The sequence below is a fragment of the Equus caballus genome, chromosome X (assembly GCF_041296265.1).
Source record: "Equus caballus isolate H_3958 breed thoroughbred chromosome X, TB-T2T, whole genome shotgun sequence".
NCBI lineage: Eukaryota > Metazoa > Chordata > Mammalia > Perissodactyla > Equidae > Equus > Equus caballus.
In genome coordinates, this window is record NC_091715.1 from 75,935,252 (window position 1) to 76,057,147 (window position 121,896).

General features: G+C 35.4%; 1 protein-coding gene, 1 long non-coding RNA gene and 1 pseudogene across 4 annotated transcripts in view; 2 read left to right on the plus strand and 1 right to left on the minus strand.

Moving 5' to 3' along the window:
• Positions 1–1,712, plus strand: part of LOC102148267 (TLR adapter interacting with SLC15A4 on the lysosome) — a 15,346-nt gene extending 13,634 nt beyond the window's left edge. For all 3 annotated transcript variants that reach the window (XM_070257919.1, XM_023633399.2, XM_070257918.1), the window contains exon 3: positions 1–1,712. This exon is cut by the window's left edge and continues 749 nt beyond it. In XM_070257919.1, the coding sequence (XP_070114020.1) occupies positions 1–217 (217 nt within the window). In that variant the 3' untranslated portion in view covers positions 218–1,712.
• Positions 1,713–36,144: 34,432 nt separating this feature from the next.
• LOC100072471 (sodium/hydrogen exchanger 2-like) lies at positions 36,145–114,125 on the plus strand (annotated as a pseudogene).
• LOC138921932 (uncharacterized) lies at positions 43,631–47,101 on the minus strand. Its single transcript, XR_011434945.1, has 2 exons — positions 46,881–47,101; positions 43,631–43,786 (listed from the first exon to the last, which is right to left on the minus strand). It is a non-coding gene; the product is annotated as an uncharacterized lncRNA (long non-coding RNA).
• Positions 114,126–121,896: the final 7,771 nt, after the last annotated feature.

A 121,896-nucleotide genomic window follows, 5' to 3' on the forward strand; every position in this document is an offset into this window, starting at 1 on the left:
TATGGCTTCCAATTTGTTAATGAATAATGTAAATCAAATTAGCCTTCAAATCTCTCAAGAGCAGAACATAGAGGAATCGAAAGCTCGGGAAGCTCTCCTACAATCTTTAGCAAGATGTAATCTTCGTAACGTTTCCCATGGAAACAATTCTGAGTTGAGCACTCCTAACTTACAAATATCAAACCAGAGAAGTAGAGAACTTTTATCACATCTATAATAGGAACCAGTTGTGGGTTGGTTGGACTGAATTAAGAGACTGGACAAACAATAGTTTTCTTTGACTTATGTCACATCAGGCCTCCTTTGGGGTGTGGTTATTACATTTTTCGAGAAATTATTTGACCAATGGTACATCTGGATTCTTGTAGGAAATAATTTTAATACTTAAGTTTTATAACCATATTTTCTAATTGTTTTGATGTCTTTAATGGTTGCCACATTCAAGTTTGTATATTCCGCATGTGCTTATCTATTGAATTGCCACAGATATCCCAAATCAATTACATAACTCTCACACATCAGCTTCCTTTATCACAAAAGTGGTAAAAAAAGTGAGACAAAGACAGGATTATTGCTGTCAGTTACTGAAAGGAACACTAAAAACTATATGAAACAGGAGCTTTTGTTTCTTCACAAAAATGGTTAAAGACGTATGAGTAGTGCTTAACATCCTTCCTTTTGTTTTCAACATACAGGATCTTTTACACTGACAATCAGAATAAACTAGTGAGAATTCTTCAAACAAAAGTTGGATTTAAATGATATTTGAAAGAAATATGGAAGGAAGCCTTAAGAAAAAATGGAGAATTAGCCATTGAAATTTGATTCTTTTGAATTTTCCTGGGACAAGCAACAACGTTTTTATATCAGTATGTTGTGCATGGTGGTTTTCAGGAATGGCAGGAAGGAAAGCATATAGGTAAAGTGAACAAAGTGTAGAGAACCACCATCTAGAAATGAGGAGGCTCTCTTTGCAACTTTTTACACTTCTCAGATTATCTTCAATCATGATCCTGGTTTAGGATAAAAGTTAGCAGGATGTTATGATAATTTTGGAATCTAAATTAAATAAATTAATTAACAAAACATACCTAAAGGAATGGTACGATTTATTGCAGACTTGGAAACAAGACCCACACTTAACAGTTCACACTTCTCCTAGATATAGTAAAATGATTGGCATGCACTTTTGCTTGTAAAATAAAATAGTATGAATTTCTGTTATGAAACTGTTATAATTGCATTATTCATTAATAAGATTTGTGCATTAGTAATCACATATTCCTTTCCAATTATCTTTTTGGTCTTTGATTAAGTTTTGTACAATGAGTTACCCCAATGCCCTCAAAGCTTGTTCTTTGTGATCACACAATTCTTAGTTTATTTTCATCCTCTTCAAATTTCTGTAGTCTAATAATAAGTACCCCTAGTTTATCATTTGTTTTTATCTTCATCATTCCTTTCCCCAACACATTCTCCCATAACCCTCCCAGTCCACATGCGTCATTCAGACATTTAATTCTGAAGAGACGATGGCTAAAGGTTTTGGAAACACTGACTTAGTGTCTTATAGATACTGAAAAATAGTTGTGTGTACATTGTCTTATATATTGCTGAATTTGTACATTTTACTGTGAATTACCAAAATGATAAAATATTGATGCTAAATTTTATATTTTCTGAAGTGAATTAAATGTCACTGGGCAACATTATTGGTGAGAAGTTTTTTTAGATATAGTGGTATTATTAATACTTTGTTAATGAAGCAGATATAGTCATCAATAGTGTTGACTACATAGTATTATATAAAAAGACACAGTATTTAACTAGTATCAACTTCAGAAATGCATTTAATTATATTCTCAGATTTCAATTTTTTCCCTCTTGTTTATGTGATCAAAATGCTTATTATCTAAAGATACTCACTTATTGTTAAAATGGCCTAAGAATTCAATGTAATATTTAAATAAGGAAAGGTGATAAATTTGGTGTTATTTTTTATCTTCATCTCATACCTGCTACTTTTAATGCTTGAATGAAACATGCATATGATGTTGTGGTTTATATTTTGGCCTTAAGTAGTCATTCTTCATTCTGTGTTTCATCACAGGTTTCACTTACATGATCATATTGTTCTCTTTTAAGATGTTATTTGAAATGCATGGAACGATGAATTTCTTTCTGTCTCACTTTTTCAGAAGTTGAAAATATTAGTTTTGTGCTTCTACGAAAATGGAGAATGTTAATACTTCAGCAGTTGGGGAGGATCATCATATTTCTGGGCAGGGAAGAAGTTGAGAAGGTTAAGAATGATGCCCAATACAGTGCTGCTCCATAGCTGTATGTCAGTTTAATTTATATCTCATCTTTGGATTTCGAGTCACTATTGTAGGGCCCAGAATGGGTTTGACCCAGTCTCAGGTAATTTTCTGTGAGGAGCGTCTTTGAATCATTGAAACCAATTCAAGGGATAGAGTCTATACTGGACTCCAGGAATTTTTAGGCTTTATCTGTTAGTCTCATGGGTTAGTCTCCAAAACAAGTCAGTTTCCCTGATGTGCTTAAGACTGGAGGTAACACTGAGCTGATCCTTTCAAGATTGTAAGCAGGCTTTCTAGCTCTTTCCAATCTTACCCTTAATATTTGGGTCTTATTAAAACTGTCTTTTGGAAGTGGAGTAACAAAATAGGCAGTTCTCTAGGCACATCTTTCCACATACTATTTCCCTTTTTGTAGGGCTTCTTTGGGGGCATGAGTAAAGTAGATCTTTATATATATATATATATATATATATATGTGTGTGTGTGTGTGTGTGTGTGTGTGTGTGTGTGTGTGTATTTATCTTCAAATAAAATGAATCTTCAGGTAATCTGACTAATAAAGGATTAATACATAATGTGTGTTTGATTGAAGGGTGGAGGGGTGGCTTGATGAGGATTAGTATGTTCAGTAAACTGGAATAATGTGTGGTTAAGTGGACAGTGGTTTTCATTCACTACAGGAAACAAAGAAATCAATAAATCAATAACAACAAATACCCATTAAATCAAATTGAAAGTGATTTAATTTTTTCATGATTAGTCATTTGTACAGAAAATTAGCCAATCAACTATATATATGTGAAAAATCCATGAAAAACAGAATAATATTTGAAATCAAAAAAAAGAAATGATGGCAAAAAGTGTTCTCATATTGTTAAAATAAAGATAACTGCCCTTTTGAAAAATTCTTATCAGAAATTTGGGACTTTTGATCCCCAATTATATGGGGATCAAAATGTTGCCCAGTGACATTTAACACTGTGTTCTTTTCTTCAAGTTCTAGTAGAAATTTGTAAAAATGGTCTTATGTGTTGGTGTCATGCTTATTATAGTGTAAATGCACAACATGATTTGTTCCGATTTTATGAAATAGCTTTTAAATAATTATATTTAAGAACATATCTATAAAAATGATGAGAACCAAATTAAGTTATATTCACATCAATTAAAAATACTAAATCACTGCTATGGGCAGCTAATTCTTTGACTTGTTCTGCTATTTCTATTTGAAGCTGAGAAATTTGTAGCTTACAGAATTGCAATGCAGTTCTGGTTTTTACTTCCCCAAATGAATAGAGGCAGTTTATTATGAGAAACGTAAATTGTCATAAGACCTTGGTTTTGTCCGAGAGCGAGTGAAGTTCATAGGTAAGCTATTTCCTGAAATTGATCTCTGTCTACAATTATAAACTGGATCCATATCTGCCAAATAAACTTTGAGTAGAATTGAAAAACAGCTCAAGATCCCAGTGACTTGTATGGTTCTGCCTCTCTCCTTTAAGGGTTCAGTCCCGCTTTAGGGGAGCCATGTAACGGTAGAGCATCGTTGTATTCTTCTCCTTAGGTGAGGCTTAGGAATTGATATTTAAGGATTCAAATGATATGGGACCAGCTTGCACCTGAAGCAGGTCTCCAAGGTCAGTTCAAAATCAGAATGAATGCTCACAGCTTTCCACCCTCTAGATAGACATATCCTCAGGACACTTCAGGTACTAACAGAAACTGACTAACTCTTTACTGAGCACTGTGATAGGTGATAGGAATAAATAGTGAACAAAATTGATACAATTGCTGCTTCTCAGTGAGTTTAAAAGTCCAGTTGATGTAGACTCAAAGGATAAAAGTAAGTCATCACAATCCAACTTTAGGGCCATGAAAGTTATAAGTATGTAGATAACCTATGTTTGTAGTTCTGCCTGCTTAGCCTGTTCGTAATCTAGTCTGCACCTTGTATCTAGGACTGCTATTTGGTTGCCATTCAACCAGTGTGTCTCTATTGATTATTAAACATGTTGAAATATTTCTGTGCCAACTGGTATGAAGCTGCTATCCCCAACCTTTGGAGTCCTCCTACCATGACTACCTTGGCCACTCTGTTTTCTCCCACTGGACCCTTGCTTCTTATGATATAGCAACTAAAAAGACAAACAAAATTTCTAGTATGGAATTTTATCCATGTAACTGAAAATTTTATTACCTGTTAAATGCCTGTCTACCTAACAGGGAGAATGATATTAATAGTCATTTTCATTCAGTAATATTAATAGCTACCATTTTGAGTATTTATTATATGATACGCACTCTACTAAGAGCTTTACTCACATTATCTTATTTAATTCTTTCAATAGCCTTATTTACTGCTGGGAGGGATCACTTTTGTGTTCTACAGGGATATATTACAAGAAGAAAAATATTTGCCTTGCTTTTTCCAAGTGCTTGAGAAACTTTATAGCATTATGATTTAAATTTTTATTTCTGACGAAGGAAATTTAAAGTACATGCTTCTTTCTTTATTTTTTCTTTTTTGAGGAAGATTAGCCCTGAGCTAACTACTACCAATCCTCTTTTTGCTGAGGAAGACTGGCCCTGAGCTAACATCCATGCCCATCTTCCTCTACCTTATATGTGGGACGCCTACCACAGCATGGCTTGCCAAGTGGTGCCATGTCTGTACCCAGGATCTGAACCAGTGAACCCCGGGCCGCCAAAGCGGAAGGTGTGCACTTAACCCCTGCACCACCAGGAGGGCCTCAGGTACGTACTTCTTAAAGAGAAATCATATAAACACTGGATGAGAGAAATATAAACTTTTTAAGCTTAATGAAACTTATTTCCTATTACACTGAAGTGTAATGATGATGATTGGAACCTCTGTGGAAGAGTCACTGAAGGAGTCGTAGGTTTCAGCAGCAAATGCTATAGCTACATTAGTTTGTTTTTCTGTGTGATGTTGGCAGAGATTAAGATACTACCTGAAAGAAAGAGGTAACTCTATGCTGTCAAAGAAGTGTGACAGCAGGACTGTTCAGTTGATGAAATTTATTTTCCTAGCCTCCCTATTCCACACCCTTTAAATAATAATAATAGTAATGATAATAATAATAGGTTATAAGTAATAGACACCTTATTGCAATAATTAATTTATCTACCTTATGAGATTGTTGTGAGGATGAAATGAGGTAGTGTAAGTCAAGTATCCAGTATGATGTTTGGTACCTATTAAATAATAAAGGGTCAGTGTTGTTGTTATTTTTATTATATTTATCATTATTCCCATTTTATACATGAGGAAACTGAGATTTGTTCTGTTTTGTGGTTTCAGGCACTCAGTTCTTTTTTCTATAATCAAGCTTTCCTTCTTCCCTTGGGGTCTGCATTATAAGCCTAAATTCCCAGCATGGAACAGCAGGCTCTATGCCTGTAAAATGACATTCAAGCTTCATCCAGCTGCCTATGGGATGAGAATTTGAGTTTTCTATCCTAGTTCCTCAAAATTTGACTAGTTAGGCAGCCCTGAATCTGCTTAGGTCTAAAGTCAGTCCTGTGGGGGCAACAGGACCACTTTTTATAGAATAAGAGCTGTGCTTTTTCCTTAGGCGATGTCTTGTGCCTTGAGGCTCAGGACGATGGGAATGGAGGGCTTTCAGAAGTATACAACAACGATAGCAAAAGATCTGAAACAGGAAAAATAAGGGAGGGATTTATTGTGACCTCTTGGAAGGTCTTTGCTTTCTAAGCATAGATATTGTATAGTTCTAGGACATCATAGGTGTAAAGTTCCATAGAAATAATCCAGATGGATTTTCACTTTTAAAAAATCTGGGAAACTAAATACCTCTCTCTCTGTCCTACACACACACACACACACACACACACACAAACACACAGTAGCCCAGTATGCAAAACAGATATTTGAAGAGTTGCTCTGATTGAAAGAGGGCTAATAAAAATTCTGACCCTCTTCTCACATTAAGGCAGCCCTTCAGAGGGTCCCTTATAACAGTTTGAATATAATTGACCTAATCCAGCACTATTATTTTATAGATTAAAAAATGGTGCCTGAAGAGAGGGAAAGAAATTGCCCAGCAGTCAGTAAATAAGCAAACTGGCACTGGTACACAGGTCTTCTGATTCCCAGTCAAGTTTGCTTTCCTTTTCTTTTTTTTTTTTTTAGATTTTATTTTTTTCCTTTTTCTCCCCAAAACCCCCCAGTACATAGTTGTATATTCTTCCTTGTGGATCCTTCTAGTTGTGGCATGTGGGACACCGCCTCAGCGTGGTCCGATGAGCAGTGCCATGTCCACGCCCAGGACTCGAACCAACGAAACACTGGGCCGCCTGCAGCGGAGCGTGCGAACTTAACCACTTGGCCACGGGGCCAGCCCCTCCTTTCCTTTTCTTAAATAAATCAGAGTACCAAGCTTTTATATGCTGAGACTGGAACCTCATCATCATCATCGTCATCATTGCTATCATCAAAAACAGCCATAAGAAATGTCACCCTGTGGCATGCATGCCACAAGTGGCATGGGCTCCCATATAGTGGCATGAAGTCTTATTGATGCTTCCAAATCCTCCTCTCAAATGATGGCATAAAAGACTGCTTCTGGCCTCCAACAACCACAGTGGCCAGCTGTCACACAACCACTGGCAGTCACTCATCATTTCTCATCCTCTATCCCCCAGATCCACTAAAATTTAAGGTTGATACACTGTGTATTTTGTAAACTTATTCTGTGTTTTGGAACTTCTTCTCAAAGAGAAATAACAGCATTCAGAGTGACAATTTTCCCATTGGTTTAGTTTTGCTGATTGGACAGTGGTGAGGAAATGATCAAAGTGAGCAATAGTGTTCATAAAATGTAAAAGATGTTGAAGTGCAGTGAGTGCGTTTCCCTAAGAGGGAAGCAATCCATTAAAAATGAGTCAAACCTCCATTATTTGTTTGAAGAAGCAGGTAAATATATACACTTTCTTTTCGCCTGCCACTGCAGACCATTAAAACTGCTCTCATGTATAAATAAATATGGAACATCTGCTTTAGTGGTGCTAACGTCCCGACAAAAGAGTACAAGATGAATCTCATTACGTTTTACATTTAGGGATCTGAATGGACCAGACTGTGAAAACCAATAGCTGGCTGATGTAGAGCAGTGGCTGAGCTAGCCTGTGTGAAGAGCCTAGACTCAAAAAGATCTCAAGAAGGGCTGGAAAATATTTTGAGAATAAATTAAGAGAGTGCCCTTTGAAAAGTCTGTTATAGGCTTAACCACAGCAGACAAGCCATTTTCTAACTTTATATTTAGCGTTAATAGATATAATGCAAATAATATAAAATTTCAGATGATCTAGGGAATACCTCATGCTTAATACCCTTAGAACACATAAGACAAAGAATGTACCCAATTTTAATGGATTTGATACCCAATGGCATAAGACTTGGTATTAAAGAAGCACAATATAAGATTGAAGATAGTATGTGCTATTTTTCTGAGAGCACAGAATTTCCTTCTCATAAGGAGACATGTCTGTTGCAAAAAAGGAAGAAACGAATGTTGGGGTCTCATGTGTGGAAAGAAGAACTAATCACAGTAATAGCTCCTCAGCTGAAAGGGATAGTAAGAACACAGTTCTGAGGAACAGGTATGGAAAACAGTAGGTAAGCTAGGGAGAAGCCTTCCTTGAGTGATTTTACAAAGCCATCAAAAAAATAACAATAAGGTTCTGAATAATGATTTTAGACTTCCTGCTTTTCATTTTAACTTAGATTGTATTGGACACATTCACTTTTTAAAGTTTCTTGTGTAGTTCTATTATCAAGGGAGACAGTAAAGAATAAAGAACACCACACTTGAGGTGAGATGACTCAGGGTCACATCATAGCTTGCCTCTTATCAGAGCTTTTGGAAGTTACTTACTTCTTCATTTGTAAAATCAGACTTTTACCCATGCTACCTGTACCTCATAGGAATATTGTGCAAATTAAAAAATATACATATACATATATATATGTATATATAATGTGTTTGGGAGTGCTTTGCAAACTAACTGTAAGGCCTATAGAAATGTTAATAAGGTGGCCAGCCTGGTGGCCTGGTGCAGCGGTTAAGTTCCCACGTTCCACTTCTCAGGCGGTGGGGGTTGGGGGGGGTTCGCCCGTTCAGATCCCAGTGCCGACATGGCACCGCTTGGCAAACGCCGTGCAGTGGTAAGTGTCCCACGTATAAAATAGAGAAAGATGGGCATGGATGTTGGCTCAGGGCCAGTCTTCCTAAGCAAAAAGAGGAGTATTGGCAGTAGTTAGCTCAGGGTTAATCTTCCTCAATAAATAAATAAATAAATAAATAAATAAATAAATAAATAAATAATTCATGCAGTTTTTCCTAGAGTGCAGTGATCCTTCCCCTCCAAAGGTCTAACATTTTTGTGGTTCTTATGACTCATTTCAGAGACTGAAGTTCTATTGAGTGCTTATTGTGTGCTAGGCAATGTTTCTAAGTGATTTACTTGAAATAACTCATTTATTCCTCACAACTTTCTAAAAGGTAGAAAAATCGTATTTGAAGCTATGATTTTCCCTGTAGGTCAGAAGACAGATTCTAGGTTGGGAATGGATATGTTAGATCAAGTTGCAATAATGACTGACTCCAGAGACAGTATTACTGAAGAGACATACATACCCAAAGAAAGCTTGTCAGCAGATCACAGAAGAGTGATAATTTTCTATTATAAATTGGTGAAGGTATTCTTGTTGAAAATATATAGCAGACCACTACTATATGTTTTAATTTATTTTTGTCCCAGAATATGGATTTCAGATGTCCATTATCTATATCAGCTTCACTAAAATGAACAAAATATATATTGACAAATGAATACTGTCTTACACTGAAGATGTGTCTTTCTCTCTCTCTCTCTCTCTTTTTAAACTGGGCTCTGTTGCATAAGAGGTGTGCAGACATACATGGTTATAAGTCATGGATGCTGCAACTGTCATTGCTGAACCCACAATTACCTCAAGCTTGGAAGTCATTAAGCTCAGTGCCCACACTCCTCATGGAGGCTTTTGGGAGTAATTTTCCATGCCTCTGATCCCTGTTTATCATTCAGAACATAAAGCAGAAGTCCTGGCCAGACATTCCCTATAGCAGTAGTTTTCAAAGAAATAAAAAAAATGTGAATATGAACCAACAATATAAATAGAAGCTCTAATATTTTCTTTCAACACTTAATGGATTGTATTGTGTAATTGTGCTCACCTTTCCCCCAACCTCCTATCCGCTGGCTGTCCTGACTCTACTTTGATGCCCAGAATTCTAAGCCACCATCAAACTTACATTATGCTGTATTTCCTTGCCTTTTTCTTGGTGAGGAAGATTGGCCATGAGCTAACATCTGTTGCTGATCTTCCTCTTTTTGCTTGAGGAATATTGGCACTAAGCTAACATCTGTGCCAATCTTCCTCTATTTTGTATGTGGGATGCCGCCACAGCATGGCTTGATGAGCAGTGTGTAGGTCCATGCCCAGGATCTGAACCAACGAACTCTGGGCTGGCAAAGTGGAGCTTAATCACTATGCCACCGGTATGGCCCCTGTATTTCCTTGTTTTCAATCAAGGTGCTTCTCTTCATCCAACTTCCTATCACTACACCCTCAGGAACTTCTGCTCCATAATTGGCAAATTTACTCATATATTCAGCTTCTTCTGGGAATGTACAAGTCATCTCCTTATCTTAACCGAATCTGGGTTCTCCCTTGAGAATGTCACTTCCCCAGGGTCGGGAGGTGGGTTTTGTGCTCATTTGTTCCTCATTACTCCTTCCAGCCCAACAATTTCCCATTGTCTTGTAGAAATCCTCTGCTCCTTTGAGCCACATGCTAATCTTCTATACCTCTTTTTCCTATGCCTTGGCTAATTCCCTCTTTCATGTGGTTCAAAGTCTTTCGACCCAAAATACTGTCACTTTTTTTCTTCTGTGGCTATTCTACCTCAGTCATGGTCTTTACCCCAAAATCCTCTAATCTGCACCTAGCATCCTATTTGCTTGCCACAATCTCCTACCTATATTCTCGGATCGCTTGTTCAAGCACACCTGTTATAATTGTTCTTTAACTTTCTGTCCATTGATAGTTCTAACTTGCTCCTATCTAAGTAGACTTCCCCTACTTTCACTTTCCTCCCCATCCATCTTAAATTCCATGAACCATTATTTCAATAGCTAATTTGTCAAATAGGTATCACCTATGGAAAGGTGATTTGTTGTATCTGCTTTCTCCTACTTTCCTTTCTAAACCAGTGGCTTCATAGAAGCCAGGGAAAGAGCAGAGTGCTTAATCTATGTTTAATGTCTGCCTTACCCACTATACTGTGCCTGTCTTGTTTATTGTTACAACACCAGTGCCTAACACGGTGTCCATCACATATGACAAATGAGTAAGTAAATTAATGAGATCATAATTAAGACTAGTTTGCATACATTAGAGAGAGATTTTGGATCATTAGAAACATTGTTCTAACAATTATAACATCCAAAATAGAATAGGCTTTACTGTAAATTGTGAATTTCTATGTTACTGGACATTTCAAGAAGGGATGAGGGATAGTTAAGGAGAGTGCATGGGATTAGCTGTTTTCTGAAGTCTTAACCAATTCTGGATTATGTTATCCAGAAATAAAAATTACATAAGGGGCAGGAAGATCATTCAAGGAAGGAAGAAATATGTTTTTGATAATACATTTAAATTTAATAAAGTTTCTCCTGTTTATTTTTTCTATCATATATTCGTACACTTTATGCAGCAAGCGTGACTTTCATACACCATTTATTCAAGTGTTCGAAAAAGTCATTATTTTTCTATAATCAAACTTCCTTTCAACTTTGAGCCTTGATTCCATCTACTGGCAGAAGCTTGCTATTAGTTAATTCTGAGTAAATTTGTCATTTTCAGGATTTCTCAGTTATTTCAGGGTTCAACTGAGTCTATGCAGAATTTTTCGTCACCTCCCCCTCCTTCTCCTGGAGTGGCGTATACATTTCCAGCTGCTCAGATAGTATCACGGCATCTGGGAGAGGCACTTAGTCCTTAGTGTCTTCCCATAGTAGCATCCACTAAAGTATAGAAATCCATCTCTCCTTGGTTAATGTTTCCCCTCTATGCTCGCACCTGCTGAGATGGCTTCAGTTACATCTGTCTTTTATTTGCACTTCTTCCCACCCCCCAACCCCTGCGATATTTACTTCTCAAAATGAATCAAAATCACAATTGTTCAAGATTTTCTCTCTCTCAGCACACTCCATCATTTTTCTTAGTAGTATGAGAAAATGGAATTGCCTCTGTGTCACTCTGGGCCATGTAAGGTTCCCTCCATCCCTGATAATATATTGGTGCAGGGAACCTCTGGGAAGATACTGTCTCCTAGGATTCTAAGTGTAAAGAAGGATACAATTCCTCTAATTTCTCAGAGGTTCTGCTCTCAAGACCCCTTGTAAGAAACCACACCTAGAATCAGACTCTATTCTTATCTCCTCTCTCACATATACTTCTTATTAAGTGCGGGGTAGAAATATGCCTCTTATACCATTTTCCATTATTCCAAAAGCTATTACTTATAGCATAATTTTGATATTGATGCCTAGATTATTTTTAATAACAGATTTATTGAGATATAAATCACAAACTATAAATTACGCTTCTTTAAAATGTACAATTTATTTGCTTTTAGTGTATTCAGAGTTTTGCAACCATTGCCACTATCTGATTTCAGAACATTTTCACCACCAAATAAACTCCATGCCCATTAGCAGTCATTTCTCATTATTTTCTCCCTCAAGTCCCTAGTAACCACGAATCTACTTTCTGTTTCCATAGATTTCCCTATGCTGGACATTTCACATCAATAGAATCATACAATATGTGGTCTTTTGTGACTGGCTTCTTTCACTTAGTATAATGTTTTCAAGGTTTAACTGTGTTGTAGCATGTATCAGTACTTCATTCCTTTTATGGCTGAATAATACTTCATTGTATGTACATACAACATTTTGTTTACCCATTCGTCAACTGATGGACATTTGGATTGTTAACAGTTTTTTGCTATTATGAATAATGCCACTATGAACGTTGTGCAAGTTTTTGTGTGGACATGTTTTTATCTCTCTTGGCTATATATCTAGGTGTGGAAATGCTGAGCCTTTTTTTTAGATTGAGATACGACTGACATATAACATTATATCAGTTTCAAGTGTACAATATATTAATTTCATACATGCATATATTGTAAAATGAACATCACAGTAAGTCTAGTTAAGGTTCATCACCACACAGTTACAAAATTTTTTTCTTGTGATGAGAACTTTTAAGATTTACTCTCTTAGCAACTTTCAAATATATAGTACAGTATTACTATAGCCATGATGCTGTACATTATATCTCAAGGGTATATTTATTTTATAACTGGAAATTTATACCTTTTGATTACCTTCACCCATTTCACTCACTCCCACCTGCCTCTGGCAACCACCAATCTGTTTTCTGTATCTATTCCATGAGCTTGTTTTTTTTTTGTTTTTTTTTTTTTTAGATTCCACATATAAGTAAGATTGTATGGTATTTGGGTATGTGTCTTTCTCTGCCTGACTTATTTCATTCGGCATAATGCTCTAAAGGTACGTCCATGTTGCTGCAAATAGCAATTTTCCCTTTTTTTATGGCAGAATAATATTCCATTATATATATATGCACACACACACCACAACTTCTTTATCCATTCATCCAAAGATGGACACTTATGTTGTTTCCATGTCTTGGCTATTGTAAGTAATGCTACAATGAATGTGGAGGTGCAGATATCTTTTTGAGTTAGTGTTTTCATTTCCTTCAGACAAATACCTAGAAGTGGAATTGCTGGCTCACATTGTGGTTCTATTTTTAAGTTTTTGAGGAAACTCTATACTGTTTCCCATAGTGGCTTTACCAATTTACAACCTCACCAACAGTACAGAAAGGTTTTCTTCTCTCTATATACTCCCCAGCATATGTTATTTCTTGTCTTCTTGATAATAGCCATTGTAACAGGTGTGAGGTGATATCTCATTGTGGTTTTGATTTGCATTTCCCTGATGATTAGTGTTGTTGAGCATCTTTTCACGTCTCTGTTGGTCACCTGTATGTCTTCTTTAGAAAAAACGTTTATTCAGATCTTATGCCCACTTTTTGTTTTGATTTTGTGTTTCTTTTGTTTTTTGATTTGTTTTGCTATTTAGTTGACTGCATTCTTTATATGTTTTGGATATGAACCTTTTATCAGATATATGATTTGCAAGTTTTTTCTCTCATTCAATAGGTTGCCTTTTCATTTTGGCTGATGGTTTCCTTTGCTGTGCAGAAGCTATTTAGTTTGACGTCCCACTTGTTTATTTTTGCTTTTGTTACTTCTGCTTTGGGTGTCAAATCCAAAAAATCATCTCTAAGACCAGTTTCAAGGAGCTTACCCTCTATGTCTTCTGATAGGGGTTTTATGGTTTCACATCACATTGACATCTTTAATCCGCTTTGAGTTAATTTTTGTATATGGGATAAGATAGCAATCCAATTTCATTCTTTTGCATGTGGCTATCAGTTTTCCCAGCACCATTTGTTGAAGAGACTGTCCTCTCTTCATTATATATTCTTGGCTACTTTGTCATAGATAATTGACCATATGTGTGTGAGTTTATTTCTGGGCTCTCTGTTTTGTTCCATTGATCTATATATCGGTTTTTATGCCAATTTCATACAGCTTTGATTACTATAGCTTTTTTTTTTTTCCTGAGGAAGATTAGCCCTGAGCTAACATCTCTGCCAATCTTCCTCTATTTTATATGTGAGTTGCTGCCACAGCATGGCTGATGAGTGGCACAGGTTGGTGCCTGGGATCTGAACATGTGAACCCAGGTCGCTGAAGCAGAGTGCACCAAACTCAGCCACTACGCTACAGGGCTGACCCCGATTACTATAGCTTTTTAACATAGTTTGAAATCAGAGAGCAGGATGCCTCCAGCTTTGTTCTTTCTCAATTTTGCTTTGGATGTTCTGTTTTTCTTTTGTGGTTCCATACAAATTTTAGGATTAGTCTTTTCTATTTCTGTCAAAAGTGCCATTGAAATTTTGATAGGGATTGCACTGAATCTGTAGATTGCTTTGGATTATATGGAATTTTTAATAATATTAATTCTTTCAATCCATGAGCATGGAATATCTTTCCATTTATATGTGTCTTGTTCAGTTTCTTTCAGTAACATCTTATAGCTTTTGGTGTAGAGGTCTTTCACCTCCTTGGTTAAATTTATTTCTAGCTATTTTATTCTTTTTGATGCAGTAGCAAATAGTCTGTTAGACTTAGTTGGCTTATAGTTTTGTTCACATCTTCTATTTACTTGTTGATATTCTGCCTACTTGTTTTATCTTTATTAAAAGTACAGTATGGATGTATCCAACTATTATTGTTGAATTGTCTATTTGTGTTTTTATTTATTTTTCTTTCATGTATTTTGAGACTTTGTTGTTATGTATATGTATACTTACTGTTATATCTTCCTGGTAGATTGACCATTTTATCATTATAAAATGTCCTTCATTTCTTTACTAACAACTTTTGTCTTAAAGACTATTTTGTCAGATATTAGTATAGTTACTACAGTTCCTTTTTGGTTACTGTTTTCATGGTATATATTATTTTATCCTTTTATTTTCAAACTATTTTCTTCTCTGAGTTGAAGGTGTATCTCTTATAGACAGTATAGTTGGGTCATAATTTTTAATCCATTGGACCAATCTGTGCATTTTGACTGTACGTTAATTTATGTACATTTCATGTAATTACTTATAAGGCAGCATTTATATATACCATTTTCTTTTTGTTTTCTACATCTTATTTCTTAAATTATTCCTCTAAGGCTACATTACTGTCCTCTTTTCTGCTAATTAGATATTTTCTGATGTAATATTGTAATTCTTTTGCCATTTCTTCATACTATATTTTTAAAGGTATTTTCTTAGTGGTTATCCTGGAGATTACAATTAACATATTAACTTATCACAATCTGATGCAGGTTAATATGAAGTTAATTTTGATAGTATACAAAAATTTTGCTTTAACATAGCTCTATTCACTCTCCTTATTTATACTATTATTTCATACAAATTACATCATTTAAAATTATAAGGTGGTCAGCACAGATTTATAATTTTTGCCTTATGCAATTTTCTTTTTAATCAGATAGAAGTACAAAAGACATAAACAAAAAGCAAATTTGTACTGTTATTTTTATTTACCTGTGTATTTTCCTGTATCAGTGCTCTTTATATCTTTGAGTGAATTTGAATTACTGTCTAGTATCTTTTTATTTTAGCCAGAGGACTTTTTTTAGTACTTATTGCAGGCGCAGTTCTGCTAGTGACAAATTCGGTCTGTTTCTTTTTCTGGATAGATCTTAAGGTCTTCTTTATTTTTGAAGAATAATTTTGTTGGATATAGTATTCTTGGTTGAGAGATTTTAGTTTTAGTACTTTAAATGTTTCATTCATTTGCCTTCTTCCATCCTTGGTTTCTTATAAGAAATCAGATGTTAATCCTATTTTAAGATCCCTTGTATTTGAGGAGTCACAGTTCTCTTGCTGCTTTCAAGATTCTCTGTTTTTGTTTTCTGACAGTTTAATGATAATATGTGTCAGTGTGGGTCTCTGATTTTATCCTTCTCAGAGTTTTTTGAGTTTATAGGATGGGTAGATTAGTGTTTTCATCAAATTTGGATAGTTTTTGGTCATTATTACTTCAAATATAAATTTTTTTTGAGGAAGACTAGCCCTGAGCTAACATCTGCCAACAATCCTCCTCTTTTTGCTGAGGAAGACTGGCCCTGAGCTAACATTCATATCCATCTTCTCCTATTTTATGTGTGGAACGCTTGTCACAGCACAGCTTCCTAAGTGCTGCATAGGTATGCACCTGGGATCTGAACTAATGAACCCTGGGCTGCTTAAGCAGAATGTCCGAAGTTAGCTGCTGAGCCACTGGGCCAGCCCAAATATTCTTTTTACCTTTTTCTTTCTCTGTCTTCTCCTTTTGATACTCCTACTATGCATATGTTAGTATACTTGATGCTATCTCACAAGTTTCTTAGGCTCTGTTTATTTTTCTTCATTCTTTTTCCTTTCTGTTCCTCAATTGGATAATATTGATTAACCTATCTTCAAGTTCACTGATTCTTTATTCCATCTGCTCAAATCTGATGTTGAGATCCTCTAGTAAATTTTTCATTTCAGTTATTGTACTTTTCTATTCTACAATTTCTATTTGGTTCTTTTTTACAATTTCTGTCTCCTTATTGATATTCTTTATTTGGTGAGATATCATTCTTATACTTTCTTATAGTTTTTTAGACACAATTTCCTTTAGTTCTTTGGACATATAATAGCTGATTTAAAGTCTTTGTCTAATAATTCCAGTGTCTGTGCTTCCTTGCAGATAATTTCTATTAATTGCTTTTTTCACCCATGAATGGGTCCTACTTTCCTGGTTCTTTGTATATTTCATTTTTAATTGAAAAATGGACATTTTAAATAATATATTGTGGCAACTCTGATAATCCAATTTCCTCTTTTCCCCATGATTTGTTGTTGTTAGTGGCGGTTGCTGTTGATGTTGCTGTTCGTTTATTTAGTGACTTTCCTGTACTAGTTCTGTAAAGTCTTTATTCTTTGTCATGCACAGACACTCAGGTTTCTTCAAGGCCTTCTTAGTGCTTGGCTAATGATTGGATAGAGATTTCCTTAAATTTCTGGAAATAATAGGTAGCCCAGTCTTTGCAAAAACACTTTGTCTGTATCAGTGCATGCCTTGAATAATTAGCCAGGAAGTTGACAACTCTTCCTCAGGCCTTATTACCTTCTTTTGTAGACCCTCAAAGTTATTAATCATCCAGTGGTGAGAGCTTAAGGCCTTCTCATGTCAATCATGAGCATGCACACAGTTGGGGGCATGTACATGGCATTCTAGAGTCCCAGGATATGTTGGAGCTATTCAAAGACCATTATGGAAATCTCATTTCCAAGCTTTTTCTTTTAAGCTTTTTGGTCAGTCACTTTTTTTGCCCCAACTACTCCTGCTGCCTCAGAAAGCTGTCATCTTCTACAATTTCCAGCAATAAATTTTGTGTTTTTATAAATGCTGGGGATAGGTCCTTTACCACTGCGTGAGCTCTGTGTCAGATGAAATAAAGAAAAGCCCTGTGAGAGGAGCTGTTTATTTGGGTCAAATAATGACAATTCTCTTGTAATAGGCCATTTGGGGTTTTAAACCCTCTTTGACTTCTCTAGTAGCTGTAAGTTTGCTTATTTTCGCAGTTATCATAATTACAAGGTTGTTAAATTTCAACGCTACTGTGGAACTGGGAAAAGTGGTATGAAAATAGAGCAAGATAAAAATGCCATGAAGCTCATTGTTCTTACCAAGATTCAGCTGAATTTCTTGAATAAATAATCCTCCAGATTATTGTAAGTCTTTAATAATTTCCAGAGTTCTGACAAAATTCATTTTGACAATTTTCCCCAGTGTTCCTGTTTCTTTATTTGGAGGATTGGCTTTTAGGAGATCTTTACTCTATCATTCTGGAATGTTCCAAATACCTAGAATTTTGAGATTCAGAAATAATTCTCTTCCATTCTGGGACTGCGATGGGAGTGGAAGTCCTGATGACTTCTGAATTTCCTTCAGGGTCATTTCTCCATTGTCTTCAAAAATAGCTTCTGGCTTCTTTTGAGATGATTGATCCATACTGATCTCCTTATCAAAGGTTCACTCGGACACACCTTTAGTGTACATTTTCTTTTAATCTTTGGCCATATCCATTCATTTTAATGTTCCTGTAGGCCTAGTGAAGATATGATTTAACGATCTATTTTTCCCACTTACCATATTCTACATTTCTCTATATTTATACTATTTTTAAACTTATTTTTTATGGTTCCATGATAGTGTGTTGAGTTGATGTGAAATAGTTCCCTTAGCAGCAATTTCTCTCTTCTTGGTCATTTAAGTTTGTTTCTGATTTTCACTACTGTAGTCAATTCTCTAACAATTTCCTTTGTACAAACTGTTCTCCTTTGATCTATGTTTTGACTCTTTCTCATTTTGCCATTCTTTCTCTTCCTCTTCGTTCTTTTCCTTGTTTTCCTACCTTTGGATTATTTCCTTGGGGGATATTCACAGAAGTGAGATCAAATGATCAAAGAGTATTATTGCCTTTCTTTGAATTATTTCCCCTTCCTGTAACCTAATACTCCAAAGTCTTGCTTTCCTGAAATACCTCATTTGCCTGACAGATTTATCACAATATCTAAGTTTATTATAACAGTGTTCGAAAGTATCTAAATAGCCTGAGCTCCAATATTTAGTAGGGCTCAATGTGGTCATGATGCTGTGCATGCCTTAAGTTGGTAAGGCCTGAGTCCAAGGCACTGTACCAGCAACCAAATCACAGCATAACCTGTCTCCAATGTTTCTTCAGTCCATGTGATTGGGGTTTGTTGTGAACCTAGCTGTGTAGTTTGCCTTGTTGAGCATTCTAGTTTCCTTCTAAGACATGAAACTTTCTTAGGATCCCATCTCTTTGGGGTTTCTTGACACACTGTCTAGCCTGTACTAGTGCTTTCCTTGACTGAGGGAGTGAATCCTATTCCTCTTCTCCCATGTAATTTATTAGTTGATAGGATTTCCTATAGGGACTGTGGGAATCCTTCCATACCCAGGATACATCCTTACCCCACTGTGTTATTGCCTGCCGCTTGCCATGTCTCATGGCTGGACCCTGTTTAGCAGATTGGATCCTCTGATACAACACTATTCAGTTGCTCTTGATAGGACCAGCCTTTGCAACTAAATTAATTTCTAAGTTTTTTGCTACACACAATTTCCACTTTCTCTACTACAGTTTTTGTCTCTACATTGTATATCTGGCTCCAAACTTCCTCAAGTCTTTATCTGCTCCAGGTACATCAGTAATGAATAATGGCTCCTGATACATATTATCATATTGGCTTAAATAAAAACTGCACATATTTATAGTGCCACCAGTAATGTACCATTTTACCTCAGACTCATAAAAGGTACTGGGTGTTACTGAATTGCAAAACTTAAATCAGTTTAATAAGTATAAAATATCAAGGCATATTTTTAAATGCAAAGCAACACAACATCTGAGAAGAGTATCTTCCTGGTATGTTGAATTTGATTTATTTTACATAGTAATCTTTTTTTCTTATTTTTATGAATAATTGCAATATATTATATTAAACCTGCAATTTCTACTTTAAGCACTTCCAATAATTGTAAATGGCTTAAAATGAAAAAAAATATAGAAAAATGGAGTGGGGATAGTTACTGCTATTAAATTTTGCTCTGAGCATTCTGGCAAGCAAATTATAAAGAGAAACATCTTGGATTATTAAATTTTTGTTATCTGGTAATCTATTTTCAAACATATATTTGAAACACATATTCAAGAAATTTTGAAGTTATGGTTTTTGTTGCTGTATGCTCATTGAAAATCCACAAACATGCTACTCAAAATATTTGTATTCCCTTCCTAATCTATATTAAGCATTTTCTTTATTGCTGCTTCAAGTTTTGTAGATTCACTCATTTGATTGTACCTTAAAGCTTTGCATGCTCTCTCTCTATGTGCTTCTGAGATTTGACCCAATATCAAAAAATAATCTGGATGCATGCAGCAGTTTAGGAAATATTGGTAAAATCACCATTCTATTTTACCCACTAGTGTCACCTAGTGGAAAAAAGTAGAAATTGTCGGTTTATACTCAAAAACATTTAGAAGCTATTGAGTAATCTTTTTGTCTTCTTTCCAAAATACCTATGATGAATATCTATTACTTTTTAAATGGAGAGAAATAAACAAACTGAAGAATTTTTATGAAGATTAATATATCATCTATAGTTTTGTTTCCATCACCCATCATGTTAAAACTGTATTTCATGTGATTTATAGTGTTTTCTGCTTTTCATAATGAAATTTTCTGTTTGTCTCTATGAGTAGAGAAGGGTTATACACTTTAAATTATGCAATAATAGCTACAATTTATTGAGTATTTACAATGCATCATCTCATTTAATCCTATAAGGTAATATTATTTTAATCTCTATTGTATACATGAAACCAAAGTTCATAGATCCTAAATGAATTTCCCAACATCTCTAAAGTAGGAAGTTGCAGATCAAACCTTTGAATCTCAATCTTCCTGGCTCCAAAGCAGATACTCTTAACCACTGGGCTATGCTCATTCCTCTAGGTATGGTGTGAGGTTAGGGAGACAGAATAGGAAGCAATACCAATCTTTATGAGGGTGGAAATGTAGATTGAAAAAATTATATTCAAAATTGTTATTTGTTTCATGGAATATTTGGCCAAAAATCAAGACAGACTTTCAATCTCATTTCCAGGCACCTAATTAATCAATGTGTTCTTTTTGCAGGATAGCAAGTAAAACATTCACATCACTAACAGACAGACATACGTCATCGAATTTTTAGCAAAATTCCTTAATTTCCTGCTCAAGATAACCTGAAGTAATCATATTTTTTTCACTCTGGTTTCTTAGCTCTCGAATGTTGAGGTCTCTTCTCTTGACTACTGAATTGGTCTGTGGACTCCACTCTGTCTTATGAGTGATGGACAATTAGAAGTTGGTCCACAGTCAAGGATCTTGGACACAATCTGTTAATCCACTTTCATTTGTTATACACAAGAATATTTAATAACATCTAATTATGGCTCTTTTTATTTAAATTGAGCAACAGAAAGGTGGGCTTTCTCTATTCTTTACCAGATATTTGGCAAGCATGCAAGAATTCTCATAATGTAAAATGTAAAGATAAAGAGAACCCATGTTCCAATCTATTCCTTTGTTATAGCTTATCTGAATTGTGTCATAACAATAGAAATGCTTAAGAATTGCTTTATCTTGCCTCCCTAATGTCAATTTTCCAAATCTTTATATTCATAGATAAAAGAAGCATTATCATAAGGAAAATGACAATGAAGTCCCCATTGTGCTTCTGTCAGATCGTCTAAGCATCCTTGCATACCACTCACTGATTTAATTTAGTCTTAATAGTGACAGTTAATTTATTTTGAAATGTTGAGTAATAATAAAATAGTATGAGATTGTTATGTTTGGCAAAAGAAGACATGATTTTTCAAAGATTAGAAAACATTTTCTTTCTATTATACCTATTCTTTTTGTAACTTCAAAATATTTCTTCATTCCTATCAAGAAATACAGTGAGGACACAACTGGAACTTTTGCTAATCTACATAGGGAAAATAGATCTTTGAAATGGTCTTTAGTCTTATGCTGGAAAGTGTATTTCAAGAATAAAAATGGTAAAGATTATATTTCCTATATTCACCATGAACAAAACTCAAAACTGGAATTCTTCATAACTGTAGCCATTAGTAAGCTACTTATTAGTACAAGGTTTTTCTAAAACTAGAGTTTTTATTGGATGGCAACTTTATCCATGATAAAAGGATATCTGACTTTATGTAAGTAATAATAATCTATTATTTAAGCTATCATTTATCGATGCCTACTATTTCCTTGATATAGTTGTTTCCATGCATTTTCTTTACAACAATCCCGTTAGGTGGGTAGGTATTACTATTATCTTTATTTTGTAGATGGGATAACTGAGGCTTCTGGAGGTTAGCTAACTTCTCCAAAATCATAAAACTAGTAAAGGATAGAATTAATATTTCAATCTAGATCTATCTGCCTCAAAGGATTTTCCTCTTATCCACTATACCACATGAAATGCTTAACTTCTCAGACTATGCAACCTTGGAGGGAAAATGTTAGCAATATTTACTCAGAGTATGTGATGGTTACATTAATTGTTTTGCCAATATTGAACCAGCCTTGCATACCTGGAAAAAATCCTAGTTGGTTGTGGTGCATAATTCTTTTCATACATTGTAGATTCAATTTGTTAATATTTTGTGGGAGATTTTTTCGTCTATATTTATGAGAGATGTTGATCAGTAGTTTTCTTCTGTTGTAATGTCTTTTTCTGGTTTTGGTATCAGGGCAACGCTGGCTTCATAGAGTGAGTTAGGAAGTAGTTCCTCTGTTTCTATCCTCTGGAAGAGATTATAGAGAATTGATATAATTCCTACCTTAAAAGTTTGGCAAAATTTACCAAAGAACCCATCTAGCAATTTACCACCAGAAAGCCTGGTGCTTTCTGTTTTGGAAGCTTATTAATTATTGATTGAATGTCTTTAATAAATATAGACCTATTCAGATTGTCTTCCTCTTCTTGTGTGAAGTTTGGCAGATTGTGTCTTTCAACGAATTTGTCCATTTCAACTCGGTTATCAAATTTGTGGGCATACAGTTTTTCATAATATTCTATTATTATCCTATTAACGTTCATAGGATCTGTAGTTATGTCCCATGTTTCATTTCTAATATTAGTAATTTGTGTCTTCTTTCTTTTTTTCTTAGTTAGCCTGGCTAGAGGCTTATTGATTTTAAAGATCGTTTCAAAGAACCAGCTTCTGGTTCTGTTCATTTACTCTATCGATTTCCTTTTTTCAGTTTCCTTGGTTTCTACTCTAATTTTCTATAATTAATTTTCTTGTATTTACTTTGGATTTAATTTCCTGTCCTTTTCTAGTTTCCTAAGGTGGAAGCTCAGATTATTGATTTTAGATCTTTCTACTTTTCTAATATATTCATTTGATGCTATAAATTTCCCTCTAAGCACTGCTTTCACTGCATCCCACAAATTTTGGTAAGTTGTATTTTCATATACACTTATTTCAATTTTTTAAAAAAATTTCTCTTGATATTTCTTCTTTGGCTCACGTATTATTTAAAAGTGTATTGTTGAAACTCCAGATATTTTGGGATTTTCCTCTTGTCTTTCTGTTATTAATTTCTAGTTTAATTTCATTGTGATTGAAAGCAGACATTATATGATTTCTATTATTTTATACTATTTAAGGTGTGTTTTATGGCCCAGAATGAGGTCTGTCTTTGTGAATGTTTCATATGAGCTTGAGATGAATGTGTATTCTGCTGTTATTGGATGAAGTAGTCTATAAATGTCAATTATATTCAGTTGATTGATGGTGCTGTGGAGTTCAACAATGCCCTTACTGGTTTTCAGCCTTCTGGATCAGTCCATTTCTGATAGAGGGATGTCAGAATCTCCAACTATAATAGTGTATTTTTTTTCTCTTTGAAGTTCTATCAGGTTTTTTTCTTGTGCATTTTGATGTCCTGTTGCTAGGTGCATATATTTGGGTCTGCTTTTTGATCCAATCTGACAATCTCTATCTTCTAACTGGTGTATTTAGACCATTAGCATTTAAAGTGATTATTGATATACTTGTATTAATATTTACCATATTTAATATTCTTTTTTATTCATTGCCCTTGTTCTTTGTTCTTATTTTTGTCTTTCATTATTCACTTTTTATCTGCCTTTTGTGGTTTTAATTGAAAATTTTATGATTTTGTTTACTTTTCTAACGTATCAATTATACTTCCATTTTTACTTGAAAAAAATTTCCTTAATTGCTGTCTTTCATTCTTTGTATCATCGCTATCATTCATTTCACATATATGTAGACATACATAAACATATAAATATACAGAAACATACATAATTAAATATATTGTTGCTATACTGTTACCCAATAGATTAATTAGGAACAAGAAAAATAAAAGGTTTTATTTTATTCCTTCTCCAATGCTCTTCCTCTCTTTACATAGATCTGAGTTTCTAACATATATCATTTTCCTTCTCTTTGAAGAACATCTTTTAATATTTCTTGCAAGATAGGTCCACTGACAACAGAGTCTCTCAATTTTTGATTGCCTGAGAAAGTCTTTATTTCTACTTCACTTTTTGAGATGATGTTTTAGAGTACAGAATTCTAGGTTGGTGGTTTTTTTCTCTCAACACTTTACATATTTCACTTCACCCTTTTCTTGCTTGCATGATTTCTGAGGCGAAGTCAGATGTAACTCTTTTCTTTGCTCCTCTATAGGTAAGATGCTTTATTCCTCTGGCTTTTTTTCAACATTTTTTTCTTTATCTTTGATTTTCTGCAGTTTGAATATTCTATGCCTAAACGTAAGTTTTATGTCATGTATCCTTTTTGGTGTTCTCTGAACTTCATGGATCTATTGAATTAATGTGTGACATTAACTCTCCTTCATTATTCTTCATTATTGTTTCAAAAACTTCTTCTGTTCTGTTCTCTATTCTCCTTCTCATATTCTATTATGCATATGTTACATTTTTGTGGCTGTCACACAGTTCTTGGATATTCTGTTCTGGGGTTTTTTTTTTCAGTCTTTTTTCTCTTGTTTTTGAGTTTTGGAAGTCTCTATTATCATATCTTCAATCTCAGCGATTCTTTCCTCAGCTGTGCCCTTTCTAGTAATTAGCTCATCAATGGCATTCTTCATTTCTGTTAGTGTTTTTAATCCTTAGCATTTCTTTCTGATTGGGTCTTAGAATTTTGATTTCTCCGCTTACAGTATCTAACTGTTCTTGCACATTGTCTACTTTCTTCTTTAGACTCCTTAGTATAATAAGCATAATTGCTTTCAATTCTCAATGTAATTCCAACATCCCTGTGACATTTGAGTCTGGTTATGATGTTTACTCTCTCTTCAAACTGTGTTTTTTGCCTTTTACTATGCCTTTTAATTTTTTTGAAAGCCAGACATGATATACTAGATAAAAGAAATGGTGATAAATAGGCCTTTGGTGGTATAATGGTAAAGTACGTGGGGAGGGAAGCAGTTTATACTTGTATGATTAAGTCTCAGTCTTTTAGTGAGTGTGTGTCTCTGGGCTGTGCAGCTCACAAGTACTTATCAGTTTCTTCTCCCTTTTATATGGGACAAGGTGTTCAGCATGGGGAAGACTTGGGTATTTTTCTTTCCCCTTGTGGAAGGCTACAGAGACCTGGAGTTCCCACAGTTAGGTTAGCCTCCTAATATCTTAGGCTTTTGTAAAATGATTTCTCTTGAGGACAAGTTTTGTTAGGAAGAACAGAATGCTGTGATGTATTTCAAAATGGTGACTTTTCTTCTCTCCCTGAAGGAAGCACAAGGGGATTTTTCTCTTCTCTTATAGTCACTGTGAGAACCTGGTAGAGCTCCCGAAGCTAAAACTCACAAAAGCATGAGAACCCCTCTATAACTGTTCCCCATTGAGTTTTTAACTCTTAGACTTGTCTACACTGACCCTCTACTAATATTTGAACTACAGTTTAAGTTTTCCTACTCTAGTACTTGTCCCACTGGAGGTTTATGATTATGGATTTCTGCTGCAGTAGCTTGTGATACTCTGTATTCTAAGTCTAGAAAATGGCAAGTAGCTTATCAAGACTAGAGTACAGTGTATATTGAAAGCAGTGGTAGAACACAAGTCAGGAGAGGTAGGTCACTTAATTATTTAGTTCAATAAATATTTAGAAAAACTGCTATGTGCCAGGCAATATGCTAGGAACTAAGGATCTATAAATTAATAAGTTACTGTCCTGAAGGTGCTCACAGTATAGTATAGGGGAGAATAAATAATACAAATAATTTCAATATAGCAAATGAAATACAGTGATAGAGGAATGCATGGTGCAATATGTGACACTGAGGGAGAGGACTTAATACAATTTAATTTCCTGGATAAAATCTTGAAGGATGAGCAAAAATTATCCAGGAGAGGAAAGGTAGGAATGGCTATCTGGAAACAAAAAACAATATGATCACGGTACAGAGGTGAGGAATAGCATATTGCATGAAAGCAACCACAAGTATTTTTGTGTCAGAAAGACACAAAATTAGAGGAAGGAAGTGATAGGAAATGAGGGTGGAGAGGTGGGTATGGGTGAAGTAGTCACCAACATTTTTCACGTTTGAGTCTTATTCTCTTCACTCTTGAGAGTCAATGAAATGTTTTAAGCAGGTATTGACATTATCAATTTGATATTTTGGAAAGATAACTCTGGCAAACAATATATTGAATGGTTTGGACTATGATAAGACTAGATACAGGAAGAGCTGTTAGGAGGCTATTAAACTGGTCCCAGGGAGAAATGTTGAGGACATGAACTGATGCAGTGAAAATAGAGAAGATAGATATGAGAAAGGTATAGGAAATGAAATTACCAGGATTTGGTGATAGATTAGATGTACAAAGTAAAGGAGAAGTGTCAAGAACAACTCTCAGGTTTCCAGCATGAGTGACATGGTGGTATTGTTGGCTGATATAGGGAATACAGGAAGAAAATCAGGCTTAGAGTGATAAAATATGAAGTAATGTATCCAATTCTGGGCAGGTTGAGTTTGAGGGTGGGGTTTATAAACATTGTCTTATGTTTTAAGAAATAAATTATATCTATTTTTATAATATAGCTCTCTGACCATAAATATTTTCATTTCAGTATTGATATTATTTTAGGAAATATTTGAGTGCATTTAGACTTCTTTTTGGTCCATGAGAAAGCTTGGGACAGATGATATGTGTGTGTGTGTGTGTGTGTGCATGTTCACATGTCTACAGAAAGAGTGAACATAAAGAGGGCCTAGGTGCTGCATTGAGCTAGGAGAAGTGTATGGTTATGTGAATTTGTAAACACAGTCTTGGGTATGCCATAAATAGCACACTAATTATTTTAAAAAATCAAACTAAAGTTGATTCTTAGGCCCCATGCTAACCAACTGGTGTTTCAATCTCTGTCCCTGTGTGTTGCATGCATGCATGCATGTTTGTGTCTGTGTGTGTGCATGTATGTGTATGTTTGAGGACCTTTTCCCTTCTTTAGAATCTCACAAAAATTTGGAGGTTGTATATGGTTCCTGGAAATATTGTTTTTACTACAACATGTATGCTACTGAGACATTCATTATCTGAATCTATATGGTATCTTAAAGACTTGCTGCATTTGTGTCAAGCTTTGGCATGACATTCTCATCCAAGTTTGGAAGTTGTCCTATCTAGGGTCCAGCTGCCCTAGATTGCTGTATCACACCTCCACTCCCGGGAGATCATGGCATCTCTTTAGGCACTCGGATTCAGGGCATGGGTCCTCTGCTACTTGTGGAACTCCAAATCATAATCCTTTTCTGGTCTTGGGAAATTCCATTTTCTTTCACTGCTCATACTTCCCTCTCCTCAAATTCATATATTCAATTTTTGTTTCCAAGCCTAATCACCTTTGATTTCTTAGGCTTCTGTAAAATGAAAACTAGGAAGGTTATATTGTCTGAAAGCAACTTCTGCTTTTAGCACTGAATTTCAACCCTCCTCTGAGACAAAAAGGAAAAACAAAGGGAAAAATACAAGAATGAAATATGTATGTCTTATCCTTGGTTACCTTGAAAACTGAGCCTAATTCAAAACATTTATGTGTAGACAGTTTATTTGAGGAGTGATCACAGACAGTGGGAATGAAGAATCAGGGAGAGTGAAATGGAAAAAGAAAAATCCAGTTATTTGGAATCAAGTTGACTACAGCTGTGAATAACTGATATTCAATCTAGCTGGACCATTCTGAGGAGATGTATAGAATGCACCTCGGAATGACCTGCCTAAGGGATATTTGACCCACTGACTCCTGGTGCCCATTTAGTTGAGGATTGTGCTATTGGGTGTTAAATCTTAGTAATTTTCAGATCAAGTATGTGTGAATGCAGAGTGAGGTCCCAGAGTCATTCCATGTTGTGGTGTCAGAGAAGCTGTGGAGCAGGAAGTGAGCAATATGCAGGACCAGATGGAGATGAGATACTGTCAGCATGAAGTGGGATTGAAGCTTACATGCCACTTTTTGTTATTGTAAGGGTGGAGCCAGACCTGAGGGTGAGACACTGCGAGGTAGCACTCAAGATGTGTTCTGTAGAGTCCACACTTTGCACCACTCACTGTCTCTCATTCCTTCCATTAAGTTTTTAATGCAGTGACAAATGGCATTCTCTACAAAAGACAAAACATGGGGGAGATTAATAGAATAGTAGTCTGCCCCTGCTGTTGCAACTGATCTCAAGTTCATATTGACGTTCATTGTCTCACTCCTTTACCTGCAATCTATCTTCCCCTAACTTTCAACCAGTACTTTAGTTGGGATAGATGGCTTGTCTGGTGGGAGGACCCAAAATTTCAGCCTTAAGGGATCTGAGTCCTTTGTTGACTTTCCCTTGCCAGGCTGTGGTAACAGCAATTTTCTATTAATCATTATCTTGAGGCATGGGAGCATGAAAAAATACCCTAGTGAATTCCCTGGGTTCTAGAAATTTCTCCCCACCATGCTCATATAAGAGTAACCTGAGCTCCTTATAGTAATAGGGTCAGTTTCCCCATTACTATTAACTCCTTTCTTTGCATGCTGGTCCACTTTTATGAGGAGTCCCAAATGATCAGGTGGAGATTGGGGCTTCATGTTCAATGGCACCCTACACTCATTTGTTAGAAGAATTCTTCTCCCTCAAAACCAAGGCTTTGAATCTGGCAGAGCCTGAGAATTAATTTAGGGTTGGAAAGTCATAGTTCACAAGTGTTGGAGAGGAGAACTAATCCTATTACTTCCTGGACCAATTTATTCTGGCTACTGAGGATACAGAACCGTATATCAGCTATTGGCTCAATGAATATACTTTCTACTGGAGGGTTGTGACTCAACCCTTTATGGTTTAGTTCCCAAATGGAACCTTCATTAAGCATCTACTAGGCCATTTAATTAGGCTGACTGAGTCCAGATGATGTGATATACAGTAGAATTAGTAGATCTCAAGTGGAAGAGGGCTCATGTAATTAACCTGCAAAAAAGTGACTGGTCTCTTTGACAGATGGTGTTATATCAAGAGCTCAGTATCAGTCTCTGCTGGTGGCAGATTGGGCATTCAGCAGTAAAAGTAGCTATATCAGCCTTGGTGAAAGGAAGGCCTTGTCTAACTCTCATCCCTGCCATCATAGCCACTTCATTCAGGGTCCATTTACAAAAGCACTGGGGCAGCCTAGGAGAGAGGCTGGCTGATATCTATAGAATAAATTATCCTGTTCACCTGGATGTTGAAGCTGTTCTCAACATTAATGCGTGTCACAAACTTCTTCATGTTTTGCCTATTTTTATAGGTCATTCACATGCCTCTACCCTAGACTTCCTTGTCTCTAATATCTTAATCTTGCTATTTCTAGGCCTTTGAACAGCTGGCCAAGCCATTTATCACTGCCCAGAAGTTCATGGATATCCATACCTGTGTCCATTTCTCCTTTTGCATTGTATCAGCTATTTCTACATAATAAATTATCCTAAAACTCAGTTGCTTAAAAGAATAAACCTATATTTTTGCTCATGATATTTTGGTCAACTAGGTGATTCTGTTTTTCTGGAAAAGGCTTGTTTTATCTCAGCTGGGCTTGCTCATGCATCTGCAGTCAACTAGTGGGTCAGCTGGGAGATGGCTGGTCTAGGAGACCTTTTCTCACATGTCTGGTAATTTGTTGCCTAATGGCTAGGGAAGTTGGGGCCACATGTATCTCATTATTCAGCAAATTATCCTGGACTTGTTCACCTGGTGATATCAGAGTTCTGAGAGAGAGGGGAAGCATAGAAATCCTTTTGAGCACTAGGCCCAGAATTGGCACTTATACTGCATCCAATGGGCCAAACAAACCACAAGGCCAGTCCATTTTCAAAGGGTAGAGAAATAGACTCTACCCCTTAGTGGGAGGAATTGAAAAGTCAGAAAGAACAGGGTAAAGAATTGCAGCCATTTTTATAATAAATTTATTATACACATCAAGTTAATAACCACGTGTACTACTTAAAACTTTGCCAACTGGAAGGATTTCCATTTATTTCTGTCTTTTAGGGACACCCGTATATGTGGCTGGTAGATGCAGCAGCAGGCTATTTTTGGTTCACAACAACACATTGAGCATACTCAACTGTGAAGCAGGCCCTGGAGTTGTTTTTTTTTTCTTTTTTTACAGCTGGTCATATGGAACCCCACACGAGAGAGAGAGGATCAGTGCAACAGAGGTAAGTGGCATGAGGTCTGGGCCTTCTGTTGGTGCAACTTACTTGGGACTTTGGGATCAGTCTGTTGTGTGATAGCCAGCCCTGGTAGTCTAGTAGATAAGATTTTGTGTTCTTACCACCACAGCCTGAGTTCATTTCCTGGTCAGGGAACCACACCACCCGTCTGTTGTCTGTCAGTTCTCATACTGTGGCAGCTGCATGTTGCTGAGATGCTGAAAGCTATGCCACTTGTATATCAAATGCCAGTAAGGTCAGCCATGGTGGACAGGTTTCAGCACATCTTCCGGACTAAGACTAAGAAGGATCTGGCTGCCTGCTTCCAAAAAGTAGGCCATGAAAAACTCTATGAATAGTAATGGATCATTGTCTGATACAGTCCCAGAAGATGAGAGGGTGATGCAAAAAGACTGGGCAGGGTTCTAGTCTGCTGTACACAGGGTCACTAGAAGTCAGAATCGACTCGACAGCACTAACAACTATTGCATAATAGATTGTTATTGACTTGGTGGATGTAACAATAACCAGCTCATGATAGTCAGCTCTAGTGGCAGTCACTTGACATGTCACTTAATGTCCCCTAGTCATATGCTTAGTCTCCACTAGGGTCTAGTAGCACATCCAAGTCTGCTTTTCAAACATCAAGCAACCCTCTGCTACAGAAGGCATGGCCATGTCCCATAACCCCTAGAATTTATGCTATACCTATGTAATTTGGGCCAGAAAATGCACATGGCATTCCTATCCGCTACAGATACCTCTAACACCATCAAATCTGCTAGGTCATATGTCCTGAGCAAGAGGGAAGCTTCCCACTGGATCTTTTAAAAAGTCCTCTGTGATATAAGGCCTAAAATTAAGACCTGATATTATATGCTGCCTTGACATCTGAAACAAGAAGGGCCTCGCACAGCCTAACTGCAAAGTTCCCCTCTATATTCTGCCTCTGTGGATAAGGTCTCCTAGTCAGACCACTCTCCTTATCAAGGGTGCCAGGCACAGTTCTCGCTTATTCCGGAGTAGTGGGTTTCGGTTTCCTGCCAGCCTATGGAATTATTCACACAAGCTGATTTCATCCTCTCACAGAAACCAGGGGGCATTTTCCCCTCTTGAAACTATAAAGCCTTCCTCCCACAGCCCTTTCTTGTTCACTCTGTCCCAGATTGCAATCCTCATGTGGTCCTATGTGGTATGTGGTGTCCTCCTCCTCTGGGCTATGAATATATGTGACTAATAAACTACTATTGATCGTATCTGCTCAAGATCTTATCTGTGTTGATTGTTGTGTGTTTGGCCATTGCCATAACTCTAGAGTGTCTCTCAGCAATGGGGTGAATGGGAAGCAATTAAAACACCCTCTCTTACTGCTCAGAGCCTTACTCAAAACTGTGTCTTTTGAATCTGTTGATAATTGGGTAATGACAGTATTTCCAAGCGTGATATATTATGGCTTCCAACATTCAAAGAGGACTGCCAATCGCTGTATTGCTTTTTTTTTTTTTTTAAATTGGAAGGGGATCCAATGTAAGGTTTCTGCCAGATGTTGAATATTCCAAGCCAATTATTACCCAGGGACGCAGGAAATAACCACAAAGTACGTTCATGAAAGCTTTGGATCTACTGTCAGATGGACTTACACCGGAACTCCATGTATCATCCTGGCCTTAAGTCCCCATCCTATCCAGAGAATAATGACAGAATTTTAGGTCCCCTCATATCAATGTCAGTTCTGACTCTATGCTCAATAGTTTTTTTTTTTCCCTTGAAGTCTCTTTTACCTGATTTAATATTGCTATATTTCTTTTCGTTTTTAAAGCAATTTGCCTTGTATGTTTTTTTTCTTTGCAACTTTTATTTGAAGTTTACCTTTTATTAACAATATATAGCTGGATTTAGCAAATCCAGTCTGAGAGCATCTGTCATTTAAGAATGAGTTTATCCCATTTACATTGCCTATCTTTATGATTATATTTAGATCTATTCCTATCTTATTTGTGTTTTCTGATTTGCCAGTTTCTAGGGGTTTTTCCCTACCTTTCTTGTTCTTTGTTAGGTTAACAATCTTTGTTAGGTTGACTGAGTTTCCTTAGTTCTTTTTTCTCTCCATTGTATTCCCATTACTGCTTTTTAACTGAGCTCTGTAGAATATCTGTTTTCTGCTTATGGATAATATCTTGGGCAGATCCCATTGCTTTTTGATTACTTTCAGGCATTAACAAACAATCTAGTTTTAGGTATTAAAAAGATCAATCTAGTCTATTATTATATTTTTAATCTCTCCCTTTCTCTTCCTATAGTTGGGTCTGACTCATGATTGGAAACCTGCAGTGAGAAGTGGTAGGAAAGAGGAGGATATGTATGGATGGCTTTTTTCCAATTTCTTTACCATCTTCTTTATGCCTTCCTCCCCTGCTTATTTGGCTGCTTCTAGCTCATGCATCACGATTGGGGTTTGGAGGGGAGGTGAGGGGAAGAAAATATATTTCACTGGACTGCTCCATTATAATTTGGCACCTACATCTTTCATGATGTGTTATGTGCCCAAATTCAAGCTTTTTCTCCCATGGATATTCCCCTTTGTAAATTCTTGGGAAAGCCCATCCCCTTTAGGGATATTCCAGTGCCTGTCCATTCCCATGTCTGAGATACGCCCCTCTAGCTAACTACTTATCACTTTCCTCTCCTTTTCTGTTTTTGACAGTGATGTCCAATCCTAATTTTCTTAGGAGAGCGTAATTTCTTCTGGCATGAATATCTCTTGGTATAACAGAAAGACTCTGCAACAGTCCAGGCTGGAATTTTCTGATACTGATCTCTTTAATAAGGGGAATGTTATCAACAAAAAAAGTGAGCTCTTAGCCCCATACTCTAAACTCTGGAGTAGTGATTCTGAGAGAGAGAGAGAGAGAGAGAGAGAGAGAGAGGATCAGGAGAGAGAAAGTTTGTGTAGAAACATGCATCAAAGTTGGGGAAGTACATCAAACTACACACGCCCTCTGGAATACCTGATATGTTTGCCTCCACTCCCTTGTTCGCAAATCACTGCTGTGGTGAGCCTCACATTGCAATGGGATATGTCATATTCTTGACTTATTGGGTGCAGAAAGAAAGATTTCAGTATATGTGTGAGTATACTTAGGACTCTCTTGTTCTGAGAAGTGAAGAGACTGAAAGCTCTTATTTCGTCCTTGTGTGTTCTCTCTTTTTAGTATGTCTTCTCTTCCCTTCTCTCTTTTCCATTTTCTTTCTCTCACTTGCAGCTGGGATAGTAATACAACGTTAAGACTGTGTGCCAGGCTTGGACCTGTTTGCTGTCAAATTCATTCCTCAATATTTACTTATTTTACTCTGGTTGCAGAGAGACTGACTCCTCTAGGTTGTGTTTCTCAGGGTCCTGTGTCAGTTGGCTTCCTGGTGGACTCATTGAATTGTAGGTAATGATGGGAATTTGGAGAAAAAGAAGAAGGGAGAAGCCAGAGTATTTCTCTCCCTCTTATCTTCCTCGGTGGTATCTCTGGCAGCAGCTGTTCATGACTCTAGCTCCCAATGAACATGCCTGCTAATGTTCCAGTCTCTGCCAAGTGATTCTGGCCACTGAGGTGTGTCTCCATTTCCTTTCTTTGTCCCTTTGTCCTAGGGGTGGTGGCAGCTTCTTGTCGTTGCTAATCTTTCTAATCCATCAACTTTATATTTCCATTGCCATGTCCTCTATTTCAGTTTCCATCAGCTCCCAATGGGTCTCCGTTTCTCTGTACATGCCACTCATTTAAGATGCAGTCACACTTAAATTTTTTATTCCTAGAATTTGCTATGATCTTTCTCTGGTCTTTCATGCTTCTATTTTGCTTTGCCAGTGAACTCATCCCTTTTTGTCAGACTATCTCCAACTTTGATTCCTTTGAGTCTCAGCTTACATTTTTTTTTCTAGGAAATTTTCTTTGTCTTCTTTCTCCTCTTAGTCTGGGCTAAGTATCTTGATTCTGTGCTCCCATGTGTCATGCAGTGCCCCAATCAGTAATGACACTATGTTAGAATTGAAGTTTTTTATTTGTATCTCCTACTAGTCTGTACCACAAAGGCCTGACTTATACTGCAAGCATTTAGCATTATATGCCCAGTGCCTAGCAGGAAACACAAGGTAGATACTCAATAGATAACTGTTGGTTATTTACCTATTGTTGATGAACCTCACTTATTATATTCTAAAGACTTTATTTGTTTGTGTGACTGTTTCTCCCACCAAAGCACTTGCTTCTTGATTGCGGGGAATCAGTGTTATTTCTTATGTCTACAGCATGTAGTTCTATATCTGCATAGCATAATGGCTACATATGCAGTACACAGCAGACACTCAAATGATTTTGAATTAAACACTAAACCTTATTTTTGAAGAGGCGGAAATAGAAGTTCACAGAGGTTAAGTAAACTGTCCAAGGTCATAGAACTAGCTTCTAACTGTGAGACCAGACTCCATGTCTCCTGATTCAAAGTACATTGCTCTTCTATATTTACCAAGTCCCTCTGACTTCAGTCACTTATCCTATACTATGAATTTAAGTTCATAATTCTTTTTTTTACTGATTTACATTATATGTTTTAACAGGCTATAGAGTTAAATACGTTGTCCTGTATTTTTTTTAAAAAGGGGCAAATACCTAGTAATTACACTCAGATAATTACCCAAAAGAAATGAAAATATACATCGGCATAAACCTTTTCAAGAATATTCATATCAGTGTTTTTCACAATATCCAAAATTAATAACAACCCAAATGTTCATCAACATAAGAATGGATAAAGAAATTGTGGTATACTTGTATGCTGGAACACCACTTGGCAATAAAAAGGATTTAATTACAGATACATATATCAACATGGATAATTCCTGTAGATACTATGTTGATCAAAAGAAAGCAGATACAAAAGAGTATATACTGTATGATTCAATTTTTATGAAGTTCAAGAAGAGGCAAAAACTAACCCATATTGAAAAAAATTAGAACAGTGGTTGTCTGTGTATTAGGGTGGGAATAGGCTAAAAAGGAGCATGAGACAAAAGTTCTATATCTTCTTTTGGGTGGTAGTTACAAAAGTGTATATAAATTGCCAAAACTCATCAAATTGAACACTTAAGAACTGCGAACTTTTAAAAATATAAATTATAAGGACAGGCCCTATTTCTGAGTGGTTAAATGCACTCACTCTACTTCGGTGGCCCAGGGTTCACTGCTTTGGATTGTGGACGCAGACATACACATCGCTCATCAAGCCATGCTGTGGTGGCGTCCCATGTAGAAGAATTAGAATGACCTCCAACTAGGATATACAACTATATAGTGGGGCTTTGGGGAGAAAAGAAAAAAACAGATTAGCAACAGATGTTAGCTCAGGGCCAATCTTCTTCACCCAAAAAAAGAAGCAAAAAATATATATATAAATTACACATCAATAAAAAAGAAAAAGAATGGAGAAATATTTTTCTTTTCATGGGGTGACCTTCCATGGATCTTAAAATCACATTATATGCCTCTTACATAAAAGGCTAGACCTAGATAATGAGGTACAACAATATTGAATAATCACCTAATGTGATTAATTCAGAATTTGGTCTAATGGAAACTTGGAAAATAATTACTGAGAATAGTGATTAGTGCCAAATTAGCAGTCTCGGATCTAAAAGTAAAGTGAATAGCTTAATGTTGAGTACAGGATGATGGTAAATGAAATTGCAAATAAAGAAGGTTACAGGGTAATTAAATTTTAAGTTGTACGTTTTTAAGTTATGCCCCACTTTAAAAATTATATTTATTTTCAAGAAGACTTCTTGTTGACATATCAAAAGCATATACATTGGTGAGTCTGTGTCTTCAAATTATATCTTTTTGTTGGAAAGTGGGTCATTGATTTATCATTAGCTCTTAGGTTAGATGGTGTTTAGGCAGCTAAGAAAAAAATGAGTCATTGATTTATCTAATAGCCTAGGGCTCCCATATTTTAATTACCTGTGTTCTCTGTGAATAGTCAACCAGGTTGTTAACACCAGGCATCCTGTTTTGTGAAATACTTGGCTTATTTTTGTCTTCCTTCCTTCCCCCTTCCGTGTGAGTGTGTAGATTCACAAGTGTGTATTTTGTTTGTTTCTGTCTTCTATCAGAAAGGTAAGGATGATTATTATTAAAAATAAAAAATTACCAGGAAAACATTTTCCCACTTTTAATGTGTAATTTTGCAGTATTCAGAATATGCAGAAAACACAAAAGAATAATTTTCCTTGGTATCACAAATATTTATGTTTGCCATAACACTCAAAGTGTACATCACTTTAAAAGACATGCAACACCATCAACCACAATTTTTTTTCGAGTGCCTATTGCAAGCATTGTTAAAGTTAACGTCTTTACCCCGAAAAAATGGTGGTCTATTCTGGTCTGTTTAATTTTAGAAGCTGAAAATACAAAATATTTATAAGGAAGAGACAGTACTAACACAGGATTCTGTAATTATATAGGACAAATACAAAGATATCATTTAAAAATGCAATAGTAGTCAGAGAAAATTCACTTTTTGTCAACATGCCGTGGGATTCATATGTACATTATCCATATATATATATATATGCACACACACACACACACATATATATATATAACCTGTTAATCATATGGTCAGTATTATGTGAATGTTTATCATTGAAAGTTCAGGAAAAGATATCACATGGAGATTACATAAAGCCTTTTCCTTTTTTAGATATTTGGCTCTATTCTTTCTCTGAAACTAATAACACAATACATCCTACTTTTAATTACATATTTTTCCCTGATTGCCACAGACAAAATAAATATGAAAGCATTAAATTTTTGTTGATATTCAATTTGGTAATCTATGTACTGAGATGTTCTAGAGATTTTGACAAAGGAAAACAACAGAAAAGAAGAAACCAGGTTTAAATTTATGCCTAATTTGAGGAAAATAAAAATGAAAAGGGCACGATAATACAAAAGAATATGTAACTATTGCAGAGGTCAGCCTTTCTGGTGAAATCTCACTGTGTTTATTAGCAATCAGTACATGTTGGTCATGGTAAAATCTGAGTAATTTGACTAACAAATAAAATAGGCGTAATTTGCACGGAGTGGAAGTGGGAGTAGAAAGTCCTTGCCATTTTTTAGAAGATCTATGGAAAGATATCATATGGAAGATATAAATTATGGTGCAAATAGTACTGGTATTCTGCTTTTAACTACTAGGCCACTTCTTTGGAATAACAAAAATGATTCTTTCTTGGAGTTTTCAAGAGCAGTTGATTTAAGTTTGTCAATCCTTTCCCTCAACTCTGTGAAAACAAGGATCTCTGCATCTGGGGTTTTCCCAGCAAAGGCAGCTTGAAATTGACATCTTAATTAGTATTATTGTATGAAGAGGCCTTGACAGTTTCTGGAGATTTAGGAGTTCTTGAATAGTTTTCTACATCCACTTGGAATTGGAGAGATTTTGTAGTAAGAAAATAGATTGCGAAGTGGCCAGAATCCAGTTCCCAGTGGTTTTCCTCCCTTGAAAGCTAGGACTGGGGGTAAAATTCTTTTCTGTCCAGTTTCCTCCCTGTGCTAGCTTTGCGCTCTAATCTCATTCCAGGGCATAATGGCCCAGCTTTTCTCTTCAGGGACTCCAGGAAGCTGCTGGAGTTTCCGCTGATCTATTAAGTGGTAGCCAGCAGGTCTAAGGGTCAGGGATAGCAAACTGTACTTGTGAGTGGCTGCAGCTGGGGAGGAGATTAAATACTTTAGCAAGCACAGCAGGCAAAACGAGTGATGGCCCGCAGGCGGGGCTACTGTTTCCTCTGCTGCTTAGGGCAGTTCTGCTCCCAGCTTCTGGGAGCCTCTGGGAATAGCATGCGGTGCTACTGGGACCTGAGGGCAGACAATGGCATCTAGGAACCTGAAGGCACACAGGATAATGTCTCAGTGGTGTCTGCTCACACATTCATTTTCTCCCTGGATTACCAGCATGTGCAGGTCCCTTTCAAGATCACACTCTGGATGGTAGCCCCTCCAGCAAAGATCAGTAAGTGAGGAATTTCCCAAGGCTCTCTCAGGGAGTTGCCTAACACTAGGGACTTTCAGGGCTTTTCCAGATGTTAAGAAAGACACCCTTTTCTTAAAAGACCAGAGAAGGGGAAGCTGGAATATTTGCTTCCTGTTTGTCTGCTAAAAGGACCCTTTTGTTTTTCACAGCTCAAATGCTGTTGCAGTGATTATGTTCAAATGTTGGTGGTCTTCCAGCAGAAGGAGGCAGGAAGAGGTTCAGCACAAGAACTTAGACTGCAAAGGTTACCAATCGTTCAAGAGAAGACAAGGCATAACATTAAAAGGAAAAACAGAGATTCTCTAGATCTAGTATCTAGATTGATTTTGGATACTAACTGATTTGAGCCTTTAGGCAACCTTTTCTCCTCACAGGAAGATTGTTATAGTTGCAAGGCAGTGAGAAAGTGGGACAAGTCCATTTCTTGTTTTTTAAAAGATATGCCTTTTTGCCACCACTCAGAATTTAAGGGGAAAAATAAAGTAAGAATAAATCCAACAAGAAGAGCTGTTATATTTTAACTGTTTTGCCTTTATGAACACTCTGAATTACTAGTGTTATGCCTCTTCTAAGTAGATTTATTCTCAGTTATTTCTTTTATGTTCTTTAATAATTTGCCTGGCTTTTGCCTTGGTGGTGTTAAAATTATGAATCCTTTAAATGTTTGAAATGTTTATGAGTGAGTAATCGTTACTTCAGAACCAAAAATAATGCCAGGAAAACATGGAAGAATCTGTAGAATTTTGTTATTTTAAAATAAATTTATTCTAAAAGAAATCACGTTTATCATTCCAAAGTTTTAGTTAAGTGACTTTATTGATACCAAAGCTTTACCATTCGTAAAATGTAATATTTAACGATGACACACACAAAATCCCTATGTTCATAGCATGATAGATTGTCAGAGCTGGAAGAATCCTTAGAGATCACTCTCATCCAACCCCCTCATTTTATAGATAGGAAGTCTGAGGCCCAGGGAGAGAAGATGCTTTGTGAACTTCATAAACCAGAACTAGAATGCTGGTCTTATGCCTCCTTGATTAGAAATACATGCTGTCTTGGGTGACAATAATTAGCACTTATGGAGAGTTAACGTTCTTTTAAATTGTTCTTGTAGTACTCGATATGTTGATTGCAATAAATAGTCTAATTAAATATTAATGTCAGGAGCATAGAGCAAAGGGCCTTCCCAATAGGTCATCCATCCCCATATGTTTGAGTAGGACTTTATTGAGCCATCACTGACAGATATTTTTTTGCCACAACCTTAGTAAGAGAATGTATATTAAAAAAAAATTTCCTATTGGCATTCATTCATCCATTCAGCAAACATTTTTTGAGTGCATTTTACGTGTGGAACATTATACTGGGCCCATGGGCTACAGAGCTGAACAAGACTCCATCCTTCCCATGAGGAGCTTTCTAATTATTTCAATGCCTAGAGGAAAGAAATGGCTCTGCAGAAGGAAAAGAGGGAAGCAGCACGGTATAGTGGAAAGAGAAGATTACTTTGAGGTATTTAATATCTGTGCAAATTTAGGAGCCAGTGCCTTGCACATAAGCAATCAATAAGTATGTGTTGGATGAGTGAAGTACTTCTTTGTGCCTCATTTTTATCATTTCTAAAATGAGAATAACATTGCTGTTTTGGTGATGATGAGAGAATTAAATGATGAGAATTGTGATGAGACAATCAAATAGAATATATGTGAAAGCACTTTTGAAACTATTGAGAAATAAAGTCTAACTTAGGAGCTAACTGGCTTTCTTATCTAAAAATGTATTTATTATTGATTCGATAAGTATCTGTTAAGCTATTTCTACATGCCAGAAATGTGCTAGGGGATAAACGTAAAAACTAGCCTCAATCCTTGAGAAATTTGTAGGCAAATTAATTAACGAGTATATCTGAAAGGGATTTCAGCAGTGTATTGGTGAGGGCTGAGGTAGAGAGGAAGAAGATGGATTATCTCAGATAAACATTAAGGTCCTTTCTATAGCAGAGAGGGTTGGTGATAATTAGTCATTATCTATAGGCTTCATGTAAGCTAGAGCATGATGATGTCGCATATATAATGTAGGGCAAAGGTGAAAGAACACAGGATAAAACACAGAACTGCTGCCGTGTAGGCTGCTAGAGGCGGCTGTATTTCCCTGAAGGGATGAAAAACTAATATCATTCTATGAGAAAAAACAAACTTTATGGTTGGGATTGTATTTTGATAATCCAGTGGTATGAATTAATGTAAGCCCAGGTCTGTCTGTCAGACCAAGTGACAGTTTGGGGTAATTATAAGAACATTGGACTGGGAGTCAGGAGACATGGCTGGATTGTCATTTCAGCTCTGTCACATACTTACTCTATAACCATGAAAAGTCACCCTGCTTCTTTGGCCTCGATTTCCTTATAAATAATTAAAGATGATTCCTTATCAATGAAGAGTTAGTTATGATTGCTAAAGCCCTTTTCAGCTCTTATTATTCAAAGCAGACATTTAAATTATGGTTCTCAATTCTATGCATTTTAAAGCTTTGATATCTATCACTATGATCACGAGAAGATCAGAAGAATATCACCAGCTGATAAATGCATTGTTTCCATTTTAAAATATGTACCCACATTTGAAAATGATTCAGTGGGAACATGGATAATCTTGTTGTTGTTAACTGTGAATACTTTTGCTCTATTAGTAAATATTTTACTATTATAAAGAAAAATGCTTCCATTCATGCCTCTGCATCTTTAATAAGTCATTATTAAAATGGAAAATATGAAATGACTGAGAAGTTATTTTCCTGAAATTATGATGCTTGACAAAATGGCTGATATGTAAAGATGATTGAGAATGAAGATGTTATGATACTCTCTCTTTTTTCTCTTTTCGGAATTTCACCTCTATAGTAAGATGCCCCCAGTTGTACCTGAAAGTTACCTCTTGATATTTGTAAGTCTCATCACAGGAGGACTAATTTACAGTTTAAATGACAACTCCCCACCAGTAATGGACAGTGATATAATTTTCTTGTATTTACTTCCACCAATAGCCCTTGTTGCAGGATATTTTATACCCAGTGAGCCATTTTTTGAAAACATAGGGACCCTTCTATTGCATGCTGTGGTTGAAACCATGTGGAATGCATTTGGGATAGGCCTTTCCCTTTATGACATATGCTAGGTAAAGTACTTCAACCTTCAAGATGTGTCATTGCTCTATAACCTCTGGTTTGGTAGTTTGATCGCTGCAGTAGATCCTGTGGCTGTACTCTCTATATTTGAAAAAATACATGTGAATGAAAAGCTACATATTTTGTTGTTTGGAGAATCCTCCTTAATGACGCTATTACTGTTGTAAATATCCTAGTCATGAGCTTTCTAGGTAATGAATTAGGTTCTCTTATTCTCACCCCTGAAATTTAAATAAGAACTGAATTCTGGTTTAGGTCATACTTGAGCAATTTAGTCCTAGAAGTAAGTTTATGAATTGAGAGAGTATTGTTTACTGATCATTAATATGTTTTAGATATATTAATCTTCTATCAGTTTTTTAAGTGAAAAGTGGGATAAAACTTCTGGAGGTCACAGTCTTCCCAGTCATGGCAGATAAGAATACCTTAACCATTAAGGATATCTTCACAGCCTATCAGAATTTTTAGACCAAATCATGCATAATTTCACATTGATTTGTAGAAATATCTGTTGATATGGGGAAGCGTTCTAGGAATTCGTATTGAGAAGGAAATGGGGAGTTAAAAGACAAAAGTTGAGAAACTTCAAATTAGAAGGATACATAGGGCATAATTTGAGACTTTTCTGATTGATATTTACTCTAATCTTTTTTTATGCAGGTGTTCTATAAGCTGTTCAAATCTTTCTGTGAAATGCCATCTATCAAACCAGTCGATATTTTGGCGGGGATAGGAAAGGTTTTTTTTTTTTTGGAATAGGAGGTGTTTTCATTTGGCTACTGTTTCACATGGTTGCTGCCTTTACCGTTGCTTTACTAAGACCTTCTGGGTCACTGAACCTTTCTCTGTCTTCTTATATAGTTATCTCTCCTACCTGACAGCTGAAATGTTCCATCTCTCAGGGATTGTGGCATAAGTATTTGGACAAGTTTTTGATTTAGAGAATTTCTTTTAGGAATCGAGTCTGATTTTCCACTAGAAATCTAGGAAATTGCATCTCCTAGATATGGGAGGAGGAGCCTCACTTTATGCTCTACTAGGATTTCCTATTATTGCCAATAGAGTCACTTAGTCATAGCACTGCAAGTGTTATTGTGGCCAAGCTTATAGGCTCCCTGTAGAGATTAAATGGTTATGTTCCAACTACCTTGCCTATGTTGGAGGTGGGGGTCAGTATGACTCTTCATTGCATGACAAAAATGCTGAGAATTTGGCATGGGGCTACCTAGGGCAGTTCTCTATCTTTGCAGGGGAGAATCATTCTCCTAAAAGATTAGTGTATCTGGCCTGAATAGCTTTCCTCTGGTAAGTAATTAGATGTCACACTGTGTAAATAAGCTTGTCATTAGCACTTATCATATAGATAAACTTTCTGCCATAACAATTAAATAATTTTATGACTTCCTTTGTAAACCATACGGCATATAATATGTTTTTCTCTTATCCATAACTGGCATTTAACCAGTGATGATAGTACCTCATGTCTAATAATAAGCTCATAAGGCTAAATGCCCACATAGTAAGCTAAACAGTATTAACATCTAAATGCTTTTGAGGTAGGGTTTAGGGAGACTATCCCATTCGGGGTTTTTAAAAGCAATAATGGCATGAATTTTTCAAATGTTGCAGATTTTCTAGAAGCTTAAAAAGAAGAAGGAAAAGATTTATTTTCAAGTTAATTTCCACAAAACTAATGCCATTTTAAGTTCTAAAAGGATATACTGTAAATAATAAATGTGAAGTACAGTGGTTGGAATTAGTCTGTTTTAAATAAAATGTTCTAAGTTGAAAGCAAGGATTCTATCTATGGTCTAGGTGATTGTATCTTCATTTGTCAAGAGATGTGGTTTCTGCTTTAAATTGTCTTTGATTTGTATTGTCTTTGTTATCTATTATGGAAGACATGTTAAAAAAAGCCAACAAATGGATTGGATAAGGCAATTTAAATTTAAAAATTCTTCTAATCCAGGACATTTTTCAAAGCTTTTAATATAGTATCTTTTAAATGGCTTTCTTCTTTTGAGTACCCTGGACTTTGAAGGAACTTGGCAATGTGGAGGTTGTTGCCACGTCTGTGTTGAATCCTGAAAGAATGAAACATAGGGAAAATAATATTGTCAAAACTATTTGCTTCCTCTGAAAATCTCGTAATGCTTATTTTTTTGTAAGCCTAAGATCTTTTATTTACTTATTTACTAATTTTTTTGCTAAGGAAGATTCACCCTGAGCTAACATCCATGCGAATCTTCCTCTACTTTTTAGTGCGTAGGCTGCCAGCACAGCATGGGCATTAACAGAGTGGTGTTAAGTACACACCCGGGAACTGAACCCAGGACACCAAAGTGGAGCGTACTGAACTTAACTGCTAGGCCGCTGGGGCTCACCCTAAGATCTTTTATTTTGAGTAAGGATTACAAGTATCTTTTGGGGCTATATCTGATAATCTTGTTTCTTTTGACCAGCAAAGGTAGTGAGAAGAGATCTTCTCTTCAGGTAACACCCTTCTCTTAGGGTAACACAACCATTGAATGATTTAATTTCATTCATATCATCTTAGGCTAAGACTTTAGGTGAATTTTTGTTACTTAAAAGTTTTTTGTATAAATATCATTTAAAAAATATACACCTGTATAGACTTTGTGTTTATGTGTAAAACTCTGTCTTACCCAGAGTGCAATTATTTTGAATGTAGTTTAAAAAGAAGAGCTCAAGCATGATTTAAAATATTTGAGAAAAAAATAAAATATTTGAGAGAATCCTTTTCTAAGACATTGTATTAATTGGAAAATTAATTAGGCTGAAAGCACTGGATTAAGAAATGGACCACTGATATTTGTGTCTCCTAAATGACCAAGCCCAGTAAGATATTGAAGATATTTGAACTCGTAACTGAAATGGATAAAATGATAATTCAACTAACAGTCAATTCATAGGTTTTAGATATTAAATACCTTTGAATAATTAAAATTTTGCCTTTTTTTGATGGAAATAGAAAACCTTCAAAACCTTCTGAGCTTCAGTTTCTCTATCTGTTAAATGTAGATAATACCTATTTCACTAAAATGTGATTAATAAAATGAAAATATATTAACTGAATGCTATTTAAATATGAAAAGTAAATTTTAGTCATTCTGTAGTTATTCATTGATTGAATCACTGTAGCAAAAGTATAATTGTAGCCACAATTTTACTTTGGAAAAAAGTTCTCTCTCTTCCATTTTGTTCCATTGTCCAATAATTTGAAAAATGTAGCACAAAATGCCTGCCCTCAGTCAAGCATTGATCACTTTTTCAGAAATGAGCTGTGTATGAATCAGGTTCTACCTGGAGGATTACTCATTCTGAAAATGGTCAATATCATCATTGATTTTTTTTTTTGAGGGGAAAATGGGGAAGCAACTTTACTGTGTGAAAAGTAATTAAAACACTATTAGGAGAATTGTGAGACTGAACACTATTTTCAGCCTAAAAGCAACAGGCATCCAGTCTTAATCATGGGTGCTTGTAACAGTGGTATAGTGCATCCATTATAGAACTTGTTTTTGTTCCTTTTCAATAATTCATTGTTTCTGAAGTCAATAAGTCCACATTTACTGATATTTTAAAGATAGGTTTTATTATACTTGCCTCCTACTTTAGACATTTTTGGTACAAATAATATCCAACCATCAGTGGCACGAATTGCTATAATATTAAATTCATGTATAAAATGTTAAATTTTATTATAATTAACAATTAAATTATATGTATATATTTGTATTATAAATTAACAGTCATTAGTGATTTTTTGAGATCAATATACAAGGCTAGATTTCTTTTTTTTTCCAAGTAATTTTATTGGGATTATAGTGGTTTTATAACATTGTGTAATTTCAGGTGTAAGTTATTGTTTACCAATTTCTGAATACACTTCATCGTGCTCACCCCCAGTAGTCCAATTTTTATCCTTCACCATACTTATGTTCCTCTTTATCCCTTTCGTTCACCACCCAAAGGCTAGATTTCTATTTAGAAACATGAAAATATGGTTTTTATCACCATTACATTTTGTTACTTTGTTTTTAAAGCTTGACAAATATGAATTTGCTTCTCTGAGTTTTAAATTGGTCTGTATTTCATTCAGAAAACAGTTTGCTATTGTTGCCTACCAGCATAGGTAGGAGAACAATGTTTGTTAATTAATAGTGGTTAGGTCAGACAGCTATGACTGCCTAATATTGTTTTACAGACTCTCAGAAAAGAGTGGGCATTGTTATTAAATGTCAGATTGACAACACTTCTTGGCAGAAGAGATAGAGGAACAACTATTCTTGTCTGGTATCATTTCTATGTACAATTAATAAAGTGCACCATTCACTGGCTCTGCAGATAATATTATATCGAAGTTACCATGCAGAAAGCAGCAGGTAATTCATGTCTCATCTTCCATCCTCATATTATAAATATCCTTAAAGGATTATGTTCTCTGTAGAAAATTATTTGTGCAATTAGCTTGTTTGTGATTCCTGTTCAGGTGCTTGAACAAAATTATTTTACATTTTAATGAAAAATGAATTTCTAATTATAATTAAAATACTCAAAGAGTATTCTTTTTATATAGCATTTCCCCCCACTATAAAAAACTCTAAATTTTTTAAAAAACAGATACTTATAGAACATGAGGATTCAAAAAAATGTTTTTATATAGTGACAAATAGTATTTTTGTGATATTAGAAATATAAAGTTCTTTTTGTGCATTTTAAGTGAACTACAAAGACAAGTCATTAGAATTTAAGAACATTCTAGCTTAAGCCTCCAGTTCTATAATGAGTTTGAGTTGTACCAATTGTTAAATTCCACAATTCATCTGTTTTACAATATAATAATGCTTTACAAAGAAAGTGACATCAATCAGCACAAAAATGCCATTTATAATGAAATTTCTATACTGTATTATAACTTTGCTAGTTTTCAAAACTGTTGGGATGTAGTAGAAGTTCCTCTTTGCTAACTCAAATGGTAGAACACTGTGTGCCTGTGGAGCATAGAGCTCTTTCACTTTTAGAAGGAGTTTGTCTTCTATCCCTGTTCCGCCACATGCCCATCTGGGTGGGCAGTGCAGGATAGGTTGCTGAGAGAGCAAAGAAAAAACCCGCAGACAGCGAACGAGACATATGGGTTTATTGGGAGTTACTTACAGGGAAGGTCCACTCTCGGCCAGCTGGACAGCAACGTGCACCCGCTACCGCCCCCTGAGAGAAGCTTGCTTAACTAGGCAGAGGAACAAAGGCTGCCTGCTTGCCAAGGGGGATCATCCCTGGATGACCTGCATTCCAAGGATCAGAGGACCCCCGGAGGGCCTCCATGTTCCCTCAGACCGCGAGGGTCCTGGTGCTAACTCTCCCACGAGAAAGCAGCTGGATTGGCCAAGCCCAGGACTGTTATCATTGTGAATGCTGGCGTATAGCCTAGACAGCAGCCTCAAGGACACATGGCTTTTAAAGGGGCATGCCGGATAATGCCCCGACAATCCCACTGACACACACATGGCTTTGGTTGGCAACTGTGATCTTCATTATCTGTAGATTCCAGACAAGTGCCTTCTATTTACTTTCTAGCCTAGTTGGACACTTCAAATACTAAACTTAAATTTAAAATGAAGTCCTAGCTCAAAATATGTAGATAAATAAAATCAAATATGATAGCTATAGCTCATATTTTATTTTCATGGTAGACACTATTAGTCTGAGAATATTCCTTAAAGATACCTAATAGAATCACAGTTTCTTTAAAATGTCATTTTCTTTCTATTTCTTTTGAAATTTTTTTTTCAGGAAGATTAGCCCTGAGCTAACTGCTGCCACTCCTCCTCTTTTTGCTGAGGAAGACTGGCCCTGAGCTAACATCCATGTCCATCTTCCTCTACTTTATATATGGGATGCCTGCCACAGCATGGCATGCCAAGCAGTGCCATGTCCGCACCTGGGATCCGAACCGACGAACCCCGGTCTGCTGAAGCCTAACGTGCGAACTTAACTGCTGCACCACTGGGTAGACCCTAAGTTTCCAATTTCTGTACTAACCATGAGTTCATGGACTAGCACAAATTCAGGACCAAACTTTGAATATCATAAGCCTAGATCACTATGAAGCATTTCACAATGTCAAAACACATTTTGTTAGGCTATTATAGTCCCTTTGTGCAGAAGTCACAGCAATGCATAAACTCTTGTGGTCAGGCATGGGAGAAAATCTAACACCCAAATCAGATTTAAAAAAAATAAAAATCATAGCTTATTTCTAAGTCCTTTCTCTCTTAATAGAATTAGCCTTGATTTGTATGTGCTATCTTAATTTGATTCATGTTTGTTTCTTGATGAATTCAATAAGATTTCTTGGAGCCTTTAAGATTGGAACCTGAATTTTAATTAAAGGTTCAAATATTGATTGCAATATGAGTAAAAGAGTTTCTTAGTAATTAAATTCTAGAATAAAAGGTCATGTCTGCCATTGACTCATTATGGATCTTTAGGAAATTTATGTTACCTTCTCCTTTAAGCATAAGACACTTAAGAATGTCATTTACTCACTTCCTGGATTCAGTTCTCCACAGGGAAGGTTGTGTGTGAGTCATACGAACATGATAAATACAAGTGTTTTCTTTTAGAAAAGTGGCCTGATGGTGTCTGATCTAAAATCCCCCTAGTCATTCATGCACTCCTTTGTACATCCATTCAAAAAGTAACAATTGAGTCCACAAATTGAAAACTTTCATAGTCTTTTACAATCATTTAAATATAATAATAAAGGAGGGCTTGTATTTTATACGTCTTATTCTTTTACTTCATTTGTCTTTTTTTAATTTCATTTTTCTAGTAATTTGTTTTTATTGTACTTGACAGAAACTGATCTCTAACCATAGATTGTTTGAGAAGCACTCACCTAAGCCAAAGTGAGCCTCAGAAATAGCCATTTGACACCTTTATTAAGCTTTTAAAAAAATGTGTGAGGCACCGTATCAGGAGCTAGTCACACAAAGATGAATAAGGCTTAGACCTCTATGAGTCCAGTGGGGTGAGTGGTGGATGGGGGATTATAGTGTGGTTTTTAAAACATTGTATTCTGCAGTCAGACTAATGTGTGTGTGAGTCCCTGCTCTGATGATTTCCAGGTGCATAACTTTAGGCAAGTTACTTAATCTTTCTGAGCCTCAGCTTTCTGATCTGTAAAATGGGCAAAGTAAATAGTGCCTAACTGATGCAATTGCTGTGAGAATTAAACGAGCTGATGTATGTGAAGTAATAAGCATAGTGTGTGATATACAGGAAGGGCTCAATGAATATTAGCTATTATTTGTGAGGGAGAAACATCTATATGAGTAATTATGACACAGGGCAGATGATAACAGTCAAACTAGAGTTGCAAATAAATTACTATGAGTCATGCGGGCTTCACCAAGAAATGATACAGGTCTTTGAAGAATAAAAGTATGATTTGAGCAACTAGAGAATGGATGGAGGGGGATAATTTGAGTAGGAACACTTGATCTTGTATAAAATATTTTTTGGTTATAATTTTCCAGAGGAACTCACTAGATTATGAGTAGTTATTTTCTAGAAAAATATTTTCCATAAAAAGTGGCACTCAAAAGGAATTTGCAATTTTATAACTCTAATTTGTCTTGACTTAGGTGATTGGCTCTTTAGTTTTCTAGAGATCCGTTGCGGAAATGTCATAGAGAAGAAAAACTTTGATTTAAAAGAACACAACATTTTGGATTGCTTTGGCCATCTAGATTGCTATACAGGGATCACAGATTCTTTAACAGCAAATCTATTAGACTAACCTATCTTTAGTGTAATCAAAGGGCATTTTTAAATTGACCTTTAATTTGTTTGATATAAAGAGACGAAATGATACTGCTGGAAGAGATATAGTTCATTGCTGATCTGGAAACATCTGATTTTAAAATTTTGTTCCAGGCTAGTCTTTCATCCGATAAAATCAAAGGAAAAACTCCTACTTCCAGCACTGCAGGACTGAGGATTTATAGCTCAGCCTGCTACTATTTGTTAGCTATGTTCCGAGTTAAATAGCTTTTGTGTGTTAGTGTGGGAATGAAACCACTACTCATAACATTGATACCTTCAAATTCTAAATAATAGAATTTGAGATGCATCTCATTCATAAATGTATAATTCGTAGACTGCTCATATCTAATTCCTTAGAAATGTGAAGAAGAGCTGAGAACCATATATGTTTTGTGTTACAAATGAATGAACATTCATCACTAGTTGTGTTTGTATTTTATTAGTTTGTGTTTTCTTTTCTTTCTTTATTTTTTATTCTTGAGATCAAGTCCCAGAAACAACAACTATTACTTGGTGGATAAAGTCTGGAGATGTTGGAGTGAGAGGGTTGCAGAATATATTTCAATAAATGACATAGTCATTGCAGAGCAAACATATTCATGTTTTTGTATTTGAGAATATAGCTCATTATTTATTATAATTAAATTATTTTTGGTATGATGAGGTCAGTTTTTTTGATGGAGGAAAGTAGTGTAGGATAGTGATTGAGAATATTGAACTTGAAATTAAACAGATCTGGGTTTAAATCTCAGCTCTACTACTTACTCCCTACATGACCATGTTGTATTAAATGAGATGTAAAGGGCTTAACACAGTACCTGGCCAATTAGGAGAGCTCAATAAATGGTATATTATATTGTTATTTTCTATTTTCTCCTTATTCTTGAGAACATGTGAGCCTTATACTCTATTAAATGTAATGAGCAGAAGTCTTACTTATTTCCATCTCCCAGATTTTCTCTTTATGCCAAGCATCCATGAAACTGGTAATGTATAGTACTGCCAACTGTGTGTGAGTCACACTATTTAACTTTGGAAAGTAGTTTTATTTATTTTTTCTTATAAATTATGCATGCGCATTGTGAAATATTCAGAAAATTGACAAAATTTTTAAAAAATATTTATAACCAAATATTCAAAGATAGCAATATTTTGGTGGTTATTCTTCCAGGTTATTTTTCCTATATATTTTTATAGCATTTAAAAAGCAGGATGAGAAATTCGCTGTAAAGGAGAAGGGAAAGGCTTGGCTTTATTCCTAGAGCAGCCTGGTTCCGTTCCTTTTGGGGCAATGAAGCCAGACCTGTATTCAGGTAGAGTACCATATAACAGCGATCTTTCACAAGTGTAGAGTGACTTCTCTACGCAAAGACTTACAGAGGCCATTCCTCTCTCAGCCATGGCAGCTTTCTCTCCTCCATGCACTGAAAAACATTGGACGTTTTACAACTTGTTCTATTAGGCAAATCTTATACTTAACTAGTACATTGTTTTTTTAATTTTAGTTGATTGAATTACTTATGAATTATCTAAGAATTACAACCCAATGTGACAACTGACTTCTTGTGGGGTAAGCATTGAGCTTAAAACTTTTCTGATGAGCTCTTTTTCCCCCTCTCAGGTTATGATGTAATATCAACCTTTTCAAAATTAGTTTTGAATAGTACAAAAAAATATATATTTTACATTGATCCAAGGACTAAATCCATCCATAGATTAAAACTTCACTAGTGTAAAAGTGCAAAAATTCTTATTTCCTCACTCTTAAACTTATGAAATGATTTGCAGACAAAGCATTAATTACTGCATTTATTGCTTTAATGTGTCAGAACAGTGATCGGACATTCAAAGCACTATCTGATTTAGTTATGAACAAATAATGACATGGCGCTTGTCTTGTTCCCTTTTCAAGGTGAAATGCACTTCCTATTTACTCTTCTTCAAAACTAAAAACAGAAGTATGAATTTAGAACCAGACTTACAGTTAAAATGAAACTTAGAGATAATTTAATCCAACTCTCTCATTTTTCAGATGAGGAAACCGATTTCCCGAGCAATGAAGAGATGTGTGGATGATTACACGGTTGAATTTTTCACACAAGAGCATAAATAAGTCATCTAACAGATCAGAATCTTTTCTACTTTTAAAGAGTCCCTGAAGAAAACGATTATACACAAAGTTCAGCCATTTTTTTAAAAACTTTTAATTGCGATAAAAAGAGATATAAATTTACTACCTTAATCATTCTTAAATCTACAGTTCAGTAGTGTTAAGTATATTCACATTCGTCCATGCTTTCTTGCTTAAACCTATTTCGAAATCACCCTTTTAAGACTAAAAGCCATACTATTCTATTAAAGGGCTCAGTTGTCATTTTTGTACTCTTGGAGTGACAGGTCTAAGATGTGAAACAATAAATAATGGATGAAGGCTGGTAATTTTGTAACTGTTACCTCCATACCAAATCCTATAAAATACCAGTGTGAAATTACACTTAAAAGGCCAAGAGTAACTGCTGTAGCAATTGTAGCCAAATCATTGAATAAGGTCATCATATCCTTTATTTTTTATATACTGCAATGAGACGAAAGAGAAACATTCTTTGCACAGGCCATGTGAATTATTTTGTTTTGTGATAAAACACAGTTTTTGCATTTCTTTCTGGCAAAGGAAGATTTAATTTCCATGTCTTTTATAAATTTTAACGTTATTATAAAACCATCATGAAGACATTTTCCCTAACTTTTTTATTATAGAAGCCTATGGATACAAGGAATACTTGGTTTTGATTGGTTGTTAGCATATGGGGGTGGGCCTTAGGTATAGCTGATTTAATTATTGTCTCAAATATTCTTCACAAAGACATACATTGGGGCTGGACTCTAGACAATCACACTGGGTGGGGTCTCTGGGGTTAGAATGGATTCTAATCAATCTTTTTCCAATGTTCCTGAGATACACTTTAATTCAAACAATAAACATATTTATGAGCTCCTACTATATGTTAAGTGCTGTTCTCATTGTTAAGGGAGATAAAAGAGAACTTTAAAGCAAAGCCCTTGCTTTCAGAGATTTTGTAATCAATTTATTGAGCCAAAACGTACACATGAAATAGTAGGTAACAACAATGGAAGATAAGAAATGCTCCAGTGTATGGTAACAACTAAGAGCACTTATCTTCTGTCATGCCTGGACCAGGGCCAGAGTGTCTTGTGGAGAAGGGAATGTCTGAGAACTAAAGGTTGGGTAGGGAGAAAAGGGAGAAGAGGAGACTGGCTTCATGGCTCTATCCACATTGGAGACCTAGAGGCTGTAGCATTTTCTGCCTGCTTCCTCCTTTTGCCTTCCATAACAACTTCTTTTGATTTTCAATGTCATTAGATATTGCACAGCTTCTGATTCATATCAACTACTTTAGGTGGTGAAGACAATTTGTAACTAGCTACTCATTAATTTTTCCAGAAAGTGGACATAAGGCTCTTAATTATTTTTATTCTATGCATATGTGAGCATGTTTTATCTACCCTCACCTTTGAGGGTTGTGAGCTCCCGTAAGACAGTGACGATGTCTTCTGTATTTTTCTGTTTTACTCACTAACTAGCATATCATAGATGCTCAACAAATAATTATTGAAGATATGTTTTACTAATTCATTTGTTTATTATGAGTACTATTTTACTTTTGTGTGCCTCCTAGTGAAAAGTTATACTGGTAAAATTTTTTGAGTACTGGTGAAAACATTGTTATTTAGTAAATTTATTAAATACTTAGTAGCCCAACTTACAGTGCTAGGTGCTACATACGAAATCTATTTACAGAGATACAACCCCTTTTTAATTATTAGAGCTTGCTGATACTTCAACACTTTGTATAGTAATGATGAAAGTGAATAAATGGTCTAAATTGATAGTCTAATAAATGATCCAAAAAGAAAACTGTTCTCACTTTCTTTAAAATCCTTGTTATGATATATTTTAAAAGACTTTCTATTGTTAAAATTTGGTTCCTAAGTGGCTTTACTTTAAAAAAATAGCATTCATATACCCTTCCCCACCCCCACCCAGTTTCACTGAAATAAAACTTTGGAATTGCACAATGAAAAGAAAAAGGAATGAAAAGAAAAAGGGCAACCAAAAGTCAGTATGTGATGAATAAAAATACGCTGTTATATATGGCAAGTGTTAGGCAGCATCTGATAGCAGAGGAGAAAGGAATAAGAGAAATAGGACAAGAAAACTTATAAAGTAGGTGAGAATTATTGCTGGGAAGTTAATAAATAGAAACCTCCTTAAAATGGAGTTGAGAGAACAAAAGGGGGAGCTCTCGCACCCTACTTCTATAGCAGAGCCCAACAGGAATAAGAAAGGCTTCCTCTTTTGGGGCAAGAAGCTCAGCTGATGAGAGACTGTCACAACTCAGCCAATGAAAAGCCACTGTACCTTGAACTCTTAGTTTACGATAGCCCTCCCAACTTCCTCTTCCTCTCTATAAAAGAGTTTCTCCTCTCCTTTGCTGCTGGAGACTTACATGTGGCTTGCCATGGTTCCAGAACCCAGTTGCAATTCTTTACTGATCCTGAATAAAGCCATTTTTGCTGAAGAAATAACTGGCTATCTATTTGTTTAAGGTCAACATTTTGGTGGCCCATATGGGGATCCAGAGAAGACTCCCTGATGACTCTGAGGCTGGTGTGCAAAAAGGTGTAGTACCCACAAAAGAGCCCGTTGAGCTTGCTGCTTTTCTTGCTGACTCTGCAGTTTGAGAGTTTTTTTCTCTTGGATCTGGGCTTCCACCCTCTTTGCATTTGAGGCTCTTGAGGCTTTATTCAAGATATACTTTAAGACTTTGTCCTTTTCTAGTTTAGCTCTTGTTTGTCTGTGAGTACTCAGGTGGCACTTTGGCCTGACTCTTTGAATCAGGTTGTTCCTTGGAACTGTGGTAGCCTTCGGTCTGATTCCTTTAGATACCAGACTGTTCCTACTGAAACTGTGCTAGCCTTTAGTCTGACTTTTGAGCTGTTTCATTGGAACTGTGCCAGCCCAGCCTTTGGCCTGACTCCCTTGGGAGCAGATTGTTCTTTGGAACTGCATTGATCAGTCTCCAGTTTGATTCCCTTTGGAACCAGATTGTTCCTTGGAACTGTGTTGATTCAACCTTTGGTCCTCCTTAAGGAAATAGGACTATTCTATTGGAACTAACTGGTATTAAGTCAGCAGGTGGATTGAGCTGTTCAAGCCCTTTGAGCTGTTTAGGCTGTTTGAGAATTATTTCTTTACTCTAGAGTAAAATCTGTAAGAAATTGGATCCCAGCTATCTAAATACTTTGTGTCCCCCCATAGAAACCCTAGCTTATTTTATGTTTAAAAACCACAATCTCTCCTCATGTACATTTCTAACTAAATGGACTGATTTAACCAAAAGTAATTTAGACTATCAATGGCCATTATGGGGAACTTTTGAACTACCAAAAACTTTTCTTAAAACGGAATTGGACTTCCGTAGCTTTGTAACCTCGAAAATTGAATAGAACACCTATTTCTATTGGTATTTTGAGGATTCCAAGCGTTATCAGGGGTCTAAAACTGCCTCTTTGTAAAATAAAATTTTAAGGTTAACTGATGCAAACAAACGAATAAAGAAAGATAAAATGGCTTTTGAAGCCCCATGCTCCTCTTCTCCAGCTTCTTTGTCACAGGCTCTGCCTCCAGTACCATCATATTCCTCTTACCAGCCTCCTCGTGCTCAGACCCTCCCTCTGGTGCCATCTTCTTCCTTTCCTTCCATACCATCTACACCTCCTCTATACCATTAGTTCCTCCATACCAACTCTCTCATTGAATTTCCCCTTTTCCCTAAACCTCTCCACACTCCCTCTTCCTTTGAACCCAAAACTAAGAACTAATGGCAAGATTTTCTCAGGCTAGTTGGTTTTTGCCAAAATTGGATTCCAAATTTCTGTCTTATGACCAAACCTCTGCATGTTTTAGTAAAGAACAACAACCCCAAACCAATTTTATGAAAAGAACTGGATGACATAGCCTTTAAGGCTTTAGAGGAGAGTTTGATATACCCCATCCGACCTTGTACATCCTAATTATCAGATTTCCTTTTTCCTCTTTGCATATGAAGAGGAAGGAAATGCCCTTGTGGTACTCACCCAAAAACACGAGGACCACCATTGACCCATAGGGTATTATAGCCAGAAACTAGACTCTGTGGCATGGAGATACCCCTGTTGCTTTAGAGCCATTACTGTCACTGCCCTTTTGGTTAAGACCACTGAGAATATCATTGTGGGACCACCTTTAACCATTTTTGTACCTCATGCAGTAGAAGCCCTCCTGAATTCTCATCACACTCAACATATTTCAGTCAGCTGCCTCACTTCCTATGAAATCCTTTTCTTAACTGCTCCTAACATAGTTCTTTATACATTATAATAACCTTGACTCTGCTATTCTCTTCCCCTCTGTTATTGACAATGTCCCTCATGACTTCTTAATGTTGATGGATCACTTCCTAACTCCTCAGGATGATCTGTAGGAAACTCCTTTGGGTAATGCCCACTTGCCATGGCTTACTGATGGTTCTTCTTAAAAGGTAATGATGGCAAATATTGTGCTGGGTATGCTATTGCAACTCCTTTTGATATTGTTGAGATAGTACCTTGAATTATGGCTGCTTTGGCCCAAGAAGCTGAATTATATGCTCTTACATGGGCTTGTACTTTATCCAAGGGCAAAAATGCCAACATTTATACTGATAATAGATACATTTTTGGAGTTGTTCGTGATCTTGGAATGTTGTGGAAGCAACGTGGCTTCCTTACTTCCACTGGAAATAAAACTAAAAGTGGTCCCTATGTTCAGGAATTATTGGATGGTGTAATCTTACCTGCCACTTTGGCTATTATTAACATCCTTGGGCATTCTAAACTTGACTTTCTGGAAGCTAAAGGCAATCACCTTGCTGATATTTCTGCAAGAAATGCAGCCCTTAAAGGAGTCAATAACAGCCAAACTTCTGTCATAGTCCAAAGGAATATTTCCCCAAATAACTTAGAAAAACTGGCTAGAGAAGCCAAACAATAGGCCTCAGAAAAGGAAAAACAAGAGTGGAAATTAAACAATTTTTGGTTTGATAAAAAGAGAAAGCTCTGGCTCAGACAAAATAACAGCCCAGTTTTACCAGACTCTAAAATTCCTACTCCTAACCACTGTAAGTGCATTAATCATTGGTCTACTGACAAAATGATGGCAATTATGAATCAATATTAGTGGGAGCATATTAACAAGGCTGCTAAAAGTGCCTACCTCTCTTGTCCCACTTGTCTAAAATACAATCCAGGGAAACCTGTTTCTACTGCCCCCAGATATTTTAAATTGCCTAATGGACCATTTGATGTTTGTCACATGTATTTCATACAACTTCCTCTGCCTCATGGACATAAATATGGTTTAGTCATGGTCTGTATATTTTCTCATCAGACTGAAGACTTTCCTTGCAGACATGCTACTGCCTCTTCTGTGGCTTAAGTCCTTTTGGAAAGGATTGTCCCTACCTGGGAAACTCCTCTCAAGCTTCATAATGATCAAGGAACCCATTTTACTGGTCAGGTACCTTGACAAATCTGTGCTGTTTTGCTGCTTATACACTTTCACTGTGCACACCACCCACAATCCTCTGGTTTGGTCAAATACACTAATGGCATTATTAAGACTCAATTGGCGAAATTTGTAGAGACTCTCCAAAGACCTTGGCCATAAGCATTGCTGTTTATCCTTCCAAACCTCAGATTCACCCCCGTGGAACTCATATTCTCTCACTCTTTGAGATGGTTACAGGATGCCCAATGCACTTGGCTCCTGCCTCTTTTGACTCACAGCTGACAACAGGAGATATACTACAATATTGCAAAGGGCTAATTGCTTCTTTAAAATTAGTCATGTTTTGGTAGACCAATGTTTTTACAGTGCACTCCAGGGAGGCAAAGACTTTAACCAGCACATCTCACAATCTGGAGATTTTGTGTATTGGAAGAGACATCTCCAGAGGGACTCTCTTCAACCTCCCTAGAAAGGCCCCTATCAGGTATTGTTAACTAACTGTTGTGCCACAAAACTCCAGGGAATAGGCTCTTGGATTCACATGACACATGTAAAGAAAGCACCAAACCCTGAGTGGACCTGCACATCATCTGGTGACCTAAAAGTAAAGATTTCCCAGGATTAAAGCAGACAATGTCTGATAAGACAGTTTTCCAAAGATATCTGGGCCAGATGTGTTGGAAGTTTATCTGCCAGATCTTTGATGATGACACAGTGCTTCAGATGATCTCCAATGCCTAGGATCTTGATAATATATGGGCTTTAGATAAAAAGTGCCTGAGAGTTCTCCCTCCTACCCCTCTTTGTTACTCAAATGTGGCCACAATAGTTTCCCAATATGTGCACTTTCCCTTCAACATGGGACATGACACTCAGGAAAGGTCCTTCTTGGCATTGAGGGACAAAAGGCCAATGAAACAAGAAAAACCTGACCCTTTATTTGTGATACTTTCAGAGGAAGGTCTCAATCAAAAGGGGAAATGTAAAAATTAATAAATGGAAACCTCATTAAATTGGAATCGGAAGGCCAAATGGAGGAGCTTTCATGGCCTACATTGATAGCAGAGCCCAACAGGAAGAAGAAAGACTTTCTCTTCTTCACCAGCAAGAAATTCAGCCCATGAGAGACTATCCCAACTCAGCCAATGAAAATCCACTACACCTTGAACTCTTTGTTTACAAAGCCCTGCCAACTTCCTCCTCCTCTCTATAAAAGAGTTTCTCCTCCCTTTGCTTGCGTGTGGTTTGCTATGGTTGCAGACCCTGAATTCTAAGTCTTTACTGATCCTGAATAAGCCCATTCTTTGCTGGATAAATAACTATTTGTTTAAGGTCAACATTGCCAAATTAGCACATAGGGAGTGCCAAACTACAAGAAGATAAATTTAATGTATGCAAGCAGGCTGCATTTTTTTTTTTTTTTTTTGCATGGAGAACTACAGGAATCATGTATAATTACTACTGGTGAAAATTTGACATGGATCATTTTTTATAGGTGTTCTAAATTGTAGATTCTAGTCCTAGCCATTACCCAGAAAGGTGAATACTTATAACTTAATTTCGTAGAAATTTACTATTGTACTATATAAAGTTTGTTACATAAAGGGACATTTTAAGGTATACAAAGTGTAGAAAGTAAAATATGCACGAAAAATTTTAAGTCTAGTATTCCACCACAGATTTTGTAGTGTTTTAGATCTTTGACTTTTCTTCCACATGAAGTGCAATCTCGACATGCATATATAAACATTCTTTTGTATGAGAGAGATATTAAGCACTTTTCACAATATGAAAAATAAGTATATATATGCAGGGTAATTTTTGTCTATTTTAACATAAAGTGGGATTGGGTAATATAAGGTAATAAGTTTTAGGGTTAGTCAGAGTTGGGTTCAAATCTGTGCTCTGCAACTTGCTAATTATTTAATTTTGCACCAGTTAGTTAACTTATTTATACTTTGTGTATTACTTTGATGTTACGAGGCTTAATGAGGAATAATGTATGAAATGTGACTAGAATAGAATAGGCATTTAATATTAGCAATTTTAAGCATTTTATTGGAACATGTTATATTTTATAGTTAATGTCAAAATACATTTTTTAAAATTTTTAATTTTTTTAATTGCAGTAACATTGGATTATAACATTATATAGCTTTCAAAGGTACATCATAATATATTTCAAATTCTGTGTAGATTACATTATGTGCACCACCCAAAAACTAATTATAGTCCATCCCTTCACATGTGAGCATAATCACTCCTTTTGCCCTCCCCCCTCCCCCTTCCCCTGTGGTAGCCACCAATCCAATCTCCATTGATATGTGTTTGTTTGTCATTGTTTTTGTCTTCTACTTATGAGTGAGATCATATAGTATTTGACTTTCTCCCTCAGACTTATTTCACTCAGCATAATACCCTCAAGGACCATCCATGTTGTCACAAATGGCCGGATTGCATAATTTTTTATGGCCAAGTAGTAGCCCACTGTGTATATATAACACATCTTCTTAATCCATTCATCCCTTGGTGGGCACCTAGGTTGCTTCCAAGTCTTGACTATTGTGTATAATGCTGCAATGAACATAGGGGTGCAGGTATCTTTATGCATTTGCATTTTCAAGTTCTTTGTGTAAATACCCAGCGGTGGGATAGCTGGATCATATTGTAGATCTAGTCTTAATTTTCTGAGGATACTCCACACTGTTTTCCATAGTGGCTGCACCAGTTTTCACTCTCACCAGCAGTGAACAAGGGTTCCCTTCTCTCCACATCCTCTCCAACACGTGTTGTTTCCTGTCTTGTTAATTATAGCCATTCTGACCGAAGTGAGGTGATACCACATTGTAGTTTTGATTGGCATTTCCCTGATAGCTAATGATGTTGAGCATCTTTTCATATGCCTGTTGGCCCTCCATATATCTTCTTTGGAGACATCTCTATTCAGATCTTTTGCCCATTTTCTAATTGGATTATTGCTTTTTTTTTGTTGTTGAGCTGTATGAGTTCTTTATATATTTTGAATACTAACCCCTTATCTGATATATGGTTTGCAAATATCGTCTCCCAATTGTTAGGTTGTCTTTTTGTTTTGTTGAAGATTTCCTTTGCTGTGCAGAAGCTTTTTAGTTTGATGTAGTCCCATTTGTTCATTTTTTGCTTTGTTTCACTTGCCCAGTCAGACATGGGACTTGAAAATATGCTGCTAAGACCGATGTCAAAGGGCGTACTGCCTATGTTTTCTTCTAGAAGTTTCATGGTTTCAGGTCTTACATTCAAGTTTTTAATCCATTTTGAGTTGATTTTTGTGCATGGTGTAAGGCAATGGTCTACTTTCATTCTTTTGCATGTGGCTGTCCAGTTTTTCCAACACCATTTATTGAAGAGACTCTCCTTTCTCCAATATACGCTCTTGGCTCCCTTGTTGAATATTACCTGTCCATAAATGTGTAGGTTTATTTCTGATCTCTTGATTTTGTTCCATTGATCTGTGTGTCTGTTTTTGTGCCAGTACTATGCTGTTTTGGTTACTATGGCTTTGTAGTATATTTTGAAATCTGGAAGTGTGATACCTCCAGGTTTGTTCTTTTTTCTCAGGAATCTTTTGGCTATTAGGGGTCTTTTGTTGTTCCATATAAATTTTAGGATTCTCTGTTCTATTTCTGTGAAAATGTTGTTGGAACTTTGAGAGAGATTGCATTGAATCCATAGATTGCTTTAGGAAGTATGTTGATTTTCTATCCCGCAACTTGACTGTATTCATTTATTGTTTCTAAAAGTTTTTTAATGGATTCTTTCAGGTTTTCTAGATATAAAATCATGTCGTCTGCAAAGAGTGACAGTTTCACTTCTTATTTTCCAATATGGATCCCTTTTATTTCTTTTTCTTGCCTGATTGCTCTGGCTAGGACTTCCAATACTATGTTAAATAAGAGTGGTGACAGTGGGCATCCTTGTCTGGTTCCTGTTCTTAGAGGGATAGCTTTCAGTTTTTCTCCATTGAGAATGATATTTGTTATGGGATTGTCATATATGGCTTTTATTATGTTGGGATATTTTTCTTCTATACTAATTTTATTTAGAGTTTTTATCATAAATGGATGCTGTATCTTGTGAAATGCTTTCTCTGCAACTATTGAGATGATCATGTGATGTTTATTCTTCATTTTATTAATGTGGTGTATCACGTTGATAGATTTGTGTTGAACCATCCCTGCATCCCTGGAATGAAACCTACTTGATCATGATGTATGATCTTTTCAATGTATTATTGTATTCGATTTGCTAGTATTTTGTTGAGGATTTTTGCATTGATGTTCATTAGTGATATTGGCTTTAAATTTTATTTTTTTTGTGTTGTCCTTGTCTGTTTTTGATATCAGGATGATGTTGGCTTTGTAGAATGAGTTAGGAAGGCTCCCCTCCTCTTCAATTTTTTGGAAGAGTTTGAGAAGGATAGGTCTTAAGTCTTCTTTGAATGTTTGGTAGAATTCACCAGGGAAGCCATCTGGTCCTGGACTTTTATTTTTTGGGAAGTTTTTGATTGCTGTTTTGATCTCCTTACTGGTGATTGGTCTACTCAAATTCTCTACTTCTTCTTGGTCCAGTTTTGGAAGGTTGTATGTTTCTAAGAATTTATCTATTTCTTCCAGATTATCCAATTCGTTGGCATATAGTTTTCATAGTATTCTTTTATTATCTTTTGTCTTTCTGAGGTGTCCATTGTAATCTCTCCTCTTTCATTTCTGATTTTATTTATTTGAGCCCTTTCTCTTTTTTTCTTGGTGAGTCAAGCTAAGGGTTTGTCAATTTTGTTTATCTTTTCAAAGAACCAGCTATTGGTTTCATTAATTTTTTCTACTGTGTTTTTAGTCTCTGTTTCTTTTATTTCTGCTCTGATTCTTATTACTTCCTTCCTTCTGCTGATTTTGGGCTTTGTTTATTCTTCTTTTTCCAGTACCTTTAGATGTGCTGTTAGATTTTTTTTTGTTTTAAAGATTTTATTTTTTCCTTTTTCTCCCCAAAGCCCCCGGTACATAGTTGTATATTCTTCGTTGTGGGTTCTTCTAGTTGTGGTATGTGGGACGCTGCCTCAGCGTGGTTTGATGAGCAGTGCCATGTCCGCGCCCAGGATTCGAACCAACGAAACACTGGGCCGCCTGCAGCGGAGCGCGCGAACTTAACCACTTGGCCATGGGGCCAGCCCTGCTGTTAGATTTTTTATTTGGGATTCTTCTTGTTTTCTGAGGTAGGCCTGAATTGCTATAAACTTCCCTCTTAGAACTGCTTTTGCTGTATCCCACAGATTTTGGCATGTCATATTTTCATTTTCATTTGTCTCCAGGAATTTTTTGATTTCTCCTTTGATTTCTTCATTGGCCCGATTGTTGTTCAGTAGCATTTTGTTTAATCTCCACATTTTTGTGGCTTTTCTGGTTTTCTTGCTGTAGTTGATTTTTAGTTTCATACTGTGTGGTCAGAAAACAAGCATGGTATTATTTCGCTCTTCTTAAATTTATTGAGACTTGTTTTGTGGCCTAATATGTGATCAATCCTGGAGAATGTTCCATGTGCATTTGAAAAGAATGTGTATTCTGATGTTTTGGGATGGAATGTTCGATATATATCTACTAAGTCCATCTGGTCTAATGTCTCTTTCAAGGCCAGTGTTTCCTTATTGATCTTCTGTTTGGATGATCTATCCATTGGTGTAAGTGGAGTGTTAAAGTCCCCTACTATTATTGTGTTACTGTCTATTTCTCCTTTTGTGTCTGTTAATAATTGCTTTATATATTTAGGTGCTCCTATGTTGGGTGCATAGATATTTACAAGCGTTATATTTTCTTGTGGGATTGTTCCCTTTATCATTATGTAGTGCCCATCTTTGTCTCTTGTTACAGTTTTTGTTTTAAAGTCTATTTTGTCTGATATAAGTGTTGCTACTCCTGCTTTCTTTTCTTTTCCATATGCATGGAATATCTTTTTCCATCCTTTCACTTTCAGTTTCTGAGTTTCTTTAGGTCTGAAGTGCGTCTCTTGTATGCAGCAAATGCATAAGTCTTGTTTTTTTATCCAACTGGCCAGCCTATGTCATTTGATTGTAGCATTTAGTCCATTGACGTTTAAAGTAGCTATTGATAAGTATGTATTTATTGCCATTTTGTTACTTTTTTTCTGGGTGTTTTAGTAGTTCTTCTCTATTCATTTGTATTTCTCTTTCTCTCTTCCATTGTGGTTTGATAGCTTTCTTTAGTAATATGTTTGATTTCTTTTGTCTAACTTTTTGGCTTACTTATTGTAAGTTTCTGGTTTGTGATTATCATGAAGATCCTGCTTATTATTTGATGTATACAACAGTCTATATTGAGTTGATAGATTCTTTAGCTAGACCCCTTTCTCTAAAAGCTCTACTTTTTCACTCCCTTCCTCCCACATTTTATCTTTTTAAAATCATATGTAGTCTCTTGTTTAGTGTGTGTCTATCCATTACCCTCTTATTATTGAAACAGGTGATTTACTACATTTGTATTTTAACCTTCATATTTTCTTCACAGGTAGTTGATCTGCTACGTTTACTATATTTTTACCTTTACAAGTGATTTTAAAGCCTAGGTTTTTGTTTTTGTTTATTTGATTTTTTTTGTCTATTTGTGGTCATTGCTTGCCCACTTAAATAAATCCCTTCAGCATTTCTCGTAGAACCGGTTTCTTGGTGAAAAACTCCTTTAATTTTTGCTTTTCTAGGAAGCTCTTTATCTCTCCTTCCATTCTGAATGAAAACCTTGATGGATAGAGTATTCTGGGTGTAGATTTTTTCCTTTTAGCACTTTAAATATGTCATGCCATTCTCTTCTCACATGTAGGGTCTCAGCTGAGAAGTCTGCTGATAGCCTGATGGCATTTCCTTTGTGTGTCACTTGTGGCCTTTCTTTTGCCACTTTTATGATAGTCTCTTTATCTTTAATTTTAGACATTTTAATTATAATGTGTCTTGGTGTGGGCCTCTTTGGGCTTATCTTGTTTGGAGCTCTCTGTGCTTCCTCTACTTGGATATCTGTTTCCTTTCTCAGGTTATGAAAGTTTTCATCTATTATTTCTTCAAATAAATTTTCTGCCCCTTTGTCTCTCTCTTCTCCTTCTGGGACACTTTTAATCTGAATCTTGGCATGCTTGATATTGTCCCAGAGTTCCCTTAGACTGTTCTCATTCTGTGCAATCTTTTTTTTCTTTTTTCTGTATAGCTTGGGTGATTTCCTCTAGTCTTCCATCTAGCTCGCCGATCCATTCTTCTGCATCCTCTACTCTGATACTGACTCCCTCTAGTGAATTTTTCATTTCCAGTATTGTATTCTTCATTTCTGATTGGTTCTTTTTTATATTTTCCAGTTCTTTGCTGATGAGCTCACTGTGTTCCTCCAGTCTTCTCCTAATATCTGTGAGCATCCTTATGATATTTTGTTTGAACTCTTTGTTGAGTAGGTCACTTATTTGTGTTTCATTTAGTCCTTTTTCAAGGGTTTTGTCCTGTTCCCTTGCTTGGAAATTATTCCTTTGTATCCTCATTATGCCTCTTTTTCTGTGCTATTTTCTTTGTATATTAGGTAAGTCAGCTATGTCTTCTGATCTTGGAGACGTGGCCTTATTTAAGAGATGCCTTATGAGGCCCAGCAGTGTGCTTCTCTCCCATCACCAGCCCAAATCATGCAGGAGTGTCCCCTTTGTGGGCTAATTGTGTTTTTCTGCTGTGTCAGGGTTGCTCTTACTGCAGGTACCCAGGGAGTCTAGTCTTTCCTTCCCTTGCCAGCTGTTTGTAAATCCGGTTTGGGGAGCCTCAGCAGTGTTGGCTACAAAGTCTATCAGCACACTCCTATTACAGTTTTCCTCTTAATTGGGTTGGTAGCCAGTGTGACTGGTTGCTAGGCTCAGGGGCTTACAGGTGCTATAGGCCTCAGGCCTACAAGGCTCTGTTGTCAGTTCTCTTAGGAGTGCAACTGAATGGGGCTGAACCTAGGCACAGGAGCACTCAATTGTTTCAGGCTTTGGAAGGTGGGGCTGATCCTTTTTATGGCTATTAGTGAAGCATAGGTCTTCTGCCACTGGTAAGCCTCACCCACCACGGGACCACACACTGTCAACACAGTCCTGGTCTGTACACACTTCTCAACCCCCTGGAGCATAGCCTGGTGCCCCAGTGAAGAGGTCTCCATCTCTCCACTAATGTCACCCACAGTTCACCTGGTCTTCACACAGGCCCTGCCCCACAGAGGCAGACACACTGGCCTGCCTGTAGAGGATCAAGGCACCCAGTCAATGCAGGCTGAAAAGTAGCCTGAGGGCTTGCTTTTGGTGGGGCCAGTGCCCAGGGGTGCTGCCTGCCTTGGCTGAACTAGATTAAGTCTGCGCTCTAGTGGATGTGGCAGACCCCTGGACTAACAGGCCAAGGAAAGTACCTCAATTGCTCCCACCAGGGTCTGTGTCAGCACGTCTGGACTAGGTCATAACAATGGCCCCCACCAATGTGTCAGTCTCCAGAGAGGTCCCTACTCTCAGCAACATGCCTCAAGAGCCCACCAGGTGAGTCTTGTTTCACCAAAGGACTCTCAGTCTTCTCTCTGGTGATTTTAGGTTGCTGCAATGAGTGAGTTTGTGTGTGGACCCTTTAAGACCTGGTCTTTTTGGCTTTTAGCTAATAGCTTTTCTGGGGTATCCTCATTGCAGTTAATAGCCAGTGAAATCAGATTGTAAGACCCTTGTCTCAGTTGGGCTGAGTCTGCAGTATGCTTATAGCAGTATCAGCTCCCACTCTGAACCTCACTCCTCCAGGGAGGGCTGCATACCTTAGGGTGGCTCCCGCCTGGCCAGCTGAGAAACTCCTCTCCTCCCAAAGTTGGATTTTTTCCTCTCCAGCAGGAATTTCTGCCTCTTCCACCTTCACCAGCACAGTCCCTTCTTGTGGGGGTTCTTTTTATCCAGTTTTCAGCTTTCTATCTAGGGTAATTTTTCCAAAAATAGTTGCACCCTGGTTGTGTTCATGGAAGGAGATGAATTCAGAGTTTGCTTATGCTGTCATCTTGAGGGAATCTCCCAAAATACGTTTTAAACCTGCTTTATCCCTAAATTTTACTTGAATAACTTTTTCTTTACCTGACCTTGCCACTTTCATTAGCTGTTCTTTCCCTGGTTAAAAGAAATTACCAAATTATATTTCTGGTTTTGGATAATTGATCTAGCATCCCCACCTCTCTTAATACTCTTTTGGTGTCATTTCTACAGAAGACTTAGAAATGAGATAAATGAGAAGGTACATTAAAACCACACCTACTTCATTCATCTTTTGTCTAGTAATTGTCTTTCTATATAAGACGTGATTGTATGTGTGTCTATACTTAGAAAATATAATAGAAAGAAAAATTGCATTTAATCTTTGAAAATAATCAGTATAAATGCAAATTGTATTTCTAGCTTGATATATGTACTCTCAGAGTGATCTCCTGTTACCTACGATCATAAAGTGATTGAGAATAGGAGCCGTGTATATGGGCAAATCACACAATGGACAATACTGTTTAGTAAATATTAAACAGCAGCACTTGTGAATTGCCTTAGAACAGATGTGCATGTGTGATAATAGTACATTTATGGCAGCAATATTCTAGGTAATGTTTTAATTAGTTACCTCTTTTAAGATATTCAAAGATACAAAGAACTATCCTGTGCTGAAAGACACCAGATAGCATGTAGTATTTCAGGAATTTCAGCAGGTACTCAATGTAAATCTTACTTCCTGAGGATTTCATTATTCCATTTCTCTCAAACAATCATAAATTGGATCAAGAGAAAGGACATTTGTGGTTACTGAACTCCTTTACTTATTTATTTATTTATTTTTTTGCAGAATAGGAAATGAGAATGAAACCTGTATGTAACAGGTGGGAAAACAAGAAATTTATGATAATTATCAAGTCACCAAATGCTATTTATTAAAATAAATTATTAAACATAGTGAAAATAATAGGGAAACGAATTCTCTTGACATTAATTAGCACTTGACAATTCACTTAATGCTTTTGATGCCTACATAACTTTTAGATATTTTTAATATGCAGGAACTGGTTTAAATAATAAAAAATAAATAAATTTTCACTAACCAAATAAAACTGATTATTCATGAGACCTCCACACTTATAACAGGAACTCAGCTTTCACCATCAAAATTTGCACATAAAACTGCAACTGAAAGCAAAAATCCATAACCGATTGAGAGTATACAGTAGACTATCACATTTTTGAAAGACTGTTGTTTACTAGTTAACCAAGCTAATCTACTTAAATTAGCCGAGGCTAAAATGAAAATAGAGCAATTAAAAATATTTTAAAAATTTTCTCCTCAAACACTGAACATCGTCATGGAGCTCTTCCAGTTTCTGGAAGAAATCTCAAACTATTTAGAGAACAAATAAGTAACATTGTATAACAATAGAAATAAAGGTAACTCTTTAGAACTAGAATGAATAGACAGAAAAATTCAATTTCACAGTGAAAATGACATGCATTGGTAACAATGCTTGATTATAAGTGTAACAAATACCTGGAAATCATATCTTGAAAAATTGAAATAATCAACTGAAAAAGTCTCCTTGTAAACCACTGTGAGGAAAAAAGGAAGGAAACGTCAGAGAAGCATCTTATATTCTTCTCTTCTTTCTTCCAGAGTGCAACAGTTACCAGTGGTTCTTAAAAAAAAGGAGGAGGTTTTTATTGGGCTGATGCTGAATGTCAGAAAATTTCAATACACAAACAATGAAAGAAAACATAAAAAAGCAAGTCAGTAAGAAAAGATAGCTTCTGTGGAATTAAAACAAAAGATAGAAGACCCCTAAAAGAGCAAGACAAAATGGACTTTGTGTGGCTAACTGAGAGCTAAAACAAAACAATCAAGTGGCCATGCCACAACCTAGGTGCAGTCATGTACTCTGTTTGTGGAAAAGATATATTTTGTACCTGAAACTGAGCATTCGTTCCTGATGGTTGGCCAAAAGCCTTATATAGCTGATTTTAGAACACCAGTATCTATAGGGGAACCAAGGAGTCATAGGGCCTTCAAAACAATTCCTGTTGTCTATGGTTTTTGGCTTTATAATCCCTGTCCCACGCCCTCTTTGGAGTGTACTTTTGTTCTGAAGGCTGCTTCTCCCCAGTTTGCAAACTCTATCAGCAACAAATTTTTCCTAACTAAATTCTTGCATTCCAGATATTTTTGTTGACATTCTTTGGCATCACAAGTGGGATCTGAAGCGACCCCCCAGACATTTCCCCACACCATCTGGGACTAACACATCTGCACCTTCAAGAATCCCTTCATCTCAGTTGCTCCTTGATGGTGTTGAGAGATGTTCAGGTAAGTCCCTTCAGATCCAAGACCTCCAATGTTTTCAAGTAGAGGTCTCAGCAAGCTTTTTGCCTGAGGAATCTCTCAGTAAAGGTTCAGGGAAGGGAGAGCAGGGAGTTTGAGCTTGTTGTCTGGACGCAAACCACCTGTTCCTATTTCTTGTCATGACAAGATAAAGGTTTTCAGTGGGAAGTTCCCATTTGGAAAGATAAAGTTTGCTTGAGCTCAAAATGGGTAATCCATGATCAAGGACAGACTTGGCTGATCAGCCACCCTATGATACCCCTGCTAGGTTTATTTTTAGGAATTATGGCCCTGGGCCATGTAAATATCTTGTTCTCTGGACTAAGATCACCAGGGATAATTTAAAATTACACTGACTATTAAAATAATGTTCCAATTAGATAAGATCGCTTAAGAAGTGCACTTAGATAAAAACGCATGCATACAGGTAGCTGGGAAAATGGGAGACTAGGAGGACGCTGACTCATCTCCCAGGGACACAACAGATTTACAACTACCATCTCTCACCAAGCAAAGGAAACAAAATAAAAAAGAAACAAATGGAACTACATCAAATTAAAAAGCTTCTGCATAGTAAATGAAACTATCAACAAAACAAAAAGGCAACTTAACAATTGGGACAAGATATTTGCAAACCATATATCAGATAAGGGGTTAATATCCAAAATATGTAAAGAACTCATACATCTCAACAACAAACAACAACCAAATTGAAAATGGGCAAAAGATCTGAACAGACATTTCCCTAAAGAACATATACAGATGGCCAATAATTACATGAAAAGATGTTCAACATCACTAATTATTACAGAATGCAAATCAAAACTACAATGAGATATCAACTTATACCTATCAGAATGGCTATAACTAGCAAGACAAGAAATAAGAAGTATTGGAAAGGATGTGGAGAAGTGGAACCCTCATACCCTGCTGGTAGGAATGCAAACTAGTGCAGCCACTGTGGAAAACAGTATGGAGATTCCTCGAAAAATTAAGAATAGAACTACTGTATGATCTAGCTATACCACCCCTGGGTATTTATCCAAGGGACACAAAAGCACAAATGTGTAAAGACAGATGCACCCATATGTTCATTGTAGCACTATTCACAATAGCTAAGACTTGGAACCAATCTAAGTACCTATCAATGGATGAATGAATATAGAAGATGTGGTATATATACACAATGGAATGCTACTCAGCTATAAAAAAAGATGAAACCTTGCTGTTTCCAACAACATGGATGGACCTTGAAGGTAGTACAGTAAGTGAAACAATTGAGGTGGAGAATGTCAAATATCATATGATTTCACTCATAAGTAGAAGATAGAAAAAATCAACAACAAACAAACACATAGATACATAGATTAGATTGGTGGTTATCAGAGGAAAGTGGGGAGAGTGAAAGGGGTAATATGATAAATGTATATGGTGATGGATGGTAATTTGTCCTTGGATGGTGAACATGATGTAGCCTACATAGAAATTGAAATATAACAATGTACACTTGAAATTTATATAATGTTATAAACCACTGTTACCTCAATAAAAAAGATGCACAGTTAAAAGCAAAGGCTTCCAAATGCAAAAATAGCCTTATTGAAAGCTTCCTTTCAAAAATTAATGAAAAATTAAGATATAAGAGATATCTCAAAGAAAACACTATACAAAAGAATGTTAAGTTAATGGCTTTACAGAAACTCCCATATCTACCTTCAAAGGAGGGCCCCTGTATGGGCTCCTTTGAGTGTAAATGAGACTCTAAGAGATTTTTTAGTAAACTATACTATAATCCATATACCAGAAACAAAATTTGTATTTGACTATTGTTTTGTAACTAGTGAGCTTTATACTTACTTGACTCACGGCAGTAATTTTAAAACACTTGTGGAGAGTGATGTCAGCATCATGGCAGAGTTGCCTGTTCCCTTAGGCTCTCCCCTTAAGATAAAATGAAAAGGACATTCACTAACCAACAGAAGACATCCATACAACTCAACATATGCCTGAGAAATCCACGCAGCCCTACATCTGAGGGTGGGGGTACTGGATCTCCTGGGAAACAGTAGAAGGAGGTAAGTGGATTTCCTCCCCCTCCCTAGTAACAGTAACCTAGGGCATGGGACCTCACACAGTAGCTGGTGTGCAACTCTAAGAAGAGATAGATGAAAAAGGAAAACCTCTACAGGAACGCTTTTGCTCTGAGTAGCTTCCCAGCCCAAATGAATGCTCACCAAGGCAGCTAAGTCACCATGGGGGCACTCTCACCAAGCCAAACAGCTCAGGTGGGCTGCTAGTGAGTGCAGAGTGGGAAAATTGGTGGGAAAGAAAGTGCTCCCTCCTCCCCATCCTGCCTGGTGCACCATCTTGGTCAGTCAGCCAGCACAAGGGATCCCCACCAGAGTGCATGCTCCAGCCTGTGTGAAGTAGCAGTGGCCAGACACAGAAGTCCCTATTGGCACAACTCCCAACAGATGGGCACAACTGCCATGGCCTGTGGTCAGCTCCGGAAACAGAGCTACCACCCCCCAAGTGGTGGCAGGTGGAATGTGTGACCTGATACTATGACTATGTGCCAGCAAAGGTTCACCCCACCAAACAGCATGAAGAAATACACCCAAGAACAGAAGGAAAACTATTGTCCAGATACCAACCCTGAAGTCTCAGACATTTACAATCAAAATGACAGAGAATTCAAAATAATTATCATAAATAACCTCAATAAGTTACAAGAAAACTCAGAAAGTTAAATGAACTCATGAATAAAATTAGTTAGCAGAGGGAATTCTTCACAAAAGATTAAAACTATTTTAAAAAACCCAAATGGAAATATTGGAGGTGAAGAAGACAATGGATGAGATAAAAAATATCTGCAATCCTTCAATAACAGAGCTCATATTATGGAGGACAGAATTAGTAATTTGGAGGATAGAAATATAGAAATGCTTCAAGTGGAGGAGAAAAGAAAACTAAGACTGAAAAACATGAACAAATTTCTAAGAAATATCCAACTCAATTAGGAAATGCAGCATAAGGGTTATAGGTGTTCTAGAGGGAGAAGAGGGGAGAAAGGAGCAGAGAGCTTGTTCAAAGAAATAATAGCTGAGAACTTCCCACACCTGGTGAAGAAGCTGGAATTAGATGTACATGCAGCTAAGAGAACAACTAATTACAACAATGTAAAAAGACCTTCTCCAAGGCATATATAAGTAAAATTGACAAAAGACAATGACAAAGAAAAAATATTAAGTGCAGCAAAGCAGAAGAAAATAACCTACAAAGGAACCCCTACCAGGCCTTCAGCAGATTTCTCAGCAAAAACCTAACAGGCTAGGAGAGAGTGGAATGATATATTCAAAACACTGAAAGACAAAAACTTTCAGCCAAGAATACTCTATCCAGCGAAACTATCCTTCAGATATGATAGAGAAATAAAAACTTTCCCAGACAAACAAAAGCTGAGGGAGTTCATCTCCACAAGATCTCTCTACAAGAAATGATCAAGAAGGCCCTCATGCCTGAAAAAAAAAAAAAAATAGAAAGGGTTTACAAAGGGTTTACAATTATAACATTAAAGATAACAGGAATGAAATCATCAAAAAGAACTAAAATCACTTCATTATTATCACAAACTCACAATACAAAATGGAAAAAGTTATGACAACAATAACTCAGACAGGGAAGAGGTAGGGATAGACCCTGCTTAGACTCAGGAGATAGGAAGTTCAGAAAATGGACTATCTCATCTATGAGATCTTTTATACAAACTTCACGGAAATCGCTAAACAAAAAAAAGAACAGAAATGCAAATGATAAATAAAGAGTAACTGAGAATACCATCATAGGAAATCACCAAACTGAATTGGCAGTAAGAAACACACGGGACAAGAAACAAGAGAAATAAAGAACAACCAGAAAACAAGAGGTAAAATGGCAGTATTAAGTCCTCATGCATCACTGATCACTCTAAATGTAAATGAATTGAATTCTCCAATAAAAACATAGAGTGGCTGGATGGATTAAAAAGCAAGACACAACAATATACTGTCTCTGGGAAACGTATCTCACTCTAAAGACAAACAGAGTCTCAGAGTGAAGGGCTAATGGCAAACAAAGGAAAACAGCTTTTGCCATACTTATATCAGACAAAGTAGACTTCAAGGTAAAAAAAGCAAAGAGAGACAAATAGGTGCAGTATACAATGATAAATGGGACACTCCACTAAAAGGATATACACTTATAAATATATATGCACCTAACACAGGAGCACTAAAGTACATAAAGCAACTATTAACAGACATAAATGAGCAACTAAAAGCAGTAGAATAATCGTAGGAGACCTCAACACCCCACTTACATGAATGGATAGATCATTGATACAGAAAGTCAACAAGGAAATAGTGTAATTAAACAAAAATCTAGACCAGATGGACTTAACATATATATTTAGAACACTCCATTCAAAAACATCAGGATACACATTCTTCTCAAGCACACATGGAACATTTTCAAAGATAGACCATATGTTGGAAAACAAGGCAAGCCTCAAAAATTTAAAGAAGATTAAAATCATATCAAACTTATTTTCCAACCATAATATATATGAAACTAGAAATCTATGCAGGAAAAAAGCTTGGAAAATGACAAATATGTGCAGACTAAACGAAGTGCTACTGAACAACCAATGGATCAAAAAGAAATTAAAGAAGAAATAAAAAAATATCTGGAGACAAATGAAAATGAAAATACATCATGCTAACTCATATGAAATGCAGCAAATGTGGTCTTAAGAAGGAAATTCACTGCCATACGGGCCCATCTTAACAAACAAGAAAAATCTCAAATAAATAATCTTAAACTACACCTAACAGAACTAGAAAAAGAAGAACAAACAAAGCCCAAAGTCAGCAGAAGGAGAGAAATAATAAAAAATGGAGCAGAAATAAATGAAATAGGAACTAAAAAGACATAGAAAGGATCAATGAAACTAAGAGTTGGTTCTTTGAGGAGATAAACAAAATTAACAAACCCTTAGCCAAACTCACTAAGAAAAAAGAGAGAAGGCTCAAATGAGTAAAATTATAAATGAAAGAGGAGAAATTATAACAGATACCACAGAAATACAAAGGATTGTAAGAGAATACTATGAAAAACTATAATGTCAACAAATTGGACAGTCTAGAAGAAATGGATAAATACTTAGATTCATGCAACCTCCCAAGACTGAATCAAGAAGAAATAGACAATCTGAATAGACCAATCACAAGTAAAGAGATTGAAACATAAACCTAAAACCTCCTAAAAAATGAAAGCCCAGGACCAGATAGCTTCACTGGAGAATACTACAAAACAGTCAAAGAGGATTTAATACCTATCCTTCTCAAACTATTCCAAAAAGTTGAAGAAGTTGGAATACTTTTAAAACATTCTAGGAGGCCAATATCACCCTGATCCCAAAGCCAGCCAACAACAGCACAAAGAAGGAAACTTACAGGCCAATATTGCTGATGAGCATAGATGCAAAAATCAACAAAATTTTGGCAAACTGTATACAGTAATACATTAAAAGGATCATACACTGTGATCAAGTGAGACATACCAGGGACTCAGGAATGGTTCAGTTTTGGCAAATCAATCAATGTGATACACCACATTAACAAAATGAGGAATAAAGGTCACATAATTATCTCAATAGATGCAAAGAAGCATTCAACAAGATCAAACATCTATTTATGGTAAAAAATTCTCAACAAAATGCATATAGAATGAAAGTTCATCAAAATAATAAGTGACATCTATAACAAACCCACAGCCAACATCATACTCAATGGTGAAAAACTAAAAGCCATCCCTATGAGAACAGGAACAAGGCAAGTGAGCCCACTCTCACCACTTTTATTCAACGTAGTACTGGAAATGTTAGCCAGAGGAATTAAGCAAGAAAAAGAAATAAAAGTTACCCAAATTGGAAAGGGAGAAGTGAAGCTCTTGCATTTTGCAGACAACATGATTCTATGTGTAGAAAAACTTAAATAATCCATCAGAAAACTGTTAGAAATAACAACTACAGCAAAGTTGCAGGGTAGAAAATCAGTTGGATTTCTATACTCTAACAACAAACTATCAGAAAGAGAACTCAAGAATACAATACCGTTTAGAATCACAAGAATCACAAGAAAAAGAATAAAATATCTAGGAATAAATTTAACAAAGGATGTAGAAGACCTGTAAAATGAAACATATGACATTGTTGAAAGAAATTGATGATGACATAAAGAAATGAAAAGATATTCCATGCACATGGATTGGAGGAATAAACATCACTAAAATGTTCATATTACCTAAAGCAATTTACAGGTTTGATGCAACACCAACCGGGTTCCCAAAGATATTCTTCATAGAAATAGAACAAAGAATCCTAAGATTCATGTGGAGTGACAAAGATCCTGAATAGCTAAAGCAATCCTGAGAAAAAAAAACAAAGCTGGAGGCATTGCAATCCCTGACTTCAAAATATACTACAAGGTATAGTAACCAAAACAGCATGGTACTGGTACAAAAATAGAAACACAGATCGATGAAACAGAATTGAAGGGCCAGAAATAAAACCATACATTTACAGAGAGCTAATCTTTGACAAAGGAGCAAAGAACATTCAGTGGAGAAAGGAAATTCTGTTCAATAAATGGTGTTTTGGAAAAATGAACAGCTGTATGCAAAACAATGAAAGTAGGCCATTATCTTATGCCATACACAAAAAATTAATGCAGCGTGTATTAAAGACTTGAAGGTAATACGTGAAACCATAAAATTCCTAGAAGAAAATATAGGCAATACAATCTTTGACTTCAGTCTTAGAAGCATCTTTTCAAATACCATGTCTACTCAGGCAAGGGAAACAAAAGAAAAAGTAAACAAATGGGTCTATATCCGACTAAAGACCTTCTGAAAGGCAAAGGAAACCAGAAACAAAATGAAAACACAACCCACCAACTAGAAGAAAATGTTTGCAGATCGTATATCCAACCAGACGTTAATCTGTAAAATATATAAAGAACTCATACAACTCAACAACAAAAAAACAAAAAATCACATCAAAAAATGGGAAGAGGATATGAACCGACATTTTTTCCAAAGAAGATATACAGATGGCTAACAGGCACATGCAAAGGTGTTCAACATTATTAATCGTTAGGGAAACACAAAAATTACCAAGACAAAAATTAAGAAACGTTGGAGAAGATGTAGAGTAAAGGGAACCCTCATACACTGCTGGTGGGAATGCAAACTGGGTGCAGCCACTATGGAAAACACTATGGAGATTTCTCAAAAAATTAAAAATAGAAATACCATATAATCCAGCTATCCCAATACTGGGCATTTATCCAAAGAAGTTGAAATCAACAATTCAAAGAGACTTATGCACCCCTTGTTCATTATAGCCTTATTCACAGTAGGCAAGACAGGGAAGCAACACAAGTGCCCATCAGCTGATGAATGGATAAAGAAGATGTGGTATGTATACACAATGGAATACTACTGAGACACACACACACAAAAAACAAATCATGCCATTTGCAACAACATGGATGGATCTTGTGGGCATTATGTTAGGTGAAATAAGCCAGATAAAGACAAACATCACATGATTTCACTTATATGTAGAAGATAAACACATGGACAAAGAGAACAGATTAGTGGCTACCAGAGGGGAAAAGAATTGCGGTGGGCATAAGTGTTAAAGGGGCACATGCATATGGTGACTGAAAAATAACAATGTACAGCCGACATTCACAATGTTATAATCTATTATGATCTCAAAAAAATAATAAAGAATAAACAAAAGAACTCCCAAAAAAGCACTAGCTATGTGGTCTCTATGTATGTGCGTCTATATAAGTATGCTACAGATATGATATTTTTTTAGCCCCAGATGGTATAATTTCTTAAAGAATCCTATTTAATTGGTTTAAAGTAAGTGCTCATATAAATTATTTCAAAATATAATACAAATTAATGCAAATGAATATCAGGATCATGTGACATAGTAAAATATTCTATATAAAATCCAATTTGTTTGTTATCTTTAGAGTTATAAGCATTAAATATAAAACTTTTGTTCTACCCAGGCTTACCAAAGCCAAACAAATTCATGTTATCTCTTTTGCAAAATTTTGGCAGGAAAAATTGATGGCTGACCTTGTCTTATGTCTAATTTTTGTAGGTAATCTAACTATAATTATTGGGAACAAGTAAACTAAATAGATATAATTAAGATTAAGGGGGTTTTAGGTGAAAATTTTAGTCCAATGTACTTAAATATAACTTCAAAAGTTTTTGGTAACATGAAACCATAGAGTTTTGCTAAATTAAATTTAATGATAGAAGTCTATTGATTATCTAGAACATTTCCAAATAAGATAAAATATTACTTACTAAACACAAGTTTATCTAATTTTGGCTTCTTATCACAGAAAAATTTAAAATATTTGAGTTTAATAAACATGTTTTCTGCCATGCTGAGAATTTTCTATGAGAAAGCACATGTTTTTAGAAAGTATTTTTTAAGTCTGACAAGTCACAGAATGCTAATATAAAGACAGCTCATAATTTCTTACTTCCTAGCTTTCACTAAAGATTAAGATTTCTAGAGGTTGATAATTCTAATTATTATATATCACTAAAGCTCCTAAAATGAGGGAAATATCTCTCTATACAAGGAAAGTAAGATGTATGTTTTCCGTAAAAAAGGTATAAGAAATGGAGATATTTTTGTTTGTTTTATTAAGAAAGTAAATTTGTCCTAAGATACTAAGAAGGAAGGAAAGCATGGGACAAGTTCTGAATGTAATAAAGAAAGTTATAGAAGCTTTGTGGAAGATGAGCCATGGGAAAACAGTTTTATGCATGGTCAAATTGGCGGATTAAAATAAATTTAATTAAATAAATTTTAGTATCAAAAGTAAGCTGGCGCAAAATTAGAATTAGGTTTTCTCTCACTTAAAAGGATAATTTTCTTGAACTTTTAGTCTGCTATTGATAAAGAGATTATGAAAAGATTTTTTTTACCTTTGAGTAAAAGAGGGAGGGACTTTATGTTTTATCAAAATAAATTTCCTGTATTGTTTTTATCAGGTCTTTAAGCACAAGGGCTAAGGTTCTTCTTAGAACTATTTAAATTTTTGTATTTCCTTGAAAATCTTTAATTGTCACCATGGTTAAATGGACAGCTAGGCGTTGTTTCACAGTGACCTATGATCCTATTTGATCAAGTGTTCTAAAACCTTTTGATATTTTTGACAAACTTCCCCAAATTCAAATTCAAAATAAAGTCTTTCTTTTGACCTGAAAGCAACTTGGAGAATTTCTAACAGCCCCCTAGGACTTTTCAAATAATATTCTCTTTTCTTATATAAAGGAAAATCTTAAAATAATTAGATTTATTTGGTAAACTATATGGGGAAACTTTGTCAAATAAGCAATGCTAAGCCTCCTTTATAGATATCCTTTCATGCATATATGTTATTAATGTAAACGTTTCAAAAATTATATGAAATTTTTAATATGTACTGGTATAATGTTATCACATAATTCTAGTTATTATTTTAAAATGTTATATGTCACCAAAATAACCAAGTTTCCATCTCAATTGCATTATTATGTTGTCTTTTGTCACCTATAGATAGTTATTTTGATGCTTTTGCAAATATATTTTATCTTCAGAGATTCTGGGAAAGGACTTTGACACTTACTCAAGAATACTGGTTTCTGATAAACTTTCAGATAAGAAAATTGAACTGGGTAAGAAATTACAGAATTCTAACAGAGACACAGATGAGTTTCAAAAAAAAAGAAACTAACAAAAGATTAGGAATAAATATTAGTTACATAGGACTACATGAACCAAGGATGATGCTCTAAAGTTTTGTTTTTCCAGATTTAAATAATCTTTTCTTTTAAGCTATCAACAATTTGGTAGTATATATCTTTCCAAATAAGCGTGAAACATCTACTTTTTCTCCCTACCTGATCCCTCCAGAATTCAGAAACTCTGAGTATTCTTTTTTTAAAAATTGTTTTATTGAGGTCCTACTGGTTTAAAACATTGTGTAATTTCAGTGGAACTTTATTATATGTCACTTTCTATATAGACTGCATCTTGCTCACCCCCAATAGTCTAGTTTTTATCAGTCACTATATATATGTGCCATTTACCCCTTTTGCCTTCCCTCCCACCCCATTCTCCCTTTGTAACCACTAATCTGTTCTCCTCATCCATGAGTTTGTTTTCTTCCAAATATAAGCAAAATCATACTGTGCTTGTCTTTGTTTCTTTGGCTTATTGGCTTAACATAATACCCTCGAGATCTACCCATGTTGTTGAAAATGGGAAGATTTAGTCTTTTTTTATGGCTCAAAAGCTTTCCGTTGTGTGTATATACCACATCTTCTTTATTCCTTCATCAATTGATGGGTACTTGGGTTGCTTCCACATCTTGGCTATTGTGAATAATGCTGCAATTAACATAGGGGTGCATAAGTCTCTTCGAGTTGTTGATTTCAACTTCTTTGGATAAATAACCAGTAGTGGGATAGCTGGATTATATGGTATTTCTATTTTTAATTTTTTGAGAAATATCCATACTGTTTTCCCTATGGCTGCACCCAGTTTGCATTCCCACCAGTAGTGTATGAGGGTTACCTTACACCACATCCTTTTCAACTTTTATTTTTTGTCTCGTAAATTATAGCCATTCTGATGGGTGTAAGGTGATATCTCATTGTAGTTTTGATTTGCGTTTCCCTAATAATTAGTGATGCGTTCATTTTATCATGTGTTTGTAGGCCATCTGTCTATCTTCTTTGGAAAAATATCTGTTCATATCATCTGCCAACTTTTTGATGATAGTTTTTGGCTTTTTTGTTGTTGTTGAGTTGTATGAATCTTTATATATTTTGTACTTCAATCCCTTGTTGGATATATGATTTGCAAATATCTTCTCCCAGTTGGTGCTTTGTATTTTTGTTTTGTTCATGGTTTCCTTTGCCTTGCATAACTTTTTAGTCTGATGTAGCCCCATTTATTTGTTTCTTCTTTTGTTTCCCTTGCCTGAGTAGATATGATATTCGAAAATATATTGCTAACACTGATGTCAAAGGGTGTACTGCCTGTACTTTCTTCTAGGAGTTTCATAGTTTCAGGTCTTACATTCAAGTCTTTAAACCATTTAGAGTTAATTTTTGTATATGGTGTAAGTTAATGGTCTGCTTTCATTCTTTTGCATGTGGCTGTTCAGTTTTCCCAAGACCATTTATTGAAGAGACTTTCCTTTCTCCATTGTATGTTCTTGGCTCCTTTGTCAAAGGTTAGCTATCCATGGATGTGTGGTTTTATTTCTAGGCTCTCAATTCTGTTCCGTTGATCTGTGTGTCTGTTCTTGTGCCAGTACCATGCTGTTTTGCTTACTATAGCTTTGTAGTATATTTTGAAGTCAGGGATTGTCATGGACCCAATGCTGTTCTTTTTTCTCAGGATTACTTTGGCTATTTGGGGTCTTTTGTTGTCCTATATAAATTTTAGGTCCTTTGTTCGATTTCTCTGAAGAATGCTATTACGATTCTGATTGAGATTGCATTGAATATGTAGATTGCGATAGGTAGTATGGACATTTTGACTGTTTATTCTTCCAATCCATGAGCATGGAATACCTTTCTGTTTCTTCATGTCTTGTATTTCTTTCAATATTATTATGCTTTTCAGTGAATATGTCTGTCACCTCCTTGGTTAAATTTATTCCTAGACATTTTATCCTTTTTGTTGCGATTGTAAATGGGGTTATATTCTTGACTTCTCTTTCTGCTAGTTTATTAGTTTATAGAAATGAAACTGATTTTTGTATGTTGATTTTGTACCCTTTAACTCTTCTGTAGTTATTGATTACTTCTAATAGTTTTATGGTGGATTCTTTAGAGTTTTCTATATGCAGAATCATGTCATCCACAAACAGTGAGAGTTTCACTTCTTCCTTTCTGTTTTGAATCACTTTCATTTCTTTTTCTTGCCTAATTGCTCTGGCAACAGCCTCCAGCACTATGTTGAATATGAGTGGTGAGAGTGGGCACCCTTGTCTTGTTACTATTCTCAGTGGGATGGCTTTCAATTTTTCCCCTTTAAGTATGATGTTTGCTGTGGTTTTGTCATATATAGCCTTTATTATTGAGGTCCTTTCCTTCTATACCCTTTTTTTTTTTTATCATAAATCGATGTTGGATCTTGTCAAATCCTTTCTCTGCATCTACTGAAAAGATCATGTGATTTTTATTCTTCATTTTGTTAATGTGGTGTATCATGTTGATTGATTTGTAGATGTTGAACCTTTCCTGCATCCCTAGTATAAATCCCACTTGATCATAGTGTATGATTCTTTTAATGTACTGCTGTATTCGATTTGCTAATATTTTGTTAAGCATTTCTGCATCTGTGTTCATCAGTGATATTGGCCTTTAATTTTCCTTTTTCTGTGTTGTCCTGGTGTGGGTTTAGTATCAGGTTAATGTTGGCCTTGTACAATGATTTTGGGAGTGTCTCATCTTCTTCAATTTTTTGGAATAGTTTAAGAAATGTAGGTGTTAAATCTTTGATGGTTTGGTAGAATTCTCCAGAGAAGCCATCTGGTCCAGGACTTTTGTTTTTGGGGGATGCTTTTGAATACTGTTTCAACCTCTTTACTTGTGATTGGTCTATTCAGATTATCTATTTCATCTTGATTCAGTTTTGGGAGGTTGTATCATTCTAAGAATTTATCTATTTCTTCTAGGTTATCCAATTTGTTGATGTATAGTTTTTCATAGTATTTCCTTATAATCCTTCATGGTATCCATTGAAATTTCTCCTCTTTTATTTTTAATTTTTATTTATTTGAGCCTTCTCTCTCTTTTTCTTAGTGAGTCTAGGCAAGGATTTGTCAATTTTGTTTGTTTTCTCAAAGAACCAGCTCTTAGTTTCCTTGATCCTTTCTATTTTTTTTTTATTCTTGATTTCATTTATTTCTGCTGTAATTTTTATTATTTCTCTCCTTCTGACTTTGGGCTTTGTTTGTTCTTTTTCTAGTTCTGTTAGGTGTAGTTTAAGATTACTTATTTGAAATTTTCCTTTCTCATTGAGGTAGGTCTGTATTGGTATAATTTTCCCTCTTATTACTGCTTTGCTGCTCCCATAAGAGTTGGAATGTTTTGTTTTCATTTTCATTTGTCACCATGTATTTTTTTATTTCTCTTTTAATTTCTTATTGATCCAATGGTTGTTTAGTAGCATGTTGTTTTGTCTTCACATATTTGTGACTTTCCCAGCATTTTTTGTGTAGTTGATTTCTAGTTTTGTAGCATTGTGGTCAAAAAGATGCTTGATAAGATTTCAATAATTTTAAATTCATTGAGGGTTTCATTGTTTCCCAACATCTATTCTGTCTTTGAGAATGCTCCATTTGCACTTGAGAAGAATGGGTGCTCCACTGCTTTTGTATGGAATGTTCTCTATATATCTATTAAGTCCATCTGGTCTAATGTTTCATTTATGTTCACTGTTTCCTTTTTGACTGTCTGTCTGTATGATCAGTTGATGTTAATGGGGTGTTGAGTGCTTCTAGTGTTATTCTGTTGTTGACTATCTCCAACTAGGTCCGTTAATAGTCGCTTTGTATACTTTGGTGATCCTTTCTTAGGTGCGTATATATTCAAATATGTTATATCCTCTTGGTGGAATGCCCCTTTTATCATTATATACTGCCCCTCTTTGTCTCTCATTATCTTTTTAATCTTGAAGTTTGCTTTGTCTGATATATGTATGGCTACACCTACTTTCTTTTGGCTGCCATTTGGAGTATCATCTTCCATCCCTTCATGCTGAGCGTTTGTTTGGCTTTAGAGTTGGGATGTGGTTCTTTGGGGCAGCAGATTGTTGGTTCTTTCTTTTGAATCCATCCAGTCACTCTGTTTTCTTTGATTTGAGAATTCAATCCATTTATATTTAGAGTGATTATTGATAAATGAGGGCTTAATGTGCTCATTTTCTCTCTTGTTTTCTGTTTATCCTTTATAGCCATTTTTTCTTTTCTCATGTATTTCTGATTGCCAATTCATTTTGGCAATTTTCTGTAATGGTTTTCTCTTTATTTATTATTCGTGGGTCTGGTCTTATTTTTTGTTCAGTGGTTACCATGAGGTTTGTATAAAAGTTCCCATAGATGAGATAGTCAATTTCTTTTTCATTGAAGTAACATTGGTTGATATCATTATATAAACTTCAGATGTACATCATTATATTTCAATTTATGTGTAGACTACACCATGTTCACCTCCCAAAGAGTAATTATAATACATCACCTTACACATGTGACTTATCACTACTTTTGCCCTCCTCCGTTCCCTCTTCCCCTCTGATCAGCACCAATCCAAACTCTGTCTCTATGTGTTTGATTATCGTTGTCTTTATCTTCTATTTATGAGTGGGACCATACATATTTGACTTTCTTCCTATGAAATATTTTGCTTAGCATAATACCCTCAAGGTCCATCCATGTTGTCACAAATGGCAATATTTCATCCTTTTTATGGCTGAGTAATATTCCATTGTGTATATATACCACATCTTCTTTATCCATTTGTCCTTTTATGGTCACCTAGGTTGCTTCCAAGCCTTGGCTATTGTGAATAATACTGCAATGAAAATAGGGGTGCGTGTATCTGTATGCATTTGTGTTTTCATGGTCTTTGGATAAATACCCAGCAGTGGAACAGCTGGATTGTATGGTAGATCGATTCTTAATTTTTTGAAGAATCTCCATACTGTTTCTCATAGTAGCTGCACCTGTTTGCACTCCCACCAACAGTGTATGAGACTTCCTTTTCTCCACATCTTCCCCAACACTTGATATTTCCTGTCTTGTTAATTGTAGCCATTCTGATGGGCATGAGTGATATCTCATTGTAGTTTTGATTTGCGTTTCCCTGATAGTTAATGATGTTGAACACCTTTTGATGTGCCTATTGGCCATCTGCATATCTTCTTTGGAGAAATGTCTGTTCAGAACTTTTGTCCATTTATTAATTGGATTGTTAGCATTTTTGTTGTTGAGATGTATGACTTTATGTATTTTGGATATTAATCCCTATCAGATATATGGTTTGTTAGGTTGTTTTTTGTTTTTATTGATAATTTCCTTTGCTGTGAGCATTATAACTTGATGTAGCCCCATTTGTTTATTTTTTCTGTTGTTTCCCTTGCCTGGTCAAACATGCTACTTGAAAATATGCTCCTAAGAGCAATGTTGAAGAGCATTCTACCGATATTTTCTTCTAGAATTTTCATGGTTTCAGGTCTTACATTCAAGTCTTTAAGCCATCTTGAATTAATTTTTGTGTATAGTGTAAGATAATGATCTACCTCATTCTTTTGCATGTGACTGTTCAGTTTTCCCAACATCATTTATTGAATAGACTTTACTTTCTCCATTGTATGTTATTGGCTCTCGTGTTGAAAATTAGGGGTCCATGGATGTGTGGGTTTATTTCTGGGCTCTTGGTTCTGTTCCATTTATCCATGTGTCTGTTTTTGTTCCAGTAACATGCTGTTTTGATTACTATAGTTTTGTCATATATTTAGAAATCAGGGAGTTGATACCTACAGCTTTGTTCTTTTTTCTTAGGATTCCTTTGGCTATTTGGGGTCTTTTGTTGTTCCATACAAATTTTAGGGTTCTTTGCTCTATTTCTGTGAAAAATGTCTTTGGAATTTTGATAAAGATTGCATTGAATGTGTAATTTGCTTTAGGAAATATAGATATTTTATCTATGTTAATTATTCCAGTCCAAGAGCAAGGAATATTTTTCCGTTTCTTTGTGTCTTCTTCAATTTCTTCCAACAATGTTTTATGGTTTCCAGTGTACAGGTCTTTCATCTTTTTGATTAAATTTGTTCCAAAGTATTTTATTCTTTTTGTTGTAATTGTAAATTGGATTGTATTCTTAATTTCTCTTTATGCTTCTTGTTTGATATTGTATCTAAATGGAACTGATTTTTATATGTTGATTTTGTATCCTGTAACTTTTTTGTATTCATTTATTATTTCTAAAAGTTTTTTGGTGGATTCTTTAATATTTTATATATATAAACTCATGTCTTCTGCAAATAGTGACAGTTTCACTTCTTCTTTTCCAACCTAGATCCCTTTTATTTCTTCTTCTTGTGTGATTGTTCTGGCTAGAACTTCTAACACTATGTTAAATCAGAGTTGTGAATGTGGGCTTCCTTGTCTTGTTCCTGTTCTTAGAGGGACATATTTCAGTTTTTCCCCATTGAGAATGATATTAGCTGTGGGTTTGTCATATATGGACTTAATTATGTTGAGTTATTTTCCTTCTATACCCATTTTTTCAGAGTTTTTATCATAAATAGATGCTGTATCTTGTCAAATGCTTTCCTTGCATCTGTTGAGATGATCATGTGATTTTTATTCTTTTTTGTTAATGTGGTGTACCACATTGATTGATTTGCAGATGTTGAACCATCCTTGCCTTCCTGGAATAAATTCCACTTGATCATGGTGCATGATCATGTTAATGTATTATTGTATTCTATTTGCTAGTATTTTTTTGAGGATTCTTGCATCAATGTTCATCAGATATTGGCATGTAATTTTATTTATTTTGAATTGCCCTTGTTTGGTTTTGGTATCAGGGTAATTTTGGCTTCATAGAATGTATTAGGAAGCTTCCCCTCTCTTCAATGTTTTGGAAGAGTTTGCTTATAGGTATTAAGTCTTCTTTGAATGTTTGGAAGACTTCACCAAGGGAGCTGTCTGGTCCTAGGAGATAGTCCATTTTCTATTTGCCTCTTATCTCCATTAGCCTAAGCAGGTACCATCTCTTTCCCCTTCCCCTCTGCTTTATTTTTGTTACAAGTTATTCTTTTTTTGTGCTGTGAATTTGTAATTCAATTGAAGTGTTTATAGTTATTTTTCATTATTTCCTTCTCTGTAACTTTTATGTTATTATTGTTTGCTAACCTATACTGATAGAGATCTGCAATTTTTAAATTTTTTTCTCTATTGATCTCCTCTCAAAGCTTGGTAAACCTTTGCCTTTTTGTTTCCGGTAGGAAGCCTCCCCTCATCATTTGTTCTAAGGTAGATCTAGTGGAAATGAATTCCCTTAGATTTTATGTGGGAAATGCTTTTATCTGGGAAATATTTATTTCTCCATCATATCTGAAGGATAGTTTCACTGGATGGAGTATTCTTGGCTGAAAAATTTTAGTGTTTCAGTATTTTGAGTGTATTATTCCATTCTTTCCTAGCCTGTAAGATTTCTGCTGAGAAATCCACTGAGAACCTGTTAAGGGTTCCTTTGTAGGCTATTTTCTTCTGCCTTGCTGCCCTTAATATTTTTTCTTTGTCATTGAATTTTGAAAATTTAAATATTATATGCTTTGGTGATGGCCTTTTGCATTGATGTAATTAGAAGTTCTATTGGCTTCACATACTTGTAAGTTCAGGTATTTCCCCAGGTTTGGGAAGTTCTCAGCTATTATATCTTTGAGCAAGCTCTCTGCTCCTTTCTCCTCATCTTCTCCCTCTGGAATACTTATAATATTCATGGTACTTTTCCTAATTGAGTTGGATATTTCTCCAAGAATTTCTTCATTTTTAAAATCGTAGATCTCTCTCCTCTTCCACCTGAAGCATTTCTATATTTCTATCTTTTAATTAATTACTTCTGTCCTCCATAAGGTCTGCTTCATTTTTTGTGGTTTCTGCAGTATGTTTTTATCTCATTAATTGCATTCTTCACATCTAGAACTTCTGTATTGCTTTTTTAAGTGTTTCAATCTCTTTGGTGAAATTTTCCTTCTTTTCATTAGTTTTTTTCCTGAAACTCATTGAACTGTCTTTCTATGTTTTCTTGTAACTCATTGAGTTTTTTTATGACAACTATTTTGAATTCTCTGTCACTTACATTGTAATCTTCTGTGACTTCAGTATTAGTTTTTGTCATTTTCCTTCTCTACTGCAGTTTTACTGTAGTTCTTCATGGTGTTTGATGAATTGATCCTCTGCTGGTGCATTTGTGGTAGTATCAAGTCACAGATTCCACCTGCCACCACTGGAGGAGCGGGAGCTATTTTCTGATCCCGCCCCCTCTGCTGGTAGTTGAGGCAGTAAGGCCACTCTGTGTTCTCATGAGTGGCCTCAGCTACTTGGTGCATTGTACTCACTCAAGTGGGGTCTCTGTCCATGCAGGTGGTCACAGCCAGGCCACTGTGCTTGGCAGGTGGGTCCTGTTCACAAAGGTGGGGCCACTGCACTCTGATGGAGGCTTCGACTGATCTGCTGTGCTAGGTGGGAGGGGTGGTTTCATGTTGGTAGGCAATGCTCTTGTGGGTGTGTCCAGATGAGCTGCTGTGCTTGGTGGGTGGGGAACCTTTCTGCAGGCTTAGCCACTGCCACCCAGTGGGGTGCATTCATGTAGGTGTGTCCACCTTGGTAGGTGGGTGGTCCCATGGGCCAGGCTACCACTCCAAAAGTGTTGGCATGCAGGTGGGCTGTCCCTGACTCCGCTCACAGTTATGCCAGCTCCTCTTTGAGGATCTGTGACCAGGATCACTGCCTCTGGGGAGGGGAAGGGGTCTGTTCACCTAGTTCTACTGCTTCCTGGGGATCCACTCCGTAAACCTTCAGATGTATAGCTGCATGGATCTCTCAGGCATTCCATTATGTTGTTTAGGGAATCCTCTGTTGGGTAATGAATGTTCATTTAGCTGTAACTTACAGAGGAGAGACAAAGGGAACTACTCACTCTGCCATGATACTGATGTCACCCGTATCTCAGTGAATATTCTTATTTTCACTTATATAAATAATCAGGCTAAGTTTTTAATATAAACAAATTAGTTTTACTGTGGTAATCTTCGGTAAAAAAATGAGAGTAATTGTGGAGAGGAAAATTATGCTACACTTGTGTAAATGTTGGACTTTTGTCCTATTAATTGTCTTTGAGGCTTTGTTATATACCCATAGACTGGAATTCCCTGGCCTATAGTATTGCCTTTGGTCTTGTTCACTGTTCCCAATGCCCTCTTTGGGAAACATGAACTCACCCCACATGGGATGATCACTGGAAAATCAGTTTCTGTTGGTGTACAACCTTCTGCTGATCCCTTGTTTTCTTATGCTAGTATGATCAGTTACTGTAAGTCTCTAATGTCCTATGCTTGAGCATATCATCAACAGGTTAAAGAAGCTTTCCCAGATTCCAGTTTAAAGGATCCTATTGATCACAGACTAGAGCCTGATGACTGGATATCTGGAAACATCAGAGGAAGGCAGCCCTTGAGCTCCATTGAAAAGGGCCTTATCAACTCCTTCAGATATCAGGAAATCCACTCTGCTATCAGACACTAAAATAAAGCTGACTCATAATAACAACTTCCAGGAAGAGAAGTAGCTGACATCTGTTGTAGACAGCTGTCCCGGGACCCTGGACCAAGCCTGTATATCCACTTCCATGACTGTTTAATATTACCATTGTCATATTGTCCAAATGTCACTTAAGATTTTTCTGACACTGTGTTTGGTTTTCCAATCCACATTGGAATGGACCCCTGATAACAATATCTTTTTACAGTGGGCTAATTCATTTGCTACACATGAAAATCAATCTAACTGTTAGATACGTGGGCAACTCCTCCTTTCCAGTTTATGTGGGTTACCTTGGTGGATTTCTCCTCTCCAGGGCACAGACTGGAATACTTTGAAACAATTTATTATTATGTCTCAAATATGGTTCTGCCTAACGATAAATAAGATACTGCCTGTATAACCCCATTCCTATTCCCCTTGTTCATGCTTTCCAGATCTTTTTAGTTGGTTACCCTCAGGTCTGGGTTCACTTTTAAGATTGGGTCTCTGGGTCCTATCATTATTTTTGGTTTTAAGACTAAGCATCTGGTTGTTCCTTAAAATAATTCTGGCTTGCTTCCACAAATGCTCCTGGAAAATCCTGCCCAAATCTTGATGACTCAACATTGTCAGACTCTCCATGTGATCATCACTGAAACCTCCATGAACTTCCACTCTGAGACCTTCACTGATCTATAACAGGTACCTGGCTGGACCCCTTCCCTGCATGGCCCAAGTTATTCGATTGTATAATTGAGTCTCATTAAGCTCTTGAGTCCCGCTGTGGGGTTAGATGGACCTGAGACAGGCAGAGGCTACCTTGGCATCGAAATGGGACAAACGCCAAATTAATCATCAATGCTGGCTGTGGCAGGTTTTGATCAAAAGAGGTAAACGTGGAATTAAAATAAAAGATAGAGGATCCCTAAAAGAGAAAGACAAGGTGCACTCTGTGTGGCTAACCAGGATCTAAAATAAAACAGAGTCAAGCGTCCATGCCAGGACGGAGGAAAAAGCAACAACTTGTATCAGTTTCAACTGAGCATTTCGTCTTGATGGATGGCCAAACACCTGATAGAGCTGATTTAGAAGACCAGTATCTGTAGGGGAACCAATGAATCAGAGGGCTTTCAAATCAATCCCTGTGGTCTATGGTCTTTGCTTTTATAAGCTCTACCCTCCCCCACCATCTTTGGAGTGTACTTTTGATTTGTTTTAAAAACTGCATCTCCCCAGTTTGCAAATTATACGAGCAATAAAGCTTTCCTAACTAAATTCAGACATTTTTGCTGACACTTCCAAGAAATGGAAAAGCAAAACATCATGTTGATTGAACGTGTCACACTTGAACAGCATTAACTATCATTCGCTCAAATGAAATATCTTATACATATGTGAGATATATATCAAGGTGGTTAAGAGCATGCACTCTGGAGACAGATTGATTAGATTCAATCCCAGCTCTGCTACTTCCTCGCCAAGTGATCCTGAGAAAGTTATTTAACTTCTCTAGGCCTCATTCACCTGTAACACAGAGAAAGTAACAGTGCCTACCTCATAAAGCCAATCTGAGAATTAATTGAAATAAAACACTTAGACAATATTCTCATCACAAAATAAGCACTTAAGAAATGTTAGCTACACTTAAGTATATATATGTATATGCATATTTTAACTTCATCTGTAGGTCAAAAAAAGTACAAGGATTAAGCTTTTCAAATGGCATTTTTAAGTCATTAACTGTCTTAAATCAATGTGCCTCTAACTGAATTCCGTGGATTTAGTTTGACTGGAGCAATCCCAGAGGGTCTGAAGTAACTTTAAGGAAAACTGTCAATTAATTATTACTGATATTAAATGAGCTTAAGGTGAATCAAAAAGAGCCTTTTTTCAAGGCTCTTTTTGTGAGTCCGGGTTAACTAGACCTCAAATATTTTTTTCCAGTAATTTTATTGACATCACAATGGTTTATAACATTGTGTAATTTTGGGTGTACATTATTCTTTATTAATTTCTGAATAGACTTCATTGTGCTCACCCCTGGTAGTCTAGTTTTTGTCCATCACCATGCATATGTGCCACTTTACCCCTTTTGCCCACCCTCCAACCCCCTCCGCCTCTGGTAACCACTGATCTGTTCTCTTTATCCATGTATTTATTATCTTCCACATCTGAGTGAAATCATGCAGTATTTGTCTTTGTATGGTTTATTTCACTTAACATCATACCCTCAAAATCCGTCCATGTTGTTTCAAATGGGATGATTTTGTCTTTTTTATTGCTCAGTAGTATTCCGTTGCATATATATGCCACATCTTCTTTATCTATTCATCCGTAGAAGGGCACTTGGGTTGCTTCCACATCTTAGCTATTGTAAATAATGCTGCCATGAACATCGGGGTGCATAAATCTTTTGGGATCATTGATTTCAAGTTCTCTGGATAAATATTCAGCAGTGGGATAGCTGGATTGTATGGTATTTCTATTTTTATCTTTTAAGAAATCTCCATACTGTTTTCCATACTAACCAAAGCTGAAATTTTAATCTAGTTCCTTTCAGATTACTGCTTTACCTCCTTTGGGTTTTACATGTGGTAATCCTCTGGCCATTTTCAGAGTAGAATTCCGGGGTAGATTAGTCTAAACTAAGGATTAGCAACCTATGGTTTTTATGCCCTGAGCGCCATCGTACAAGATTTAGAATTGTTTGTTTAGTCTGGGCTGTTTGGTCCTGAGAAAAACTGAGGATTTAACAAAGTTGACCCATATCCTCAGTCTGAACCCCAGATTTCTAGTTCAGAATTCTCACTCGTATGGCTTTTAATGTAAGTCATTTTTTGGGAGTTTTTCATTCTGAAAAGGTTACACTAGAGGTGGAAGAACTTCTGTCTTCTCTGAAATGAGTGCAGCTATGTGGATGGCAATCACCCTCCCCCACATCTCTAGTAGAGAATATTTTTAAAATAATTTAGTGTGAGTTGCCAACAGATTGTTGCTCATCTCATATACAATGTTCTCTCCCCTACCCTGCTCCCTCCTCCCAGTTGTGAGGAAAATATCTAAATATCTGACCCTTGAAAGAGTTAAGAATAGGAAGAAAGTCTTGCAGGTCAGAAACCATTTTGATGGGTTGAAAGGTGCAATGAAATACCCTTGAGGAAGGCTTGGAAAGAATTATTAAACAAGACTATAAAAACATAATTTTGAAAGCATAGCGAATAGAATAAAACAGTAAAAACCTACCCAAGCATCAAAAAATGCTTTATTAATAACACTATTGTGCTTTAGAGGCTACAAGGATGTATTTCTGCCTCTTAGTGATTTGCTGCAAACTAATGATTGCAATCTGTCAGTGCAAACTTGTTTAAGGAGGACAGATTAGACAATGTTAAAGACGATAAAGAAGGCAGGTGGTTCTCAGCACACAACAGGACCTAGAAAATGGTGTTTATTTTGAAAGCTAAGCATTTGATTGTCTTAGAAATGTTATTGTATAAATTCTGGGGAAGTGGCGTGTTTTTCATATTCTGGAGCAGAGTAAGGCACCTTGAGTAACAGAAATCCTGATTTGGTCTTCAAGAACATTCATGTGATCACTTTTCCTTAAAGTCAAATGCAAGTATTACTCTTACACAGTTTTTCCTTCCTTAGAATTATTGCCTATGCTATGAGCATGAAATACTATGTGGAAGCTAACATTTCTCAGAAATCCCATACCACTATCAATTACTTCACGAAGATGTGGAGTAGTGTTAGTGACACTCTTGTCTTCATCTTCTTGGTGTTTCTACGATTGGAACGAACCATGAGTGGTGTTGGCCTTACATTTGTTTCATTGCCACTTTTTTGTCTTATTTGGAGAGCATTAGGTATGATGAATATTTTTGTTTACGTAAAATATGTCAACTGAACTTGAGATTGCATTAGGAGCAAGCAATTTAAAATTCCAATATTTTAAATGCTATATTTGCTTTATTTCTCATAAGCTGACTGTTTTATATCTCCAGTTATATTGGAGGTGCATAATATCAAGGTTAAGAAACAGGCTCTGGAATCAGACTACCTGAATTCAAATCCTAGCTCCACTCCTTAGCCTTATGGCTTTGAGAAAGTTATATGATCATGCTAGGCCTTAGATTCCTAGTTGTAAAATGCAGGTGGTAATACTATCAACTTCTGCTAGCCTCTGTGAGAAGTGCATGACATAATGTAGACAAAAAGCTTGGCATAGATCTGGCACATCATAAACTTTCAGTAAATGTTAGCTTTTACTGCTAATGATACTATTACTGCTGCTGCTACTATAAATACTAGTGCTATTACAATATGGTATAGTAAAACAAACATATGGATGCTCTTAGTACTACTACTAAGAATTAATACTCAATATTATTGCTATTGCTAGGATGAAACCTGAGAGATTTCTCTCATTCTTCTACTTCTGAATGTTTACATCTCCCTGCCTCACCCCAATTTACAAAGAAGGAGTAAAAATCACCACTGCCTTCAGCATTATTGTTCCAACTTCCCATCCTAAACCACACGTGTATATATCTTGCTAATGTCTGGACCAATTCCATTAAAGTATTGGCTGTGTCTTGGGGAATGTTGACTCCAGTAGGAAAGGATATACCATTTGTGTCTTTTCCTCAAACACTGGTGAAGGCTGGGTGACATCTGGTGAGCCAAACCACACTTGCAAAATGACTTTACCATTGGCTGCAGCTAACCTTTCTTCTCAGTTCAACACTTACATTTAAAAACGTAGTCCATTGGTGATGAAGTGAAATATACATGTGCAGCATACTTTTCATCCTGAAAACATCACAGCTTTGTTGCTAGTTAAACTGAGCTGTCTCTTTAATCTTACATTTTATAGTCTGCTTAGAAATTCAGTTTATAGGTTTATCATATTTTCTGGACATTTATATCTCTACCTTCCTCCTCCTCCACAGATAAACAGACTCATTGTAGATTTTTCTTTGAAGACTATGAAACTTACTCTAGCAATACTGAGGGGCACATTGGGGAAATTGCTTAGGGCTTTAAGGATGAATAATAAAGCTGGCCAGGGTATGCTTTATTATCCATTAAAATGTATTTAAGTTGTACATTAACACTGAAACCACCAGCTAAATGTCATTCAAGTTCATAGAAGGCAATTTCTAGTTTATTCTAAGCCCACAGGAAAATCTCTCTAGGGTTGTAAAATGTTTTTCATCTAAACATCTTTTTTAAATAAAATTGGACCAAAAGTTTACTTTGAGCCCATGCACTATGAAAAATAGCTGACAGAAAATAAAAGCAGGGATAATTGAAGAGGTTTTTCTATAAAACATTAAGACCCAACAAAAGCAAGCATTAGATACAAAGGCCAGGATTTCTATAGATTTATTTATTTTCTTTTAAAGATTGGCACCTGAGTTAACATCTGTTGGGAATCTTCTTTCTTTCTTCTTCTTCTTTTTCTCCCAAAGCCCGCCTGTACATAGTTGTGGATCCTTCTAGTTGTGGCATTGGGGATGCTGCCTCAGCATGGCCTGATGAACGGTGCCATGTCCGCACCCAGGATCTGAACCAGAGAAACCCTGGGTGCTGAAACGGAGCACACGGACTTAACCACTTGGCCATGGGGCGGCCCCTATAGGTTTGTATATATAGTTTTGTGTGAAAACTCAGGAGATGAAACGAATCTTGTTTCCAATACTATTTTATTTCTAAACTATAACGTGTAGATAATCTTTAACTCTAGTATGAGGAGAGAAGAGGAAGAAATCTTTACCATAATATAGACAATGAGATATCTTTAACTCCATAATCCTGGCATCACAATTTAGCTTAATACTGTGCCTAGTTATGCAGAGGAAACATGAGCTGGTCATAGGAGACCATGGTATTTTTTTCCGTTTGGCTTTAGCCATATAAAATGATATTTTTTTCAATCTGTTAAATTAGAAGTTTTCAGTAGTTGATGTGTCAGAGTATTCTAATTCCTGTTGGTTTGGGGACCACATACGATCAGTGATAAACCTGAAAAGTCAGCATCCTGGCAACATGTCAACATTACTGAAGTAATACACATAAATTGACTAAATGCAGTTTGACTGAAAGTATACTGGATGACTTTTCCATTTAGCCAAAATGATGATTTGGCTCCAAAGAAATATACTATCACTAGCTTTGAGTTCTGGTAATTTTCATATAGCGTAAGGATGATTAGAAATGTTATTATATATGTTAGGTATTGTTGGAACAGCTTAAATATTCAACAGTAGAGTAGTAGTTAAACTATTAGAAAAATAATGACATAAACATAGTGATATGTGGCTTTAGTTTTATTCTGAAGCGTTAATAATAATTTTCTCTGGATGGGTGGGATTACGGGTATAAAAGAGAATTAAAAGAGCTAAAGTTACCTAAAGAGTTTTTAAAAAGAAAATTGATAGAGCTGACATTTTCAGTGGATTTAGCTTTTATTTATTTTAAGTTAATTATGCCTGCTCTAATAATTTAACTATGTTTTCATTTTCTGGAACTGTGTAAAATATTTAAATTGAATTAAAATGTTTTTAAAAATAGAAAAATTGACCAAAATTCTTAATCATTTATAGAGGCTGCAAGATTACTCCCACGGCTCTCCAAATTGCCATATAGTCCAATGAAGACAATCTGGGATGTTTTTCCAAACGAATCAATTTTGGCTAAATTGTCTCTTGGCCAACTTATTTCAGCTCTAATTTTGTGTAAGGATTCCTACTTTCAGCCCATCTGTTAAGGAAAACTGTATTCTGTTTCTGGTCTTGAAGTAAATTATCTGATAAACTCATTCATAGTAAGATTCAGAATGTAATCACTAGGAGTGAGATCTGTGGGACAAAGATTTAACCAGTGTCCTTCAAATAGTACTGTTACATGACCGAGCACTTACTTCTCTCATGGTTAAGATTAGTTTTTGAGACTATAGACAAGTGTGAGTAATAAAAAACTTTGGCTGAGACATGAGTTTCATAACTCTAGACTTTAGGTGGCAGGAGAAAAACCACTTTTCTTCAAAGCCTTAAACTATCTAGAGGCCTGGCTCATTAAAGATTAAAACCAGCACAGGTCACATTACTTAGGTTTTAGTTCGTTAGCTTGGGTCAGCTCTGTAGTATGTATAAGACTGAAGAGAAGTGTTATATACTGATTGTAGAGACTGCATTTGCAGAATATCCCAGATAATACACATGGGCCTAAGGAAAGGAGCTGTACTGCTTTCATTCTAAAAAACTGAGAAGAATCAAAAGGAAAAACCAAAACAAAATCAACTGCTTAAAGACAAGTCTCTCAAAGTAATTTTAGGAAGTACACATTTTAATAGTTTAGTTTAGGCTTTTAAATTATTCATCACAAATCCTTAGAATTCCAATGTAGTTTAACACTAATTTATTATAACGCATTTGTAACTTTTTCTTTCTGTTGATTAATTACTAAACTACTCTTCTTACTGGAAAATGTGGGAGTTCTTGTGCTGACTTTCCTTGTGAACAAATGTCATATGAATAGTCATGAGAAAAGACCAAGTTATTATAGCCTATGGAGGATTGAGGGGAGCAATCTGTTTCTCCCTTGTTTTTCTGCTGCCAGAGTTTTCCAGAAAGAAGCTCTTTATTGCAGCAATCATAGTTGTTATTCTTGTTACTGTTATTGTGCAGGTAAAAATCTATTAAAGTAGTACAATTTGAAATCTTCTACTTAGATGCAAATAAATGGGCCAATATTCTTTTTCAGGATCTTGAACTGAGGTAGTTTATATTTAGGAGAGACAATTATAGCATGTGAAATAATTTCTACCATAACTCAAACAGGACATATACAAAAGCTGAGATGGGGTTTATTTTTAAATCAATACAGGAATAGGAGAATGCGTCATTTATTTAAGTGGTTGACACCAATAGCTTTACAACAAATACTGCATTTTAGTGACTTGGAAAGATAAGGTTGAGGTTCAGAGCAGAAGAGGAAAGAAAATGCTTTAAGAATTTCATTCTAATTTTTCTCTTGAATTATTTCTTTGGCCTGTACATATCACTGTTTCTCTCTAATTGCTAATTCACTACACTTCAGTTCTATAAAGCTGGCCAAAAGAATCTTGGAAAAAATGTCTAAAAACCTATTCAGTAACTAAATGAGATAGTTGTTCAAATTTTGGCCAAATTTTTTAAACTAGGATAATGATTTTGGATATTTGTGTGTGTGTGTGTGTGTGTGTGCGCGGTGGGATAATATAAGCAAGAATATATGAATTTGGCAGACTTCCCTTTAAACAAAATAATTATTTCTTTTAAATGGGTGAGATGATTTCTTAAGTTTTAAATATATTTTCTTTGTTTTGTAAATGACTGAGTCTACTTTATTGTCTTCTCATTTAAAAATTCATTAATTGTATTAAATCAGCCCAAAATCAAATTATGTTTTCATCTAAGCTGACCTTCAGTTTAATATATGTGTCAGGTAGCAAAATTTTACTTCAAAATGCAAAGTAATTTTAAAGAATTAACTTCCAATTCCTATATCTTTTAGAATTCTTAATATCTCTGATAATTTATCAATAACACTCATATTGTCCTTTAATTTTACATTTCTCCCAAGTATTCAAATGCATATTACTCCTAGAGACTTCATCATTTGACATTTACATTTCCCATTGTTTCAAATAATGCTGTAATCTATTTAAGACTCTGACTGGAGAGTTTGGGTGAAGTTAGGTGTTTGGGGAGTTGTTGGACAATTGCAATTGAAGAGAGAGTGTACAGTAGAGAACTTCTCATGTCATTCCAGCACCATCTAGTGGTTAGAATATTTGCAGCAATGTTCTTTTTGTATATGAATTAAAACCCATTGGGAAGAAAAGTATAAAATTACAATATTACATTCTACTTATCGGCGATTAGTAAAGTTGCTGTGATGTGCTTCAGGAAGATTAGTGCCTGGTCCACCATCAGTAGAACATGTCTTATAAATTTTTTTCTGTGATATAGTGGAAATGCTCTGTAGTCACTTGGCCATTTTCCCCTGTCTTCTTGAGGGGAAAAAAGGATTGGAGTTAAAATCACAATACCTGGGTGCTAATCACAACTTTATTCCTAATGAGATTTCTAATCTCGAACATGTTACTGATTACTCGGTATCCTTTTTTGTAGAACTAGGGTACAGGACCAATCTTTCAGGGTTGTTTTGTTATAAAGATCAAATAGAAATATAAGTTTAAAAGCACTTTATGTTTGTAAGGTATATTGTTACTATTATTATGACCAAGGGCACTTAAGAGACTTTTCACATACTGTCTCCACCTGTCAATTCCACTTAACTACAATTTGGATTCTGTCCTCACTGTCCCATCAAAATTGTTCTTGCCAAAGGCTCTGCGGGCCTCCATATTGCCAAGTTAGGTTGAATTCTTTTGTCCTAATATTATGAAACTTGTCAGCAGAGTTTCATACAGTAGACTGCTCTCTCTTTCTAGCAATACTTTCTTTTTTGCTTTTCTTGACATCATACCCTCCTAGTACTTCTGCCTTTCTGGACATTTCATAGTCTTCTCTGCAAGCTGATCCTCCTTTATTAAGCCTCTAAATGTGAGAGTTCTCCAGAATTAGGTCCTGAATATTCTGTTCTCACTACATTTTTTTCATTAGGTGATTATATTTATTCTCATGGCTTCAAAGGCAATACAAATCTGATGACTTCCAAATGTTTACCTCTAGTCCAGATATCTACTCTGAAGTCTAGCTGTGTATATTCAACTATTACTTCATAATTCCACTTGTATGTCTCACAGGAACTTCACAGCCAATATGTCCACAAAGGACAAATCTTATCCTCATCTGTTCTTCTCCTTCCATCTGAGTCAATGGCACTGACATCTACCCAGTTACTAAAGCAAGAAATACAGGATACATCTTTGATTATTTCCTTTTTAAATCCCTCACATCAAACCTTGTGTTTCTAACTCCAAAATATATCTTCAAACCATGTATTTGATTTTTAGAAAGACGTTACCAGATAGAATGAATTGTATTAATATGTTTTGATTCACAACACACTAGAATCATTGGCCCATACATGTTATTGATTGATTGATTGATTTTATACTTTTAATAACTGTGAATCCAGCACTCAACCTGAGAAAGGGAAAGTTAACAATAACCTATGCAATGCACGCCCATCCTGTTTCCTTGCCTCTCCCTCTCTCAGGTAACTGATATCCTGAATGTATTTTTTACCATTCTCTTGCCTTTTAAAAAGTAGTTTTTGAAATCACATATTACCCACATAGACACATGCACATAAATAATATATTGATTTGTTTAAATTTTTTTTAACTTTATAAAAGTGGATGTGTGTGTGTGTATGTTTATATTTTGCATGCAGCCTTTTGGAATGTTGCCTGATAACATTATATTAGTAATATTTATTCATATAGTTGTGAGTAGTAACCCCTTATTTTCACTGCTCTGCAATATTGTATTTTATGGTTATACACCGATTTATTTATGCACTGTCATTTCAATTGATTTTTTTTCTCTTTTCTTTTTTGCTTTTACAAATGTTGTTGCCATGAATTTTCTTGTATGTGTCTCCTTGTGGAATCTCTATGCTATTCTCTATTCCTATTGCCATCCTCTTAGTCTAAGGTACTATCATCTGTTTCCTGAACTGCCTTAAAATTTTCCCTATTTTCCTTTCCTCCTTCAATCTATTATTCCCACAGGACCAAAACCAATTTTTTAAAAGGACAAACTTTGCTACTTACCTTCCAAAAATACTTCTATTGCTTGTTTCTCAACTTTTAGTAAAATCCCAGAAACTTAGCATGGTTATAAGCTGCAACAAATATGGTTCACTTGTACTTTTGAAACCTCATGTTTTGGGGCCATTCTCTTTCTTGTCCACTGTGTTATAACAGCCTGTTTAACTTCTTCAAATGTGACAAACTTTTTCTTATCTTGGGGCTTTCAAACATGTTATTTCCTCTCCCTAAAACACCATCTTCTAAGTTGCTTGCATGTCTGGCTTCCTCTTATCTTTTAATTCTCAGCAGATATACAACCTCCTCAGAGAAGCCTTCTGAGAACGCTCTATTTACATGGATTCCCACTCCTTTGTTGTTCTGTATCATTTCACCGTGGATTTTTTCCTTTGTTAAAAAAACAAAGTTCGACTGAGTCAATTTCAGATAGCTGATTGGTTTTATTTTACAACACAAAATTCAATTGAATAAATTTTAGAGATATTATTGGCTTTATTCAATGATTCATGAACCAGGCAGTATCCAATCTAGCAGATAGAAAGGGGCTCCAAGGAGCTATACAAAATGAAAGACTTTTACAGGCAGAGGGGAGCAAGAACAAAGAAGTGACTAGGCAAAAAAGCACACTGGTTATTGCAAGGTTTCCTACTGCACAGTTATTGCAAGAGGATGGCACGGGTCTATCTGACAGATTACCTAACTAGTGTTGATCAGGTGATTCTTTTTTTTTTCTTTTTTCTGCGGACGATTCACCCTGAGCTAACATCTGTCCCAATATTCCTCTAGTTTTTAGTATGTGGGCCAGCACAGCATGGCCACTAACAGAGTGGTGTAGGTCTGTCCTGGGAACCAGGCTGGGCTGCCGATGTGGAATGTGCTGAACTTAACCACTAGGCCACGGGGGCGGGCCCTGATTAGGCTCTTCTTGATTGACCGGTTTAAGATTCCGTTTTTGGGAGAGCTGAAACTGTAATTAAGTCTCTGCTGATGTGGGGTGTAGCATAAGCATTCCCATTTGGGGTTTATTGTCTTGTTTTTAACACTTTCATAGAATGTATTACTATATCTATCTACCTATTATTTACCTGTCTTTCTATTTAACTTTCTATGGATCCATCTATTAATCATTTAGTTATTTTCTTTTCCACTTGTGTGATGTTTGTCTCCTCTACTATGTTATTAGTCCCATAAATGCAGGAAATATGTGTGGTTTATTCACCACTATGTAATCAGAGTCTAGTATAATATTTGCTCCAATGAAATGTGCAATAAACATCTGTGAAAAAAAGAAATAAATGAATAAATAGTAAATAAAAGTTAATTTGGAGTATGGATATGAATTATGAACATATATAAATCTTTGAAATCAAGGCCATGTTTTTTTTTTTTTAAACCGCGGCCTTGATTTATTCAATACTTCATTTAACCAGATATGCTAGTTACTACAGAGATTCAGCCACATGGCATAAAATTTTGTCTCTTGACGGTATTTTACTTCTTCAAATTGACAGAGTATAATAGTACAAAATACATAAACTGAGCTAAATGGGGAGATGTCACCGAGTCTGGTTGGTTTGACATCTTTCTTTCAGAAGCATTAATTTTGATCTATCCCTAGTAGACTGAGTGGAATGAATTAAGATAAGTGAGGGTGGAGAGTAGTGTGGATGGGTTTAAAAATGCAAATATGGAGTCACCCTTTTAAAAAAGACCAGGTCATTAGGCAGACCCGCTCACACTGGGAAGCTTTTTGCTCGTGATAAGCACTGTTAAAAGGATGTAGTTCTATCCCATGAAAGCATTGTATCATAATTTTTCAAATGTCAGAATAAATTTAGTGGGAGCTCACAACTCAAATGTCGCCTAAAAAGCAAGAATTACACAAAATTACATATGGAAACCCTGTAAGTAGGATGATCCCCTGACTTTTGGTAATTCAGATGCATTTACAAAAAACTGCATAGTTCCAAATTGGTAAAGAATCTCTGTGGAAACATGCTCTTTTGGTGTGTTAAAGAAATCAGGGCCACAATAAGGCATTTCTGTCATTTAAAAGTGCCAAAGAGCTGATGAAGAGCTAGGACACCTCTGAATTTCTTTTAAGTTTCAACTTTAACGTTAATGGAAATTATTATCTGCTTCTTTCCACATTTATGAAATAAGGTGAAAATGGGAACTTTATGGGAATGCATTTTCGAAGTCTTTTGAAAATGACAAAGTAGTGTGAAAGCTCACTTGAAAGCAGTAGGTTTTATTGTTTGTTTACAGCCATTTTTTTCCATATTCCACCTCAGGTTTTTGACTTTGGTTGATAGCTTTCTTTCTTAAAGCCCTTGTTCCCACATGTAAACTCTAGGACAAATCTCCACTCCTCTTTTACTTTTCATTCAACCATAGTTTGGTTTAAAAAACCAAAGGAAAACTTAATATTTTGGACAATTTCTAACTCTCCATTTTCTCTCCTCCTTACTTTACCATTTTAGTTTCACTCTTGCTTTCTCTTCTCTCTGTCTATAGAAGATGAACAAACAAACATCACTCACCCTTGCTGTTAGATCATTTAATGGTATTTTTAAATATGCATGCATTCGAAGTCTACAAAACTAATATTCCAATTACTATATTTCCAATTTAGGGCACTGTTATGTCAGGTCCAGGCAGGTAGAATCAGGTGTTAAGTGAATTTAGACTATGTAGTCAATCTGTTTAATTAAGGATTTAAGAATAAATATAAATTCAGACTCTCAAAATGACATAACTAGGCAAATTTCTCTAATAGTGAATATGTGGAATTCGTTATCCCTATCCTTCTCATGGCTTTAAATTCAGAGTGTCTACCCAAGGGAAAAATCCGAGCTTGTGGACCAGATCTGGTAGAAATAGCAATAATCTGCTAGATAAGAGCTGTTTATACAGGTTTTTTCCTATCCTCTGCTCTTATAAACATAACTGTAATTCAAACGATCCTATGTGACTGTGATCTAAAAGACAGATTGTAAGATTAATACTCAATCTCTATCAGACATAGTGGCCAATCAGTGCTCTCCATAGTCCAATTTTCAGTTTTAACTAGACCACGCATTTGCATAACACTGTGCAAAGTGCTTTCACATTTATTATTTCACTTTCTCACTCATATTACTTACATTAATGTTGTTGATGTAGCCAACAAATGTTTATTGAATGACTACTATATGCCAGGTAGCATTCAGAATGCTTGGAATACAACAGTAAGCAAAGTACACACTGATTTTTGACTTCTTTAAGCTTATTACCTAATCAGCATAATTTATTTTAAAGGTTAAATATGAGACTTCTGACACATTTGATTTTCTCTCATATTATTACTAGTAGCACTGGCAATATGTTCATTTTTCCAGAAGATCAGACAATGAGATAACCACATCAAAAAACATAGCGGGGCTACCTCTCAGCACAAAAATCTAAGAACACGATTTAAACTGCTAACCTCTCTCATCCCAGAGGACACTCAAAAATTTAAGACTTGTGCATATATGAAGATGTTTTATTTTAATCATTTTGACTTCTAACTAGTTTAACTACTTTACTCTACTTTAGGAAAATTTTTGGAACTTCAAATGTGATTTCTCATTCGTGAATTGATGTTGCAATATAATAGAAGAGCGATTTAGAATTATGCAATCTGAGCTAAAGAGTTATTCATCTTTAAAACTTACTTTATTGACATTAAGAATCTTTTAACTTGTTTTCAGGTTTCTTATCTCTAAAATGAGGGGTTTCTTAATGTGATCACTATTAGCTTTTTGTTAGAACAATTCTTTATTCTTTGGCATCCCTGATCCCTGCCCACTAAATGCCAGTAGTAAGTGACAGTCATTGTGACAACCAAAAATTCCCCCTCCCCATATTTTAAGAATGACTGAGAACTACCTTATCATCTCAGATTCCATTCAGTCCTAAAATTCCTATAACCCAAAAAAAGGGAAATCTCCAAAGAGCAACTTGGCTTACAGTAGCCATCCACGGGAACTCCTTCAAATTTCCAACATACCCGCATCTGCTCCTATCCTTTCTTCTTCTTACAACAGAGCTAGGAGCTCCTATCTCAAGTTATGCTCTGCAACCTATTCTTTTCTTATTTAAAAAAATTTTTATTGAGTTAATGATAAGTTACAATCTTGTGAAATTTCAGTTGTACATTATTGTTTGTCAGTCATGTTGTAGGTGCACCCCTTTACCCTTTGTGCCCACCCCCACCCCACCTTTCCCCTGGTAGCCACTAATCTGTTCTCTTTGTCTACATTTTAAAATTTCTCATATAAATGGAGTCATACAGAGATTGTTCTTCTCTATCAGGCTTATTTCACTTGACATTTCCCTCAAGGTCCATCCATGTTGTTGCAAATGGGACGATTTTGTTCTTTTTTAATCTATTCTTTTCTTGTCTTGCATTATCAATCATTTGTTTTCTCTCACATATATTCACACTCTTCTTCTCAGCTAGATCCTTGATCTTTCCCATCAACTTTAAACAGGCTTGAGTTACTCCTGTTTAAAACACAATACAATTAAACTAAAGTATACTTTCCCTTGACCTCATAGCCTTTGTTGTTCTCTCCTCTCTTGTTAAGGTTACTAATGGGCATTTTCCATCCTCATTTCACTTGAGCTTTCAGCAAGATTTCACTTGAGTTAAACTCCCACCTTCTTGAAATATTCTGTTTCTTGTGTTTTGTGACAACTCACTTTCTGATTTTCCTCTTACCTCCTGATTCCTCTTTCTCTGTCTCTTTTGTAGGCTTACTCTCATTGTTACATCACTAAATATCTGACTTCCTCCAAGATTCCTCTGGGCCCCTTTCTCTTCTCATTCTTTACTCTTTCCCTGATGATCTCATCCATACCTACATACAGCTTCATTTACTGACTCTACACATATGACTTACAAATTTAGATCTCCAGTCTAAATATCTCCTTTGAATTCTAGAACATATAGTCAACTGTTTTCTTGATATCCTCACTTAGATATCTTACAGGAATCTTAAGCTTTTTATGTCTGAAATTTAACTTTTAATTTTTCCTGTTAATCTGATTTCTACTTTTAGCTGAGTATTAATATCCTCTACCGCTTTTGCTCAAGCATGAAATCTTATCATCATTTTTTATACCTCCCTCTCATCACACTGCTCTCCCTTCATGTCTACTTGTTCACCACATCTGTTTCTCTATATCTCCTCTGCCAACATCTTTGTCTAAGCTCTTACCAACTCTTACTTGGAATGCTAAAATGCTCTCCTAAACATTCTTCTCATATCCATTAAGGCTCATTTTCTACACTTCTTTCACACTACAGCTAAAGTGATCTTTGTAAAGCCTGAATCTGGTCAGGCCATTTCATTAATCTTGGAAAAAAGTAAAAAAATAGTTAACCCAGCTTGAAAAGCTTTGCATTATCTAACTCCAGCCTATCTCTCTAGTCTTAACAATAATATGATTTCACTACAATCTACAGCCCAACCACACAGGGTTTTCAGTTTCTCTAATGTGCCAGGCCTTCTCCTACCTTAGGGACCTTATCAATGATATTTCTTCCTCAGCCTGGAATGCTTCTTTCCCCTTCATGTAGTTACTGTCTACTCATCTTTCAGATCTTAGCTTAGGTGTCACATCCTTAGAAAAACTTCCTCACCCTTCAGTTTAAAATGCGTTACTTTGCGTCAGATGGAGAAAGACAAATACCGTATGATTTCACTCGTATGTGGAAGACAAATTAAAGAAACACATATATACAGAGAACGGATTGGTGGTTACTAGAAGGGAAGGGAATGGGCGAGGGCAAAAAGGGTAAAGGGAGTTATTTGTACCATGATGGATAAAAACTAGACTTTTGGTGGCGAACATGATGTAGTCTATACAGAAGTTGAAATACAATGATATACATCTGAAATTTATATAATGTTATAACCAATGTTACCTCAATAAATAAATAAATAAATAAAATTTTGTCATAAACCAGCTTCATTTCCTTCAGAACACTTATCTCAGGTTGTAACTGTTCATTCATTAGTTCAATTATTCGACTAACGGCTCTCTCCCTGAGATATTACATACACTGTAAGCTCTGTAGGGCTACAGGCCCTTTTGACTTTACCTCCCCATTGTAACTCCGGTGTCTAATACAGAATCTGGCGCATAACGCATGCTCAATGAATATTGTGGCACAACTTAATGAATAATTATTAATATAGAATGTTTACTTCTTTTATTATGCCTCAAGACAATATTAAAGTAACATGACAAGAGGACTGTAATCTCATTCTTAATGGATAATGAATAAGGACAAAATGATGTGCCTGAGATAATTGGCAGAAATTGAAATGAAAGTCTCTTGCAGCATGTTGGCTCTGTGATTAGACTACTGCTTTCTAATTTTAAAATATGATGCTAAATATTTTTTATAGGTTTTATTAGATGACCTAGGTTTTTGTATACAGTATGTATCTTGATATTTGGGAGAGAAAATCCCAGCACTTCTCTCTGGTGCTAGTCCAATGATCTTTCTGAATTTTAAGACCATGTTCTAAATTCCGATCATGGTCACATTTAGACAAGTGTGCATGCACACACAGAGACAGACACACATACATGCACACACCAGAGAAATATTCAAGTGCTAACTTCATATGAAAGGAATGTGGTATTTTTGTTCCTCATTTTGTAGGGGATGAATATCTGTCCTCTTGTTAACTTATTAGATGTGACAAAAAGAAGAGAGATCTCTCCAACTGTGAGTGAACAAATTCTCACTTTGGGTGAGATGTCTATATATCATCTTGGTGATGTTGTTGACTGAAACTAACCCTTATATGTTAGGCCTTTACATGTTAGGTCTTTTATATTTGGATTTCTCTCCAAATAAAAGGAGACATTCATTTTATGACTTCTGAATACATATTTGTTATTTTGTGCCCATCTATAATTTGAAAATCAAGAAATCAGTTCTTTCAGTAAGGGGTAAGAGCAATGAAAATCTGGATCCTAGCCTTTGTTCTATTACTACCCAGCTTCCCACATTATGTTTTTTTTTAAGGGAATTTTTTTTTTGAGATTGTCACTTGAGCTAACATCTGTTGCCAATCTTCTTTTCTTCTTCTTCTTCTTCTCCCCCAAGCCCCCCCAGTACATAGTTGTATATTCTAGTTGTAAGTCCTTCTCTTTGTGGTATGTGGACGCCTCCTCAGCATGGCTTGATCAGTGGTGCCATGTCTGCATCCAGGATCCAAACTGGCGAAATCCCGGGTGGCTGAAGTGGAGCGCGCTACCTTAACCACTTGGCCATGAGGCCAGACCCTCTAAATTATCTTAGGAAAGTCTTTGTGGCCTTGGTTTCCTAATCAGTAAATTAAAAGGGCTGTTTATGTGATCTCTGAGGGACTATCCAGGTTGAATAATTTTGAATTATGAATGTTTTTAGTCCAAATTATGATTATGAGTGTTTTGGGTTTCTTTATCATACTAATTCTTAACACTAGAATGAATTTGTAAATGTGAACTCTATATCACTTGGTTTTATCTTGTTATGGAAATAGAATTTGAAATGTTGTTTATCCCAAGCAGGCTGCTATAAAATATAACAGAAATATGGAAATATAGAAAATATTAAAAGTAATTTAAGATACTCTTAGATTTATTAATATTGAATCTGGGAATTTTAATCAAAGAGAAGAAGAGCACTTAGTGTTCATTTTGCTTCTAATTTCAATGTGGCACAGTTCATGATTTTCTGGTATACATTTTCTACACATATAATGGCTTTCTTCATGTAAAACACATAAGTCATTAATATTATGATCTAAGGATGTGTACATACAAGCATGACTAATTCAACTTACAGTCTTTTCTTCAAATTTTAATACTTGATTACTCTAATTGTAAAAAGAAATATGTTGGGATTTTATTATAAATGAATGACATTTTTAGGTTATTTTAGGGGAAATTCATGTTTTTGCTGTCTTATTCCTACCATATGAATGACTTTTAATGACCACATAATATATATTATATTGATAAGAAATAATTTATTTAACCAATATATAGGACCAAATCAAGCTTTATATTCTTTTTTGAACTTTATATTTTAAAAATGTCAAGGATACAGAATTTCAAAGATAGTTCAATGAATACACATGTGCCCTTTACCTGGATTCATTATTACCTTTTCCACCTTTGCTTTACCACTCTCTGTCTACATATTCACATGTTATAATTATCATTTACTGAGTCATTTGAGACTAAGTTGCAAACATCCTGACTATTCACTGCTAAATACTTCAGCATGTATTAATATTTCCTAAGGAAAAGGACATTCTAGTACATAATCACAACTATTTATCAAATTCAGAAAGTTTAAAATTGATACAATAGTGTTATCTAATATAATTCCATATTCAAAATTTTGCCAAATGTCCCAGCAATGATTTTTATAGCATTTTTTCCTCCTGATCTAAGATCATACATTGCATTTAGTTGTCATATCTTTTTAATTGCCTTTAATCTAAAACTGTTTTTCAGCTTTTTGTTGTCTTTAATGGCACTGGCATTTTTAAAAATTTGTTTTGTTTTGTAGAATATCACTAAAATCGGATTTATTATTTCCTCATAGATATATTTAGGCTATGCATTTTTTGTGATGTTATGTCAAATTAAACATTTAATCTTAGTATTTAAAGCCCTTTGTCAACTACCCCCTCTTCGCCATCCTTGACCCAGATCTACCCAACTTGCTTTTTCCTAAATCTCTTACAGAGTTCCTTATTTTCTTCCATACATTTTATTCATGATGCTCCCATTACATAGAACGACATTTTTTTCACACATACCCCCATTTCTTCAGGACCAGCTCACGGTGCATATTTTCATATAAGCCTTCTCTAACTCCACTTTTTCCTATTTATTTCCTAAATTTGAATTTTCTTGTAGTATTTATACACATACTCATGCCAAATTTGAACTCTACTGTCAATGCACATGCTTTGATCTCTATCCACTTCTTTGTCTTGCCTCTCCAATTTGGTCCTAAGTCCTTTGAGGACAGGGGCCATGTCTTTTACATCTTTTGTTTCCTTCACTGTACAAAGTTCAGATCTTTGATAGGTGAATGAATCTGTCATATGATACCAATTGATATGCGCATTTTCAATTTTAAATAGAATGTCTCTAGTGCTCACACTTTAGATTTATCCCACTAGAGTCAATCAAGCCAAGGGAAACAAAGACTATGAAGAAAACCTCTTGCACCAAAGATAGAAATATTAGCTAAGCTGTAATAAATTAGGCATTGTATATAATTAGGAAGGATATCATCATGAGTATTTTCTTATTTAACAAGCCATGTCTATGTAATTAAAACGCAATGGAGGGCTCAATATATATTTAATGTATTTGAGAAATATACAGAATAATTCTGATTAATTCAGGATCCTAAATGTGAATCCTCTTTTATCTAAATTATACAGATTGGCTCTCATTATTCTCTGAAATGATGATAGAAATATTTAAATTTCCCTTGGTCTAATAATATATATATATATATGGCAATATTAAGATAAGAAGCATGCTAAATATTTAGGATTTTATATGTATTTATTAATGATAATATCTTTCAGAATTTGAATGGAGAATAAACTTTTAATTACAAGATTATCATAAAAATGTTGTAAGTTTGTGTATACAGGAAAAGTCAGTTCAATTATCATTAGATGATAGCATACTCAAGAAAATTCTCAAAGTCACTTCATATCCATTAGGGCGGCTATTAAAAAAAATAGAAAATAACAAGTATTGGCAAAGATGTGCTGAAATTGATACCTTTATAATTGTTGTTTAGGATGTAAAATGGTGCAGCCACTGTGGAAGATGATGCGATGATTCCTCCAAAAAGTTAAACATAGAATTACCATGTGATTCAGCAATTCCACTTCTGGGTATATATCCAAAGAAGTGAAAATAGAGACTGGAAGAGATATTTGAATACCCTTGTTCAAAGCATCATTGTTTACAGTAGACAAAGTGTGGAATGACCTAACTGGCCATTAGCAGATGAATAGATAAACAAAATGTAGTATACGCATACAACAAAGTAGTAATCAGCCTTAAAAAGGAAAGAAATTCTAACACGTGCTACAACATGGATGAACCACTAGGACATTGTGCTAAGTGAAATAGGCCAGTTACAACAAGACAAATACTGTATGATTCCGTTTATATGAGGTACCTAAAATAAGCAAATTCATAGAGACAGAAAGTAGAATTGTGGTTTCTGAGGTCTAGGGGAAGGTGAAAATCAGGAGTTATTGTTTAATGGGTACAGTTTCAGTCGGGGAAGACAAAGCAGTTCTTGAGATAGATGGTGGTGATGGTTGCACAAAACTGTGAATATATTTAATACCACAGGATTGTACATTTAAAAATGGTTAAAAAGGGGGAAAAAAGAAAAATCTCAAAGCCCATTTGAAACGCTTGTATGAAACAGCATAATTCTGATGCCTGGTCTCAGTCATCAAAGTTAATTTGATTTGCCATTTTCCTTGCATAATGAGTAAGTAATTTAAGTTAAATTTCAATCTATTGAAATTCTATCTATATCTTTATTAAAGCCATTTTTGAGCATGTACTATCAACACTGTATATACACTTATTTGGTTGTATATAGAGTCTACAATGGTATGGATAAGAAAATGTTTTAGCACTCATGAACACAACTGTCCTTGGAAATATTTTTGCTTATATATCTACTAGTCTAGATATGCAAGTATATTTTTAAATACTGAGATAAATGGATTTAAGAGTAAAAATTCCCTGAATGCATGGATTTGCTACCCTTAAAGCTGAGAGTTCTGCTTTTTAATGTGCCTTTCTACACTCCTCACTCACCACCCCACCCTCAATTAGCCTTTCAGAGCATCGTTATAATGCATCTATTTTTTGATACTTCAGCTTTCATGAATGTGTTTGTGGAATTCATATATTTACGTGTTGAATCCTTATAAGGAATCCAGATATATATGTATATATTTTTTGCAGGCACAACCATGAAACAACCATGTTAATCACATCCTCAGCACCTCTGGATCAAGACTGTATGGATAATACTCAAGAAATATTGACCACAAATCTTTATAAAATCAGGAGAGTGGTAAGATTTTTTCAGTACATATTATTTTATTAGTCACACAAATAAAATAAATCTAGTTACTTTTCTTTTTATCATTCCAAATGAATCTTGCTCCCCATATATGTCACAGAAATATTGTCAGGGTAAATGAAATGACATCAGTGTTTCAGTTACATTCAGACTTGTTAGTCATAGAAAAGTACTTTAACATTTTCTATTTAATAGATAGTGCAGTGCATTACATGATGCCCAAGCGTCCTGAAAGATGATGACATTTTCTTAAATATACTTTTTTTTACAGTAAACTCTAAGCTACTTAGAAAATTACAAAAATTGGGTATTTCATTTATTAATTTATTTTTGCTAGAAAACTGCCAAATTCTTAAAAGTTTAGATTATGATAAAATAGACCAAATACATCTAGATTGAAGAGTATGTAATATTTATTTGATAATTCAGAAATATGGGCATTCCTAAGCTCATTAAAATCCTGTCTTTCTCTCTTCCTCACCGAAAAAAAAAATTTGCACATGAACAGGTACAATCTCATTTTGAAATTTAAAAGTTTACTTTCATGTTAGAAATGGTTTGATTTAAACTCGCATATTTTTAGGTCATTGCTTTTAAGACAATTTTTGCCTGTGTACATTTTGTAACCCTGGATAAATAAACGTAATGGAAATGCCAGTTAACATAAATGTCAAAAGCATTCTGTTTGGTAGCATGCTGGATGGCAGAGTTACTGTGTGATGGAGAGGCTTAGAGAATAGAGCTCAATAGATATGAAAATTACTTTGAGCTCTTGAAAGAAAAGCTGGAAAGCAATTACAGCAATAAATATCTAATAATAATAGATAAATATTACATTTTAATGCCAATTTACATGTGATCCAAATTATTTTCTCAAAATGGTATAACAATACAATATCCTTGTTCCCTAGGTTTATCATTTATAAGTACTACTTCTTACATTAGAGTGTGAAGTAGTTATAACGTTCAAAGTGTTGTGAATGAATATGACTACATTCTGCATTGTCACTCTTTCTAAAGAATTGAATATAGTTTTGTTTTTTAAACTTAAATATCTGGCTAAAATAAAAGGCAGGGTCCTGGGGGAAGATGGAGAAACAATTATCTAAGTGAGGGAAAATAGGGCCTATGGCATCTTTATGGTCTCTGTTGCAGATGAATAAACACTTCTTTCTGGTGACTTAGATTTCAAACTCTCTGAAGGTACAGATGATTTCTGTAGATCATATCCAACTTCAGAAATCTGTGATACTACAAATAGTGATTTGAACAGATTTACCATCTTTCAAAATAGAGCTTGAGGCTATAGATTAATAAAGGCAGTTAATTTTTTTATGTGCCATGCACTGCTAAAATATGCCATGCTAATACTTACATGGGTTATTTTAGTTATACCTCATAATACTCTATGAAGTTAGTAGCATTATTATTTCCATTAAAACACTGAGAAAATTGTTTAGAGAGGTTATGCAACTTTCCCATGGTGGTACAGTTAGTAAGCAGGAAAACTAAAACTTATGCCTAAGTTGTTTGATTTCAGTCATTATTGCAAAGCAACCCTCAACCAAGTTGTTCTTTTACAGTTCAAATACTTCCATAGGACTTTCATAGGTAGTAGGCAAGGTTGCTTTCTAGTCTACTTGGGCAGATGAACGCATCTGTTTATTAAAATTTATTATTATTTTTTCAAACATAAAAAAGTGTAAAAAATATAATGAATCTTTACATATCTATCACCCAAGTTAAAAAGTTATCAGGATTTGCAATTTTAGCTCATCCATTCCTCACTCCCACTTACTTTTTATTCTGGAGTAATTTTAAGGCATATCTTGGACATATTATCATTTCACCCACAAATACTTCAATATGCTAACAGATAAAATGCAACCACGATATCATTATCACATCCCCAAATTAACAATAATTGCTGAATGTTATTTAAAAAACAGTATATTTCACTTTCCCTTATTGTCTCAAAAAAATATGTTTATGTTTTGTTTGTTTGAAACAAGATCCAATCAAGGTCATGTGTTTGTGTTAGATTAATAGATCTCTTTTAATCTCTAACAGGTTCACTCTGCCCCTTTGACAAGCGACTCATTTGTTTAAGAAAGTGTGTAATTTGTCCTGTAGAACTTCTAAGTCTCTGGATTTGGTTGACTGTATCTTTGTGATATTTTTTAACATGTTCCTTCTAATCTCCCGATCTCCATTAAGTCAATAGATTTAGAGGTTGAGTTAGATTCACTCTTAATTATTTTAGCAAAAGTACTTCATAGGTGATGCTCTTTACTTCATATAGTATTAAAATAGAATGAATATAATTTCCTTAAGTTGATCAGTGGGTTCAAGATTTGTCAGCCTGATCCATTCATTGAAAAATTCCCCAATCAACTTTGATGATTGTTGCCAAGGTTCTTAATTTCATTAGAAGTTGAAAAAAGATAAATTTCTAATGTATCAGTCCTTCTGTATTTATTACCTGAAATTCTTCTATAAAGAGAAATTAATTCATCAACTATTGGTAAACCTTGAAGTTTCTTTATAGGAAAAGCAGGATACATGCCTTATTTTTTCATTTTACTACTATATTGTTTATTTATTGTAATATATTTATTAATATATTTTACCATAAGGAGTTGGTGTGCTAGCAACCTCCAAATGTGACTAGTGAGGTTTATGTATCTTTATGAATAGATAGATTTGTATGTATTTGATGTATTTTGTGTTTGATATATATTTGATGTGTTACAGTTTTTAATCTTATTGACACTTAATATTTAAATAGCCCCATCATTGGCCAGTGGATACTGTTTAAAGTTGGCCTTTGTGTGTTTTTAACATGACTCCAGTCATCTTAGATAGCTTCCTGGCTGTCTGGTATGATAAGATATCTAAGGATCATCTGATATATTCCTGATTCAGACTTTGAAGCAGCTATTTCTCCAAGCTTCTAGTTCTTTGTAGTGATAATGGCATTTACAGATCACAATCTGAGCATCGTTGATACACGTATGGCATTACTTTTAGACTTTTTTGGTAGATAAAGCGAGGAAATTTTATATATATAGTTTTTAAAAGGGAAAAAAGTCCCGATATCTTACAGATATTTCTACTTAAAATATTATAGGAATTCTATCTAACTCTGATTTTATATTTGTATCTATTTTCTCTTAGACTGAAATATATGCCTGTGTGTGTATGTAATGTTTTAAACTTATGGATCGATATTGTTACTGACAAGACTACTAAATGCAATATAACATTTCTTTACAATTTTTTAGTCTTTAGGACATATCCATTAGATAAGCACAATGAAAACACTGTTTTCAAGTCACTTGAAATTATTTTTCAGCTGGTTATGTCATGAACTTGATAAATAGCTGAGATTATTTTGCTCAGCTTGTTTTTCAAAACAGATTTATTAAGGTATGTATGACATACAGTAGACTGCACATATTTAAGGTATACAATTTAATAGGGTTTGACTATGGATACTTTCAAGTACATGCACCACAATCAAGATAAGGAACACATTCACCACTCCCAAGAGTTTCTTTGTTCCCTTTTGAAACCCTTCCTCCTGCTTCTCTCTGCAAACTCTATTCAAAGGCAACCAAATGATCTGCCTTCTGTCTCTATATATTAATTTGCATATCCTAGAATGTTATGTAAATGGAATTACATTTTATATACGTTTTTATTGCCTGGCTTCTTTCACTAAACATAATTATTTTGAGATTCTTCCACATTATAGACGGTATTGATAGTTCATTCCTTCCTATTACAGGACTCTATTGTATCAATATACCACAATTTGTTTATTTATTCACATGTTGATGGATATTTGGGTTGTTTTCACTTATTGGCTGTTACAAATACGGCTACAATAAACATCTGTGTACAAGTGTTTGTATGGACATAAGCTTTAATTTATCTTTGATAAATATCTTGAAGTGGAATTGTGTGGTAGGTTTATGTTTACATTTTTAGGAAACTGCCAAACTATTTCCCAAAGTGGTTGGAACACTTAACATTTCCACCAGCAATACAGGCATACCTAGGAGATATTGCAGGTTTCAGTTCCAGACCACTGCAATAAAGCGAACATTGCAATAAAGAGAGTCACATAAATTTTTTAGTTTCTCAGTGCATGTAAAAGTTATATTTACACCATACTGTATTTTATTGTGTGCAATAGCACTATGTCTAAAAGATCTACATGCTTTAATTAAAAAATATTTTCTTGCTAAAAACTGCTAACCATCGTCTATCATCTGAGCCTTCAGTGAGTTGCAGTCTTTTTGCTGGTGGAGGTTCTTGCCTCTATGTTGATGGCTGCTGACTGAAAGGGTGATGGTTGCTGAAGGTTGGGGTGGCTGTGGCAGTTTCTTAAAACAAGACAACAGTAAAGTTTGCAGCATCAATTGACTCTTCCTTTCATGAATGATTTTTCTGTAGCGTGCAATGCTGTTTGACAGCATTTTACCCACAGCAGGACTTCTTTCAAATTGGAGTCAATCCTTTTAAACTCTCCTACTGCTTTATCAACTAAGGTTTTGTAATATTCTAAATCCTTTATTGTGTTTTCAACAATCTTCACAGCATCTTCACTAGGAGTAGATTCCATCTCAAGAATCCGCTTTCTTTGCTCATCTATAGGAAACAAATCCTCATCCATTAAAGTTTTATCATGAGATTGTAGCAATTCAGTCACATCTTCAGGCTTCACTTCTAATTCTAGTTCTCTTGTTATTTCCACCACATTTGCAGTTACTTCCTCCACCAAAGTCTTGAATCCCTCAAAATCATCCATGAGGGTTGGAATCAGTGTCTTCCAAACTCCTGTTAATATTGATATTTTGACCTCTTTCAATGAATCATGAATGTTCTTAATGGCATCTAGAGTGGTGAATCCTTTCCAGAAGGTTTTAAATTTACTTTGTCTACGTCCATCAGAGGAATCACTGTCTATGGCAGCTGTAGCCTTACAAAATGTATTTCTTAAATAAGAAGACTTAAAAGTCAAAATTACTCCTTGATCCATGGGCTGCAGAATGTATGTTATGTTAGCAGGCATGAAAACAGCATTAATCTCATTGTACATCTCCATCAGAGCTCTTGGGTGACCAGGTGCCTTGTCAATAGCAGTAATATTTTGAAAAGAACCTTTTTTTCCTGAGCAGTAGGTCTCAACAGTGCACTTAACCTATTCAGCAAAACCATGTCTTAAACAGATATGCTGTCCTCCAGGCTTTGTTGTTCCATTTATAGAGCACAGGCAGAGTAAATTTAACACGATTCTTGAAAGCCCTAGGATTTTTGGAATGGTAAATGAACATTAGCTTCAACTTAAAATCACCAGTTGCCTTAGCCTCTAACAAGAGAACCTGTCCTTTGAAGCTTTGAAGCTGGGCATTGACTTGTCCTCCCTGAAGAGCTATGAAAGTCCTAGATTGCATTTTCTTCCAATATGAGCCTGCTTTGTCTACTTTGAAAATTTGTTGTTTAGTGTAGCTACCTTCATTAATTATCTTAGCTAGATGTCCTGGATAACTTGCTGTAGCTTCTAAATCAGCACTTACTACTTCACCTTGTACTTTTATGTTACACAGATGGCTTCTTTCCTTAAACCTCATGAATCAACCTCTACTAGCTTCAAAATTTTCTTCTTCAGCTTCCTCATCTCTCTCAGCCTTAATAGACTTGAAGAGAGTTAGAGTCTAGTTCTGGATAAGGCTTTGGCTTAAGGAAATGTTGTGGCTGGTTTGATCTTCTATCCAGACCACTAAAACTTTCTCCATATCAGCAATAATGCTGTTTCATTTTCTCATTTGTGTGTTCACTGTAGTAGCACTTTTATATAGCTACTTTAGTAGGTGTGAAGTGGTATCTCATTGTGGTTTTAAATGTATTTCCCTAATGACTAGTGAGGTTGAGAAATCTTTCCACATGATTGCTGGTCATTTGTACATCTTCTTTGGGGAAATATCTATTCAAGTATTTTGCCTATCTTTTAATTAGATTGTCTCTTTGTTGTTGAGTTATAAGTTCATGTATTCTTCATACTAGTCTCTTATCAGGTATGTAATTTGCAAATATGTTATCCGCTATATAGGCTGCCTTTTCACTATTTTGATAATGTTCTTTGATGCACAAACATTTTTAATTTTGATGAAATCCAATTTATGTATTTTTTTAAATTGCTCATGGTTCTAGTTTCATATCTAAGAATCAATTGCCAAACCCAAGTTCATGAAAATTTTCCCCTCTGTTTTTTTCTGAGTTTTATTCATTTAGCTTTTATATTTAGGTTGTTGATCCTTTTTGAGTTAATTTTTGTACATGGTGTGAGGTAGGGGGCCAAATTCATTTTCATGTGGTTATACAGTTCTAGCAGCATAACTTGTTGAAGAGACTGTCCTTTCCCCAATGAATGATCTTGGCACCCTTGTCGAAATTTAGTTGGCCATAGATCTAAGGGTTTATTTCAGAGCATGAAATTCTATACCACTTTTCTAGTCATCTATCCGCATGCCAGTACCACACTTATTTGATTACATTCCATAAGTTTTGGTATTTTATGTTTTGCTTTTATTCACCTCAAATTATTTTCTAATTTCCCTTGTGATATCTTTTTTGACTCACCTGTTATTTTAAGAGTGTGTTGTTTAATTTCCATATTTTTGTGAATTTTCTGGCTTTCTTGCTGTTATTGATTGTTAACTTCATTCCATTATCGTCAGAGAAGATACTTTGTGCGATTTTAATCTTTAAAACTTATTTAGACTTCTTTTGGGCCTAAGATACAATCTATCCTGGGACACATTCCACATGCACTTGAGAAGAATTGTGTGGAGTGTTCTATAGATGTCTGTTAGGTATAATTAGTTTGTAGTGTTCAAGTCCTATATTTACTTACCAATCTGTCCACATGTTCCAGTCATTATTGAAAGTGGATATTGAAGTTTCCAACCATTATTGTAGGACTACTATTATCTCTCTTTTCAATTCCGTCAATATTTGTTTCATATATTTTGGGACTTTCTTGTTTATTGCATAAATATTTGTAATTTGATATCCTTTAGATGAATTGACTTTTTTAATCAATAGAAACAATTTGACTTAAAGCTTATTTTGTCTGATATTAGTATAGTCACCCCAGCTTTCTTTTAGTTACCTTTTGCTTGGAATGATCTTTGTCTATACTTTCACTTTCAACCACTTTTGATTTTGCATCTAAAGGGAGTCACTTGTAGACAGCATATAGTTAAGCCGTATGTTTTTTTCCATTCTGCCTATATGTCTTTTAATTGGAGAGCTTAATCCATTTACATTTAAATTAATTAATGATAAGGAAAGACTCACCTGCTATTTTACTATTTGTTTCTCTATATGTCCTATAACTTTTCTGTACTTCATTTCCTCCATTACCATCTATCTTCTTTTGTGTTTCAGTTTTCTGTAGTGTACCAGTTTGATTCTCTTCTTTTTCTATAAATTTTTAAGATATTTTCTTAGTGGCGAAATGAGAATTACCATTGGCATCCTAAATTTATGTCTAGTTTGCACTGATACCAACTTAGCTTCAATGGCATACAAAATCTCTGCTCCCCTACATCTCTGCAACCTTTATGTCACACATTACATATTCATACATGTATGTCCATTAACAGTGAGTTTTAATTGTTGTTTTATGCATTTGTCTTTTAAATCATATAGGGAACAAAAATATGTTGCAAACAAAATGCATAATAATACTGAATTTTGTATTTACCTATGCAATTATCATTGTTGGAATCAATTATTTCTTTATATGGCTTCAAGTTACTGTCTAATGTCTTTTCATTTCAGCCTAGTGGACTTTCTTTAGCATTTCTTGTAGGTCTACTAGCAGTGAATTCCCTCAGCTTTTGTTTATCAGGGAATGTCTTAATTTTATCTTCATTTTTAAAGGATAGTTTGCTAGATGTAGAACACTTTCTTTTAAAACCAAAATTGAGGTGTGACTGACATACAAAAAGCTGTACATATTTAATGTATACAAGTCTGGAGATAAGTACACACCCTTGGAACAGTCACCTTAATCTGTGCCATAAGCATATCCATCACATCCAAAAGTTTCCTCTTACCCTCTTTATTTATTATTATTATTACTATTTGATAAGAATACTTAACATAAGATCTACCCTCTTAACAAATTTTTAAATAGACAATACAGTATTGTTAACTATAGGCATTATGCTGTACAGTAGATCTCTGTGACTTATTCATCTCACATAACTGAAACTTTGTGCTCTTTGACTAATAACACCTATTTCCCTTTCCCCCAGACTCTGTCAACCACTGTTCTACTCTCTGCTTCTATGAGCTTGACTATTTTAGATTCTTCATGTGAGAAGAATCATGTAGTATTTGTCTTTCTGTGTCTGGTTTACTTTACTTAGTATAGTGTCCTCCAGGTTCATCGATGTTTTCATAAATGGCAAGATTTCCTTCTTTTTGAAGCCTAAATAATATTCCATATTACTCATATACCACATTTTCATTATCCATTTGTCTGTAAATGGGCATTTAGCTATTGTGAATAACGCTTCGATGAACGTGAGAATGCAGATATCTATCTTCAAGATCCTGATTGCCGTCTTTTTGGATATGTATCCCAACATGGGATTGCTTGATTATATGATAGTTTTGTTTTTAATTTTTTGAGGAACTTCCATACTGTTTTCCACAGTAGCTGCACCAATGTACATTCCCTCCAACAATGTACTAGAATTCCCTTTTCTAAACATCCTCACCAACACTTAGCATTTTTTAAAACTTTTTTTGAGGAAGATTAGCCCTGAGCTAACATCTGCTGCAAATCCTCCTCTTTTTGCTGAGGAAGATTGGCCCTGAGCTAAGATCCATGCCCATCTCCCTCTACTTTATATGTGGGATGGCTGCCACAGCATGGCTTGCCAAGCGGTGCCATGTCTGCCCCTGGGATCCAAATCAGCAACCCCTGGGCCGCCAAAGCAGAACATGCAAACTTAATCGCTGTGCCACTGGTCCAGCCCAACACTTAGCATTTTTTTAATTATAGACGTCCTAACAAGTATGAGGTGATATCATATTGTGGTTTTGATTTATTTTTTCCTTGATGATTAATAATGTTGAGCAACGTTATATATACTTGTTGGCCATTGTATGTCCTCTTTGGAGAAATGTTTATTCGGTTCCTTTGCCCATTGTTTAATCAGGTTATTATTATTATTTTTTCTGCTACTGAGTTGTAGGAGTTCCTTATATATTTTGTATATTAACCTTTTATCAGATAAATGATTTGAAAATTTTTTTTTCCATTCTGTATGTTGCTTTTCATTTTGTTGTTTCTTTTGCTGTACAGAAGCTTTTTAGTTTGATATAGTCTCACTTGTCCATTTTTGCTTTGGCTACCTGTGTTTTTAATGTCATATCTAAGAAATCATTGCCAATACCAATGTCAACATGCTTTTCCTTTATGTTTTTTCTTAGGAGTTTTACTGTTTCAGGATTTATGCTTAAGTTTTTAATCTATTGTGAGTTGGTTTGTGTATATACTTCAAGATAAGGTTCCACTTTCATTCTTTTGCAAGTTCATAACCTGTTTTCCTAACACCATTTGTAGAAGAGACTATTCTTTCCTCATTGTGTGTTCTTGGTATGTTTGTTGAAGATCAGTTGAATATATATTCATGGAGTCATTTTCGGCCTCTCTGTTCTGCTCTGTTGGTGTATATGTTTATTTTTAAATTTTTTTAACAATTTATTTATTTGATTTTTTACTGTGATAACATTGGTTTATAGCACTATATAAATTTCAGGTGTACATTGTTATATTTTTTTTTTCTGTGTAGATTACATCATGTTCACCACCAAAAGCCTAATTACAATCTATCTCCACACACGTGCCTTAACCCCCATTCCCCTCTGGTAACCGCCAATCCGATCTCTGTTTCTATGTGTTTGTGTGTCGCTGTTTTTATCTTCCACTTATGAGTGAGATCATACGGTATTTGACTTTCTCCCTTTGACTGGTTTCACTGGCATAATACCCTCAAGGTCCATCCATGTTGTCACAAATGGCTGGATTTCATCATTTCTTATGGCTGGATATATGTCTATTTTTAAGCCAGCACTGTACTGTTTTATTTACTGCACTATTATAATATGTTTTGAAATCAAGAGGTATGATGCCTCCAGCTTTGTTTTTCTTGCTCAAAATTTCTTTGAGTCTTCGGGATCTTCTGTGGTTCCATATGCATTTTAGAAATTTTTTTCCATTTCTGTAAAAAATTGTCTTTGGAATTTTGATAGGAATTGCTTGAATCTGTAGATCACTTGGAGTAGTATGGACATTAAAAAATATTAATTCTTCCAACTTATGAACACAGGTTTATTTCCATTTATTTGTGTATGCTATAATTTCTTTCATCAGTGACTTATAGGCTTCGGCATACAAGTCTTTCACCTACTTGGTTAGGTTTATAACTAGGAATTTTATTCTTTTTGGTGCTATTGTAAATGGAGTTGTTTTCTTTATTTCATTTTTGGATAGTTCATTGTTGGTATGCAGAAAAACAACTAATTTTTGTAGATCAATTTTTATCCTGAAATGTTACTCAATTTGCTTCTTAGTTGTAACAGTTGTTTGGTGGATTTGCTAGGATTTTCTATATAACTTCATGTTATCTGCAAACAGAGATCATTTTACTTCTTCCTTTCCAGTTTGGATGGCTTTTATTTCTTTTTCTTGCCTAATAGTTCTGGTTCAGAATTTTAGTACTCTGTTGAGTAGAAATGGTAAGAATATGCATCCTTGCCTTGTTCCAGATCTTAGAGGAAAAGCTTTCAGGTTTCACCATTGAGTATGAGGTTAGCTGTGGACTTTTCCATATATGGCTCTTTAATTGTTTTTGATTTGATTTGTTCAGAATTTCTATTGCTTCTTGATTCAGTCTTGATAGTTTGTATAATTTCAGGAATTTATCCATTTCTTCTTGGATGTCCAGTTTGTTGACATATAATTGTTCATAATAGTCTCTTATGAACTTTTTTCATTTCTGTGGCATTGGTTGCAATGTTTCCTCTTTCATTTCTGATTTTATTTGAGTGTTCTCTCTTTTTGTCTTCACCTAGCTAGTATTGTCAATTTTGACTGTCTTTTAAAAAAAAACCCAAATTTCAGCTTTGTTGATGTTTTCTGGTTTTTTTTATATTCTCTAGCTCATTTATTTTTGTTCTATTTTTTTCATTTTCTTCCTCCTGCTAATTGTGGGCTTTGTTGTTGTTCTTTTTCTAGTTCTCTGAAGTCTAGTTAGGTCATTTATTTTTGAGATCTTTCTTTTTTAATGTAGGCCTTCTCCACTATAACCTGCTTTCTTATTACTACTTTTGCTATCTGCTGTAAATTTAAGCATGCCATGTTTTGGTTTTCATTTGTCTTAACATATTTTATACTTTCTCTTTTGATTTCTTTTTTTTACACAATGGTTGTTTAATAGAGTGTTGTTTAATTTCCATGCATTTTGAGTTTTTCCAATTTTCTTTTGTTACAGTTTTCTAGTTTTACTCCATTGTTGTCAGAAATGACACTTGAAATGAATTTCATGTTCTTAAATTTGTTAAGGCATGTTTTTTGACCTACCATGTCTATCCTAGAGAATGCTTCATGTGTGCTTGAAAAGAATTTGCATTTTGCTGTTGTTGTGTGAAATGATCTGCATATGTCTATTAGGTTCCATTTGGTCTACAGTGTTGTTTAAGTCTGCTGTTTCCTTATTGATTTTCTGTCTGGATGATCTATCCATTATTGTAAGTAGTGAACTGCAGGTTTCTACTGTTGTTGTATTACTATTTCTTCAGA